General features: G+C 44.8%; 4 protein-coding genes across 9 annotated transcripts; 3 read left to right on the forward strand and 1 right to left on the reverse strand.

Moving 5' to 3' along the window:
• The first annotated feature begins 2,470 nt into the window (after nucleotides 1-2,470).
• Nucleotides 2,471-26,658, forward strand: ONECUT1 (one cut homeobox 1). Of its 2 annotated transcripts, none has more exons than XM_054078181.1 (2): nucleotides 2,471-3,704; nucleotides 19,246-26,658. In XM_054078181.1, exons 1-2 carry the CDS (start codon nucleotides 2,624-2,626, stop codon nucleotides 19,536-19,538), a joined length of 1,374 nt encoding a protein of 457 aa, XP_053934156.1. In that variant the 5' UTR covers nucleotides 2,471-2,623; the 3' UTR covers nucleotides 19,539-26,658. The 2 variants fall into 2 exon arrangements, with proteins under 2 accessions (XP_053934156.1, XP_053934157.1); XM_054078182.1 differs by lacking the exon at nucleotides 19,246-26,658 and adding an exon at nucleotides 4,910-5,314.
• Nucleotides 6,267-7,301, reverse strand: LOC128853405 (uncharacterized). Its single transcript, XM_054078183.1, has 2 exons — nucleotides 7,067-7,301; nucleotides 6,267-6,922 (listed from the first exon to the last, which is right to left on the reverse strand). The coding sequence occupies exons 1-2, from the start codon at nucleotides 7,214-7,216 to the stop codon at nucleotides 6,344-6,346; spliced, it is 729 nt and encodes a 242-aa protein (XP_053934158.1). The 5' UTR covers nucleotides 7,217-7,301; the 3' UTR covers nucleotides 6,267-6,343.
• Nucleotides 26,659-53,320: 26,662 nt separating the features above from the next.
• On the forward strand, nucleotides 53,321-107,784 carry ATOSA (atos homolog A). 5 transcript variants are annotated; one of them, XM_054078195.1, is made up of 14 exons: nucleotides 63,477-63,531; nucleotides 73,685-73,797; nucleotides 78,006-78,089; nucleotides 85,990-86,174; nucleotides 86,997-87,199; nucleotides 87,637-87,762; nucleotides 88,039-89,893; nucleotides 90,614-90,730; nucleotides 91,698-91,777; nucleotides 92,528-92,636; nucleotides 94,174-94,332; nucleotides 96,196-96,264; nucleotides 97,185-97,384; nucleotides 103,425-107,784. In XM_054078195.1, the coding sequence occupies exons 3-14, from the start codon at nucleotides 78,014-78,016 to the stop codon at nucleotides 103,576-103,578; spliced, it is 3,333 nt and encodes a 1,110-aa protein (XP_053934170.1). In that variant the 5' UTR covers nucleotides 63,477-63,531; nucleotides 73,685-73,797; nucleotides 78,006-78,013; the 3' UTR covers nucleotides 103,579-107,784. The 5 variants fall into 5 exon arrangements, with proteins under 5 accessions (XP_053934171.1, XP_053934172.1, XP_053934170.1 ...); XM_054078196.1 differs by lacking the exons at nucleotides 63,477-63,531; nucleotides 73,685-73,797; nucleotides 78,006-78,089 and adding an exon at nucleotides 53,321-53,620; XM_054078197.1 differs by lacking the exons at nucleotides 73,685-73,797; nucleotides 78,006-78,089 and having other exon boundaries at nucleotides 63,389-63,531.
• A 2,615-nt stretch (nucleotides 107,785-110,399) lies between these two features.
• ARPP19 (cAMP regulated phosphoprotein 19) lies at nucleotides 110,400-121,239 on the forward strand. The gene is made up of 3 exons (XM_054077842.1): nucleotides 110,400-110,577; nucleotides 115,570-115,692; nucleotides 117,752-121,239. Exons 1-3 carry the CDS (start codon nucleotides 110,533-110,535, stop codon nucleotides 117,920-117,922), a joined length of 339 nt encoding a protein of 112 aa, XP_053933817.1. The 5' UTR covers nucleotides 110,400-110,532; the 3' UTR covers nucleotides 117,923-121,239.
• The last annotated feature ends 657 nt before the right edge of the window (nucleotides 121,240-121,896 follow it).

The following is a 121,896-nucleotide window of genomic DNA, read 5'->3' on the forward strand; positions in this document are numbered from 1 at the left end:
GCCGCTCCTCTCCGCGGTCAGAAATTGAACCCCGCCAGAGGCCGGCGCGTCCCGGGACTCTCCGGACTGTTTGGGGTTGGCTTTGTGCTTCTTTCTGGCAGAAATATTTGATGCTGCAATTTCCTACAAACTCGAGGGAGTAACTTATATTAGCTACGATGTTTTCTTCGGTAGCTAAACACGTGGAGATGAAATATTTTTAATTAAACTGTAAATTGCATACAGATATTGATAACGAAGAAGCTGACAGCGTTTCGATTCGATCCGTGTCAGCACCTCGCGTTGGCCTGGAGAACAATCACGGCCGTCCACTTCGGCCTCGAAATGCTCTCGATAATTTTGTTTTATTTTATCCTAAACATTTTCTGAGATCATGAGTTAGGTTTCGAGTCTAGTGTCGCTTCTTTCGCAAATATCCCTTATTTATCCTTCGCTAAAAGAAACGGAGGCACTGTTAACGTTATCATTAGGAAAAATCAGAGCGACGTGGAAAAGTTTAGGGACGGGGGGTTGATAGGGGAGGTAGGAGCTGTGCGGGATCTGTACGTATGTTTTTACCGCAAAATGAAATACGGAGGAGCTTCCTGCACCCGGAGAGGATGAACGGAGGTGAGTCCCGGGTGTCTTCGGAGACGTGGTTCAAAGGCTCTGAATTATTACAAATAGGTAACTCTGCGTGTTAATTGAGAGAAATAATTAAACCTGCTGTGGGAAGTCTGAAGGATAGGGAGGAAAGCCCGTGGTACTCGCTTCCAGGGCCGCACACGCACCGTGCTCGGCAGGCAGCTGTGATTTTGGAAGGCGCCCTGCCTGGCACCCAGGCTGGCTGCAGCTCAGCGGCAGACGCACACACGCGGCCGGTCCCGGGCTCCGTTCCCCGCCAGCACCCCACGGGGCCCGCGGTGCGCTGGGACAGGCGGCGGGCAGGGACACCGCACCGTCCCCGCAGGCCTCGCGTAGGGGCGGGCAGGGCAGGAGCGGAGCCAGGAGCGGCTCCAGCCGCGGGGGTCCCTGTCAAGGCCCCTCCGTGCACCGCGTTTCGGATGCTTCGGGCTCCAAGCGCGGATCCCCGCGGGGTCCCGAGCGGCGCGCAGCCCCTCGGCCGCGAAGGTGGGGCAAGAGCTCGGAGAGGAATCGCCCCAGGGCTTAATCTCGGCTCGTTCCGCGGGGCCGGTGGCTCCCGGCTGTCACCGGGGAAGGGGCTTTCGGCAGGGCGAAGGGAGCCGCGGGGCTCTGCCCGGTACTCGATCCCCGTCCCCGGCACAGATGCGAGCACCGCCGTGTCCCGCCGGCCGGGGCGAGGGGGCCCCGAGGGCTGCCGGGGCGGCCTTTGTGCGCTGCCGGCCCGGTGCCTCCCGGCGGCCCCGCGGCTCTCCCGCAGCGCGGCTCGGCCCGCCCCGTCCCTCCCGGCGCGGCGCACACGCTGCACTCTGCCCGGCGTGGTTCGTTATTGTTAATGGGCGAACAATAGGCACATCTGCCCTTTCTTCCAGCATAAAGGCACCTTAGCTAACGAGGGGGGCCGGCGGGTGGGCTCGCTTTTTCTTTCTCCTCCTCCTCCTTTTCTTTCTTTTGGGGAAAAAGAAAAATAAAAGGAAACCAGCGGCGCGTCCGGCTGCCAGGCGCCGTGGGCATATGCTCGCCTTGCACCACCGGGCGCGGACCCCGGGCCGGGAGGGGGAGACGTCTCTGCCCATCGCATCGCCCGGACGGACCCAGCGGGATCCCCGGGGGGCGGCGAGAGACGAGGCGGAGGGGAGACCCCAGCCGGCCCCGGGACGCAGCGCCGCAGGACTCCCGGCCCCCGCTCTGGTGAACGGGAAACGTCCCGCGGGGCAGCGGCGAGGGGGGCGGCTGCGGGACACGGTGCGGAGGGACACGGTGCGTGGGGACGCGGCGGCCCCGGCCCGCGGGCGCCTCGGGGCAAGGTGGCCTCAGCCCCGGAAGCTCACGGAAAACGCGGAGTCACCGAAGGGGCGGGGCGGGCGGCCCTAATACCCGAGAGCCGCCCGGGGTGTGTGTGCGCGTTTGGGGGGGGGAAGGGAGAGAGAGGGAGAGGAGCCCCATCCCTTTGTGCCCCGCAGGGCAGCTGCACCCTGAGCTTTGCTGAGCGCCGCGCGGGGCCGGGCTCCTTAAATAGGAGTGGTGACGTCACGGGGGCGGGGCCGGCGCGAGCGCGGGGGCGGGGCGGGGCCGGGGCGCGCATGCGCGGGGGCGGCGGCGGCGCCGCTGCAGCAGCGGAGCGGTGTCCAAACGGCGGAGCGCAGAGAGAGCTATGGCTAGAGATGGCGAGGGACGCGGCCAGACACCCGCCGCGGCTGCGGAGCCTGGCCTGAGGGAGCGGGGGCCCTAGAGCGGCGTCATCCAACTGCAGGGGGAAACGGGAAAAAAAAAGACCCAAAGGACCGAGAAATAAATAAATCGCTATAAAAAAAAAAACAAAAAAAAAAAAGACCAACAACAAAAAAAATAAAGGAAAAAGCCACCAGCCCGGCAGCAGCAGCAGCAGCACCGCCACCAGCCCGCACGGGAGGAGGAACGGCCCGCGGCCGCCGCCAAGAGCTCCGGGACGCCCCGCCGCCCACCAGATAGATGTGCGGTCCGGCCGCCCGCACGGCCGACGATGAACGCGCAGCTGGCGATGGAGAACATCGGCGATCTGCACGGGGTGAGCCATGAGCCGGTGCCCGCCGCCGCCGACCTGATGAGCGGCAGCCCCCACCACCGCAGCGCCGTGCCCCACCGCGGCGGCCACCTGCCGGCCCACCCGCGCTCCATGGGCATGGCGTCCATCCTCGACGGCGGCGACTACCACCACCACCACCGGCCGCCCGAGCACGCGCTGACGGGCCCCCTGCACCCCACCATGACCATGGCCTGCGAGACACCCCCCGGCATGAGCATGAGCAGCACCTACACCACGTTAACCCCTCTGCAGCCTCTACCTCCCATCTCGACGGTCTCGGACAAGTTCCCTCACCACCACCACCACCATCACCACCACCACCACCCCCACCAGCGGATACCGGGCAACGTGAGCGGCAGCTTCACGCTCATGCGGGACGAGAGGGGTCTGGCGTCTATGAACAATCTGTACACCCCCTACCATAAGGATGTTACCGGCATGGGGCAGAGCCTCTCTCCGTTGTCTGGATCGGGCCTGGGGAGCATCCACAACTCCCAGCAAGGGCTGCCCCACTACGCTCACCCCGGCGCCACCATGCCCGCCGAGAAAATGCTCACCCCAAACGGATTCGAAGCCCACCACCCTGCCATGTTAGCCAGGCATGGCGACCAACACCTCACCCCCACCTCCGCTGGCATGGTGCCTATCAACGGGATCCCACACCACCCCCATGCCCACCTGAACGCCCAGAGCCACGGGCAGATCCTGGGCTCTGCCAGGGAGCAAAACCCTTCTGTAACTGGTTCGCAGGTCAACAGTGGAAGTAATTCAGGGCAAATGGAAGAAATCAATACCAAAGAAGTAGCTCAGAGGATCACCACCGAGCTCAAGCGGTACAGCATCCCCCAGGCTATCTTCGCCCAGAGGGTGCTGTGCCGCTCTCAAGGGACCCTCTCAGACCTGCTGAGGAACCCCAAGCCCTGGAGCAAGCTCAAATCCGGCCGGGAGACCTTCCGCAGGATGTGGAAGTGGCTCCAGGAGCCGGAGTTTCAGCGGATGTCTGCTCTGCGGCTGGCAGGTGAGCCCGCTGCGGGGCCGGGCACGGCGGGGCCGGGGCCCGGGCAGCCCCCGCAGAGCAGCCCTGGCCCCCCGCCGCCCCGCTCCTCTCCTCTCCCCGCTCCCTGTCCCGGCACCGCGTTCCCGGCCGCCAGACAAAGCCGAGCCGGGGCTCGGGCTGCGCACTGCGGCGAGGCGGCTTTCCCCGTTATCCCCGGAGGGGCGCATCCCCCGGGCTCGCCGGCGGGACGACTGCCCCCGTGCCCGGTAACGGGGCGCTGCCGGCCCGGAGCGGGCAGGGCGAGGCGGAAAAGCTTTAACGAGCGTGTGTCTGGGCGACCGGGCCGGCCGTGCGATGGGACCGGCGCTGCCCGGGGAGCGGGGGGAGCCCCGGTGGTGCGCCGAGAGAAGAACCGGTGCGTTGGCTTTGTGCTGTGGCGGCGGGATGCGGTGCTACCTCCGCGCCCCCCTCGGTGCGGGTTCGGTGTGCTGTGACGGGGTTATCCCCCGGCGGGACCAGCCGCGCGTGAGCGGTGACTGAGAGATGCTATTGGCTAAAACGTTATTTTCTTTTTTTTTTTTTAATTATTTTTTTTAATGTAATTAACATTAAGCCGTGGAGTTTGAATTTCGCGTGGATGCCTCTGGGCCAGAGGCGCAGCCCGTGTCGAGGCTCCCGCATTGTCTGCTCGGAGCTCGCCGCCCCGGTCGGAGCCGCTTCGCCGCCTCCCCGACCCCGCCGGGTGCGCTCCCGGCGCGGAGACCGAGTTTAATATGCCGCGAGTGAGGGTTTGTTAATTAAGTGATAGGTCTCCATTAATTTGTCCCTGGAGAACGCGAGACAGTCAATCCGAGTTGGAGCCGAGGTCACCGATCCGTTTCGCAGACAAAAATCAGGGAAGGGCCAAATCTTTCTTCTTTCAAACGCACAAATAGTGCTGCGTTTTCCAGTATCGCCACGGTGGGAACTGGGAACCGCTTCCCGACCCTGTGGGGAGCCGGCCGGGCCGGCCCCGCGCTCCGTGCCTGGTTTTAGCCGCCCCCCTCCCCTCTGAAGCCCGCAGCGGTGTCGGCAGGGCCCGCCGCAGGGTTTCTCCCCGCCGCAGCCGGCCCTGCTGCGCCCGCCGCGGGGAGGACGTTGCTCCCTTTGGCTTCCACTCCTGCGGAGCCGGTTTCAAAGGTCTGAGCTCTCAGAAAACGCTCTTTCCGCCTTCCCTTCCTCGACAGCCACCCCACCGGGAGAAAGCCCTCCTCGTGCCGGTGCTACCCAGGAAAGGAGGATGGCGTTCGTGTTTCCAGTATCCCCGTAACGATTGCTAAGGCGAACTTTCTTCGATTTGGAGCGTATTTTTAACGGCGATTCCGTCGACCTGAATCTCCGCTCATTTGCATAGATCGATATTGGAAACAACCCCTCGCTCCGGAGACTGCTGGCATCCCCTTCCTGGCTCTGCCTGCCGGGAGGCTCTGCCAGCCCCGGGCTCCCCGCGGCGCTGCCGCTTTCTGCCGGGGGCGGCCGCGCTTCGCCCAGCTGCCGGCCCGGGGACACCCATTGTTCGCTTCTGCCCCCAAACCGCCCCTTCCTCCTGCCACCCTCGCATAAACGGATCCCGGTAATCCCGTTAAGAGAGACAAAGCCTCATTATTCCGCCCTCCGATCGAGCCCGAACGCGGGCACCTCGCAGCAACGGCCTCCCCGGGGCTCTCCCCGCGCCGTCGGGGGCGAAGCCCCACCCGGGCCCCGGCGGCCCCGCAGCACGTGGTCATTTGCATCGCGCTGCGCCGCAGCCAATGGCAGCGCCCCCGCCCCGCGCCCCTCCGCGCCCCTCCGCGCCCCTCCGCCCCGCGCTGCGGCCGCGCTGGAAATGCATCAGGTATCGATTTTATTTGGTGCAGCTTTTTAACGAGTGATGATCTTACTAAGCGGTAAAAATCTGCCCCGGCTGATATTGATGTATGAACATCAATTCGAAATATCATAAATTACTCCGGCAGACGCAAATTAAATTTCACATCCAAATTATAACTCACTCCCGGGCGTTTAAAGAATTATCGGGTAGAGAGATACCCAGAGCGGAGCCCTCTCCGCCTTCGTTTCTTCCCTTTCTCATTTCCTGGAGGCAGCGAGGGGGGGATGGAGCCTGCTTATTTTAGGCCTCGTAGTCTTGCCCAGCACTTTATCTTGAGTATTTGCCCCTTCCAGAAGTCCCTGGGGGTTTTCTACCTCCCAGATTACAGAAGCTCCTACAAACAGAGGAAAAATTGGTAGTTACATGGAAGCAGGATTGAGGTCTTGACACTTCCTGGGCTGTCTCTTGAAATGTAAGCAGAACTGCTAATTGCAAAGCTGACCTCTTCCAGCCTCCATCTTATTCATCCCATCTTCCTTCTCCTCTCTCTTCCCTTCCCTTTCCTTTGTCTGTCCCCCTCTCTCTCCCCTTCTGTCACTGAATATTTATTTATTTGACCGTTTCTCCGTTAGTTCGTCTTCCCTCCCTCTCCCGCCTTCACTGACATTTGGAAGGGCGGTGAAGGGATACCGAAAAGATAAATAGAATTTTTTAAAAAACCCAACAACAACCAACAAAAAAAAAACACCCACAAAAACCTCGTACAGCCTTCCTGCAGCCGGCTGGGATTTAAGGATGAATTTATTTCAGGTCATTTTCGTACGAGGGGTTGGGGGAGACTATGAGAGGATAAAGAAAGCAAAAACTGACTCGCCTTATTCAGGAAAATCCAATCGGCTTTGAGCCATTCGTTGTTCCAAACGCATCTGCCCGAGGGCCGAGCGCCGGCCCCGCACAGGCTGCCCCGCCGCTGCGGGAGGGAAGCGCCCGAGGGGCAAACGCGGCCAAGAAACGTTTGGGGAACGGGCGAGGGGGGTCCGAGGGACCGCGGGGGCCCCTTCGATTCTGCTGCGGGGCGGGCCCGCTTCGCCAGGGGCTCCCCCTGGACCAAGCCGTCCCGAGGGGCCCCTCCGCGGCGCCTTCCCCTCGGGTTTCCCGAGCGCATCCCGGGCCGAGGGAAGCGGGATCCGTGGGGAAGGGAGGAGATGATCCACCTCTCCAGAGTTGCTCCATATTTGCCTGCGACTTGACTCTTATTTCTCATAGTTGCATCTCTTTTTCTCCCCTTCTTTTTTTTTTTTAATTTTCTTTTCTTCTTTCTCCCTCTTAAAAGTGAATCCCGGTTAAGCCGAAGCCTTGGGAAGCCGGTGAGAAATTCTCTCCAAATTAACTGTAAAGCAATCGATACCGCAATCAGAACGTTTTCCACATTAAATATGAAATCTAATGAAGACCGTTTGCACCTCCCGCCCGCCGCCGCGGCCCCGGCAGCGCCCCGGCCCCGGTTGCCTCATTAGGGCTGTTTAATATTTACCCGGCGGGGACTTTGCATAAACGCATTTGCATCAGGGAGGCGGAGGGCATCGACCGGGGGCTTCGCCGGGAACGGGCCCCGCTCCGCGCCCCGAGGGCGCTGCCAGCGGCAGCTCCGCGGCTGCGGGCGATGCTGGGGCTGAGCGGCCATGCCCCGGCCCGGAGGGACCGGCGGGGCGGGGAGCGAACCCGGGTGCCGTCGTGTCCCGGGCGGGCGCTGGGACCGCGTTTGTTTGCCGGCCGCGTCCTTGCGGCGGGATTGATTTACAGCGGCGTTTGCCCTTCGTTAATGTTTGCCCAGCGGGAGGCGGAGGAGCGGGGCGGGCGGCGGCGAGCCGCGTTCCTCCGCACCGCGCCGGGCCCGTCCCCGCGGAACCCCCGCCCCCGTGGCTTGTTTGTTCATTTGTTTGTTTGTTTTAATTACCCTCCGCGTGGCGGGGAGGCGCCGGGGGGGCCGTGCCTGCTCCCTCCCTCGCTGCCCTTCGGACGAAATAGCTTCAAAACGGGGCCGCTCCCCACCGCGGGCACCGCCGGGGACGTCCCGGGGGCTGCCCTGGCTACCACCGAGCTGCCCTCGGTTCCCGGGAGCTCTGCGCCATCTACTGACCATCAGCGGGCGGGAGCCGGCCCCGCCGGCCCGGCCACCCCGCCCGCAGCGGGAGGCGGCGGTTCCCCCGGGTCTGCGAACGGTGGCTCCGCCGAAGGCTGCGGGCTCGGGGCTCGTCCTGGCGGGGCGCCCTGCGCCGAGCGGCCGCCAGCACGGCGAGAGCAGCTTCAGCACCGCGGACAGCTCCCGCGGGCCCGGCCCCGCTCCGGGCGGGGGCACCGAAACACCGGGGAACGACCGCCCCGAGACCCGCTTTGGAGTTGAGAAAGCGAACATCCTTTATCAGACCTGGGCGACGCGAGGAGCCAGCTCCATCAGTCGTGTGCAGCGCGACGTAGCTGGTTACAGAATAGATTTCCCACTTAATGCATATGGATACATTTTCCCACAGACCTTATGCATATTCTATCACATTCCACGGACTGATTTTAATGTTGTTATGAGCGTCACAACAGTCAAAGCTCTCTCTCCTTTGGAGCCGCTCCAACCCTCCGCCTGACCTGGCATTTGAGGTAGAGAAAGACTGCAGACGGAGGTGATTCCAGAAGAGACATCTGTTCAGCACAAACCGCGCTGAACACGGGGCGTTATCATCTTCAAAGAACCAACAGTGTCTGGAAAAAACACTGCTTGAAAGAAAACACGCGATCAGAGGGACATTCTGCCTAACTTTCAAAAAAAACCCAAACCCGATTACTTAGATGAAACTTAACTGTACTTTAGTTTAAATCAAAACCATTCCACTTTTTCCCGTAGTAACTGCTCCTTCCCTCCGCAGCGGCCCCGCTCCCGGCCCAGCGCCTCCCGCCCGCCGGCCGCATGGCTTTGCCGAGCCGCCCCGCAGCACCGGGTAGGCGGAAGGGCAGCCGGTAATTAGCGCCGCCGGCGCGGGGCCGCGGGCGCGGCTGGGCTCCCGGCCGGGCTCCCCGAGGGCATTGGCGGCTGCGCGGCTTCCCAGAGGGCTCCCCGCGGCCCTGCCCGGGCCGGGATGCTCCCGGGGGAGGTGCGCGGCGCCCGGGCGGTGCTGACAGCCCCGAGGAACACCGCGGTTCGGCAGAGACAAAATTCCTAGGGCCAGGGATGCACCGGGAACCGTGTTTGCGTGTACCAGCGCTAAAGCCAAGCTCAGGCCTTGCCCCGGGCAGCCTTTGCCCGTCCTCTGGGCAGCAGGAGGAGCCCCGTAACCTCCGCACGAAGGACGCGTTCGTTCCGAGGGAGACCTAAACTGAGTGTTGAGCGCGGGAGCCTTTGCCGAAGCGCCGGCGGCGTTACCCTGAGGACCGCAGGCACCGAGGGGAGCTTTTCCCGAGGACCGAGCGTGGCATCGTGTGGGATACTTCCACTATCAAATCGATCAATGCTGAGTCGCATTTCCAATATGAATCTGTGCGGATAAATCATATACTGACAGAGAGGCGACCGACGCTCACTGTCTTTCTTCGGAAATGCAGCTTATTGAGCCGTTTTAGTTAAGAGGAAGTCAGGTTTATGATGCTGAAAGAGTCGTTTATATGGACAATTTATTAGCTCAACGGCAGTTTTGATTTTTTTTCCCCCCCCCTCCCGTTTCAGGGGGATAGGAAAGCTCAGGGGTAACGTTTTATGGCAATTAAAACGCGATGGATCGCTGTTCCGCAAAGCAGCATCGCGAGCTGCTGCGGGTCGGGGAGCGCTGCCGGCCCCGGAGAAAGGGCTTCCCGGCACACTGTTAGAAAAGCCGCTGCTGCTCCGAAGAGCGAAAACTATGACATTGGAGGACACGGGAGGCTCTTCCTTAGCGACTCGGGTGCAGAAGCTGCTGCCGTGACCCGCTCTAAGGTGATGGATATTGTTAAGGTACAGCGATGCCACGTGCGCGCATCCTGGATCCGTCGGTACGGAGTTACCTTCTCGCGGGCAGATGTCCCGCGGGCCGCGCAGCCGCTGCCCCCAGAGCGGAGGGACGTCTTCATGTCGTCACTGACGGTATTTCTCCTTCGTTTCAGACGTATCTCGCTATTTTGAACATAGGTTTCAAAACTGACTGAGGGCTTAAACACTTGGAGCGAGGGAAGCGAGGACACGTCCTTAGGAAATACGCTGGAGGAGCCGCCGGGGGTTCTCGGTAGATTCGACAATGTCCGAGTGAAGGTTTTGCAACGGATTGCGTCACTTCCACCGCTCAGAAACTCTCTTTTCGGCGGCTGCAGCGGCAGAAGGGGCGGAATAGCGCTGCCGAACCCTTTGCGAATGGGTCCGCAGCGGCGCGTGTCCTTTAAACCGCCCGGGAGGGAGCGGCGGGCGGGGCGGGGCGGGGCGCGGCGCCTCCCGGGTGGGCGGTGCGGTGCGGGGCAGAGCGGCGCTCCCGTGCGGAGCGGGTGCGGTACAGCGCGGTGCAGGTGCGGGGCGGCGCTCCCGGGCTGGGCCACGCAGAGCAGAGAGGGGCGGTACAGGGCAGCGCGGGTGCGGAGCGGGGCGGGTGCAGCGTGGGTGCGGAGCTGTGCGGGGGCGGAGCTGTGCGATGCAGGGCCGAACAGAGCAGCGCGGGTGCGGTACAGGGTGGTACAGAGCTGCGCGGAGAGGCGCTCCCCGGCTGGGCGATGCGGAGCGGAGCGGTGCGGGGCAGCGCGGGTGCGGAGCGGGGCGGAGCGGGGTGGGTGCAGAGCAGAGCTGTGCGGGTGCGGAGCGATGCGGATGCAGAGCGGTGCGGTGCAGGGCGGAGCGGCGCAGAGCAGCGCGGGTGCGGTACAGGGCGGTACTGAGCAGCGCGGGTGCGGTGCAGGGCGGTACAGAGCTGCGCGCAGAGGCGCTCCCCGGCTGGGCGGTGCGGAGCGGTGCGGTGCGGGCGGCGGGCGCCCCCCAGCGGCCGGGCGCTGCTTTGCGGGCGGGGCGGGGCGGGGGGGGGGCGGTCTAACGCCATGAAAATATTGATGTAGTCGCAAAAATCGTTCGTTAAGGCAATTTAATCTTTGCTATTAAATGTCCTTTCAATTCATTTGGGGTAATTAAGATGCAGTTCAAGTGATTAAATTCTAATTACTTATGCTAGACAAAGAAATATTTGTCACGGTGATGCGGTTAACTAAAGACTCTGCTGAAGAAATTTAGCGTTTACTTTAAATGCTGTCGCAGGAAAATCGGGTGCTTTCCGCAGCCGATCCACTCAGCGACATTTTCGGGAATGGTGATGTTGGCCCACTCACATCCATCAACACTAAGTTGGCGTAAACCCCGGCATCCCAAACTGTTGAGTCAGCACTCCTGAGTCAGATCAAGTTTATTATTCCAGGGGCAGCAAATTAAGGTCCCTCGGTTTAATACAGCGCACAGGAGTGAGGTGTTTACCGTTCAGTCTCGGCCGGGATCTCTGTGTTGGCAGGCTGATGTCAGTCTGTGAGCTGCCCATGTAGGAACATATTTTTATCTCTTTTCATGTTATGAAACAACAAAGGAGTATTTTCTCTGCTTGGTGACAGGGAAATAAGATACAGATCAAGTGACCTCTGAGCAGATGGACACAGCCACACTCTAAAAAAAACATAAATACAGAACACTGGAGACACAAGGGCAAAATGCTGAGTGATGCCAGGAATGATGTTGAATGGGTCCAGAGGAGGCTACAAGGATGATCGGAGGGCTGGAGCACCTCCCATAGGAGGACAGGCTGAGAGAGTTGGGGTTGTTCAGCCTGGAGAAGTGAAGGCTCCAAGGAGACCTTAGAGCAGCTTCCAGTGTCTGAAGGGGCTACAAGAAAGCTGGAGAGGGGCTGTTTACAAAGCTTGTGGGGATAGGATGAGGGGCAATGGGTATAAACTGGAGGGGCAGATTTAGACTGGACATAAGGAGGAATTTCTTCTCCATGAGGGTGGTGAGGCCCTGGCCCAGGTTGCCCAGGGAAGCTGTGGCTGCCCCATCCCTGGAGAGGTTCCAGGCCAGGTTGGATGGGCCTTGGGCAGCCTGAGCCAGTGGGAGGTGTCACAGCCCATGGCAGGGGGTTGGAGCTGGATGGGCTTTAAGGTCCCTTCCAACTCCAACTATTCTATGATTTTATGAATAATAAGAAATAATTTATTGTATGTTCAGACATTTCAGAATAGCCCATGCTCTCTTCAGTTGAAAGGGGAAAGTTTTGGGGAGCAACCGATGAACTGTGTCACCTGTGTAGGCTTTCATCACTGACATGCGAACGGCCTCATCCTGCGGTGGGTTGAAGCTTTTGGGAATGCTCTTTGCAGCATCAGTTCTGTGCGTTACCTTCTATCGTGGGAGCACTTGGCCACAAGCTGCCCTCACACGCAGAGGCTCTGTCTCACGTAGTACCTGTCTGGAGGGGTCCTGTCTCCAGGCCTCTCAAGGGCCCTAGGACAGTGACACGCAAGATGTGGGGGGACCTATCAGAGTGAATGGCACACGGCAGCTGTGGTTATTCATCCAGGCCAGGTCATGTAGTAACGTCTGCCCTCAGGTAGCACGTGTATTACAGGATCCTTATCTTGTGCTCATACTCCCCCCATTATGAAGTTTGATAATTAGGAAAGATCTATCATCTGTCTCTCTCTCTGCGCTCCAGGCATGTTATTCACATGATAAGGATGGAGCTTATCATGCTTTATTATGTATTAACATCACCATGAATTTACTGTAAGCGTTTGGCTACTTGCTTCCACGGAGCTGTTGCAGCCTGGGCAATTAGGACTATCTGTGATGGCCAAAGTCCTCGAGCACTTCCAACCTTCTACAGAAATCCTGGTGCCTTTTCCACGCAAAGGTAGAGCTTCCTTCAGAAGAATATCCTTCAGGGTATCTCTAGCTTGTACAAGTGAAGAGTTTCCACTCTTTAAAAATGTTATTGGCTATTTTGTGTGGTTTCAAAACTAGAAGCAGATGCTTGAGAAGGAGATTCCCAGCATCCGAGAAGGCACAGTTCAGACTGTAGCTGAAGCAGGTCCCAGCCTTTGTAGCCATTTACACAGCAGAGATTAGAAAATACATGTAAGTAGAGATTCTAAAATGACTTCTAATGTTTCTAAGAGATGTCCTGTACTCATAAGGTTGGGATAGCTAGCAGACTGGGCTTTGTGAGAGGAGGGAGAAAAGGTCATCGCAAAACTTTCGAGAACTCTCAAGTCAATCTAAAATATGTCTTCTTGTCCCTCCCATGGCCCACATGGAAAGGATGGCTTCTGTCAGCACTTCCTTGAGCTGGGTTCCATCATTTCTTGGGGTTTTCCCGCTCATGGGAAGGGTGACTACTCTGAACCTGCAGCAATGAAGCTGTTGGCTTGTGAACTCCTCATTGCTTTCTGGGAGTCTCGCACTGGAGTCTTTGAGAGAAGCATAAAAGAGTTGGTTTTTTTTTCATCTACCTGTGTGAAGCGAATATAATGCTCATGAATAGTAAGGGTGAGACATTCCTTAAAACTGAACCAGTCTAGTGAGGGTGGTGGTGAAAACCCCAGAGCTCAGCACTGAGTTTTAACTTCTGATGTGAAGCAACCAGAAAGTGCTTCATCAGGCAAGACAGAGCCAAGCCCACACTTGTGAGAGATCCCAAATCCTCTTTGTTCCCCAAAATGCACATTTCAGCTGCAAAAAGGGTTCCTAAAGACTCCTTCTGTCTGTACCGTCTTGGCACAACACTAATTGGTGTCAAACAATGTGTCAAATGTGATGCAAATTAGCATTTTGCGAACCTGTTCATGGGGACCTGGAACGAGACCACTGCCTCATCTTGTACGCGGTACTCGGTGGCTGTCAAGAAATAATGGCTTGTGGTCAGCAGTGACCAGGGCCAGAGCTGAAAATGTGACCTGTCACCTCAGGGTGAAAGGTCCCATATCCCCTCACTGGTGGCCAACACAAGGTCTCCTTTCTGTGTCAGCCAGGCTCGGAATTCAGCATGGCTGGAGACATTATCCTCTGGGTGTCTCCACGGCCAGTCTGGACCCACCCAGGGTACAAACGTAGGGAAAAAGAGCTCCCTGCAAGCACAGACTCACTGTGTACTTTGGCTTCATCCTGCACAGGGTTGGAGGACTAATGCCAAAGCGCTGGTGGGACTGTGCTCTTCCCCTTGTGCTGCCCTGCGTCCCTCCTCCTCTTCCAGCTACTTTGTACAGTCAAAAACCTGGTGATGGCCATTGTGTTTGCCTATCCCGGCGCTACGGGAACTGCTGCTGGCAGCTGGTGAACAGCATGACCCTTTGGAGCATGTGGCCATTACTTTGGCCTCTCATTGTGCGTGTAAGAGCACAGCTCTCAATGCCAGGTCTGAAATCCCCTAAATCCACCTTTGTCTTCCTAAGCATCTGCCCCTTTTCCATCCTGTGCCTGAAGCGTGCGCTCGAGGTGGCAGCTTGGTGGGCCACCAGCCGAACAACACTTCTCGCAGTGAGAGAGGTCCTCTGCCCTCACCACTAACTGAAGGGCTGGGTTTCCCCAAGTTGGATTTTCTTTTGTCGTTCCCCCTGGCTCCGGTGCCAGTTTTCCAAAGCAACAGAAATTGTGGTGGTATTTTATTATGTGCCCAAACCAAACCAGTGGAAAGCAGGTGAATTGAGAATATTACTAGTTTCATTCTTTGCTTCTGGTTTTTAGAAAGGATAATTTGTGTGTAGATGCGTATGCACCAAGTGCTCCAGAAATTGATTTATAGTAATGAGGGTTTTTGTTTCCCTTAGATTTTAAGAAGAAACCCACCCTCTAGGGATGGAAGACTAGATCAAGCGCCAGGGTTAACACCTGAGCTTACTGTAATCTTGACTTTTAGACTGCCAGAACGGTGTAGTTCACATCACAGGCAGGCAAAACATCCTCTTCGCTATCTCAGCCTAAAGATGTAATTAGTGTGCTTTCATAGAGGACTCATTCCTGCTCGCGCATCCGGCAGAGCAGGACTGATCCCACCACGCCGCACAGTGCTGGGGCGATAGTAGAGCTGCAGTGGTGAAACTGTGGTTCTGTGCCACTCACGGGCAGTGGGACCTCCGTGGGATGTAACAGACCTTACAAGGTTTGGCAGCTTAACTCGACCAAATCCCTTGGGCGACCTGGAAGGAACAAAGGGAGACAAAAATAGATTGATGGGCTGTATCAGGAGAATTGCAAGTGTCAAAAATATCTGTTGCCCAGGGCAGAGGAAGATGGAAGTGACTGGAAAAGGCCAGAGTTCAGCAGTGGATTTATAAGGCTCCTTCTAGCACTGATAATATTACATTGTCATATCTGCCCGCGTGTTGCCAGAGTCAGGGTGACTCTTTCTTTATCCTCTGCTTTGTTTTTTTCCTTGACTAGACTTTCCTAAGAGTTTTTTAAAAGGCATCCCAGAGAGCATCGCTCAGCCGGGGCAGCCTAGAGGCGAAAGGATACTTCTGGCTGCACCGGTGAGCAAGGGCAGCGCCATGGGAGCGGGTGAGCCATGGGAGAGGTGCACGTCTTTGGGGAGCACAGCACCCCACAAAGCACCTGGATTCACCTTCTGTGCTGTGCGAGGGGGTCTGCTCGCAGTGCCAAGAGCACATGAAGGGCATCAGTGCAAAGCACTTTTATTTTCTTCTGCTACATAAAATAAAATCCAGATGAAGATGTGTCATAAACGCTTTTGAAAACAGGCTCTGGTGTTTTTCCAAAAAAAGAGTTTCGGACAGCGTTTCTGGAGCCTCTGGCTTCAGTGGACACCCTTGCTGGTGTCAGAGGAGGAGGTGGCCCAGGCAGGCGTAGCTGCTTTGTCTGAGCATGACCTGGGCTGAGCACAGGCTGCTGTCATCGGGCTGGATGGCCCCAATTTGTCAGCCCTGGCAGTAGGAGCTGGCCAGGCTCCGTGCCTGCTCCAGAGAGACTCTCGCATTGGAGCAGATTTTATCCCGTGGTGTACATTTGTTCTCTGGCAAGCTGGAAGCTACAATTTATTATTAAAATTGATTGGCTCCAGTGCAGAGAAAACGATCGTAAGGAAACCCTATTACGGTTTTTCATTATCACCATTATTTATTTTTAAGTGCTATTAATATTCTTGAGCCTGGACAAGGCAGAAGATGAGAGGTGGTATCCACCCTTGCTGCTCACTACTCAAGTCCTAGCAGTACTGTCCGCAAGGGCTCTTTGAACAATTAAGCATATTGGAACAGTTTTGCCCTTAATCTACCTCTGGCGAATGCTAACAGGAGTAGAGCTGAAAAGGAAACAAATTGGCGTTGCCTGAAAATTATATGGATTTTGAAGGTGTTCCCATTCTCCCCCAGGTGGAAAAAGGCTCTGCGAGCAGTACGGGGCAGGGGCAGTCCCGGTGTGCTGCTCAGCAGGTGCTGCGGGATGGGGGGATCCATGGCCAAGGCTTGGCTGGGCGGCTCTGCTCGAGGCTGTGCCTCCGTGGTTTCGCCTGTTGGGGCTGCGTTGCGTCCAGCAGGGACTGAACCTGTTGCGTGCAGGTCTTTGTGTCTCAGATAAGGTCCCGAATTGCAGCAGAGTCAGCATCTCGCCCCCTCTAAACCCCTAATTCAAAGTAGAAGAACTCCATCTTGGACGTGAGGACAGGAACTGTCTTACTTTGCGGGCTAAACTAGAGCATGTCTTCGCCTGCTCCCACAGGGTGTGGACCACGCCTTAGGAAACCAACACTCCTGAATAATAGTTTGTTGAAAGTCCACAACAACCTGCAGGAGGAAGGGATGGCCCCCCAGCTTCTCCAGGGAGTGCCGTAGGAACTTCAACGCTCGCTTTCTGATGGGCTTAAGGGAAATGCAGATTTATTTGTACACATTACAGTTGGCTTATTTGTGTCGTAGACTGGGTAGGGTTTATTTTTTCCTCCTCAGCCATGAGCACTTTTTTCTTGCCTCTGTGATGTTACTAGCAGTAATTATGAGGTCTCTGATACAACTGAAGTTGAATAACGAGATATGTTGTAACTCTTGGGATGTTTTCTAAGGAAATAATTCTTCAGGAATATTACAGTTCAGGAGAGGAGCAGAAGCTTAGGAAGACAATGCGTTAAGCAATTTATTTAACAATAGATGGTTGGCTTTTTGTTCTTCTCTACGATTTCAGAGAATGCATATGCTAGTTTGTGATGGAAACCCCAGAGAGAGATTTACACCACTAATTGAAGTAGTTTTGCATCTGCTGCTGTGATGGTCATTTGCGATGTGACAATTCCCACTGAAGCATCATCCACTGCTGACTCGGTTCACCCTATTTCTGTAGTTAGGGTGTGACGAATGATGATCTGGACCGAGTATCGAAGCAAAGGCTGGGATTTGTGTGGTCTTTGAAAGAGGAAGGTATAAAGCATCAGGAGCAGAAATGAGGTGTTGGGCATGGCAGACATTACCCAAGTCTGGTTTATCTCCTTTTGTGCAGGAGCCCGTTAGCAGGGGCAGAGTCAGAGCTGGAGGCTGTTACAGAGCTGAGCTTCTGTGGCAGCTTTCATGGTACCTTCTAGTGTCACATAGTTAGATGGATATAAAAGATTGAGACACTGTTGATATCTTCTTTGCCCTTCACTCCTAATACTTGTTGGTAAATATCAGGCTATTCTTGAAGAGTACTTTTAACCCTTTAGTTATCACTATTACCTTAGTGGGGACGCAGAATTATTGCAATAGGAACTCGATACAACAAGTGGTTACTGTTACAAAAAGTGGAATATTTTTATTTAAGCTAAAGAACAGCTAAATTTCATCTAAGCAGTTGTGGGGTTTTTTGGAAGTTAGACAGAATGTCCCTCTTATTGCATGTTTTCTTTCTCTGGGAACATGTTTTCTCTTAGTTCTTTCCTAGACGCTGTTCATTCTTTGAATATGATAACACCTTGTGTTCAGTGTGATCTGTGCTGAACAGGTGTCTTTTCTGTAATCACCTCCGTTTGGAGTTTCTGCATATCTTAAAAGGCGAGATCAGGCAGAGAGCTGCAGCCAACTCCAAATTAGCAAGAGTTTTGACTGTTGCAAAGTTTCATAACATTAAAATGGGACCTTGGAAAGTAGTAGAATATGCATAAGAATTTATATATCTGCATGTAAGTGGGCAATCTCTTCCGTCTCAGCTTTTGTCTCACTGCACACGATCGATGGAGATCGCCCCCTCGTGTTGCCCAGGGCTGATAAAGGCTATTGCATTCTAAAACTCCAACACGAGTCTTAGAGCATTTTATTTGCTGGCGTTTCAGGTATCAAGCTGATACCCACAGTGAATTTAGCAGCTCGACTTCAGTGGGAACTCACTTGCAAGAGGAAACCTGGTTTTCAGCCCAGAAGCTCCACGGTATTTTAGAGGCCAGGTTGTAACCTCAAAGCACTGTTCAAAGGTTTTCAGATGAAAATAACTGTAGAAGATATGAGTTTGACATCCCAGTCCGATTGATCGATGTGTCATTGCTTATGAAAGAACTGGGATATGTCTTGTTGGGGAGCTCTTCTCCTCAGAGGCGCTGCCGTGCTGGTCCCTGCCTGCCTGGCCCAGTAGAAGGTGCTTTGGCATCTCCTCTCTTGCTGTCTGATCCGGGCAGCTGCTGTTTCTCTGAGTACAGAAGGTGGATGACTATTTTTATACCTCTCTCTCGCAATTAAACACTCGTGCTAAGGCTGGCTCTCGGTAGCGATAAAAGATGTAGGAAGGAATTTTGTAATTTGCTTTTTTTTTCATTCCAATAACTGTAGAATAGGTAGAGATACTGCACAAAATTCTTCATGTAATCAGCACTGACTTCCACAGAAATCAGGACTAGACAGGCCCAGAGACATCCGTATTACTTTCAGAAATACATCTCTAAACCAGCGTTAAAGGACATTGTCTGTTTCCACCCCTTCCTCTAACAACTTTAGGCTCTTTTGAAACTGAGACACTGCAACCTGTCCTCCCAATGAAACCCTTTATCTTAGCAGAACGCTGACAACGATGAGCTGGGAGACAGTCCGAGGTCGGCAGGGGAAACAGGGAGTCAGTCTCCCAGGCCCATTGGATCCTGCCTGGAAGGTGGTCTGCAAGGCAGATTTCAAATTGCAAATGTTCTTTAATAATGTAGAGCAAAATAATGTTCTGAAAGGGAAAGAAGTGATGATAGGTCTAACAAGATGAAATTCTATAAGGAAGATTAACTATATCGTTGTTCTGCACGTCAAAACTCTGTTTATTTTTGTTCAGAACACATTCATTTGGCCTGTAAGACTGTAGTAGCATCCTGATTTCTCCCAATTCCTTCTCAGCCGATAAAAAGCTACAGAAATTAACTGACAGCAAATAATGAAGGTAAAAAAAGGTGGGCAAGGCTGACTTTAGAGCTCAGTGAATTTCCGCTCTATCTCACAGGGATATTACGTAGATAATTCCCAGCACTAATGGGTGTTCTCAAAGTATCGACTCTCAGTAATAGTGTTTGAGTTTTAATAGAGAACAATAAAGGCATTTTCTAATTTCTGTTCCTTATATTTTTATTGTCTATAAAAAGATAGAAATTTAAATTGACGTGTCATACATCCTCTCCTAATTTGGAAGCTGGAATGAATGGTCCTTTTTCCTATACTGCATTGTTTGTCCTATACTGCATTCCTGCGGACTCCTCTGCCAGCCCTCTCTAACCGTTCTCCCCTTTCTTGCAGCGTGCAAGAGGAAAGAACAAGAGCACGGGAAGGATAGAGGGAATACACCCAAAAAGCCTCGGTTGGTCTTCACGGATGTCCAGCGTCGAACTCTACATGCAATATTCAAGGAAAATAAGCGTCCATCCAAAGAATTACAAATCACCATTTCCCAGCAGCTTGGGTTGGAGCTGAGCACCGTCAGCAACTTTTTCATGAATGCACGGAGGAGGAGTCTGGATAAGTGGCAAGACGAGGGCAGCTCCAATTCAGGCAACTCATCTTCTTCATCAAGCACTTGTACCAAAGCATGAAGGAATAACCACGAACTAAACCTCGGTGGAAAAGCTTTAAAAATAAATAAATAACTAAAGACAGACCAGGACCTCAAGATAGCAGGTTTATACTTAGAACTATTTGAAAAAAATGTTATTTATAAGTCCAAAGAAACCAAAGACTTATTTCACCTGCATTATGACTTTGTTCTAAGACACATACTTTAGTAGGACGACTTGCAAAAAATAGAGGATGAAGGAAGTGGAACGGAGGGAATGAAATGGAACGCAAAGAGAAGAGAAGCAGACCGCTGGTCTTACACCTTCGCCCATGATCATTTTCACCATCCTTGGCTACTTAGTGGTTTGGAGCATAGTGATTTCTTGTCATTGAACGGACATCTCTTCAGATATGGCTCTTCATTTCCACAGCAATTGCCATGAAGGTGTATAGTTGCGCACGCCAGTGGTTAGGGACTTAGTCAGGGCTGGTCTTCAGAGAGGCTTGTGCCATGGCACAACCGCCAAAGCGTGGAGTCGTCTGAATTCATTTGAACGGTAGTGTGATTTTTTGCTGTTTCATGGTTTGAACTTAACCGGTGCAATGCCGGGAGACAAGTTCAAACTAGGCAAAGAAATTTTGAATGGTACCTAAACCAGTGCATTCTCTTTGTTTGTTAAGGAATGTTCAGATTTAAAAAAGGAAAACTATTCCATCCATAAAAAAAAAAAATCGACTAGCTACCAAAGAACACATTTAATAATTATATTGCAGGTATTTTATTGCAATGATTTTAATATTCCAAAGCTATTTTTACACAAAATACTATGTAGAGTTATAGGTATAAACTAATCTAACTGTATAACACATAAAACTTGTAATCAAGACTGTTATTTGCAATTAGTAAAACCACATTATTGTTTCTTTCTGTGATCGGCAAGAAAGAATGTCATCCGAGGAGATGGCAGCCCTGTGGGAGCACAGGTACCGATAACGGGATGCTGCTTCGCTTGAAGTCAGCCAGCCTTTTTGCTACTGACTTCAACGGGAGCAAAAAAAGGGACTGTTACAGCCACATGTAAGATGGTGTGATAGGTATCGTGCAGGCATCCCCTTGTTACACTCTCCCAGGCTGATATTGCTGGAATCCCGTTGAACAACGCTCTTTGCAAACCGTGTGCTGTATATCAACATAGCTCAGCTCTGCCATCTAGCCTGCAAACAGGAGACCTGAGGGATCGTGTCTGCAAAAACGAAAAGAAATGCACAATGTGAAACCACAGGGCTCAGCGTCTGATCAATACTCATTGACATTGGTGAGCCTTTTTTTACCTATTGACTTTACCAGGCAAAGGAATAGCAATAGTTTTGAAGGCTCACAGGCTTTATGTATTGAAAACAGTGGTGCAACATCAGTTAATGTTGGTGGGAAGAGCTCCAAGAGGAGCTCCAGTAGTGCTTTTGGAAAGCCAAATTGCGGTTCCTCTGAAGTCGATAGTAAAATTCCCATGATCCTGAGATACAGCCTTAAGTTTTGCGGTGTTGTATCTGTGTGGAGCAGGCTGAGCTTTTGTCTCATGCATTCTTTCTTGCTCATCTATTAATCAGGATAATGCATGAAATAGTTTAAAATTTGTAGCTGAAAAGCTTTACATGCTTTGTTGCTAACAGACCCGTAGAAATCACCCCATTCCTACTCTGGTAAAATTAAAAAGAAAAGCGTGCAACATCTTCATATTAAATTTTAGTGTAAGGGGAAAATAGACTTTAAAAACCGTACATGTGCCTGTTAGACTTCTAACCGGTGTTTCAAATTACTGTAGGAATTCTGCTAGGTATATTAAATTCCAAAGTAACCAAATATGCAGGTGTAGACCCAATGCAAGGATTAGAAATAGGTAATCTTACTTATACCCTTTTTTCTAAAAAAAAAACACCAAAAAAAAAAAAAGAGAGAGAAAGGAAAATTCAAGGTAAACTAGAATCCAATCACCATCAACAATAGCAAATACTGGTTTTGGGGATGAAGCCCACTCAGAATACTAGTGACACCAAAGTTAAGCAATTTTGTAGCAGCAGTGATTTCCCAAGAGGACAAGGTCTAGTCAGGGTTCAGGGGATACAGTTGATTTCCAGTAAGTGTTTAGAATACAGCTGAAATATCTCTTTATTAAAATAAAGTCAAATAAACCCAAGATTTTTTGGCACTGAATATTTCTCCATGTTTTCCTACGTTAAACCCACTTTAAGACTGAGAAAGCAATCGTCTATGAAAATGTGATCAAATCCATGATTTTTTTGAGTCTCTAGCTTACCTTAAATTTTAGCAAGCTTTCTTTTAAAGTGTTCCATCCCCAAAGAGACATATTTGACATGGAAACGTTAACGAGTTCATGTATAGAGTATCTTATGAATTCAGTCTCATTAGTGTAAGGTTAATGAAGGACAGTGATACCTAACGTTTTAGTTTTTTTCCAGCAAAACACTGCTTTGTAACGTACCTATAGTTTAGAAAAGAAAGCCTTATTTATTTAAAACTTGAGAATTTAAAAATGCAGGGAAATTCAAAGTACATTGCCGCATTTTTTAGTATTTTCATTGTATTGTCTTTAGAGACTACTTGCTGAAACCAAAGAGAACTTTCATACCAGCATTAAATTTGCACCCAATATGCAATTTCAGGATCTCTGATACACACACATGCAAGCCCTCGAATAGGTCTGTGTATATATACACACGCCCACACGTGTTGGTGGGGCGTCTGTATTTATACATGCGCACACACGCATCCACAGACACTAAAACTGATGCACAAGTTATAGTTTTTAAGTTGTTTTGGGTTTTTTTGGGTTTTTTTAACATGTCTGTTTAAGTATATATAAACCTTTTGGTTTTGTTAGAAGCCATTAGGAACAAAACCACTCTTTCCATAAGCAATACGCGCCTCATACTCTGAATAGGCAAAGAACACACTTTCCTTTAGTTCCTTTCAAAACATGAAGCAAATAACTATGGAACTGCTCATTCTACCTGTAAAGCTGTTTTACCTCCGTGCAGACTGCCCGGCTGCACCGGCTGAAGCACGGACAGGCTACCTGGTGCTCCCTGGCTCGTATTGTTGCCATTGCTTAGCAGGACATCCCTAAAGGGGAGCTTTTTTCCTAGTGCTACACTTAACGATACACCGGAAAGCCTGTCTCTATCGTACTGGCGTTAGTCCTTCCATTCGCTTAGTTCCTGACAAAACGGAAATTAGTTTCAAATTCAACAAAAGGACCTAAAACTCTGCCATGAAGGGTTAGGAGAGGGAATCATAGAATCACCAAGTTGGAAAAGACCTCTTGGATCATCGAGTCCAACCATTCCTGTCTGCCACTAAACCATGTCCCTGAACCTGGAACAGTTTGGGAGCATCAGGACATGGGGCTTCAGCCAAAGGTGACTCCACGGGCAAGAGGGCATTTGGAACACATTCGGCTTATAGGCTGCAACCAAACCTGACTGCAGTGACCCATGAGGGGAGGCTGGCCAAGAGGTGAACCGTCCGCATCCATCCCCATTGTAAATGGCATTATTAGCTTTCCAGGAAAGAAAAAATTCAGACTGACCCATCCTACTACCTTAGCCTCCCCACATCGCTTTCCAGGGGCCTCAGCCTCCTCTCCTTACTCAGGTAAAGCAAACCCAACAAGAGCGAGCGAGCCAGCAATAGGGCTTTCGCTTGAGAATTTGCTCCTGCTCCAACCGATGCCAGAGGCAAATTCCCAAGCGGCTGAAGTGGTTGGCACGGACCAGTCCCAGGGCTGCCCACGGGCATCGCGCTTCTCCTGAGAGGGCTTTCAGGATAAGGCTGCGGTGATGGCAGGTGCTGCCCAGGGCACTGCCGCTGCCTGGAGGGCTCGGAACCACCGCTGAGCTGATACCAAAGAGTCTTAGGACACCTCTCCTCACCTGAGTTGTAAACAAGACATTTTACCCTGAAAAACGGTCCTTCTTTCTACTACTCTTCCTCCTGTCCTCCTCCTCTTCGTCCTCCTTTGTACATAAGGATGAAAACTATGCATTTAGCAAACAAAGAGAAAGCACTTACCCTTTTCTATCTCGCTGCGTTTGGGTGCATTCAAAGGCCCAGGGGCTAATTTTGAGACTTTGCTTAGCCTCCTGGTTTATTATTGTGGTGTGGTTAGCTTTACAATACATTTGGTAACTATTTGCTAAAGACAAAGAAGCAAAAGGTAAGGAATAGCTACTTCCACGTGTTAAAAAAAAAAAAAAAAAAAAAGAAAAAAAAAGTGTGTAAAGATCTACTATTTATAGTGTGAACCAAAGACGCTACCTCACTCGATTTCCATTGGTGATTTTAATCACATTGATGATACCAAAGAATACCAAAGATTTTTTATGCACGGCCTCAGTCTGGAAAGGGAACTCATTCTCCTCCTTACCCCCGTCCCTCTGATCCCCCTTCCTCACCTTTACTCAGTGTGTAACCTTGTCTTCATCCTTAATGGTAATGCTAATAACCTTACGAATACTTCTCTTGCTACAACTGCTACTACTGACGATGATAAGGATAATAATAATAATAAAGCTCTAGGCAAACATGTTGCAAACTTTGAAAACTCATAGGACGAGTGCCTTGCTTGAACCAAAGTGTTAAACCGCTGTTGACCTCTTTATCTCTCACCTTATACTCTTTGAATACCTCAGCCTGTTAGAAAGGCCACTAATGAAAAAAGGAATAATTCTTCACCGTGGTGCTTTTTGCCGTGCAACCATGCAATGAAACTTTCTTTGATACCAAAGGAAAATGTTTTTTTCCACTTTCTTGCTGACAAACCAAAGGTTCCCTCTTCTTTCCCCCAGAGCAGCTTGAGTCCCTCCACCCAGACAGGCCGTGCATCGCTTTTACCAATTCCTCCAAATACCTCATAGTAATAAATCTTTAGGGTTATGTTGTATAGAGAGTCTATGTGATAAGGCAGAACTTACTAGTTTGATAATTGTTAAGGTTACTTAAAAAAAGCTTTATAATTCTTATTTATTTTGTAGGGGTTGTTTTGTTTGTATATTCCTTTTATATCATTTGGTTTGGGTTTGTGTGTCTTCTTTTTTCCTTTTTTTTTTTTTTTTGGCAGAACTTCTCTGTTATACTCAAGGAAGATCTTATTCCTGGGAATGTTTTGAAGTGGGTAAAGATCGCTGTTTGCAATGAATGCAAGAAAGGGAAACATGGCTTTGATTTCTTTCGTTTCAACTAGGATGCTTTGTGTTTGCTAGTCAATGTTCTTTTCACAGGGTAAAAAAAAAAAATTCTCTGCTGTGATAAATGGTTCCTATTTTTTCTCTATAATGTGCTGTGATTTTTAATTTAATTACATTTTGTATACGCTTATTTAATCACTGCTTTAATTTATGACTACGTAGTTTAAAAAAAAAAAATTGTATATAGTAGATTCAAAAATGGCCAAAGCTTTATGTTACAATCTTTTCATTCTTGATGCCGAGATGAACTGAAGGAGAGTGCTTCTCTTGACTGCAGGGTGTATCTTCAGCCTTGTCTTGGCATGCACTTCCACCCGTGTTACAAACACTGCCAGGTTATCCCCCCCGGGCCTCCCTTCCCCCAAACTTGTACATGCCAAAATGAGTGTTTCAAGGTAGTACTTTTGTCACTTAGAAAGCAGAAGGCATTATTAGTGTGGTTTTTTCTTTAATTTATTTGTCTTTTTCTAGAAAGGTTGCTTTGTGGGTAAGACCTACACATCCAAAGAATTTAAGAGTCGTTTAATGTTTAAAAGCACTGGCATTTGTGAGAGACTTTGCTGAGTTTTTGTTTTCCTTCACCATTCGCACGGGTAGCGCAAGTAGTGGGCGTAAGCCTTGGGAGAAGAAGCTAACTTGAATTTGGAAACCTTGCTCATGGAACAGCCTTTGCCAGCGCCCCCCGGGCTGTCCCCCGGGGTTCTCCTCCCTGGGATACGCCAGGGATGGTCAACGGACGGCGGGGATGGCCTTGGCCAACCTGGAGAGCACGCCAGGGCTTAGACCGGCCGTGGGCCACCGCCGCGCCGCCGGCTCTCCAGCCAGGGCTGGGTTGGGGTCCGCAGGGTCCCCGCAGAGCCGTCCCAGCTCAGGGACCGCGGCAGGAGCGCGGTGTCCCGGCTGCGGGGGAATGGGAAGGGACCTGTGCGGCTTCCCACGGCGGGGCCTGGGCGCTGTGCCTGCCCCCGGCTCCCCTGCGGCTCCGCGGAGCAAAAAGCAGCTCTGCGCTGAAAAGCAAAAAAAAGAAAGAGTAATGACAATGATAATTCTGCAAAGCTGATGATGGCATCATGGCACAGAAAAGAGGATGCCACTCACCTGTATTTTATTTTGCGTAAAGAATAGGTTCTGTTTCAACTAAATGTTGTGTACTGACATGGTTTGTGACGGCTGTAAATATTTCCTTTCCCCGCACAGTAGCTGAGCTCCAAGTGTACCTTGTTTTCCTTTTGGGGGGATAGCAGAGGGGTTGAGGGAGGGAAGGACAAGGGCAGGGTTTGAGCTTTTGGTCAGAAGTTACACTTTCTAGGTACATTTTTATACTTCAAGTATTGAAACGGGGCAATAAAGACGCTCTGAAACGCAGGATCATTAAATGGTCTGTTGGTAAGCATCGCCTAAATGTCTGTTTTTAATACACAAACTAACACCGTGCAATGAGTTACATTTCACGTGGAGAGGGGAGACAAAGTATTAGTCTACAAATCCGACATGAGCCATCAAGCACTGGACAGAACTGTACTTAGGAAGACACGGTTTCTTTTCTCGTTCTGGTAGTTTTGTTTTTCATGGTCTGTTCTGCATTTATTGCATCCTTACTGTGGAACCACATTAGTTTTGCAGTCTGAACCAAACAACAGTGTTAAAACGGGAATAAACTTTAAAGCGTTGTCTTTTACTTGCTTTGGTAGTTGTCTTCATAACCCCCCTGCCTGCAGCCCAGCCCGGCTGAGCTGGAGCCTGGGCCCCCCCTGGCCCCACCACCCCTGCCGCCTCCCCGATAGCTCCATCCGCTGCTGCGCAGAGAGGGTGCCAGAGACAATCACAGGTTCCAGATACATAGAGGTAGGAAATCTTCCAAGAGCAAGAGGGAGTTCTTCCAGAGCAATGAAACAAAACCAAAAAGTAAAAAAAAAAAAAAAAAAAAAAAGAAAGAAAAAAAAATAAAAAAAAAAAGAAAACAAAGAGAAGATTTTCATAAAACAACATTTTGCTGTCATTTTTAGTTTGCCCATTAGGAAGCAGTAGTAGTTTATGCGTTGCATCTGCATTTCAGACTAAGTGATTATTGTACCTAATTACAGTCGATTGCTAATATTTCCTCAATCTCTCTCTCTTAGTTAAGCGCTTCTTCTGTATTTTTGTGTGTAGCGACAACAAGTGTAATGCGCTAGGCATTATTCTGGTTTGGTTATGAGTATCTCCTGTACTGCGTTAAGATTTCCTTAAGTTACTTTTTTTAAGCTTTGCTACTGTTCTCACTTTATGCCGTGCAATATCATCTGCTGTGTTTGCTAAGCAAAAAAAAAAAAAAAGAAAAAGAAAAAAAAAAAAGAAAAAAAAGCAAGTGATGATGTCATCATGCTTTTCAGTGTTACAATGTTTCAGCGTTTATGTAGTCACAAAAAAAAATGTAGTAAATAAAAGGTTGGATTTTCCAGCACTTTAAATTTAGACATTTCTTGCCTTCTTTTGTTTCTCCGTGCGCAGCTCTAAGGCACGAGGGGAGAGGGTGAGCCCCGCGGGCAGCCCCGGCTCTCCCGTGGGATGGGCAGCGTTCGGCTGCGTTGCAGAAGGGATGCGTAGCGGCACCTTGGGCTCCCAGGTGCTGTGTCTTCATCCCTCGGTCCGTGTGGAAGACGGCAGCCCCTGCCCCAACGCCCCCATCCCAGCTCCTGCCGCAGGACCCGGCGGGTGGGAAGCGAGCGCTGAGCGTGGTTCATACCCAGTGCGTTTCTCTAATTGAGGGGGAAAAAAATGTGACGAAAATAAGCGAAGCAAATAATCTTTGTTTCCTTTGTATCGTCTAAGGGTATGGATGTCACCAAACTAATTCGCAGAGGTGTTTCCTTTTGTGTGATGGAGTCCACCTCAGGCCCGCAGGATCAATATTTAATTGTTTAAAGGGATATTGTATTCCTTTCCTGTCACTGTTGTTAATGCCTCTGCGCTCTGTAATCCCACAGGGTCTTTTCCCGGGGATCTGATCAGAGAGATTACTCGTGGCTCGGGAGTGGTGGGAGGAGAGTCCCCGGCCGTAAAAAGATTCAGGAATGCATCGAACCGTTTTCTCTCTATCTCCTAATGAAGTGATGAAGCGTGTGCCACAAAATTTAACAGGGTTTTGTGGCAAATCGGGTTTCACTGCTGAGAGGAGGATTAAACCTTCATCTTCGTCCCATAAATCACGGCATCAGCTACATTTATTCTGATGGATAGTCTGGACTCCACTGACAATATTTTATCTTTGGAAGCACCTGCAGCCTGGGCCCTGATCTGCAATTTGTTTTTACTACTAAGCTGAGAAAGGCATGAAGCACATCCATTAGGGAGGGCTCCCCTCGCGCTTGGTATCCCATGACCATGCCAGAAGCCAAAGCATCACCAGCGAACCACGTCCAGGGCAGTCACAAAGGGAGAGGGAAGATGGGCAGCCAGAAACATTCTCCAATCCTTGGGATCTGCTCTTCACAGCATCATACTGGTCAGGCCTGGGATAACTCAGAGCTGACTAAGGTCAGTAGCTCCATGGGACACTGCTGGCCAGGGCTGCGGTGCAAACCCTCACCCAGAAGAGAAAAACACCTCCAGGGATACAGCAAAACACTTTTTCTAGAAAAAAAAAAATAACCTGGAAATAACACAGGGGTTGCAGCCCACCAGGGAGCAGCAGGAACCGTCTCCAAGGTTCTCATCCCACAGGCGAGGGAGGACGATGGGGAGCACACACTTCTGCAGCAGGTTCTTTCACCCTTCACCACTGGGACAAGCCGGCTGCAGCAGCAAGTACGGACGCTGGGGTGCCCAGGGACCTGTGCAGCTTCACAGTGACTTCGTTGCATTAGAGCATTATATTTCTTTTGGAGTTGCATTTAATTCTGCTGTGCACAAGGCTTAGGGAGGGGATTCTGCCCCTCTTTCCTCTCTTGTGAGACCTCATCTGGAGTTTTGTGTCCAGTCCTGGAATTCTCAACATAAGAAGGAGATGGAGCTGTTGGAAGGGGTCCAGAGGAGGCTACAAGGATGATCCGAGGGCTGGAGCACCTCCCATACGAGGACAGGCTGAGAGAGTTGGGGTTGTTCAGCCTGGAGAAGAGAAGGCTCCGAGGAGACCTTAGAGTAACCTTCCAGTACCTGAAGGTTGTGCTTTCTTTGCTACCTTCACACTAGATCAACTATAATTTTAATCCTTACAGTGGATTTATTCTCATGTTGTATCATAGAATAATTTGTGCTGGAAGGGATCTTAAAGCCCATCCAGTTCCACTCCCTGCCACTGGCAGGGACACCTCCCACTGGCTCAGGCTGCCCAAGGCTCATCCAACCTGGCCTGGAACCCCTCCAGGGATGGGGCAGCCACAGCTTCTCTGGGCAACCTGGGACAGGGCCTCACCACCCTCATCGTGAAGAAATTTCTCCTTCTGTCCAGTCTAAATCTTCCCCTCTCCAGTTTATCCCCATTGCCCCTCGTCGTATCCCCACAGGCCTTTGTGAACAGCCCCTCTCCAGCTTTCTTGTAGCCCCTTCAGGCACTGGAAGGTCGCTATAAGGTCTCCTCAGAGCCTTCCCTTCTCCAGGCTGAACAACCCCAACTCTCTCAGCCTGTCCTTGTATGGGAGGTGCTCCAGCACTCTGATCATCTTTGTAGCCTCCTCTGGACCCATTCCAACAGCTCCATCTCCTTCTCATGTTGCAGATTCCAGGACTGGACACACACTCCAGATGAGGTCTCACAAGAGAGGAACAGAGGGGCAGAATCCCCTCCCTCGACCTTCTGGTCACATTTCTTTTGATGCAGCCCAGGACACAGCTGGTTTCTGGGCTGTGAGCACACATTGTCAGCTCATGTTGAGCTTCTCATCCACCAGCACCCCAAGTCCTTCTCCGCAGGGCTGCTCTCAATCACATCATGCCCCATCCTGTACTGAAGGATGGGGATTGCCCCGACCCAGGTGTAGGACCTTGCCCTTGGCCTTGTTGAACCTCATGAGGTTCTCACAGCCCCACTTCTCCAGCCTGTCCAGGGCCCTCTGGATGACATCCCATCCTTCTGGTGTGGGATGGTGCCTCAGATATCCTGTATGGGATGGGGCAGAGCTGCTGTCAACACTATAAGTTAACCATAAGGCTAGAAGCCTAAAGTGGGGACGTGGGGGAAGGTTAACGAGGTAGGGGACGGGGATGGAGGGATGTGCCGCCTGCAAGGCTGGGAGTGCCCCAGGGCCCATCTCCCAGGCAGAGACAGGGTGGTCCCTAGCAGGTACACGGAGGTGGCTGTGCTGGGGCTGCCTGGAGGTTGGGGAACCCCAGGACAAGCCCAGAGCAACTTGCTCTCGTTAGGATATTGCAGCATTGCTGTGGGGAGAGGAGGCAGCTATGGAGTGCCCTGGGCTTGAGTAGCTGAGATGTTCTTCTCCCTGGGAAACAATCACTGCTGGAATGGCAGTGTCCCACCCCAGCATCTGGGAGACAGGGTGCTGTTAATGATGTATAGGAAAAAGCCCTTTGTAAAAAACATTCCGTTCACGAAGCAAAGTAATTTCCTGCCCAAGGCAGGTGCCCAGAGTTCAATTCTCAGTGATGCTTTTAGTATTAATTATCACGTGAGGTTAAAGATGATCTGGGAGGCAAAATTAATCCTCACTATCAACTGATAGTCTTTATTAGGAAAAACAGTTGTGGTGCAAAATACTTCTGGCAAGTGCAATGCACGGTGGCTGCTCGTAGATAAACCACAGGCAGCTCAGGGTATCAACTGAAAATTGTTGGCGTTAGGAAGCACGTTATTGCCACGGGCTCTCCCAGCCCGCTGTTGTCCCCTCTGGTCACACAGATGGACCTTTGGTCTGCCTGAGTCTGGCCACTCTTTTCTTCTGGCATCCTTATGAACAAAACACAGCCCAAAACTTAGCCGCTATTTCCCCAGAGCAGCGCTGCTTGGCCGAGGGCTGTCTGCCGCTTCATCCTGTGTGGGTTGATTTTGCACAGGCAGGTGAGGCTGCCTGAAAGAACTGCCATGATATATGTGAAAGGGTTAACAAATCCTTCTCCTGGCAAGGGTGAAAGGGCTTTTGGATGCTTGAAAGTGGAAGCAGGATATAAGCTGGTAGTGACTATGGCCAAAGATTTTATATTTCTGGTGTCACCGGCAGGATTGAGTTCATGGCGCTTTCGTTGTTGTATCAGAGAACCGGTGCTTAAGTTTTTCTCCTGCCGGGTAAGCGCAGTGGTTTGAGTGAGATGCTGAGCATGTGCCAGGCACAAAGCTGCAGGGTTCGGTGTGGTGTGACTCGCACCTGCTGTGCTCAGAGCAAAGGGGCTGGTGAAAGAATCATAGAAGGATAGAACAGTTTGGGTCGGAAGGGACCATAAAGCCCATCCAGTTCCACCCCCCCTGCCATGGGCAGGGACACCTCCCACTGGCTCAGGCTGCCCAAGGCCCATCCAACCTGGCCTGGAACACCTCCAGGGATGGGGCAGCCACAGCTTCCCTGGGCAACCTGGGCCAGGGCCTCACCACTCTTACAGTGAAGAAATTCCTCCTTATGTCCAGTCTAAATCTGCCCCTCTCCAGTTTATCCCCCTTATAGGCTATAAAGGCAGCAAAGCATCTTCCTATGAGTCTCTCTTAGCAGAGGGACTTCCAAAATCTGATAGCGATATCGCTCCGTAAGGAGCAGGAACTGTGAGGCCAAAAGAAGGCTTGTGGTCATGGCAGGAGGCTGTGCGAGGCTCCTGCCCCCAGAGCTGAGCCCCCCGCGAAGGGCTGCTGGCAGGCAGCGAGCTGCCCGAGGTGACTGGGTTACAGAAGCAACTGTGCTCATCGCAGATATCCCCCGGTGATGTGGGGACAAGGCTAGTGAATTACTCAAATTACTTGAATCTCCCCAGTGGTGCACAGAGATTCAATCTTGGCATGGCATTAAATCAACTCGGTGACATAGATCAAAGGATACTGCTTTAATCACCTCGTTAGGCCACAGACATCATTAGTTACTCATTATGATGTGTTGATACTGGCATTCTCTGTAACACAGTTATGTACACTTGCTATCAGACATTTTTCTCATCAAACGGGATGTCAATACCTTAACATCTTAATGAGTTACAGTCAATATCCATTGCAATAAAGCTCGTGTTTTCTCATGATTTCATCTACCCTTAGGGTTTTGATTAAAATGTCTGCTTTTTCCATGTAATTGATTGAGGAATTATGGAAATTCCATGTAGGAATGAGAGCATACGCTGCTACACAGACTCCAAACCCCTTAGATTTTCTCCAAGTGCTTCAGAGGCTATGAGGGAGTTTGTTATTATAATATGTGTTTTGGATACCGTAGCTTAATTCTTCTTTCCCAATCACTTGTCAGTTTTAGTATCAAATGAAGTAATTAAAATATCCAGACTGTACTGGTAAAATGTGACAAGCAAATCATCAGTTTGCAAAGGTCCGAGAATGACAATAGGTGCTGCTGCCAGATCAGCGCTAGTTCAGATGAACAGGCACAACAGTAAGTTTTCCTGATGTACTGAGTTGGCCAAATAATAAATTATTTGCAGGATGAAAGCAGGCAGAACAAGATGCAGTATAATTTCAGGCTCAGATTTAGCAAGTGTAAGTCTGCAGAAGTTCCTGGTTTTCCAGGCCAGGGGTGAGGCAGCATCTATTTAGGTAAAGCAGATATTTCAGCTAAGTGAACTGTGCAATGAGCCACTACAGCAGGAAGAAGAAGTCTTAAAGATCCCCCAGCTCACTGACCATCTTCTGTCCCTTTTTTCTCTGAGAAAAATGTTCACACTTTACCAACAAAAAGAAATTAAACCGTATCCTGGACTGCATCAAAAGAAGCGTGGCCAGCAGGTCAAGGGACGTGACTCTGCCCTCCTATTCCTCTCTTGTGAAACCTCATCTAGAGTATTGTGTCCAGTTCTGGAATCCTCAACATAAGAAGGAGATGGAGCTGTTGGAACGGGTCCAGAGGAGGCTGCAAAGATGATCGGAGGGCTGGAGGGCATCTGCCATACAAGGACAGGCTGAGAGAGTTGGGGTTGTTCAGCCTGGAGAAGAGAAGGCTCCGAGGAGACCTTAGAGCGACCTTCCAGTACCCGAAGGGGCTACAAGACAGCATGGAGTAATAGGACTAGGGGTAATGGCTATGAACTGGAGAGGGGCAGGTTTAGACTAGGCATAAGGAGGAATTCCTTCACTCTGAGAGTGGTGAGGCCCTGGCCCAGGCTGCCCAGGGAAGCTGTGGCTGCCCCATCCCTGGAGGGGTTCCAGGCCAGGTTGGATGGGCCTTGGGCAGCCTGAGCCAGTGGGAGGTGTCCCTGCCCATGGCAGGGGGTGGAACTGGATGACCTTTAAGATCCCTTCCAACACAAACTATTTTCTAATTCTACGGAGTCATAGCAGCCAGCCAGCAGAACTGACTTGTTGCCCCACATCTGCCTCATATCCAGAGGGATGAGACCAGGCACCAAATAGGGCTGCGCCCAAAAGTGGTTTCCACTTCATGCAGCCACTGAGGTTAGATCTCCTGCCCGGACCATGCTGCACCTTGGTCCTGTGTTAGTCTCTATTATGCTTCTGAATAGCTCTTGGTGAAGCAGTAAGGCTGGGCTCTCGTTGCCTGTGCTTCCTTTTCTGTGCCGGCTGCAGCCACGCTCATTGCCTGCGCTCCCTGAATGATTTTCACAATCTTTCCTTTAGTAATATTGGAGGGAAACCAAGCCTGCCTTTTTCTTGAGTGCTGGTGTTCACAGAATCACAGAATCACAAGGTTGGAAAGGACCCATTGGATCATCGAGTCCAACCATTCCTAACACTCCCTAAACCATGTCCCTAAGCACTTCATCCACCCGTTCCTTAAACACCTCCAGGGAAGGCGACTCGACCACCTCCCTGGGCAGCTGTTCCAGTACCCAATGACTCTTACTGTGAAGAATTTTTTTCTGATATCCACCCTGACCCTCCCCTGGTGGAGCTTGAGGCCATTCCCCCTTGTCCTGTCCCCTGTCACTTGGGAGAAGAGCCCAGCTCCCTCCTCTCCACAACCTCCTTTCAGGTAGTTGTAGAGAGCAATAAGGTCTCCCCTCAGCCTCCTCTTCTCCAGGCTAAACAACCCCAGGGCCCTCAGCCGCTCCTCGTCAGACGTTCTCCAGCCCTCTCACCAGCTTTGTTGCTCTTCTCTGGACACGCTCCAGAGCCTCAACATCCTTCTTGTGGTGAGGGGCCCAGAACTGAACACAGTATTCAAGGTGCGGTCTCACCAGTGCTGAGTATAGAGGGAGAATAACCTCCCTGGACCTGCTGGTGACCCCATTTCTGATACAAGCCAAGATGCCGTTGGCCTTCTTGGTTGTGGAAGGAGTACTCGCTCTCTGCTCAATGTGCATTTGTTGCTGCTTACCGCTGCTTGGATTAATGCCAACGCCCTTCCCAAATACTGTCCAGAAGGCTCTGATCCCTTCTCTGTCCATAGTTGCAGTTTCTTAACACTTCTGCCCCCGTATGGATTTAATCTCTTATCGCACACGGGGAGTAAGAGATGCAAAGACCTTGATTATAGCATACTTGCAGATAAGCATCCTACTTTGTGCAACATCTTCCACGGCCACAGCTGCAGTGCTCTGGGTTTTTATCACTAACTGTCAACAGCGATAGTTTTGCTGCTGCGTACCCTAAGTAAATCCACAGGGCTTATCCCAAGCACCTTTTGTTCCTTCCAACTCTGACGTGTCCAGGGCTGTTTCTGCAGTGTGATCTCTTTGTGCTCTTCCACTTCCCCTGCAGCCAGGATGCCCTCGATGCTATCCCATCTCCTTTCTGCCCGCCTGCCCTGCAGCCACAGAGGAAGGCTTGGTCTCAACCCCTGGCAGCAGTCCTGCACCTTAGAGGTAGGAGGGAGGTGTGTCTGGTGGTTATCAAGGACCTTCATCTTGTCTCAGGTTGTCCGCTCAGTCCTCCTCTCCTCCAGCCTTCTGGTGACAATGTCTGTAAGGGTTTGGGGGGTCTTTCTGCACTGGATTCAGAGTGTGGCTATCTCAGCAGCTCAGTGTCCTCCTAAGTGCCACCCCAGTGTGCCACACACAGGGAAACATCCAGGGTGTCAGGGGACAGCTGGGAAAAAGGCCAGAAACTCAAGCCTTGAGCCTGGTGGTTGGTATTGCTGGACTGCCCCAGTATGCATCACACCTGGAGCCTTGTTGCAAAGCGTCTAGATCAAAACCTCCCGAGGTTTCCAAATTATGTAAAGTGAAGGACTCAAGCCAGATGAGTGAGGATGAGCCCCGAAGAGCGGCAAAACTTTCCTCTTGTATTACCAAACCTCAAGCTCTCCTCTTCTCCTCTCAATCCTCCGCTGCTCCCTTGGGCAGCAGCCGAGGCAGGCAGGAGCAGATCTGTCTGTGGCCCAGAGGGAACCCCACTCCTACTTCTCCACAACCCTTTTGCTGTGACCCACTGGGAGAAGTCCTGGCCCCACACAGGTCTTTATTTGACCTCTGATTCCTTATAACATGTATTACTACAATGCAGGTAGCCTCAGTAATTTTTTTAAACAAACCTCCATGATATTCGACCCTTCTAATGACAGAGCTAGAGCTGCAGCTTGAGACTCTAAAGCCACATTCAAACTGCCCTTTATTTTAAACCCTTTTTCTTATACAGGAAAAGACAGCAGAGGTTTCCTGCACCTAGTTTAAATCCTGGATTAGACATCCCTTTACTGTTTATGGTAGTGAAAGGCTCTTTGGTGGTTGGATTTCCAGGAATAAGAAAATGTGTCCTATTCTTGGCAGTCTCTGAAAACAGAAAATGAGCCATTGTGATTCACACTGGAAAACACCAACTGTGAGCTCAGCAGCCTGGAATGGGCAATCCCCTGGCCATGCTGAGAGGTAACAGGCGCTCCGGAGTGCAGGTGGCCACACCACCAGGGAGGGCTGGGGTTTGCTTGAGGAGACCCTTCACAGCTGTCTGTGCTGCTGCAGGAAACAACCCTCTGCTCAGTCCACCCTTGAGCCGAAGGGCCCAGGCATTCCTGGTAGGGAGTGGATGTATAAAGTAAAAATATCAGCATTTTTGCAGAAGAGCACAGCCCCCAAATGATGCGCGTGAGGGTCAGTGTCACACTGACAAGTGCATGGAGTCTCCACCCAAATTCACTTAGGGGCAACAGAACCTCATGGGCTCCTCGGGAGGCTCTGTCCCAAGAGCCAGGCTCTGGCTGCCCCATGGGCTAATGGTTTCTGGCCATCTGTCCCCTTGTCCTTGGAGGATTACACGCTGCAGCAAGGCAGTGTGGAGCTACCAGCAGGACAGATTTCTCCAGTTATCCAACTTGTCTGGATCATGGGAGGCCCAAAGTTGAGTAAACAAGATAAGAAATCCGCTTAGGAAATATTCTGGGTGAGAGCCCAAAGGAAAAATGTGGCTGAAAATATTCCTTTATACAAACCAGAAAAGCTGCCACCTCCTTTTTGTGCAGACCTTGCCCCATGTGCTTCTCAAAGGAGTGGGGAGGCTTGGAATATTTGTTTTGAACAGGAAAATATGGATGAGGAGGTGCAGGTAACGATGGAGGTAGAAACAGCGAGGCAGCAGGGGGAAAGCACAGGTAATCAGAGCACTGAGGACAAGTGAGAGGCTTCGGGGCATGATTCATGCTGGAGTTAGGAAAAAAAGACTGCAGAAGGAGCCTGGGTCTCTGTGCCCAAGGAGGAATTCCCGCAGCATTGCTGGATACACGTCAGGCCTTCAGCAACATGAGAAAGGACATGCAAGTGCTGGTCTCTTGGCTGTGCCCTGCCAGCCCCTTGCAGCCAGGCTGGAGATGACGAAGGTTAAAGCCACTTCTCAATAAAGGAAATAAGCACAGAGCCAGCAGGGTGCAGGGGGCAGGGGGGAGCAGCCCCCCTGCTTGAAAGGCGGCTGTGTGGCTGCAAACAGCAGTCTCCAAACTTCTGAGCTCCAGGATGCGAAGGGTGGTGACAGCCCAGCAGGTGCCCTGGGTTTGAAGCTGCTCCCCTCCCCTGCAGGTCTATCTACCAGGCCCGCTTCCCAGCCAGCTCCTCGCGGGAAAGGGAAGGGCTGTGTGGAGGAGATGGCTTTTCTGGGCCAGGAGCACAACTAGGGCAGCATCCCTCTAGGAATGGCTTAAAAAGGTGGTGATTCACAAGTGGAAGATGCAAGGGATGGGCTGTAAGTAGAGCCCCAGGTCTGCCAGCAAGCTCGGAAATGGGGTTGGATGTGGATCAAACATTTTAGTAGGCTTCTTTTTGTATACTCAGTATGATCTAAATTCTTCCGATTCAGATACGGAACCTTTTGCAATGACTTTACATATCTAGCAATGAACACATATTTTATTTGCAGAGTTTTTAAAGACTACAAGCCTGGCCGAAGAGCAACCCTGTGAGGTGCTGGGCTGACCCCACTCCCTCATCTGTTCTCAGAACTGTTGTACTCCATGGAAATCCTTTCTAGATGCTCACAGGAACAGCTTGCCTTCAGATTTATGTGAGTGCCTGCTCCCAGTTTTATCAGCAGTCTCATGAAAGCTCGCCTTTCCTTAAAGCCTCACTGGCTAGAAGTGAGAACTGTAACTTTCACTTGGGTGGATGCTCCAAGTTGTTGTGTTCAATGTGAAAATGGGAAAAAAAGTCATGTTGATAATCCCTAAAAACTCCAGAACCAGAAGGCACATAAGATATGCCAAATCTATCAGCTCTAATTCTTCTTCACTGAAAATCAACGCTGTGAGTTTTGAGGGTTTGTTTCGTGATATTAATATTTGGGATTAGTAGTTATTTTCTTAAGTCAGTGGAGGTTTACATGCACCTCTGGAGGGGGAAATTATTGGCCAGTGCAAGGCTGACTGCAATTATTCAGGCTTTCAACTAACGTTGGTACACTTTGCATCACCGGGGTGTTGGTGGCTTTTTCAGCACCACTCACTTCTGAAGGAGGCCTGCCTGGAGCAATTAGCTCATGAGAAGTGTCGTTCACAATGAACAGAAATTACATGTTCCTTATCTTCTTAATTAGAGTATATGTAATGTTAGTAATGACGTATTATTTATATATTAATTTTAAAGGGTTGTTTCAATATCAGGCTTGCTTATGTAGGGTCATTGGTATGAGAATAGGCATTAAAAATAGATTTCAGGTCCCTGAAGATTATACAGCCCTGCTTTTTCAAAACACTTGACCTCAGAAGTGCTTTAGATTGCTTCTTTCTTATGTTTCACTTATTTTTCTTACATTTCGTGTCACTTGGCAAACACTAAATTGCAGGAAGTCACATGCAATAAGGAGCAGAAACAAGTTCACTTTATTTGGCTGTTAGTATGGTCATTGATTGGCTTGATGAGGAAGAGAATGACAGCATCTTAAATGCTGGAGGCGACTCTTGGCTTTCATCTAGGTATAGGCTCCCCTAACTCGGGAATATGCTCTCATGCATCCCTCCGCTGGGATCACTTCAGCACTTGGTCCCTTTTTCTTGAGCTCAGTATTGATTTGGGAGACTGGGAGTTGTGCACATCTTTGCTGCAGCATCACCACATGGAGATGGAGCTGTTGGAACGGGTCCAGAGGAGGCTACAAAGATGATCGGAGGGCTGGAGCACCTCCCACACGAGGACAGGCTGAGAGAGTTGGGGTTGTTCAGCCTGGAGAAGAGAAGGCTCCGAGGAAATCTTAGAGTGAACTTCCAGTGTCTGAAGCAGCTGCAAGAAAGCTGGGGAGGGGCTGTTCACAAAGGCTTGGAGTGACAGGATGAGGGGTAATGGCTATAAACTGGAGAGGGACAGATTTAGACTGGACAGAAGGAGTACTTCCTCCACACTGAGAGCGGTGAGGCCCTGGCCCAGGCTGCCCAGGGAAGCTGTGGCTGCCCCATCCCTGGAAGTGTTCCAGGCCAGGTTGTATGGGCCTTGGGCAGCCTGAGCCAGTGGGAGGTGTCCCTGCCCATGGCAGGGGTGGAACTGGATGGGCTTTAAGGTCCCTTCCAACCCAAACCATTTTATGATCTTGCAAAAAAAAAAATACTGCCCCTGGTCCAGGCAGGTGCTCTGGGAGATGCCTTCCAGCCAGATGCTTCTCTGGGTTTGGGATAGCCCTGTGTGTTCCAGCAGAACAAACCCCCAGCTAGGGCAGAGGTTTCTATGTATTTCTGGGAGAAGAACAGTGTTATGTGGGAAGCTGTCTCCAGAAGGCCTGTATGAAAAGCCATCCTTTCTGGGCTCTCCAGAAAGATTTCCTCCAGTCCTTGGCACAGGCTGGGTTCTGTTGGGGTGTTGGGAGCCCGGGGCAGCATGCACAGCCCTGGGGTGCAGGAGTGGGGGTCCTGCACTGACACAGCTGGGCACCCCAGAGGGATCTGCAGCCTGCCAGGCTCCGAGAGGCTGCCTGTTGCATGTGTTCAGAGTGGCAATAATACGGATAGCTCAAGGGTGCATCTGGAGGAGGATCTGGCATCTGGAGGAGAGTCTGACATCCAGTGCCTAACGAGAACCTCCTGGACACCAACAGAGCCACAGGGATGGTGACTCAGTGGTTGCTCTGCCCTACAGTCTGGGAGTTTTAGGACTCCCACTCAGGTTCAAGCTGACCTAAACAGATCAGCAATTATCTTTGCCATGCAAGCGTAGCTGCTTCTAAGCCTCTGCAGTTCATAACTTAGCATGAAAACAAAAAATCTGAGCTGACTCCAGTCTCCATCAACGTTCATCTGTAAACACCAGGCTTCCTGCAAATTAAAGCCCCTAGTTAAAAAAGAGTGCAAAAAGAACATATGTGGTACTTGGATGTAGGTTTACTCTCAGTTCTGTGAGGGCTTTCAGCCCAGAAGCGCGGTGTGATTAGGTGCAGAGTGGATATGTCACACCTCAGAGAGCTGCCACGAGCCCTCCAGCTGAGCTCCAGCCCTACCTAAAGCCCAAGATCGTGTTCGAACCTTCGACAGCCAAACTGGAGATGGAAAGACGCAACTGTGGGGTCAGAGGTAAGCCAGGCAGACCAGGGGAAAACAGGATGGAAGAGAGACACCAAAGAGCAGGTCTGAGACACGACGGCCACCTCTGAGCTGCGGTAGGAAGTCAGGGCAGGTCTGTGATTAGATCTGAACAGAGCAGAGCTGTGTTCAGAGCCCTGCGCACAGGGTTTTAACCAGAAACTTGAATCATCAAAAATGTTCACAGACAAGAAATACCACTATACCTAATTGCTGAAGAATTTCATATCAATGTACTTAATCAAAACAGTGCAGCCCGGCACTTTGAACACCAAACAGTCTGACAGCAAACTGCATTTCTCCATGGCAGCGTGCTGACAGGCAGCAGTTGCAGAGGTTGGTGCCCTCACAGCCCACGTTTCCTACTGGAATGTCACCTCCCAGGACTCAGCCAGGCTCAGGTGTGACTTGAAAGATCTTATTTGTTGGGAAAACAGCTGATTAAAAAAAGTTCTTGATAAAAAGTGAGTGATGGGGAGCCGGTGGTGTTTTCCCAGCTGCAGACTAAACTGGCAGCAGGGCTGTAGCATCTTTCTTAGGCGTTATTTCAGCAAAACATTTCAGTATGTGCTTAATTAAATCATGTGAAAAGTTTAAAGGGCTTGAAAGCTTGCAGCTAAATGCTTTGCTGGGGACTTAACGCCTCAGTTTCCCTTCAACACAACAAGAGACATACTTCCCATACAGAGCTTAATTCAATCTTACTTGTAAGGTGTTTTGTGGGCCTTTGGGAAAAGATACTATGAAAATCAGAATATTATTCTACCCTCCCTAGCAAGACAGTACTTAACTTCGTGCATTGTTCTACTGATGATGCATCTCCCTCTGGCTGTAACAGCAGGAGCAATTAATATACCTAAACCAAAAGAGGCTATTTAGAAGCCTTGTGCTCCATTTAATCTGCAAACAACTGATGACGAACCCAAATCTGAAAGGTAAAGAAGTCAGTGGTTTTAAGGGGTTTTAGTGCAAAAATGTGCGTTTGTGTGACTTCAGAACAGCATTGCTGTTCCTCCAGCAATGTGGTTTTTTATTCCTTTTTGGGTTTTTTAGCCTTTGCTATTAATTTTTCAGTTTTTCTGCTTTTTATAAGTTAGCAAGCTGTACTCTAACACTGTTTTTTACTTCAGATTTTCTTGATGAAACTGAAAAGAATCTGGAACTGACCTCAGAGGCAGCCAGAGTTAAGTGAAGCCAAGGGAACCACGGCCAGGGAGGGGCCTGCAAGTGGAGCCAGCATGGGAGAGGTTAGGGAAAGTTTTATTTTTGGAAAATGCACATTATAATTTAAAGCAACCCTCTAACTGTGATTCTGCATTGAAAAATGTTGAAAATACTGTTTGGGACAGAGCATCCCAAGTAACATCTTTTCCTTAAGGTTCGCTGGCAGCAGTACAGCTAACACAGGCATTTGAGATATTTTTAACACTCCTTCATGCATTGAAATAAAAATATACTGTAATGCCTGCTCCTTTGCCAAAAACGTGTGAAAAAGTGTTGCTTCAAAATATCTCTCCAGACAAACAAATGACTGAAAACATGATGCTCTTCACTGGTAGTTACTGTGAATCCTCATTTCCTGCCCGTATTTCTGACTGAACTTAATGTCTTTTCTTATTTTTGTCTTTTTTTGATGACAAATGATACTTAAACTACAACATAGTAAACATCAAGAATCATAGCTACTCCTTTGGCATTATTAATGCTTACTGTGTATTTCAATCATATTATGGAAGAAAAATGAGTTTTAATATATTTCTTGAATATCTGACAAAGTAATAATAATAACAAGTCATGAATGAGTGATTTTTTCAGAAAATATTTTTCAAAGCATGAACATTGGCAACTCTCTCCTCTGCGTGTGTTTCTGCGCTGCCTTTCCAGGACACAATCTCTTTATGAAAATAATATTTCCTCTTCTATGCCTGCTGCAAGTGGCACACAATGGGCCCTCACTACTCAATAAAGACTTGACGTGCCATGAAAAATAAACAAACTCCAACTATTTCGGAAGGTAAATATTGCCTTCCTCACTCCTGTGTATAATGCAGCCAGTGTTTCACGTTTGGCAGTAATCTTCTCTGTGGGTTCAGCTTCCTTGAAGACTTCTGTCGTGAAACCCTGAGCTGACAGTGCTGTTTGTCACTCTTTGGGGCTGTCCTGGGGCCAAGGGGAAGGGGTCACTTGGGGTATGAGTCCCCATGACTTCTTCTGGCTGCTGAGTTGGAGTGAAGGGTGGAGGAAGTTCTGTAAGTGCTAGCCAGGTGGTCATTTTCCGCTCCAGTCATGTTTTTGTTCAACTAAGCTTCGTTTTCTGATAGCTGACAGGGTACGTGGCCTGGGGGTTGCAAACAAATACTCTTGGAGTATGAAATGCTGCTGTTGAAAGAGAGAAGAAACGCGGCCCTGCCTACCTGAGATTCTCTGGCTCTGCAGTTTTGAGGTCCGTGCTGTCCTGGCCATTTCAAGAAATGTGGGTAGGGACAGAATTTGAGGACCACCCCTGTCTGATCAGAGCTGATCAGTCTTGCTTTCCTGTCTTGGTTCAGCAGTTTATTTTCATAGTGTCATAGAATAGTTTGTGTTGGAAGAGTCCTTAAAGACCGTCCAGTTCCAACCCCCCTGCCATGGGCAGGGACACCTCCCACTGGCTCAGGCTGCCCAAGGCCCATCCAACCTGGCCTGGAACCCCTCCAGGGATGGGGCAGCCACAGCTTCCCTGGGCAACCTGGGCCAGGGCCTCACCACCCTCAGCGTGAAGAAATTCCTCCTTATGTCTAGGCTAAATCTGCCCCTCTCCAGTTTATACCTGTTCTCCCTCATCCTATCCCCACAGGCCTTTGTAAACAGCCCCTTCCCAGCTTTCTTGTAGCCCTTTCAGGTACAGGAAGGTCGCTATAAGGTCTCCTCGGAGCCTTCTCTTCTCCACGCCGAACAACCCCAACTCTCTCAGCCTGTCCTCATATAGGACTTAGCGTGTTTTCCCCTTGTTTTCTTCACCTTTGATTTGCCCATTTTTCTCCTTGTAAATACCCTACTGGAAATCTATATTCCCTCACCCCAGAGAGGTGCGAGGGAATCTCTGATTTTTCTCTCCCACACAGACTGTAGCTTCTCCTTATGCCGTGGTAGCTGAAGCGTTTTATTTTATAAACATATTCTAGGTCACTGCTTTGCCAGATAATGTTTGCAAAGGACTGAACAGCACCCGTGGTACTTGTGGTGTTTCAGCAATGATACACTTCAACTTGGCTGTCATTTCTAAATCACTCCATTTGAAACTTTCATCAAAAGTGGTGTGTGGGGCAGACTGTCAATCAGATCGTGTGGCTCTGGCTTGCGTAACGAGGGCAGGCTTAATCTCTGCTAATGCTGTACAAGCATTGTTGAGCCTGTGCTATACAACCACCTGGAACTGCTGCCAGGGAAATCTTTTGGGCACCTATAGAGCAGAGGGAGGAGACTGTTATCACAGAGGAAAGTGCTGCAGTGCAAAGAAAAACCAGTGCTCCTGGTCAGGGCTTAAAATGTGCAGAGCGAAATGGTACGTGGGGCAGAGAGGCAGCAGTCAGAAGGTGCGTGGCATGGTGTGAGTGGTGGTGGCTCAGTGCCTGAGCTGCGGCAGTGTCCATGCACGCCTGCCGCACCGCTGCCGTGCACAACTGAACGGGCTCTGGCTGCGGGTGGCTGATGCTGGGATGAGTTTCCACTGTGATGTGGACCTGGCTTGCAGATTTTTTTAACTTAAGGGAGGGGAATCCAGAAGGATGATAACAAAGCATAGATAAAAATTCAGTGCTACAGTGACCAGAGCCCTGGAGGAAGTGGTAGAAAAGCAGCTTCACACAGTTTGTGTCTTCACAAGGCGATGCTCTGCTGGGGCATCTGGAAGGCACCTGCCATAATTTAGAGCAGTTCTAAAGCAGTAACAGTCTTACTGCAGGCTCCTGAGAATGTCCTGTGCCTAGGGGCTCTGTGAATGTATCCTCTTCCCACCTCCTCCCCTCAGTCCTTTTCACAAGTGATATATTGATAGAAGTCGAGGCAGGGGGAGGTTGCAAGTCTTGGTATGATGTTTCTTTCATTTGCCAAGAAAAACCTGTAAGCATTAAACATGCAGAACAACTGACTTGGTGAAACAAAGCTGAGGAATGGCTTTCAATCGCGCTTTATTGCTGACAGCTGACAACAGTCTGCTGCTGGCTCAGGACAGTGGAAAAAGTTGTCTCAATGACAGCAAACAAGCAGGTTCAAACCCTTCCCATTCCTTAAAATCAGAGCAAGGAAATGGACTCTTAGCATGACAGGTCGTGACTAGGGCCCTGTTTCTGAAGTGGGATCTATGTGGACAAATCCCAAACAGATCAGATGCCAAAACTGCAGCACTACTTTGATGTTTCAGTTGAGAAGGAGAACAAATGTGTTCTGTACTCATCTTTTCCTTTTTTAAGCAAAAACAATTAACTTTGAAACAAGGGCTTTGATTGCTATCTCTCTGACGTCAGCTTTACGTTGATGTAATTCTATAGACTGGTGCTATCACTGCTGATTTGCACTGGTGTAAGCAGGAGAACAATTGGGCTCTGTTATTTTCCAGGCAGTGAGGCTGCTTATGCTTTGTGCAAAGAAAGAAACTCAGTTAAACAACTTAAGGGGAAAACAAACTAACCAAGAAATAAAGAAGGAGCCAAATGCAGCATAAGCACAGATAGGGCTACAATGTTTTACCTGTATCCTTAGTTTTAAAAGAATACCTAGCCTAACTAAGTAAAAGTTCACTTTGCTATAAATATGTACAGCAATCTTTTTCATTTTCAAGTTTTAACGGGAATCCAAAGGTCAGAAATTTAATTACTTTCTGCCATTTTATTTTTTTACTATGCATAATACTATACTTTGTTGCTTTTGTTTGAGATCCTTGAACAAATGTCAACTTACCTTCAAATAATGTTATACGGGTCCAGAGGAGGCTACAAGGATGATCGGAGGGCTGGAGGACCTCCCATACGAGGACAGGCTGGGAGAGTTGGGGTTGTTCAGTCTGGAGAAGAGAAGGCTCCAAGGAGACCTTAGAGCGACATTCCAGTGTCTGAAGGGGCTACAAGAAAGCTGGGGAGGGGCTGTCCATAAAGGCTTGTGGTGAGAGGATGAGGGGGAACATGTATAAACTTGAGGGGAGCAGACTTAGACTGGACATAAGGAGGAATTTCTTCACCACGAGAGTGGTGAGGCCCTGGCCCAGGTTGCCCAGGGAAGCTGTGGCTGTCCCATCCCTGGAGGGGTTCCAGGCCAGGTTGGATGAGCCTTGGGCAGCCTGAGCCAGTGGAAGGTGTCCCTGCCCATGGCAGGGGGTAGAACTGGATGGGCTTTAAGGTCCCTTCCAACCCAAACTATTCTATGATACAACATGAGAATAAGTCAACTGTAAGGATTAAAATTATAGTTGATCTAGTATGAAGGTAGCAAAGAAAGCACAATCTAATATAGCCCAAGTTGAAACCCCAGCTCTCTCTGCGTGAAGCAGAGTTGACCTTTGTATATGGGCCAAGGATTTATCCCATGATGACATTTGGCAGGCAGGGTTATGTGGTTTTCTTTTTACACAGTGAAGTACAATTAGGCCTTTCAGTGTTTGGCTTTTAATGCTCATTTTTTTTGCTATAGTTACTACTACACTGAAATTGTTTTTGTTTAGGTACAGTGAAGCTCGCAAACACTACGCTTTGGGTGAAAGAAGTAGGCTTGGTCTTCATCAAGAAAATTTGGGTAGATGAAGAGAGTGGAGCTGGGCCCATGACTGATACGCCCAACCCTGCCAACGAGTGAGATGAGCTGTAGCATTATTCACTATGGACTACACAATTACAGGATAGCTGCTAATGAGTGGAATTTTGGGCAATACTTTTATTTTTTTAATCTGAAGAAGAAAAATAGGAAAAAATAATGGGAATCAGTGAAACTTGAGTCTGGGTAATTTTCACATTTCTGTATTGAAAAATCATTCCTGATGTGTATATTCAACCCTTTGTGTTTAGTGCTGTTTTCATTCAGTATTTACTACTAACATGTATATAAATGTATATGCTACTGAATAGCAATGATTATATTAGAAGGGCCCTGGATAATAACTATACCACTAAGATTTTTAGAATAAGGCCATGGCAGTTTTGCAATGGCTCTGGCATTTACCTAATAAACCTCCACTCACCGACTGCTTCACTAAAGGATATGCAACTTCTTTTGTAAACCACTTGTGTGGTTACATTAAATATCGCCCTGTATTTAACAACGTGTTACTTTCCTGCCCTACTCTTCTGTAAGTCTAGTAGGAGTTGCAGTATTAATTTAGCCTGGGTGGGACTATAGGCTGGGTTTGTTGTTCCAGGCTCCTCCACATAAACAAATTATCTTTTTCATTTATGGTGCCTGTGGAAAGCTGTCTGGAATTTCAATATACTTAGCAGTGTAGCTGTAGTAATTCTTTAATGTGCTACAAATGTGCTCACCGTCAGTTTTTTTTCCTAGATGCAACAGCTGTGCTTGCAGGGTGAGATGTACAAGCTGGTGCTTTGGAGGGAAGCCGGCACGGCTTCGCCTCTGACTGCTGGACTCCTCTGCGCAACTGGTATTAATGGGGTGGAGGATGAGCACTGCCTGAAACTGATAAGTCTGAAGTCTGACAGAGGCTGAAAGGGATGGCAAGTCTGCCGAAAAACTCGGCAGAAAGCAGTTGCGGTCCAAGCCCTAAAGGAGCAGCCGGTAGCAGTGGAGACACGCGAGGGCAAAGTCTGCGGATGGGAGTTCTGCCACAGATGAGAGAGCTGCCGGAGCCAGGAGCAGCTTGCTGGGTTGTGTCGGTACAGTGCTAACCAGCCAGCTGGTGCGGTAGGAGAGGGAAAGTAAACAGCTCTGGCGGAAGCATCACAAGTTGAACTTTGTGAACTCCTACCAGATGGAGTTACACCAGCGATTAATTTGGTGTAATTACTTGTGCAGGACTGTGCTGGAAATTATTGCAGGATAGATCAAGTCATTAGCAATAGGTAAACAGCATTGCAAAACTCCAAATACCTCCTTCCAAGTGTTGTGCCCTCACTTTCCATTGAAGTTAATAGAAACAATGTAATTGGAGTGCTTGGATTCCTGCCCAAGCACTGCAATGACTAACTGGGGTACAGCTTCTACATATACCTGCTCAAAAGTAAGCTGAGAGTGCTGGGTGGCAAGAGATGACCTAGATTAGAAATGGTCCTCGTGCTTCTCTTTTTCCTAGACCTTCTACTCTCCGTGACAGATTGCTGTTTCTTTTGATAAACGCAGATTTATAGCTTTTGTTCAGGGAATGTCAGGACTCTCTGTTGATACAAAAACTTCAGTTTTAACATGGAAACCTATATATTTTCTGACTAATGTTTCCATCCATCAAGCTTAGTGCTGGGTAAACATTGTGTAATGCTAGCCTTCACCAGTCAACTTGCACCACCCTTTTGAAACATTGGAAAAAAAACCAACCCCAAACCCATTTCCAGTATAGAATGACCATCACAGCCATAGAAAAGATCTGCTATGTAAAAGAGAATAATTTCCCTCTCTTTCAGAAATCAAAGATCTATTTACAAGTAGATTGCTTACTTTTCAGTGTGTCACTGCCTGATTAGTCAAGTGCTGAGGCAATGGAACTTAACTGTTGCTATCTTACTGAGTAGGTGTCCACGCATGGGTGACACGTATGGTGGGTAGGCTTTTTTGTAAAGCAGAACCCTTATGTCTCTATATCTTCATTGTTTTATACCTAGCAACATTCCAGTCAATGAAGATAAAGAGAAAAGAAAGCTGGAGAGGGACTGTTTACGAAGGCACATTGTACTGATAGGATGAGGGGGAACAGGTATAAACTGGAGAGGGGCAGATTTAGGCTAGACAGAAGGAGGAATTTCTTAACTATGAGAGTGGTGAGGCTCTGGCCCAGGTTGCCCAGGCTGGATGGGGCTTGGGCAGCCTGATCCCGTGGGAGGTGTCCCTGCCCATGGCAGGGGGTTGGAACTGGATGGGCTTTAAGGTCCCTTCCAACCCAAACTATTCTATGATTCTATGATTTCTGTTACCACCAGTCAGCACTTCAGATGAAACAGCATTATTCTGTGATTCTATGATTCTCTTTTACAGAGCTATGTGGTATCTAATTACGCACCACAGATGACTTACTAAAGAAGCATGCAAGGTTTATGAAATATCATTTTAGAAGTTGCTCCCAACAGAGAAGAGATTATACAACTTACTGTTTGCAAAGTGAATTATGAATACCCATGAAGGGCTGAATTTCAGGCAGCAAGAAGGCCTGACTGCTAGACCTCAGTCTCTGGAAGAGTGGCAGAAGAGATTCCACCCTGAGAGGCTCTAAGCTCCTCTTGCTGCTGCCAGCAGAGTGAAGGCAGCACAGGGCATCCCATGTGATCGGAGGAACTTGAGGAGCAGCACAGGACAGGGACTGGGTTGCTTCCAACTGAAAGAATCCCCTGTATGTAAACAAGGTTTAGTAGCAAAGTGTGGAGTCCAGGGAATTATTCCTGGCAAGGAGGATAAGCTTTCCTTTTGAAAGGAATGTAATTACTGCTCTGTAGTTCTCATAGTTCCCTCTCAACTTAGTCTTGGCTGTCTCCAGTGAGAAAGTACTACTTGGAAAATAAAGGAATATAAGAACACATGGGGATGGGGTCGGGGAGGAATAGATATCATTTCACTGATTTCAAAAAGTGAATTTAGGAGGCAAGAACATGATAATAGTTATATATTTTTACTTTGAAGGGGCCAATTAGTGAAATTAAGCAACAGAAGTGTTCAGTAGGAACTGCAAAGAAAGATAAATCTCCACAGGGTAGCAAAATCAGGGTCTAACAGTGGAGCATATACACTTACTGATATACTCTTACTATCTTTGTTTACTCTCTTCAAAATACTTGGCACCAGGATTGTGATTTGTGTGCTTCTAAGGAAGAAAACTAAAATATTGCTCTTTAGCAGATCCTCATTTTTCCAGTCATGGGACAAGTTTCCTTTAGAAGTAACTCCACTGACTTAATTGATGCATTTATATCAGAGAGAGCTGATATAGCAAGATGAGAATCAAGCCCATAGGCCAGAATTTTCAAAAATAAGTAGCTAAAATTAGGTGCCTAATTCCATAAAGGTGGTCTGATGATAAAAAACCACTGCAGATTGGCAAGTTCTGCTGAGGTCAATGGGAGCTGGAGAGAATTTTTTCCTTTGAAAATCAGGCCACTTTATTTACGAGCCCAAATACTCTTACAGGCTAATGTTGGGTATCTTAGTTTGAAGGTTTTCGTTCCCTTTCTATAGGTATAACTGTACACGCCAGTACATGGAGTTCTCATCTGATACTCTCTAGAACATGAGTATAGCCTATCTTCCCAAAATTTCTTATGTGATAGTCTGTGTTTGGGAACCCAAAACAAAAAGCTGAGATTAATTTAGTTTCCTCTCTTTGATGCTGAGGCAAGCCCCAAACATAACTGAGAGAGGCATAAGGGCTGTTCCAAATTATGCTGGTGGAAAGCTTTGCAGAGGAGCTTCTGCAGATTCTGGAGACGAATACAGGACAGAATATTGTCTGTGGTTCCCACCGTGAAGGTCCTCCTGCCCCTCAAGTCAGTGCAAAATGAAGTGAGTGGAAGAACTCTGGAACCACTGTCTTAACGCCACTCGGATATCACCACATGACAGAAGCCAAGTTACCTGGAAGCTGTCAGCATGGGAAATGAAGTTTGGGCATTTTTGAAGCATTTTTTTCAATCTGGTTGGGTTAATGCTACTAAAATACTTTAATCCAGCTGTTAAATAAAGATGCATGGGGCTAAAACACATAGTCTGAGGTAGTGGAGGCTGAAGCCAAGGGTGGTAACACAAAGGCAGGCACACATACAGAAGATGGTTTTCTCAAGCTGTTCTTGCTAGTGTGGCTATAGGTATCTTGAGAAAGAATTATGATTAATTCCTTTCCATTCAACTAGACCCACTTATCCATATACGCTGATGAATTACAAACCAAATCCAAAATGGTTGTGGCACCTATACCTAAACATTTAATATCAATATGATCTAACTATATTGGTTTATAATTCTCTTGGCTGCAGTAATGGTTGGCTTTTCTGTTCATGCAGACTAATAAATTCCTACAAGCACATAACTCATTTCTATTTTAAAGCTTTTTCCAAAGAGGCTACTACTGGTAACAATTAAATTACAGTTGATTCTTCATGGGATTCTTTGAGCATATTTCAAATTTGTATCATTGCTGACTGTATCTTCTAGTCCACTTCTGACTGTCTTTATCCTTTGGCTGCAATATTCTCCCTTGTGTGGTGGTTTTACACCACAGAGGTGTCAACCATGTCAAAAGCACTTGTGCCACGTCACTTAACAAGCAGTAATTGTCTCCAGGAATCACAGGAATCTTGATCTGCTGCAGCAGACATCCCTTCTTTGACAGCTAAAGCTGAAAATGCACTTGAGGATATAACCTAAAATACATGCTGTTCCTGGTTGCAGAGACCATACAAAAAATGTAAAGTGCTGAAGTTGTGAAAGAAAACACAGACGTACATTTATCTTGATTTCGGTAAAAAAAAAACAAACAACTTTGTGTAGTTGAACGCTGTGTCATGCTGCTCGGAGTGGGAGATCTTTTAAAAGTCAGTGGCCAGTTTCAGCCAAGCTTCACACCTGGGTAGTGTTCATAAGGGAAAATGGGTCTGACGAACTTCTGGAAAAGGAGGAGGTAGAGTGGCCTTATTAAGGTTTTCACCGAGAAAGAGGCCACCGCTGAAACTCACTTTTCAACAGCAGAGCCTGCATGTGTGAGAACTGCTGTGACTGCACGGATTCTGCAGCTGAGGCTCTCGCCTGTCTAGACACCAAATTTAATCAACCATGAGATGCAAACTGATCAGAAACACGATTTTGTCCCTGCTTGTGCTCCCAGGAGTACATGTTGGGCTCACCTTGGCAATAGGAGGGCAGTTAAACTTCCGTTAGTGGTTTTGAGCTAATCTTGCTTTTGTGTGATGTTTTTCTGGTCATGCTTTTCAGATGTTTTAACTTAATGTTCAGCTTCTGAGGTCAGAAATACATTTCAGTATTGTCATTGTTCTCAAAAAATTTCCATGTATGTGTAGGTGACTTCCCATGGTCAAAGCCCCTCACGCCATATTTTCTTTGTGTATTCATGCAGTGCTCATCATTTAGATGGTGACTGGGAAGAAAGGTATGAGTTCAAGGCTATTTTTAGCCATTTTATCCAAAATGAGTCCACAAATTTGTTTGTGATGTTTATCTTTATTTTGGTTTTAGTATTATACATTAAATATCATGTAATTGGATCCCTCTAATGATTCTCAGTTTTCTGTTCTTCTTTCTTTCAGATCTGTTGTATATCTCTGTGGTCAAAAGGGAAACCACCCTCCTTTGTCTGAAGTAAAGCAGGACCTGAAGCATCTATCTCGCACATAACCATTGCTCTCTGGGTTCAGAAGTGGTCTGACTGAAGAGGGGAAGCTGGCCCTGAAATCTCCTATGCAGTCACGTAGGGTAGGACTGTCCACCACACCTAGCTTATTCTTGACATATCCCTTAGAACTTTTTTTTTTATAACAAGTGTTTTTCAGGCTGTTACCTACATTTCCCATTGGCTTGAACTCCTAAGAATGGAAAACCATACACTTACTATTTGGCTCATTAATTAAGACAACACTATGGAAAAAAAGTGCTTTGAGAAGACGGTCTCTTGGAAGTTGGGCCTATTTGTGTCTGGTGAGCTGTTAAAAGCACCAAAGTTAGATTAAGATTTCAAACTATTAAAAAATACTATATAAAGCTTAACTGTTAAATAGATAGGGTTTTAGTTAAACAATAGAAAGGAAGATTTGATTTTGACTGTGAAACCAATATTAGAACAAGCTACAAACTAATTTACAATGTCTTAGAGCAACAATTAGTGGTCTAAAGGATGTGACTTTTCATTAGTATGACTGTCACTGGTAGGAGGCTCTGACAGGTGGCTGAATCACGCCCAGTGTAGTCACACCGAGCTTCACATTTACATACATCCACAGTACGTATTGCTCAGTCAAATTCCTCCTTTTATAATTTCAGATTGCCTCATTTGCAATTATATTGCATCCGGCAGAGACCTGAGGTCTGTAATTACTGACCGCATCTACAGCAGTCACACAGCAATAGAAGTGACACTCATGTACTCATAAGTGCAATATCAAAGCACTGCATGTGATACCCTCCTACTTGCCTATGTATTTCAGGGTATGACTGAAATGAGAGGTGTTTACCAGACGGTTTATTCTGTGAAGCACCCTCCTGATGTAATGATGAACAGCTGATAACTGAAGGAGAGAATTAGAATCACAGAATAGTTTGGGTTGGAAGGGACCTTAAAGACCATCTAGTTCCAACCCCCTGCCATGGGCAGAGACACCTCCTGGTGTCCTCCAACCTGGCCTTGAACACCTCCAGGGATGGGGCAGTCACAGCTTCCCTGGGCAACCTGGGACAGGGCCTCACTACTCTCAGAGTGAAGAAATTCCTCCCCATGTCTAGTCTAAATCTGCCCCTGTCCAGTTTATAGCCATTTCCCCTCGTCCTATCACCACAGGCCTTTGTGAACAGCCCCTCTTCAGCTTTCTTGTAGCCCCTTCAGGTACTGGAAGCTGCTCTAAGGTCTCCTCGGAGCCTTCTCTTCTCCAGGCTGAACAACCCCAACTCTCTCAGCCTGTCCTTGTATAGGAAGTGCTCCAGCCCTCCGATCATCTTTGCAGCCTCCTCTGGACCCGTTCCAACAGCTCCATCTCCTCCTTATGTTGAGGATTCCATAACTGGACACGATACCCTACAAGAGGTCTCACAAGACTCTATGGCCCAGGCTGCCCAGGGAAGCTGTGGCTGCCCCATCCCTGGAGGGGTTCCAGGCCAGGTTGGATGGGCCTTGGGCAGCCTGAGCCAGTGGGAGGTGTCCCTGCCCATGGCAGAGGGGTTGATCTTTACGGTCCCTTCCAACGCAACCTATTCTATTCTGTGACCCTACCCTGCCCCTCCCACCCGTGACACTGCAGCCCCTGGAGCCTCAGCAGAGCCGGTGACACCGAAAACACACGCAGTCACCAACCCCTGCAGCAGCCCCGGCCCCGGCAGGTAACGCAGTCCTGCGGGAGGGGGGGCGGCTGCGACTCCTGCTCAGCATGGCCAAAGCCACCGCCCCGGGCGGGCCTTGGAGCGAGCACAGAGACGGGCGAGAGGCCGGGGAGAGGCGCAGGGAACGCAGAGCGGAGGGCGCCCAGTCCGGCCCCGCTGTCAGGGCCCGTACCGGCCGCGGCGCCGTCGCCATGGCAACCGTTCGGCTGGGCCGGAAGCACGCGCGCGGGGCATTGGCCGGCGCGGGTCACGTGGGCTCCACGCGCAGGGCGGGGGCGCGCTATGCCCTCCTCCTCGGGGCGGAGCCGGGGGGGACACGCGCTCCGTGCCCGGCTCGGGCGGGCGGAGCTGGGGCGGCTCTCCCTGCCCTCCTCGGGGCCGTCGGGGAGGGAGGGGACTGCGGAGCCGCCGCGCTGTGACTCAGAGCGGCGCGGGTGAGCCGAGGTCTGTTGTTGTTGGGATTCTTTCCCCGGCAGGTTATAAATAGCCCCGCCGTGTCACCGGAGGACGGCCCGGCCCAGCCCCGGGCTCGGACACCGCGAACCCCTTCCCGGGGCCGGCTGGGAGCGGCGGGGCGTCTCGGCTCCCTGCGAGAGCGGCGACGATGAAGCCGGAACGAGGTAAACGCTTCATTCCGCTGTTTGTTTTTGCTTCGTTTTGTCTCTGGGATCCCGGATCCCCCAGTGTTTCGTTTCGGGGTTGCCCCTTTACCGCCGGTGCCCGCCGGGAGGTGCGGGGTTCGGAGCCGCCCGGTCCCGCCCGCGGCCTCCCATTGTCCGGGCGAGAAGGGCTTTCGCTCGGGAGCGGTTCGGTGTGTGCGGAGCGCAGGGCTGCGGGGACACACCGGCAAAACGCAGCTGAACAACAGCCTGAAAATAACCCCCAACTTCCCCCTGTGTCGTTTCATAACCTGACAGTGCTTTTTGTTCCGGTTATAAAGGGCGCCGTATCGTCACGGGCGTGCTGGAACGCTCATTTTTCACGACCGTTTGGTTGCATCTTCTCCGGATCGCTGACATCTGGGCTTAAAGGAGAATAAAGCCGACTGTCTACGTATATGTCTATAGCGCTCCGGCTCTTTTGCGGTATAGCAACAGCTGCTGATGCCCCTAGAGTTGGAAATATGTCATGACTTCTATTTTGATCCACACGAGCAGTGATTATTGATTCCTGATAGCTGAAGCAAGGCTATTTTTTTTAACAAATCTTATAAGCACTCATCATAGAACTCTCAGTGTTAATTAAAACCAAAATTGTTGCTTAGATATTCGGGTTTCTTAGAGTTTTGGTGATTCTGTTGTTCGCCTGGTTGCTTTCAGTTTTTAAAACACATTCTTTTTGTGTTATAATCACTTTGGTGATTTGAAAAACACTTTAATACAGCTTAGATATCCGTCTGTTAAGTGCCAGCACTTACATGACATACACATCTTAATTAGGTTTGTTAATGACATGTTTGCTAATGGTGACACCGCATAAATGACCACTCTTTATATGCTGTAAGGATTATATGGTGTGACGATAGTACAGATAGTACAGAAATCATCATAGACGTATGCATAAATTAATGGGGTTTAAGTACTAGGGATTTGAAATGAGCTTTTCTCTTTGCTTTCCTCATTTCTTAATTGCTTAAACCTTCACCTGATTGATTGCAGGAAGGTGGGCTGTTCTTAGAATCTCTTTAGATTTTAATACCAGATCCTGAAGCTTGAAAACTGTTTATTGTCAAGGTGAAATGAAATTTCGAAACGGCCAGTTAAAGCCCAAGTCAATGTTTGCAGCTTTAAAATGTTCTGCTGTAGCAGTTCAAAACCTCTGGATGACCTTTATGTATTCTTTTCTTTAGTTTATAGGCAGAAAAAGTTAGAACATTGGAAACATTTTTAGTTGCTGTATGGTAAATGATCAGATGCCTTTTTAATCTGGCGTAGAGGGAACAAAATTTATAAAGAAAGCAAGTTACTAGGTTGGCGTGGTTGGTTTTTTTCTCTCTAAGTTGACCATTAATAAATTGTGATTCTATTCATTGAAAAATGTCTACACAGACTGGGTGAAATCCTTCAGAAGTAATGCTTTTAAAGTCTTTTAAGATAATTAACAAAAATCTTGAAATAAATTATGGATCTTGCCAAACATTGGAGAGTATCTCCAGCCATTTTAGTAAATACCTCCAGCTTAACTGTGTGCTAATGTAATAGAGCAATACTGTGCACAAAGAGGGTTTTGACAGTGCTGCCTAAATGCCACATGAGGCCCACGGAGACTCTTAGGAGGCACGAATCATGCAAATGTTTGCATGTGCTGCTTTCTGCAGAGCAGCTGCACCACAGGATACAAGCAGTCAAGTGTGCAGTCACCTGCTTCCAATCATCGCAGATTAAAAGCAAAGGACAGGGGAGAAGCAGACCACAGTCTTCGCTTTTCTGCAGACTGAAAATGCCAAGAAGACTGCAAATCCACACACCAAAGAAACACAAAGAAACAGACTTAAAAGGACTTGAAATGTTTGGGTTTTTTTTCATTCGTGAAACTAATTGTACCAGAATCATTTGGAACAGAGAGATGTAGTTTTTGTAGTTAGAATTAAGCTTAAAACTATAATTAATAAGATTGTGATGCCCAGACATGTTGGAAGAAGGTATGGTTCAGCCTTTGTCATAGTACCAATAAGATTGTTATCTGCAGCAAAAATAGGTGGTGCAGGAGAAGAAACGAGAGGTCCAAATGTGCAACCACTTTTTTAGCAGTGGAAAATGTTACAGAATATTTCAAGTAAAGGAGGTGAGAGGAGTGAGCATAAATGAATTAAAAAAGGGAAATTTGGCCCTAAGGTACTTGCCTCCCTAAAGGAGGCAATAGGGAAAGTTTGAAAATTGCAGATATAGACATGCAGATGCAGTATGTGAGAGCAGCATGGAATGTGGAGGGCTGCATAGCGGACCTGTGGAGCAGTTTTGCAAGTGTGGGTGAGAGGTTTGGAAGTGCAGGCAAAAACGTGGACTTGCAGAGGCACAGGGTGTTCACTGGATGTGTCTCATGAGCACCACTTGGGATTTGCCCAGCAGGTGGGGTGTCAGCATGGAAGGGCAGAGGTTGCTCTAAGCACATTCACGTAACCGCTTCTTTTCTGGGTCTGGGGAATGCAGTAACTGAAATACTGATGGCTGCTGCTTGGCTTTACCTTTCCTCGACTGCCATTCTCTAAGTGAAGTGTCAAAGCATCTTAAAATACAGCGGTCACGATGCTTCAGCTGAGGCTTTGCCAGTGCCAGTGTGAAGAATGGTTTCTCTTGAGTAAGATGTTTTTGGAGACACGCTTGAGTTTTGTTTTTTTTTCTCTTTCTGCAGTAACAACATATCAGCTTACCTAGCTTTGATCCATGATGCCGTTGCAATTTAGTTTCTGCAGCACAGCTGCCTGGTCAGCTGCTTCGTGTTGCGTGTTTAGACCACTGTCTCTTTTCTGAAGTACAGAGCTTTGCTCTTGCTTCTATTGAACTTCGTTCTAATGACTTCTGATCGCTTCGCCAGTTTATTGAGCTTGGGAGACAGAACTAGACTTTGTAGCAGAGTGCTGGCAAACTCTTCCAGTTCAGCTTCGTTCATAAACTGTATAAACACACTGTTTCACCATCGGAGTTAATGAAAACATTGCATAATGGCAGGGTGATATCTTACTGCCAAACTCGGAAGGCTTATTATGTACTCTTTGAGTACCCTTGGTGCACAACTGGAAAAAGTCTTGTTGTTTAGATGAACCTACAGTACAGTCATGTTTTACTGTGGGAACGTTACAAGACATCAAAAGTCTTACTATAATCTGAATAGCTCAGAGTTGCTGTTCCTTCCTCCTCCCTCCCCCTCACTGCATAAATGATCATTTAAAGAAGGAAGACGGGCTAAATGCATGCTGGCTGTTTTTTATCACCTTATACTAGACTTTTCTTACTTTTTTATTACCCTGCTTTGTTTATTCCTGTGCTCTGTGTTCTCTGTTTTCTATTCTGCTTTCACTTACAAATTAAGCAAAAAGCAGTTGTCTCTTACTTTCTGAAGTATTAATTCCATCCTTGAGATTATCCTAACTTAAAGAAGTGGCTTTCTGTCTACAAGAGAGGAACAATCGGTCTGAAGATTGCTTTTTCTCTTCTCCTTCCTTATTTGCAAGTCAAACTCAGATATGTGCCTCCGGGTCTGTTTGTAGTAACTGGGTTAAGAGACTTTCTTCCACCCTCTTTGGTGGTTTGGTTGGAAAGAGCTAGCTCTTTGGGTTCAGCTGAAGTCTGTTTACTACCTCCTGTTGGAAACAGAGCTGAAGGATCTCTGGATGTGATTAATGAACAGCTGATTGGATGCTTTTCTTCAAGTTCTTAGGAGGAAGGATGAGGAGGGGTGGAATTGAGGGGAAGTGAGTTGAACCAGTGTGTTTAGGAGTCGTGGAGTTGGTTGTGAAATGAGGAGACCTGGATAAGGTCTTTGTTTTTAAAATCAAGACTTAGTTTTGTGCCCTGAAAGATTTTGTGGAAAACTTCTTAGCAAAGATCATGTGCTACAGAGCGTGCAGATCCAGAAGAATCTTTTGAAAAAGGATGAATGGTATTTTAATGTCCGGTATTGCACAGTGATACAGACATTTTAATTTTCATCTTCTCAGTGAAATGTCACAAAGCACTTAAACTTTTTGGTGGTGGAATGATGTAGCTGGTAAACAAAGTAATAAACTGGAAATGAGGTGCTTCCTGCTTAGTGGAGCTGTCACTCCAAAAGTGTTTAGGCAATGCTTCGGGCTTGGTTGCCACAGGTAAGTGCAGGTTGGGTGATAATGAGCTGGAGGTGACGCTGGTCCCTGGCCCCGGAGGAAGCCGTGCTAGCAAACATGCTCCACCAGGCAGGGGCACGTGCGAGAAGGTGCGTGTGGAGAGGGAGGCTGGCTCTGACGGGCAGGAAAGGGTGGGGAGGGTCAGCTTTTCCTATGTGGATTACTTTCAAATAAAACCAGCTTATTCTTTACAAGAAAGAAAAACTAAAACTGTTCAGGATAAAAAACCAACCAACCTGGCAGGTGGTCAGGATATTACACTCAGTTTCCATTTATAAGGCATGAAGCTATCTAGCCCTAATCTTTGTGGGGAGCAGATTTGTCCTGATAACAGGTAGCTGCAGTGGATGAGAGTAGGTGAAAAGGAACATAAGCCTTTTTTTTCTTAATTGAGGGTACAGTCTAGATTCTTTCAATGCAACTTTGTCCTTGCATTAAGGAAATGGGAATGTGTGCTCTTTTATTGAATTTCTACTGCAAAAATATAACTTGGAAGAATTCTTAGCTTTTAGGTGGTTAACTTTTTTTTTTCCCAAAAAAAAATAATGCTATTCATCTGTAGAACTAAAAAAAAAAAAAAAAAATCTTAACTTTTGGTTTGAAATACCTGCTAATGTTAAAACTTTCCTACCTGTTATGCAACTCTTGAGCGAGGTACATTCTTTTGGGTTGGAAGTGTGCTTTTATTCATGTTCAGCAGAGTCCTGCGCTGCGTGCCTGTTGCTGAAAGAGGACAAACCATTCTAGTAACAACTTGGCCATTTTCTTTTTGGTTGGTTGGTGTTGTCCATACCAGCTGCCTTCAGAGGGGCTCTTGTTGCTAAAACAGATACTGCTAGCATGGCATTTAGATGGTGGTTTGGGACTTGTGGGTATGCCAAACCCACAGGCTTCGACCCTTCTGACCCTATTCTAGACTTGAAGTGAGAAACTTTGGCATGTCAGATCAGATCCCTGGGCTGAAACGTGTATTCGTTCCGGCTTAGTTGTTAAGGGCAGTGTTGAAACTATTATTGGATACGAGGTCTGCCAGCTTCTAAATGTTTTTAAAAATAAGCTAACATTTATAAATATAGATTCTCATGAGAGATGGGAGCTTGTTGCCAAATGAAATTCTGCTTATTAAAATTAGAAATCTTCTGTGAAAACACAGTAACTGATGGGAACAAACCAGCTATATGACATTTGTTAAAACAACTTGGTCTGTCTACTTCACTGTTTACAAAACCTGTCTTTGTTATTTTGACAAATGCCTGCTAATAGCAGCTGTTAAACGGTGGTGAAATAGCCATAGCCTTTTATCCTATCAGAAACAAGTTTAGGATAAGTCTGGCAGTTACTAGCTGTTCCTAGTCCGTAAGGTCTTGCAGTTTAGGTGTGATTATAATATCTACTTTTTACATTCTGATACGGTTTTTATGTTTCATAGATTTTTGAAGGTGTCTCACATGATTGTCTTTCAAGACAGTAGTAAATTGTTCAGTCTTTGCAGGTCATTTGTATTTAATGTTTGGACAGAAGGTAGTTTTAGAGTTTAAATTGGTTTAGAAGTACAATTGCATGGTTGCCTTTGTACTATCGAGTACAGAAACTTCACGTGTAACTAGGCAATTAATGTTGTCTGAACCCGGGTGAGTGTAACTCCAGAAGAGCACCTCTTGGACTTGGGTATGTGGTTGGACTTCAGAAGACTTCACATTCATTGCATGTTCCCTTTTCTGCTGGTCCCGTGCAGGGTGGGATGAATATAGCTATAAGCACGTAGCTGAAGCCATGTGCAGTTATTCTTGATCTGCACGCGTGACTACCAAGGTTGGAAGAGAGGGTTTTATGAAGGCTACTCGTAAACAATATAATTGAGTTGTAAGACAGTCATGAAAAATCTCCAACTGTTCTTAACAATTCAATGTTATTCTGACCAAATTAAATTTTTATATTTAACTTGCTTGTATTAATATTTTTTTTCTTTAATGGGCCTGACTAGTTCTTTTCACTAGTGATTGTTGCATTACCTTTTAATGTTAGCTTTGGGACCAAAACTATTTATAAAGTTCCAGTCTGGGGTGATATTACTACATTACGTTGACTCAAAACACGAAGATGTAATGGTATAGTATGAGTTCTCAGGGGTAATTTGGAGAAGAGCTGTGTATGAATCAGAAGAGGCAGATGAACATGCTGGGAAGGAAACTCTCCACATACGTGAAATATTCATGATACTTCTGTGGGTGTTCTAAATGGAAGAACCCTTGTTAAGAATGAAGTCTGAGAAGTCTTCTGGACAACTTTGTTTCTTTAAGATCAGTAAAAGGAGTTCTTCAGCTCCTCCCTACACGTTTACTTTGATTTGACCATTTCTCATTTTGTGGGAAAGCATGCGGTCTCTCTCTGTCCAGGTATGTCATACCCAGTAACCACACTTTTCTCTTAGCAGTGATCTGTGCATTTCCCAGACCCGTTGCTAAGTATGACTTTTTTGTTCCTAGGGAAAAAACAAGTTGGTTGTACTAAAAAAAGAGACTGTATCTGAAATAAGGAATCTGTGATTACACATGTGCCATGTCATCTGTTTTACATTGTGTATCCTGGGAAGTTAGTGATTTGTTTCCGTTAAGATCCCTGGGAACCCTGTTGGTAAGTAAGTCCATTTTAGACTGTGAACTTCCTTAGTGAGACTACAAGCAGGTGACTGCTCATGCTAGTTTAACCTCTTAATAGTTCTGTGCATGCAGGGATTCCTTTTCCTAGGGCATGTTCCACACTTTGCTGTGCTCTAATAAATAAAGCTTCTTTCTCAGGGTGCTGTGCAAGTATGTTGTTCTCATTTGGTATAGTGGGGAAAGGAAAGGAAGGACAGAGAGAGGACTTCAGGGAAGAGTCAAGGATGGCGAGCGTTAGCCTGTGTCCTCGGTACAGTCAGTACCACAGTGGGTGGTGGTGGTATTTTCTTCTGCTGGTCAGGGGAAGAAGGAGGAGAGGTGCAGGAAGAGCTGCTGCGGTTTAGCACGCTTTTTTCAGAGTGGTGGGAAGCCCTTCACCCCTGCCAGGTATTGTTCTCCTTGGTTCCCTGCCAGGGCACTAGCCCAACGTAAGTGAAACAAACTGTGGCTCGCTTATGCTTTCAGGCAGATCAGCAAGTTTGGTAGAAAGCTTTGTTTGCAGACGTAGAGGGGCAGAGAGGGTGGTTAAGAGTAATATCTGAGGAAACTGTGACTGGTTGCTGGAGGCATAACTTCTCTGTTAGCAGAGTGAATTTGCTATGTTTGGCTGATTTTTTTTGTGTGTTTTTTTGTGAAGTCCCAAGTATCAGTACACTTTCTTTGCCTGTTAGCTCTGAATATTGCAACACAGCCCAAGTAAGACATCCTATTTGCTTGCTCTTTTTTTTATTTTTACAGCTTTTTTTAGTCAGGCTTTTAATTCTGATGAAGTAGTTGGAGTTGGAGGTAACGTAGAAGAGTACAGATGCATCAGGAAGAGAAGAGCTTTAGTAAATATTCCAGTGATTTGGAGTTAAAGAGGAATTTTCTACCAGTAGAAACTGAACAGAGGCAAAGTCGCCTAGATCGATATGATCCGAGAATGCTCAGTTAGGTGAAAAGGATTGATACCTAAATCTTAACACTCATGTTGCTCAAAGGTAAATACTTTTTTCTCTGCTATATGGTTCTTTAAGAACAACTCTTTAAACACGTTTCCTAGGAAAGGTTTCCTACTTCAGATGCCTTTTAATGAAAAGTATGTCTTTATTTTGCCTTATTTTGAAGGGAAACAGCTTCTTCCTTTTGGAGCACATGCAATTTGAATGGCTCCAGAAATTTTGTTTACTGTGGCAAAGCCATGAGAAACAAAGTATCTGGAGGACTAGGACTGGGGGAGAGGGCTGGGTGATGATAACTGCACTCCTAGCAGCACCTGCAGTGTAACTGCACCATGCTACCACGAGCAGATCCCCTTTGGGAGCGTGCATGCTGTTAAAAGAGTGAATGAGTAAACCCAAGGAGCCAGTTTATGAAGCTGAAAGAGGAGGAATAATTGATAGTACTACAGAAATTTGAAAGTGGGGATCAGTGTAAAACTGCTAGAATACACACCTGCCTCATTTTACATCAAGGGATTAATTTCAGTGAAATTGGCATAACTGACTATTATTGTACTGCCTCTGGATGTTTCCTACTGATAGTCTCGCTGAATTAATGAGTTTCTATGAGAAAGTGATTTGGGTCCACTAGAGAGAAAAGGTTAAGTGATGATGCTTGATATGCATTGTATGTTCTTTCATCCTATCTTCATGTTGAGAATATATAATGGCCTTTCATAAAAGTTTGTGACACTTTCTAAGCTGACTGTATCAATCCTCAGTTAGGCTTCTGATATGAAGTTTTGAGCAGCTTTATGATACACACTGATTTGTTTTAAAATCATGGTGGAACTGCTAGCATGTGATGCTTTCAACTTTTTTAGGTGTGCTGCAGACTATCTGTAGTCTTTCTCACTCAAGCAATTCGAGTTTAAACATCAGAAAGAGGAAGACTGAGTGGTCTGTCTCATCAGCTCTTTAACATGCATCACAGCATCGAGAACTGACCTCAGATTTATTTTGAGGAATTGAGCATCTGAGGAGAGAGAAGAGGAATAGGGTTATGTACATGGGAGTGCTTAGTGTTTTTATATTCTGCAAATTAATAACTTTATACAAAATGATTGTTTCAAGCAAGAGATGCATTGGTAGAAGTGTGGTGGTTTTAGCTTGTCTCTACAGCTAGGCTGTGTAAACAGAAGGAGCAAAGCATAAGTGACTTCATGGCACCTTAGGTGTCACGTGCACACCTCTCTCTTCCTGCACGAGGCTGGGCTGGAATCTGAACTGGAGTGTTTTTCTGAACTAGCTCGTTACTAGACATCCTGTGCTTTGGCATGACCTCCAAAGGCTGAAGTCAGGCATTTTTTGTCATGTAGGGATGGTGCCAACTATGTCTATGGGCAAGTGCCTCTGAATTGATGCATAGTTTACTTGATAATGAGATGAACCACACTTGGCTACAATTTTGTGTTTTACAGAACGTGCTGGACTACTTATTCCTAAAGTTTATGTTGGGATAAAATCCATTCTTATCAAGACCTCATCTATTTTTATTTGAATAAATTATCCTGTTTGTGGCAGAAGGTGGGTTAAAATACAGTCTGTTTATCTTTCTTATTACTTATCATTTTGCACAGCATTAACACCGCGTGGGTATTAGTAGTATTTTAAGTGCAGCTACTTTATGATGATGGAATATGCAGATTAAGATACAATCCTATGTATATCTCTATGTACTACTGTATTCTCTTACATTCAGTCACGCTAGCAATGTCCTGTTATCACAGATATCTTGTGCCTCTGCTGGAATTTGTGGAAGAGGTCAAACTTACCAAGGAGTAGGGTGCTTCAAGATAGTTTTTAGGTTGAATTTCTAATATTGCAGTTTCTAAATTTAGCATTTTATTATGTCAAATGCATTCATTTCTGGGGTGTTCTTCCACAAACAGGCACAGAGCTCAGCTCCACATACCTGCAGCTGGCTTAGGACTGTAAGATTAAATGCTGGTGTGTCAACGTGCTGTCCCACTTTTACTGTATTTGAAGAATATCGGGTATGAAAAGGATCTTTCTGGTTGCACTCCAGTAGCCCAGTGTGGGGAGACTGTTGAAAAGCATTATGGTGGGTAAGTATGCCTGTCGTCTGGAGGCAGCTGCTCCTCACTAGAACATTGTTAGCTGGCCTATAAAAACAGCTGGTGGCTGCAGAGTACCGTCTCTGCCAGCCCCCGTGGGAATTGACTTGGGGTTGTTGCCTCTGCCTCTTGCTAGCAAAACTTTTAAACATGCTGTGTTTACCAATGTGATAAATATTCCTCTTCCCCCCCCATAGGTACTGAATAACTGTTTCATAGAAAATCATCTGAGTACTTTTTTCAAAGGCTACGTGGTTGCTTGCTTAAGAAAACTTGAAATTGCTTTTTCAGACAACTGTGTAAACTATGGTGTTTTTGTACAAGTAAATGTTCCATGAAAGAAAAATACTTGAAAGCAAACTGAGAGTATACAGGAAGCTTGAACGGCAGTGACTAATGAAATGGTCTGCTTTGCGTAAGGCACTATCTGTATCTGCAGTCTTTAAATGGGCCAGCTACTAAAAAGTATCCAGCCTTCCTCAGATAAGATCTTGTATAGGCTATGTTTTCTTGCAGCCCCACAGCTAAATCATACTGCTATATAAAATGTGAGTGGGGAAGAGTTGTTCTGTGAAGCAAGTAGCATGTTTTCTGTGCTCTCGAATGGGTTAGTGAGCACTACTGGGTTTCAAATGTGAAGTCTAGTTTGATCTGGACTTTTGGCTTCATGGTATCTAACTACAGAACAAGAGTTTTATCCTTGTTTTGTAGTGTGGTTAACCTGAGGTAAGAGTTTTTCTTTTGTGCTAGTTATGTTAATATGATGAATGCCTTCTGACTTGGTTCTTGTAAATAGGTAAGAACCGGATGAAGTTGTTTAATGCAGACAACATGTTGTTTAGACTGCGCCTGGAATACTGCATGCAAGTTTGAGACTACTCTCTTGAAACAACTTCATAAATCAGTCCCTAAAGGTGCCCACAAAAACACTGAGGAGGGAGTCAGGGGTTTAAGAACCGTAGTAATGCAGGGAGAAGCCAGTACTGGCATTTTCCTCCCCACCATGTATCTGTGAGGTTTAGAGAGATGAGGCATCTGAGCTGCTTCCGAGTGGACCAAGCGGAAAAGCGCTGTGGGAAGTGAGCTCGTACTGGTTGGGGGGATGAGCAGTCGTTTTTTTCAGCTCAGGGTCCATATTCATCACCTCACGTATGTTGCTGCTCAGGGCTGGTTCTTCAGAACTGGCTGAGCGTGAGCTTGGAGAACTTTGTTGCGACGCCTGGGTACTGGGAAGGTTTTCCATGCTCTAAGTGATGGATGTGCTGGTGCCGGCATGTGGCTGGGTCCCACTGCAGGGGTGAGGACAGCTGGGCTTCCCCTGTTGAACTCCTGAGCAAACCAGTGTGAGCTGCTGTGTAAACACATTGTCTGTGCTGATGCCTGATCGAGTCATAGAAATCCATGAACCCAGAAGTTGTAGTTTTGTCATATTTAAGGAATAAAACAATGAAGGTGCTGAAGACCAGCACGTGGCCAGCACTTCAGGAGCCAAAAAAGATGAGAGGTCAAGATAACCCTTATTTTGAACTTTATATAGAATCATACAATCACCAGGTTGGAAAAGACCTCTTGGATCATCGAGTGAGTCCAACCATTCCTGTCTGCCACCAAACCATGTCCCTCAGCACCCCGTCTACCCGTCTTTTAGCTGCCTCCAGGGACTCCACCCCCTCCCTGGGCAGCTGTTCCAGTGCCCCATGACCCTTTCTGTGTAAGGTTTTTCCTGATGTCCAGTCTGCACCTGCCCCGACGCACCTTGAGGCCGTTCCCCCTTGTCCTGCCCCTGTCACTTGGGACACGAGCCCAGCGCCCTCCTCGTTACAGCCTCAGGTCCTGTAGAGAGCACTAAGGGCTCCCCTCAGCCTCCTCTTCACCCTTCCGGGCGGCGAGAAGCAGCGCAGGGGCTGCTCTGCAGCCCTGGGGCTCCTTAAAGCGCCGCGGCGCATGCGCGAGGGGAGGGCACGATCATTAGCGTTGGGAAATGTCATTAATGTGATTTTTACGAGGAAGGCCGTCCCTCCCGCGCCTCAGCTGCCGCACCGGCGGCTCTGGGCGCTGCCCCGCGGGGCGGGCGGCGGCCAATGGGCGCCCGGCGCTGTTGCTGTGCGCGCCCTGGCTCTGCCTCCTTTGTGGGAGCTGCCGGGGCGCCGGGAAGGTGCGTACGGAGGGGAAGGGGGCGGTGGGGGAGCCTCCGGCGGGTCTGTGTCAGCGCTGCGGGCCGCTGGGCTGCCCAGGGGCGCCTCAGCTAAACGGGCCCGCCGAGCCTTTCCTCCTTCCCTCCCGCCTGTGCCAGAGGCTGGTGGGCTTCGGGATTCGTTTGCAGCCTCCCCTTAATAGGCGGCCTGAAAATTAACTCTGTTAGTGGATTACGTTGTTAGGGCAGAAGTATTAAAGGGGCTGGAGCAGGAGGGGGTGTTTTTAAGCCTTAGGAGGGAGAGATCTGCTTAGAAGTCAAATCTGCCACCGGTTGTGGTTACTGTAGCCCTGTGCAACTGCTCGGCTCTTCATTGTTACCAAACCTCTTCCCAAACCACCCTGAAGCTTAACTGAGTTTCTTCTGTGCCTTGTTATGTAGGTCAAGTTTCTCTCTCTCTCTCTTTTCCTTTGCTCCAGCAGGAGGAAACTATTACAGTATTTTGATTTCTGCTAGAAACAATGCATGAAAGCATTATCAGCCCTTTGCCAGTACTTGTTTGTTTCAGGGCAAACGAAGCTGATGCAAATCTGTCAGCTTTGGGGGCAACTAAAAATATGTATTTTTAATTAGCAGCTTCCTGGTTGCTCAACTATATGCATGCCTGGAGAAGAGGAGGCTGAGGGGAGACCTTATTGCTCTCTACAACTACCTGAAAGGAGGTTGTGGAGAGGAGGGAGCTGGGCTCTTCTCCCAAGGGACAGGGGACAGGACAAGGGGGAATGGCCTCAAGCTCCACCAGCAGAGGTTCAGGCTGGACATCAGGAAAATATTTTTCACGGAAAGGGTCATTGGGCACTGGCAGAGGCTGCCCAGGGAGGTGGTTGAGTCGCCTTCCCTGGAGGTGTTTAAGGGACGGGTGGATGAGGTGCTGAGGGGCATGGTTTAGGGAGTGTTAGGAATGGTTGGACTCGATGATCCAGTGGGTCCTTTCCAACCTGGTTATTCTATATGATTTAAAGCTAATTAAATAGCATACTAAACTCAACGCTCTGTTGAGGGTTATCTGTGCCTTTATATGCAAACTCATTCTCTGCAAATGCAAATGTTGTTCCAACCAAGTGCATGCATATATTTTCATCCTGGGTCTAGAGTTTATTGGTATTCCTCCAAAAGGTACCGGAGCTGTAGCTTGAGTGAGCCTGCTGACATCAGATATTCACCTCCTGATACAGGAGGAGGAACAATTCCTCTAGTGTGCTCTTGTGGTTTGTGTGGGTATATTTGTTTTGAATCACTGAAGCGCTGCTTTATATAAAGTAGTGAGGAATTTTTGACAGGACAAAGTGAAATTTCATAATCGTATATATTAAATTTTAAATATGTTAATTTAATGTCTGCCATTTTGCTATGTAGAATATTGCTGTATATTAGGGGAGAGAGAGGCAAACTGGATTCTTGGCTGAAATTCCATCAGGCCTTTAAATTTTGACCCTACGTAACATTTTATTCTTTTGAGTGCCAGAAGACCATTAAAGCTTAATAACATGACTTACAATGTGGAAACTTCTAAATAGCTGAATTGTGCTGTGTTGACACAGTTCAATTCTGAAACTATCAAAGATGTTCTTTTGTTTTATGCATTCAAAATTCTGTAGTAGGCTCTGGTGTCCATTTTAAAATGAGCACTCTTTGGCACAGCTTGAGAGTTTTAATGTCCTCGTTTATCCTCCCAAATAAAGTTTTAAAAACAACTTTATGGGCCTGGCCATTCTCCCAGAAAATTTTAAATGAGAAGCATTTATTGTCTCTTTTGTAACTTTTTTACTTTTGCAGGTTACTGTTTAACCACTTAAGGGCAGGCCTTGTAGGTGAAGGTTAATAGCGCTGGAAAAATTACCCGAGGAGCTTCATGCTGCTCCGCCATCATCAATTGCCTCTCCATTCTTTCAGAGCTCCTTGCGTTTCTGAGGAAGTACGGTCTCTGCCTTTGGTCTGCTAGCCTTCCTCCTTTCCCTCCACTCCACCCTCCAAATAATTTGGACTGCAAATAACTGAAATAAACCTGCCGAAGCTGGAGGTAGGCTGGCTAGCTAGGAGGAGGATTTTGGGTGGTCAAACGTGCTCTGACAAAGTTCCACAAGATAAATTACCCACCACTTAGATGACAATGAACAGGTGGTAACATCAAAGTTCTGAGAGATGAAGTAAGAAAGCACAAAGAGAAGATGAATACAGAAAGAAACTCCAGTAGAAGAGGTCAGATGTCATGAAAATAGTTTGCTCTGGGCTTTTTCTTTTGTCTTTGTCTTTATTTCAGATAAAATAATGGTATTCTTAATCCACATTCCTCACCTGGGGACACTTCCTAACAAGTACTGTAATTTTTCCTGTGTGCTTTTTTTAAGTACCCTGGTAGCTAGTTCTTTTCTAGCAGTAGTGCTGCAGAAGCTTCTAACTTGTAGGGGTGATTTCTTACTGACATGATGTTGTAATAAGCTATAAGAGTATTAGCTCCTCCTTAACCTGCTAACTATATATCTCATGTTTAATATGATGTCCATTAAAATAAAAATCTTGAATTCTTGAGTGTTTCTATCTCTTCTCCTTGTGAATATTCTTAAAAGCTTTATTATTAATGATGCATTTGCACAGTTTGGTATGTTTCTCATTTTCTTGGTTTTCTGTTATACTGGGGAAATAAAAATTAGAAGAACCCAGGCAGCTCTGTGGCATTAATAGGTGCCTCACGTGTAGGTAGAAAACGTGCTTAACAGTTCTTTCCCAATGTGACTGTATTTATCTTGGGCTTAGGTGAGTGATCAGTGTTTGCATATCTTCTTGGAGCTGAATCAAGGCTCTGGAGTTGATATGGTTTGATAGCCAGCTGCCCTGGATGTAATTCACCATCTCAAACTGTATTTCTAGAATGTATCACCAAGTCTTCACATGTAAAATTGAGTATCTGTATTACTGACTCTTCTTGAAGATGCTGAAAGAAAAACCTTTTCAGATGCTTCTAAGCTGTTTGTTCATTGGAGCCAGAAGTAACGGAACTGTCTGGGTTCTTATTCACATGGGTCTCTAAACCATTGCATTGTATCAGATCTATCTTACACGTGTGGTTGTATCTCCCAAATCTCTCATCTTAGTAGAAGCTGAGAAAGCATCTTTGCCAGTGCTACCTCTGCACCAGGTCTTGCCATGCTGAGATTACTTGTGCATGTAACAGGTTGCTGGTCTGCTCATCATCCGAATGAAAGACTAGCCTGGAAATACTGTGTGAATTAGTCTTCTGATGGTCTGCAACTCTCCATATTCCCACATCAATACTTCTCAAATGTTTCTTCTACTTTATAAGTTTGGTCATCTGAGCTTTACTGGCAGTAGCTGTGAACAGAGTGTTCCTAGCGTATGTGATGCAGTGTTTAAGGTGTTAAGTGAATGAAGCTAAGAGTTCCTGTTGAAGGCCTCTTACTCCTAGCAGTACTGATTTTATTTTACGTTGTGAAGTAGTTCTAGGAACAATAAAAGAAGCAGTCCTGTTGTTCCCCTTTTGTCATTGTATAGCCTCGCACTTTCTTCTGAGAGCATGATGAGTGAGGAGCAACATGGCCTGCTCTCCCAGGGCTGGATTCAGAAAAGGTCAATGTTTTGCTTTAAGTCGTACAGATTTCAATGAGGATAGTGAGGTCAAGATTATATGAAAGACTTTTAACTCCAAAATTTTAAGCTTGGAAATGTGAGAATAATGTTCTTATTTTCTTAATGTATACAGATAGTAGTAGAATATAGTTCAGATTCTCTTGGAGGATAAAAGGCAGTATTTCCTTGCGAATATCACAGAGTTAAGCCTATGCTGTTCATACTCTGAAATAAAATTACCAAACTGTTTTCTTCTGCGGTATTGAGAAGATGAGATATAGAAGGTCAAGGGATGCTGTGGAACTTGAGAGGATAATGTATGATGGAGTATGATTAAACGGGAGGGATGTATCCTGTCTTGCAGTTCAGCCATTTCATCTACTGTTGGATGAAATTATTTTCAGATTGGTGCCTCTAACAATAAAGGTGCTGCTTCCAGAGGGTGGTATCTGCACCAAAAAGTGTGTCTATTGTTCCTTGATGAGATAGGAGAATATCGACTGAGTTTAATGGGGCTCATCCTACCTGAAAGATTACTGAGCCCTCAGATGGATTTCCACGTTAATTAGGAGCTTTACAAAAGGGCTGAAGGTGGGGAGATAGATTCTGCAAAGTTAAATAGCCAGCACCAGTGCTAACAAGCAGGACTGTTGTTAAATAGTTAATAACAGATGGCTGAACTTCTGATGCAAATGATCAGACACAACAAGAGAAGTTCTCTGCATCCTGACCCAGTGACGCCTTACTGTTCCCATGGCAACTAACACTTTTTCCCCTCTCCAGTTTTAGCAAAGTTTATGAAACTGAAGTTAACTTGTTGGCTTTATGACATCAAAATAAATTTTAAAAGGCAAAGCTGACCAGCTGCAGGAGGAGAAAACGTAAACTTGGAGAATGTGGCTATGAATTTCTAGAGGCCTTGCATCTTTTAGTTCCTATGAGTTCTTCCTAAAAGATGTATTGTATTTTGAAGTATTGTATACCTCAAAATGCCTGGCACTTAAAGCATTAGTTTAAATATGTACATTTATAATCTGAGCAGATCTGTCTGAATCCTTTTCATTTAACTTAACATGAAAATTAACTACTGCAGCTAGAATAGCGTTGCAAGGGGGAAAGGGAGCAGGAGGTTGGGAGCGCTGTGTATTTGACCTGGGCATGGGATAGAGGAGCAAGGAAGAACCTGTAGTTTATCGGATGGAGCTGGCCTTTAATCTGACTTGCAGCCAGGTGTTTGCTCTCTTCGATGGAGTCAGAGAGTGTTGCTGTAGGTCGGTGTAAGTCTGTAGCAGGGGGGCTGTGGAGGGCGTTGAAGCTGTTTGCCACTGGACTGGGTAGGACCTTTGCTGCCCTTTTGATTCAGTTGTTGAAGACTGAGAGATTATTCTGGAGAAATATCGCTACAACACAAAGTTGTGTTCTTTTTGCCAAGGTGCTTGCCTTTGGCTGCTGTGAACTGAGTACCAGAAGGACCCCAAGTACTATCTGTCTCATCTGCTATAGCAAAGTTACTCTACAGTTCCTCTTCCTATTAAATTCAAAACGGAAGGTTCAACATCTCTTTTTTTAGGAGACCCGAAGGAGTATTCACGTAGGGTAAACTTCATGGCAGTGAAACTACTGGAGAGGAGTGCTTCTGAAGCAGGTTTTGATCTGGTCCCCTGGGAACGCTGTGAACCAGACCTGCATATGTTGCCGAGTGCATGCCACTTCTCAAAGAATAAACAACCCATTGTAGCTCTGTTGTATGAGTGCTGTTAAGAACACATAGTTTCTTCAGCTCGTGCTGTTTTTATGGGGTCCGTGTATGCTTGTGGGTCTTACACTGTGACAGGGGTTTCTTTGCAGAAGCCAGTCCTTAATGTAGATAAATACCAAGGCACTGTATTCTCAAACTATATTTCTAGAATGTATCCTGTTGCTGTGTTTGATTGTCTAGATGGATCAAAGAATTCTTCAGCCTCTATGTGTATAACTCTGTCATAATATACTTTTAAAGAGAAGGAAGGCAAATTCCTGGAGTTCCTACCTGAAGAATACAGATTAAGAGACACATTCAGGTGCAATGTTTTACTGAATATTATACAAGCATGGAACAAAAGACTCCTCACTTCAGACCTTATGCAAGTATCAAACACAAAATCGATGACTTTCAACAGAGGGTTTTAAGGAAACAAAGGGATAATACTGATGAGAGCGATAAACTGTGCTCCCAGCATACAGGCTAACAAGCCTTTATCACTGTAACAGAGAAGCTGGAAAGCGGAGTCATTTGGCATCATGTGTGTTCTTCCTGACTATAGGACAACACAGAGGGGGAGGAAGGACAAGTGATTAATTGGAGGCTAATTGGAAGTGAAAGTCCACTGCAATAGGGAGTGGGAGACAACGGGAATAGTAGGGAGTCATGGAAGATCTTGAAAGTTTATTTAAAAAAAAAAAAAAGCTATTTGCTTGCTGTGAAAGATAATGTTCTGACAGGCATAAAAGACAACAGGAAAATACAGTTTCCTGTTAGACACCGATGAGACGTACTTTCCTCAGAAGGCTGGATGCTGGTGAAGCATAATCTTTCTGTGTCTAATTCACGGTTGGTTTTGGTGATGAATTCCATGAGAAATCCTGCAGACTTCCCTGGCACTTCCCTGAGCAGGCAGATAAGGCACTGCCATCTCCTAGGTGAACCCAGGGTAGCATTCACATGGGCTGTGCCCGGCCCACAGGTCCCCACTGGCCGGGCCGGTTTCCAGCTTCATCACAGCTTGGACTGTGAAGAATTTATCTCTGAAGAAAATCTTGGGAGTTCAGACTGTGTTTTTCTATAGCCAAGAGTAAAACCAACTTACACTGAAAGCTAAATGCTTTTTCCTAGGGATCCGACCCAGTAATAAGGATACAGTGAACCCAGTTTGCACACTGTTCTGTGGTTAAAGAGGGCAGGTTGCTTGTTGTCTGGATTCCTGGACCAGATTCTAGTCCTTTCAAGATCAGGCACTAATTCAGATGGTAACAATAAATTGTTCTGTGTTAAAAATCCCTCAGATATGTTTTTTATTAGTTCTTGAAGGTAAGTGATTGCAAAAAAATGGCCATTTACAGTAATAGCCAATATGGTTTTATTTTCCTAAATATACACTTAAAATCTTTCTGACTACACTCTTCTACACTCACTTTATCTTTTAAAAAGAGATCCTCTTCCTCCAACAATATTACGCGATGTTGTCACTTGATAGTGATGAAATTTTTATTTATTGATTTCCAACAGAAAATCTCTGTATAACCTTTCTGGTAGCTGAAAGGGTTGACAAAACAAGTACATCTGTCAGGCACTTGGATTCTGTAATGTTTGTGGGGCTGCTTTCTCTTTTGTCTGATGCTCAGCTTGAGCATTCGCAATAAGTTATTAAATCTATTAAACCTGACAAGTGGGCGAATCCTTAATGTTGCCTGAACTATGCTAGCAGCTGATGTGAGGCAGAGAGCAACTTCTTGGCAGTTCTGAGCTGAAGGCAGCTTGGAGTAATTTTGCCTAAAAGTAAAGTCATTTTGACATCTTCTGATGGAGTTTGATTGGATATTTGTGTTGGATGTTAATACCTTTTCTGCCAGTCCCAAATTAATGTTTTTTTTTTTTCTCTTGCTGTGTATTTTTGGTTAAATATATATTTGCAAGTTATTGAAGGGGGAATAAAGCTGGGTTTTATTTGTTTGTCTTTGCTTTTGTCAGTTGTTTTTGCACAGAATACAAAAGAGCCTGTGGAGGGCCTTGAGCTTTGACTGGATAAAAATTTGTTCTTCACACGCTGTTTGTGTACACGATTTTTAGTGTAGCGTTTTGTTTTTTCTAATAATTTATTGCTTTATCTCTTGACTAACAGGTCACCTGATTTTAGAGTATGCAAACATAGAGGCTGGCTCCTTTACTGTTCTGTAAACTGCTAGCTTATCTTGAGCAGCAGGATGCTGCTGCTGCTGGAGAGATTGTGTTAGAAGTGGTCGTGGAGGGGTGAGCCCTGTCCCTTCGGTTCTCTGGAAAGTATGTTCTAAGAATACTCAGTACAGGGTGTTACAAAACACACGTGCAACCAATAAACTTGGAGCGGAGGCCAGGGATGATGGGTGACTTGAGGTCAGTGCTGTGCAGGGAGACTTTTGCCTGCTGGCCCTCACCATGCCTGCCTTCGCTCTGTGCCAGCAACGGCACAGTCATCCATGAACTCACTTTTTCCCTTGGGAAGGGAGAATTGTTTTGAACAGATATGTTATGATTACACCACTATTTTTCTTGCTGTCATAGTATTATTTTGGCGTTTCGGGTGAGTGTCTTGCATCTAGGATTGTCATAAACTTGTTTTTTTCCACAAGGTGTCCAGTGACTGGATGTTTCTGGTAGCCTTCAAAGCTGCAATGCAAGCCTGGCAGGGTGGCTGAATGAAGGGGAGAGGGAAAGCAGACACTTAAATTTTGTAAGCAAACAAGTAAGTTATTTGAAACTTCAGTGTTCAAGTGGGCCCAGTTTTCAAAAGCCACTTTCCAAGTTGTGTGTATGTGTGGAGAGGAAACCTAACAAGGTTTGAATGCTCTGGTTTCATTAGTCCCATTGGGCTTTTTGCATCTTCAAGAATATCTGCTGTAACACAATAAATGTTGCTCACCTAGATCCTAGTGATTCTTCAAATTGTGTGAAAACAAAGAGGAACAAAACCTCCATCCATCAAGCTATTCAGTATTTGCACAGATCAAATAGATCTCGGCATGTAAAATGACTGTTGTGATGGTTTGAATTGCACTAAAAGTTCATTGCTGTCCAGGCAGTTGCAGATTTTTAATTCCTGACCAATGAGGTCTTTGCAGCCTCCTGGAAAGCTGCACAGACTATCACCTTCTCTAGAATTAAAAATAAAGCAAATTAACTTTCACTTATTAGTATCTCAGGTTAATTGAAATGAGGGTATCAGCTGACCTGGGTAACAGTGCTGGCATTCTCAGAATATTTGAAATCGAGTGTTATGCACCCTTGAGGAGGAGAGGTTGCTTTTTTGGGTGGTTGCAGGGTTTTTCGCTGCACGGGCGAGTTGCTGATCGCACCTCTTTCGCTCTCTTACCGAATTTGTAATGCTAGTTATGAACCCAAAACTTTGTGAAAACGTGACACATCTCGACGATCATCAAAATTCTTGCCCCTGAAGAAATTAGATACTAATCATGCACGTGTGAGGCCTCAGTTAGGTTTTCTTAATAGTATTTAATAGACTACCTTCACCAAAAAGTGGACTAGATCATAGATATTTTTTTCCCAGAACATCTAGACTTCTGCCCACTGTCATCCCACAGCCTTCTCTGGAATATGGTTTAGGGTTTTTTTGTTACCAGAGTAAAAAGAAGAATTTCTTGACCATGAGAGTAGTGAGGCACTGGCCCTCGTTACGCAAGCCAGAGCCACACGATCTGATTGACAGTCTGCCCCACACACCACTTTTGATGAAAGTTTCAAACAGAGTGATTTAGAAATGACAGCCAAGTTGAAGTGTATCATTGCTGAAACACCACAAGTACCACGGGTGCTGATCAGTCCTTTGCAAACATTATCTAGCAAAGCAGTGACCTAGAATATGTTTATAAAATAAAACGCTTCAGCTACCACAGCATAAGGAGAAGCTACAGTCTGTGTGGGAGAGAAAAATCAGAGATTCCCTCGCACCTCTCTGGGCTGAGGGAATATAGATTTCCAGTAGCATAGTTAAAAGTTAAAAAATGGGCAAATCAGAGGTGAAGAAAACAAGGGGAAAACACGCTAAGTCCCATACAAGGACAGGCTGAGAGAGTTGGGGTTGTTTGGCGTGGAGAAGGCTCTGAGGAGACCTTACAATACCTGAAGGGGCTACAAGAAAGCTGGGGAGCGGCTGTTTACAAAGGCTTGTGGGGATGGGGCGAGGGGTAATGGCTACAAACTGGAGAGGGGCAGATTTAGGCTAGACATAAGGAGGAATTTCTTCACCGAGAGGATGATGAGGCTCTGGAACAGGTTGTCCAGGATGGGCCTTGGGCAGCCTGATCCAGTGGGGTGTCCCTGCCCATGGCAGGGAGTTTGGAACTGGATGATTTTTAAGGTCCCTTCCAACCCAAACTATTCTATGATTCTGTGATTCTAAAACTGAAAAACCGCAATATCTATTAAAAATAGGTACTGATAGCTATCTTTGAGAAGATCTTCAACATACAAGAGGTTCTTCAGTAGTCTTTTTACAGTTGTACCTTTTTTCTATGTACAGAAACAGTTGTATCTTTTTTCTATGTACAGAAAGATAGTTGAAGAGATTAAAACCAGGGAGGAATTATTGGGGATGCATGATTTGTGCAAGTTTAATTTAGCTTGTTAAAGTCAGTAGTTCCTGACTTCGCAGTCTGAACATCATGGCTATCAAAAGCCATTGACTGGGCGTGTTGGCATCTGACCGTAGCGTGAAGATGAGAGTGTTTGGCTGTTGGTGTTAAAAGTTTTCAGACTATTGTGTTATAGGCTGAGTGCTTAGTGAATGCTTTCCCTAATGTCTGATCCTGTAAGTCAGCATGGTACTTTTTTTCGGGGGGTTGTCCAGATTCCAACAGCTGTGGCAACCCTGCTGATTCCACTCAAAAATTTGAGTCAGTGCTTTCACATTGCGCTCTTCAGATTTGCTGTAGTTTATTTTCAAGAGGTCTGACAACAGTCTGAAGCAAATCATAGAATCACCAGGTTGGAAAGGACCCACTGGATCATCGAGTCCAACCATTCCTAACACTCCCTAAACCATACCCCTCAGCACCTCATCCATCCGTCCCTTAAACACCTCCCTGGGCAGCCTCTGCCAGTGCCCAATGACTCTTTCCATGAAGAATTCTTTCCTGATGTCCAGCCTGAACCTCCCCTGGTAGAGCTTGAGGCCATTCCCCCTTGTCCTGTCCCCTGTCCCTTGGGAGCAGAGCCCAGCTCCCTCCTCTCCACAACCTCCTTTCAGGCAGTTGTAGAGAGCAATAAGGTCTCCCCTCAGCCTCCTCTTCTCCAGGCTAAACAACCCCAGCTCTCTCAGCCGCTCCTCGTCAGACTTGTTCTCCAGCCCCTCACCAGCTTCGTTGCTTTTCTCTGGACACGCTCCAGAGCCTCAACATCCTTGTGAGGAGCCCAGAACTGAACACAGGATTCGAGGTGTGGTCTCACCAGTGCCGAGTACAGAGGGAGAATAACCTCCCTGTCACATGATGGAACTGTTCTTTTTCTTGCAATGATCTCGAGGAAGAGCAGCAGTTTGTGCCTGGTGATTGTAAACCGAAGTAGAACCCGTGCTCGCACAGAGCATAGCTGCCCTTCCCCAGCAGGAGTTCGGTGTGCTCCCGTTGTGGTTTTGTTCAGGTCTTTAGTAACTCTTCTAAATCATTCACTCAAAATCTTTTTTAGACCTGAAGGCTACTTTACATTCCCCCTTATAAAAGAAGTATATTTTATCAATATTAACAAGAAAATAAGCACAAGAACACTTGAAAGGATATTGTCAAAGTTTCTAAGCACAATGCATATTGAAGGTCATGAGATAAAGCATGAAATGCCCCAAAGAGATCAATTTTTAGTGTTAGTGGTAACATTTTTGAGAAGAGTGGGTTTTGGCATCACTGTGAATGCTGTTCCCAAAGGTACTTGCATATATTGTGAAGATGCTAAGCTAGAGAGGAATAAACTGAGTAAGACTTCAGCAAAAATCTACTCAACGCAAGATGCAAACACATCCTGTTTGCAGAAGAGGGCTGCGCTCTCTGGCAGCTCTCGTGAGCATTGAAATACCTACTGTAGGCTTTTTAAACAGTCCCATGTTGTTTTCCAGTAACATCCGAGAGTGATTTGTTATCACAAATTACTGCTTTCCATCTTTAAACTGATGTCTGTAAAATATTGCAGAAGTCTGCAAATAGTTGAATCTTTGTCAAGCTGGTTTGTTAAACAAATTTAAGAGGAAACGTATGTCTGTCGTCCTTCATTGTATTGTGTTTAAGGCCTCAAATAAAAGATCTAGCGCGCATTTTTATTTATGTACTATAAAATGCTATCCCAGCTGGAATTTAATGCACAGCTGCTGTCAACCTGCTTAATGGGAGGACTGTCTTGGCTTCCAAATGGAGTTAGACCTCCCGGCACCCAAATGCTCTAATTGTCATATGGATGATATGCCTTGAGAAGAGAAGAGGCTTAGCCATAAACATGTGCTTTTTCATTGGTAATTTATGTTGGACTTCCTTTGAAAAGAAAGAATGAGCTGTGGAGCCACTGCAGTATGTTTACAGCTAACATAAAGTTGAGTAAGCCTTCAGTCTGTATGTCTTCAGCCATGTAGTTGCTGCAAAGCTGGTTCTTGAATTAGTGAGTAACAATAGAGAAGATGGTCATAAGCCATCATTTTCCTCATCTCCAAGCAATTCCCTTGGCTGGGGAAGTCTTGATGAAAGGTGAAACAGTCGCCATCATCAACATAAGTGAAAGAAGAAATTAAAGAAATTATTATTAAAAATAATATTATTGAATATATAGCTAGAAATTTCATCTTGGAAAAATCTGTCTATTCATATAAAAGTGCTTAGTTGCTTTTCCAGAAAAAAAACTTGGGAAGAAAGTTTCACATACTCTGTAAGCTTAAGCGTGCTCTGTTTTCTGTTCTAGGGTGACACATGGCTCCTTCAGCTCCCCAAACCAAGCATGTTGGATGCGGTTTCACTTTATGGTGGCACAAGTTGTGGAGCCTAGGTCTGATCTCTACATTGCTCTTGCTTCCTCCTGTGAACAACAGTGGGATTTAAAACAGGAGCATTCCAGTAATTTGTTTTCAATATAATTCTGCAAAATTTATACCAGCATATTTAGGAGGGTGGTAAATCACAGCATTGATGGTGATTGAAGGCTAAATATAAACCCTTTATCCCTTCCAATTACACCCTTTTATTCTATACTTAGTGCCACATACTTAAACTAAAACAGATGTTTTCTTCTAATTGTTTTCTTTTATAAACTAACAAAAGTACCTGAAAAAAAGTACTTCTGCGTTGCAGAATTAGAAATCTACTGCTTTGTCAGCTTTTAAAGGCTCTTTTTTTTCGTTCAGATAGCTATATCGAGTCGTACAGTTTGTTCTAACATAATCTAATTTGGGTAGAACATCAGCTAATCGAGGAAAAAATGTAAAAAGCTAGAGAAGAGTGAGTGGAAAACTTAGAAATCACTCAGTCTGCTCCAGGTAGGTGTGTTTGTTTCGCTATAATATAACTTCAGGGTTTTTCTTGTAGTCACATTTGACAAAATCGCCATCTAGGAAACAGTAATATTAAGCAAAACACAAACTGATATGTGCTTCTGCAAGGCCATTAGCTGAGACAAATCCTCATTGCTTTCCGTACCTGTCCGGTTAAAGCGTGTCGGTACAAGTAGCATCTCTTGTAACCCCTTCTGTAGACTAGTAAATTTTTAGGGATCAGCAAAACTCACATATTCCATTCCTCCAGCTGTCTTGTATTTAAGATGCTAAAAATCGCAGCACTGAAAATCTTACAGCTCTACAATGACGTTTCAGCACTTATTTATGCATGTCAGGTTGTAGTGGGAAAAATGTATTTTTAAGTATCTGAGTTCTCATGCAACTCTTTGTGATATAAGGTTTGAAATGAACCTCAGACTTCACATTTTCAGGTATTGCTTTCCTTTTACTAAATACAGATAATGAAATCATAATGATTAACCTACTTCACAATTTGTGATTTTCTTGTGGATTGAGAAACAATTCAGCTTACATAATTTATTCTGAAGTATTTTTCTTGTCCAGTTAAGAGAAAAAACAGTTTGCCTGATCAAAATGCAAATGTTGAATGTAGAAATTGATTTAAAGCCAAAAAAATTAAAAGAAGCCAGTTAAATTGTTGTTGCTTAGGTAAAAATAGAAAGCTACAGTTGGAAGAGGAGAAGTGACTCAGTAAGCAGTATGGTGATGGCAAAATAGGATGTAAGCCAAAATGCAGGAAGCAAGATGGGAACACCCAGATCAGTTTAACAGTCTGCATTTTACACTCTCAAAGAGCGGTAGTTTCCAAGATTAGTGTAGGAGATTTAAGCTTTAAATGTACTTAGCTGGATTTTATTTCTGTACTCATTAAGCTGTTTGAAACTAAATAAGTTTTAGTAAAATGTGAATTGTACAGGGTATTTTTCCCCAGCCCGATTCTATCACCAGTGCCTTTTCGGTAGCTTTATTTCCAGTAAAGCTGCCTCGAGCTTAGCCCTGGATGCTGTGGGAGCCACCCAGCACATAGCAAAGGAGTTACTGCTGGGCTGCAGTCTGGAGTGGAGTTGATGGCACTGATTGGTACTGATGGATTGTCATTGCTCTGGAGTAACTTCATCAGCTGCCATATAGCTGTGTCTTGAAATCCCCCCTTACTTATAAGAAGGTGTGTTTTGTTTTGTTTTTCTGAATATAAGCTGGAATAACAACACAAAAGCAGCTGAATTTTTCCTGTTCTCCACACCAAACTAAGTAGCAATATTTTATAGTTTATACTCTTATTTTCTTTGAATAGCAGGTATGCACCAATCCTAATGTGAAATTCCTGTGCTGCCATTTCCTGCCTACAGCTGAACTGCTTTGGTAGTCAGGTGGTACCCTGGCAAAAGCAAGGAGACAGCAAGAGTCAGATGAGGTACTGTGCTGCTCTCATCTTTTCATAATGGCTGTCCCCAAGGCTCAAAAATCTTCAATCTAAGACAGGAGTCAACGTGGCGAAAAAAATATCCGTATAGGAGTATTCCTAATATAAGGTAGCCAGTTCATTGCATTTGCTTGAATTTAAGCAAACTTGACTAATAGCTTGTTTCTTGAGGCAAGTTAATGACTCATATCTTTAACTCTTGACAGTTTAAACTTTTAATTTGCAAGGGTTTTGAAGCGTGTGACTTTAGATATAATTACAGGTTTGTAATGACTGCTCAGTCAGAGAATTGTGAATTTGGGGGGTACAAGGGCAACTTTCTTTTGAAGTGAAGCACAATGTGGAATTAGTTAACTGAAGCATCCGTAGGTGTTTCTAATTCCAGAAGAGGAGAAGCTGTTAGTCAAACGTTTACATTGTGTTTCATTTCCTTTACAGTAGTTTCTTGAATCCCTGCCTTACTCTTAAAATATGGAAATACCTTTAACCTAGTTCTTGGAATAGCGAGATAATAAAACTTATTCAGAGTGGACTGTTTTAGGGGAAAGGCCGGAGAGCTTTGGCTGTAATTTTTTCAAATGCAGAGCAATGCCATTGCTAGGAGGCAATGGATTCTGAACATGGACAGCTGCTTTTTCTCCACCGTACCTGACTCTGCTGCCACAGGACTCCTAGATTGAAGCATGTTCTCATGGACTGCCTGTACTAAAAAATACAAAAAATAAGATCCAAGTACTTAAACAATAGCTTTACTCTCTCAAAAAGGTTGTAGCACATGAAGGAAGTAGAGACCAGAGGTTGGCAACCATGTCATGGTGCCCACTGGACAGCTGGGGTAGGGCAGGAGCAGGGTTTGTGTCAGCTGGGAATCCGAACAGCCTACACCATGAACTCTGTATTCTGGTTGGTGTTTTGATTACTGGGTTAAAACTTTGTGAGAAGTGATGTAGAAGTCTGATTACTTCAAATCGGTGGCCTTCAAAATCCAGTATGGATGCCTAAAGATTTTCTTGGGAAGGTCTGGACTGTCGTAGAGTATATTTAAAGGCAATTATTAGTTATTTCCTGGACTCTAAGAAAGTAGCCCTCCAAATCAGTGGAGGTCAGGGCTAATGGATACTTCAAGTGGAACAAATTTGTTTTTCTTTGAAGAAAGGCACTTTGCGAAAATCAGCTCTTCTCTGCAGAAGCGGAAGACGACCTTGGTAAGTATTTGTGATATCCAGTGCGTTATGCTAGGACAATAAAATAAGCGTGGCCTAAGAGAGATTACGGTTGTAGGACTGCCTGGCAGTGATAGGAGGAGGGCGCAGGGGCTCTGCAGGGGCCGTTCTCTGCCTTGCTGTCCCTGGGCAGGACAGCACAGTGGCTTGCAGATGTGTCTTCTGGTGGCCTCTGGAGCAAAACGAGTTACATGATACCGAATGTCTTTGTTTCGTGTCGAAGCCTAGAAAACAGATTAAACGCTCTTCTAATACACCTTTCAGGAAAACATTTTCTGTAATTACTACAGAAAATGTTATGATAGGAAAGGGAAGGGAGTTGGTCCACACAAGCATGACCTCGTTGGGAAAAGAGTCAGCTGGGCACAACCGGATTAACAGAAGTTTGCGGAGAGTCCTTGGGTTACAGTTAAGTGGCTTTCTGACCCACTAGTACCACATACCTAACTTCCATAGATGTTTCAGGATGTAAGCCAATTTAACTTTTTGGGGAGTTTTGAGTTCTTATGCTTTATTCCAGTGCTTGTGTGTAGTGGACAGAGGAGGACAAGGTTTTGAAGACACTTTTTCATGACATCTGATTAAATGAGCTTTTCTGTTTGTCTAAAATATGTAGAAAATCAGTCTTTGAGATTGGTATATGCAGGGGACAAAGACAAAATGATGGGCCTCCAGGTTTCAGTTCTCCAGTATTGTCTGTTTTGGTTTATGTGTAGTTGCTTCCATCTAAATTTATATTTTTCTCTTTTTTCCCTCACGGGGTGGTCTGCTCTCTGCTATGTCTTGTGACCGCCTGGTCAATAAACTTTAGTTTCAATGCATTAGTTGAAGTGTCTTGTTACTTTAATTCCTATGTACTTGTGTCAACTGACTGGATTTTTTTCTAAGGGGAATAAAACCCAGACACAGCTGGGATGCATATTTTATGCTGTATCCTTCCATTTTCCATTGCTAGAGATGAAGCAGAATAATAATCTCATTTGTGTAGTCAGATTATAGGATTGAGGTTATTTTACGCACAGTATATGTTGTGTGCCTCAAACAGGGCTGATTCATACACAAAACCAAACAGCTACAGCACACACAGTACGACTTTCTTTAACTAAACACTGAGTTTGCTGTTTCTATAAACGTCTTTCCACCCTTGTCCTCAATTACATCAACTTGCATCATCCGTGTCTGTTGTATAGGAACAGTTACCAGGCTTCTCAATATTTATAGGGTTTTTTTCCTTTATGAAAACTCTAGAAGTTGCTAAATGGTATAGAAATCTAGTGGGCTAAAAAAAGTCAGTATGCCACATGAACTTTGTAGGAAAACTTATTTCTCAATATCTGTTGCAATTTATGCTTTAATATTTTTTTTTTTAAGTCCAGATCCAATACCTGGTTTGTTACATTGCTGACATAATTTTAAAGTGTTGGCCCTGTCTTTATAATGTTGTTAGAAAACAGTAGCATTTCCTAGTTCAGTACTTGCTGTTTATCATCCTTCAAGGAGATGCAGTTTTTATTTTGAAACATTGTTTTTTTGTAATTGCAGCCAATACAAATATGTCTTTATAGCCTTTTGGCTATAGCCTCTTCCAAGAGAAACTGGTTACTTCTAAAATAATAGGTCTAATACAGGAACAGAGAGAGTGTTTGCAAATTGAACTTTAGGTTTTATCTGTTTACATGAAGTAGTATTGTGTATCTATTCTGAATCTTGAGAAATGATTATTTGAGATTTATTTACCTTGCTTTATTCGCTAGGTCTTGCTTGTTTGCTGGATTCCTTGGATTTTGCATTTGGACATTCTTAAACTGTCAATGCATTGTTATGTTGTTTTGTGATATATTTCCATGAAGATTAAGTACACGATATAGGCTTCGATATCAGATTTTTTTGATGCAAGAAGAGGATGGGCCTTTTACCTGAGTCTAACCAGCTCAGCAGAAGCACTCAGGCTGTAGGATTTATCTATTAATTTGTGTCAAGTCCAGAAGCTTTTGATCAAATATGGATTCTTTCAAAAAAAGAGAGCCAAATAATAGAAGTTTTACTGCTTCCCATACCATGATAAGCTGCTAATGTTAATTAAAGGGCATGTCTATTTTACTGTCATTTAAAACTTGTCATTTAAAATTCTCCACTGTAAATTTTCAGATCTGACATCTTACTGTGCACATTTCTGTTACAGTAAGAAGATGTTTGAGATAGGATGTGTCTGCATAAGCACATGCAGATATTGATCAAACTCTTTAATTTTTTCTTCCAAACCCTAGATGTTTTTACATATTTTAACCAAGCAGAATTCCTCTTACACAGTGTCTTAAGGATGAATTCTCTTTCAATTTAGTCTGTTAAGCACAAAGCAGTTCTTGTTTAAACGAGTATCACTCCTGCTGAATATTTTCTAGATTTTTAGTGGAAAAAATACTCCAATAGTGATTCTTCTGCTGTGGCTTTCTTAGCATTACCGTGGCCTCTGGACATACGAAGATGAGCAAGATGCTTGTGTGAGCAGCAAGATAATGCTGCAATTATTTTGTTTTTGTCAGCTGTAATAGCCAAATCCTTTTCAGAGTCTTTCCAAATGGTATTTCCCTATCCCTAGCTATGCCTTGCCTATTGTTAACCAGACTTTCAGCTGAAAAAAAAAAAAATAAAATTGCAGGTGCCTAATTTTGCAGCTGATTCATAATATTACCTAAGTGTCTTGTCCTCTCTGTTATTTACCATTCCTTTAATGTTTCAGGCACTCTTTATTAGTCATTTTCTGCCATCCGTCAGATGAATGATCATTTTAACTCGTGCCGGATGATTTCATGTATCGTTCATGTGCCATATGGGGTCCTCCAGGGCGGTTCATCTGTCCTCTAGCTTTTCTTCTGCCTGAGGGCAGGCAGTGGCCAAATGAATTGTCCTGGCAGCACCCTGTTCTTCCAGTGCCCGCCGTCCCTTCCTGGTCGGGGTGCGCCCCGGGCGCCAGGGCAGGCAGCTGGCACCAGTGGCTGTTTCAGAAGAGCCCCTTCCCCTCGCAGCCCTGGAGAATGGAGCCGCAGGACTCGTGCTGGTTGTGGCAGTCCAGTGCCTGTCACCTTCTGATAGATGTGGCACGTACAGCCCGGGTCAGGAGTGTTGGACTAGATGAGGGTGCGCGGCAGGAAGAGGGTCCTGGCTGTAGCCCATCCCTGCCACCCAAAGAAAATGCATTCCATTAAAAGGGGAGGAAGAGAGTCAGTAAAGATGAGGATTCCTGTGCAATGAACAGTTTCCTGGCAGTGGGCTGACTTCTCTTATTTACCGTATGAAGATCACTCAAAATAGGCTGTAAGCCCTGGGGTCTGTGGAGTACAAGCCCGGGCCTGGCAAATGTGTGCATGCAAAAGCTAGTTCTGTACTCTTTGCAATTTGCATATGCAGGTAATTGCACATTTAATTGGAGCTTTTGTTTCATGCTTCCCTGCTTGCATAGATCTCTCAAGTCTGTCTTGCCATGTTTGCTAAATGCTTTGTTATTAAGGAATAAAGACAAAAGAGACTTAGGAATTCTTTTTCTTTTTTTCAAGTGGAAAGGTATTTTATGCATGGTAATCAAAACATGAATAGAAATTAACTCTGTCCCCGTGGCAGTTTTGTTTTGGTGGATGACATAGGACATCTGAGCTAAAATTGCAAAGATGTCATATGCTTTTGTTCCCCTAAAGCATAAAAAAAAAAAAAAAAAAAAGAACTGCTGGCAGCCTTGCCTCCACCTGCTTTTTTTTACTGCTCTTATAATAGATTTTGAAGTGAATGTATTTTAGCTTTCTCAGAAAAGGGATTTTTTGGTAACTTCAGCAACTAAATTTGAAACTTAAGTGCTTCCAAGCAGAGAGGGGAATGACACAATCTGGTTGTACTTGAATCTGTTTAAATAATGTGTGACAGCCTCGTGATGAGGGAGGAGGAGAGGGGTGCTCTACAAAACTCCAGAAAATCAGGGAGCTGGTGCATCCTCCCTCTGCAGGAATCGAGTGTGCCAGGAGAGTTGATGAAGAGCAATGCCAGCTGCTGCTTTGTCTGTGGAAATCTGTTGAGTTATAATTCTTTGTAGAAGTTTAGACAGACTATGATACAAAACAATGAATACTCTGTATGTTCCTCGGGAGCCTTTTGTATGCGTTAAAGGTAACTAAAAGTGTATTTCTCAAGTAAGCCTTGCTCTCAGCAGCAGGGACTAACAATAAAAATCTTAAAGAACAGTGTCCCACTTTTCTTAATAGAAGTAAATTTTTCTCTTTTCTTATTCAATTCTTAATGTATTTCGTGATGTATTATGGCTTATCTTTTTATCTGTCGCATGGTACTAATGATACCGTGTTGTACTGCCATCAGACTTCTTACAGTAGAGCCCAGGAAATGTTTTTTCTTCTAGAGAAGCTGTTATCCAGCTGTGGTTCACAACACAAACAGTTGTTTCTTAGCAGTGCTGAAATCTGGTATATTGACCAGTTGCTGTGTGAAATTCTTAGAGTATTTCTAATTTTGTCTGCTTGTGCTGTCAACGTTATGAAATTAGAAAAAGATATTTTGTGGTGATATAGTAACTTGGCCTTATGGGGAATACGTCCAACTTGATACAAAGATCCATTTCCTATAGCTCTCATTTTAAGTATGAATTGAAACAAATTGCAGGGTCAGCCAACAGTTGAAAGCTTGTTAAACAGCAGATGTCATTATTTTTTGTCTTTTAAATTATAGATACGTTGGATGAATACTTTGAATATGAAGCTGAGGAGTTCCTGGTTTCTTTGGCCTTGTTGATCACCGAAGGTCGAACTCCTGAATATTCAATCAAAGGCAGAACAGAGGGCTTTCATTGCCCACCGGCACAATCAAGTCAGCCGCCCACATCTAAGCATGAATGCAGCGACAAACTGGCTCAGGTATGATGGTACCCATTTCATTTTAAGTGGTGTGGTGTGCGTCCTTGCTGCTGTGATTAAAGTCAGCCCAGAACCCCGTAGCAGATTCACAGTTAAGCACAAATAACAATTGCTCTCTGTCAGTCCCACATTTAAACGAGAATGTAATTCAGTATCGTCCTAATAATAGATCTGTCCTTAAAATGAGAGATCATTAAGCCTTTTATCCTTGAACACGAGATTCTGCATGACTACCTGAATGCAGTACCTATTTGAGTCTTCATTATGCAAGCGGTAAGCGCTATAGTTGGCATTCTTGGTCTGGTTTGGGGTTTTTTTTTTAGAAAATGTAGGCTGACTTGTGTAACTTTTTACTTTTCCAGGTATTCTTGAAAAGTTAGTGAGGCAAAAAACATGAACACGAAATCCAGCAAGTTTTTTGGGGAGTAAGGTTGGAGCATCCCATCTGCTTTGTGAATTTCAGCTATTTTTCATGCAGAAGTTAGCTGTCTCCAAGACAGAATTTATAAAGACACTGCTTGAGTGTAACTGTTCAAGAGATGTATATAGAGAGAAGTACATGATAGCTAAGTACAGTGCTTGGGGAAATGCATTTTTTGAGCTCTTTTGATTTTCTACAGAAGTTGCTAATATAGCTGTAAAGGATTTGTTAATTATTTTTCGTTTAATAGCTCTGGAATCTTATCTCTGATTTGGTAAAACTTAATTTATGGAATTTGACCCTTGCCCTTTTCCAGTACTTTGGAACGTGTGTTTCAAGTAGATTTAAATCTGCCAGTATTTTTATGGCTTGCATATGTTGACATTTTTTCTTGCCCTCAGTGTCGTCAAGCCAGGCGAACCAGATCTGAGGTTATGCTGCTGTGGAAGAACAATATTCCAATCATGGTAGAAGTGATGCTACTTCCAGACTGTTGCTATAGCGATGAAGGGCCGACAACTGAGGGCAATGATTTAAATGATCCTGCAATCAAACAAGATGCATTGCTCTTAGAAAGGTGGATTTTGGAGCCAGTTCCTCGACAGTAAGTTGGATATTAGGATTAGCTGGTAGTTGCAAGAATCTTGTAACGTTAAAGTCCTTAAAGGAATCTGTTAGTGATTTTGAACTGGCCCTTTGCCATGAGGGCTGATCTAAGAAAACCACAATTTGGCAGTGAAATCTAAGCATCTTTCAATCTTAGTCTTCCTGTACTCATATTTTCTGTAGTGCGTGTTGTGCAATGCAGAGTATGAAGTGCTCCTAGTTGAAAATGCTCATTTTCATACATTATTTGTTATGTTAAATTGTATAAGTCATGATGTGTATAAAAACAAATCAGGCTCTGTAGTCTTCAAAACGTTTAAGGAGTTCCATTGTTTTGCTTTATTCAGCTGTGTTTTCAAAGATCAGGAAGGTGTTCTAATAGTTCTCTGTGCATATTCTTACCAACATCAATGTGTTTCTCTTAATACATTTTAGGAGTGGAGACCGATTTATCGAAGAGAAGACACTTTTATTGGCTGTTCGCTCTTTTGTTTTCTTCTCTCAGCTAAGTGCGTGGCTGAGTGTTTCCCATGGTGCTGTTCCCCGAAACATCCTGTACAGGTATGTGTGGGATGGTAAAAATAATGGTTTTCTGTTCCCAGGTTGTTGCAACTTGCTTTAAAACCATTCTTCCCTCCTGTTTTTCTGTTTGCTTTCAGAAGGTGCCACGTTGTTGGCCCAGTACTTTGGTAGTTGTATATATAGGGTTTATGTACTTCACAAAGTACAGCATTTGCTGGTGTCTAGTTCTTTTTCTTAGACATTTGTGTTATGAGGTAGATAATTAAAGATTCTTCACTAAGGTATTTCTGTAAATGCCCTTCTATGTTGTTTCAGGGTAAGCGCTGCAGATGTGGACTTGCAATGGACATTCTCTCAGACACCAACTGAGCATGTCTTTCCTGTTCCTAATGTTTCTCACAACGTGGCCTTGAGAGTCAGCGTCCAATCCTTGCCCAGACAATCTAACTACCCAGTTTTGACCTGTAGTATTCACGCCAACCTTGGCTTTTATGAAAAGCGAATGCAAGAGCGTAAGTTACTTCAGCACAGCGATTCCAGTGCGGCACAGCAATGCAGTACCTCCAGTCCACAGCGCTTCTGTGGGAAACAGATGTGGACAACGACACCTGAAGGCCTACTTAATGGAAAAAAGACACCTGAATTTACTACATCTGTCAGAAATGTAAAACTTTATCCATCCACTGGACTTGGATCTGACTTTGGGGCATCACAGTCTAAAGTTCAGTGCTATAATGCTACAGCAGAGAATAAGACACAATCCCGTGAAACACCTGTCAGGACTTTAAAATCCTTTTCTCTCGTCGATTCCCGTGTTTCGAATAGTCATTGCTCTCATCAGCCCACAGGAGAAATCAATCCTTTGATAGGCTCTTTACTTCAGGAGCGACAAGAGGTCATCGCAAGAATTGCTCGGCACTTAATTCACTGTGATCCAGCTACTTCCCCAGTTGTTGCTAGACATCCGTTCAACATACATGAGAATGGCTTGGCTACACCTAAAGCTTTTCGGAGTACTTATGAAGATGAAAACTTGCCAAGGAAAGGCAAGGAAACCTCCTCCCCCATTTCTATTGCCAACTTTGACAATGCAATGCAAGAAGATGTTGGTGAAGGCAAAACTAGAGCAATACCAGAGACGCCACTGCTTGATGCCCGTGTTCCAGGCAACCATTGTGGCCGTCAGTCAGCAGGAGAGAGTAATCCCCTGATTGATTCTCTGCTCCAAGAGCGGCAGGAGGTGATAGCAAGGATTGCCCAGCACTTGATTCATTGTGATCCAGCTACTTCTCATGTTACTGGACATCCATGTAAAGCGCATGACACTAGTCCAGTTAGTTCAAAAATTTTCCGAAGTACATATGAAGATGAAAATTTGCTCAAGAAAGGCAAGGAACCATCTTCTGTTTCTTTTGCTAAATCTGACTTTTCTTTGGTAGAAGACAGCGGTAAATCAAGGATGAAGACACCTGATATTCCTATCAGTCCTTCTAGGTTTGATGGGGAATCGAAGGCTTCTCTGAAACTACAAGCAAGAAGAAAATTGATTTTAGCAAAACCCAGCGAAGCTGTCCGAAATGCATTTCATCAGACTTCAAATAAAACTTCCTATGCATTTTCTAACATTTACACATCATCATCATGTACTAAAGAAAATAAATCTGAATTGCCAGAAAAATTGGAAACGATACATTCTGGTTCTGCACAGAAAGACCAGATAACAAACAGAATTAAACAGTGTTCAAATTTCAGCAGCATTGATGAACAGATTTGTACAAATAAATTTAAAGAAAGAACAGTTGTTAGTGAGAATAATGGCATGGATAGTTTTAACAATTTACAGGTAGATAAATGCCGAATACTTGAAGGTACAAAAAAAGCAACTGCAGTGCAGGTGTCTGACTCTTTGCACAAAAATGAACTCAAGTGTTTAGATAAAGACTCAAAACCCCCAAATATTTATGAGCAAAATACACAACTTATTAGTATTGAAAATTATTTAAATAAAGACCATGACAGTTTCAAAAGCAAAACCAAACAAGATAAAACAAAAACTGCACATGATGAGAATGAAGACCCAACAGGCCTCGATTTCCAAAGCACTTCTCAGAAAAAAACTACAGAAGACAACACAGTTAAGGGTGAGCGGCAGAAGAATCCAGATGTACAGGTAAATACACAGAGGAAAAGACCAGTTCCTTTAGCTGGTCTTAGTTAGCTTGTACCCTAGAACTGCTGAGGACCAGTATGAGGAGGGATTTAAATCTGACTTTGTAGGAAGCAGCTCGTTACTATTGTTATCTTGGTCTGAAGTAACATTTGTCTGGTGGTGCCTCCCCAGACCTTCTTAATTATAAATTTAACATGGAGAAGAACTGCCTTATTCTGCTCACACTGTCAGCATTATGAATGAGTTTCCAGAGACAGTTAGACATCCCTCCTTCTTGTAAACATACCAGTGTCTAAATATGGCTTTAAACTGGAGAGGGGCAGATTTAGACCAGACATAAGGAGGAATTTCTTCACTCTGAGGGTGGTGAGGCCCTGGCCCAGGTTGCCCAGGGAAGCTGTGGCTGCCCCATCCCTGGAGGTGTTCCAGGCCAGGTTGGATGGGCCTTGGGCAGCCTGAGCCAGTGGGAGGGGGTGGAACTGGATGATCTTTAAGGTCCCTTCCAATCCGAACTATTCTGTGATTCTGTATGGTAAGTGACTTCAGTGAGCAGTTTGTGTGATTGTTGCTTGAGTCAAGGGGAATTTGTACTGGATTATATTCATAATGGACCAGTGTGATGCAAATCCACCTGATTCGGAAGTCTTCTCTGTTACAGCAATCAAAATATCACAATAAAATATCTCATTGATATCTTAAGTAAATTTGTTTTGCTGACAGAAAGCACCATCTCTAAAACACACAAATATATGGCGGAAACATAATTTTCGTTCTTTGGATGGGACTTCAACCAAGGCTTTTCATCCCAGAACTGGATTGCCTCTGCTTTCAAGTCCTGTAAGTTATTGTTGAAATTCTAACTCCTCTTTGAAATGAGAAAGGAAATATTTTGTTCTTTTAATACTGGTGTATGGTAGAAAAATGGACAAATTTCCTAGGTGAAGCATGCATTTACTTTCAGTGTCAGAGCAAATAGTCCTGTATGTGGAAATTTGAGGGTTAACAGTCAAATGAAGTTGAACAATAGCTCGGAAAAAAGAAAATATTAAAGAGGTAGTTAAGTTCCTATCAAGATTAACAACAGGTGACTTTAGAAGAGTGGCAAAAAAATGTTTTGCTGTTATTTTAAAGCACAAAAGAAAGCATTTTGAAGATCAGTATTTTAGATTTAAACTAACATATTTTGCCATTTAAGAGCTTTTGTGTGTTACTAATACCTGACTGCCTATTATTCCAAAGCTTTTGTTTCTGTGAACAGTTTGTACTGTGTATTCTTCAGCAGTCAGTGATGTCATTGAATGACTAAGTGATAAAGCTGCTGTGATAAGACAGACACTGGGGAAATGTTACAGTTCTTGGTAGGCTGGGAGTTGGGAGAAAAAGAAAAACTCCCAAAAAATTGGCAGTTTTAAAGAAAAAGGCAGTCCCAATAAAAACTACTGATGTTCTGTAATCAACACATAAGTTTTATTCTTCAGTGCTTGCAAAGGCTGTTTTCAGGGGACTTGGATGGAAATTTTTACAGCCTATTTATCAGTAATATTCTGTACTGTTCCAGAGCAACATCAGCTCCTTGAATGAGTCTTTATTTAAGTACTTCCTGTTAATCGGAATTTATAGTCTTGGCATTAATAATTTTAGAATTTTCTTCACTAAATTTAGAATGTACAGGAATTTCTCTGTTCTGCTCTGTTTTTATAATTATGTAATGTCATGAAAATTCTTGGCAAACTTATGCTTACTTGACAAAATTGTCCTTACTAGAGGTACAATTTTCAAATTAGCATCCTCTTTCCCTCTTGAGGTTCCTCAAAGAAAAACACAGTCTGGGTGCTTTGATCTGGATTCATCACTGCTGCAGTTGAAATGTCTGTCTGCAAGAAGGTATATTTTATTTACCAGAAACGTGAAGAATTTTGGGGGAACCATAATGTAAATACATATCTTTATGCAACAGTGAAGCATGTTAGCAAAGACAAAAAAATGGGTGCCTTTCAAAAGGATCCTTGTTTGGAAAAAAGGCTTGGCAGCCAAGTTGCTCCAGGGGTCTGGGACGTAACCATGGTGTGAGAGGTGCTGCCGGGATGAACTCTGTCCTGTGCAGGGGCAGGCATGCTGTAAGATACACTTGAATTTTTGAACAGAAGAGGTTGTAATGGTTGAGTCTTCTTTAAATTCATGTCATTTTTGTGTTATGTTTTGTTCTTGATGTTGAATGGGTTAAACATTTTGCCTGAACTTGTTCAGAGAACTTAACTTTTAAAGTGGACATTAATACACAACAGGACCAGCTTTTAGTTTGACGTTGGAAACTTCATGATATGAGACAAAAACATCTGCATACAAGCGAAAATAATCCGATAACTTGGCCTCCTGCTAATCAGTTAATGAACAACCTACATTTTTATTGTCTTTGTCCCTTGTAAAGTAAAACTTGAGAGAGTATTTTTTTTCAGTTCACTAGAAAATGTTTTGCTAAAGTATTAACGGGCAATGTTCAACTGTTACTTTTTTAGGACATTTTGTAATACAGTAAGTAAATGATTCTTTCTAGAGCTGTTTGTACCCAGAAGACAGAAGCAAATATGTTTATCCTTTGTATTTATTCTGTCTTTTTTTTTTTTTTTTTAATAGCCCACAACAATGTATAAACGGACACAGTGATCCAGAGAGCCGTGGGAAACAATTTCTGAGTTCTAGTGCCCCACCAGTAACAAGTCTTAGCCTTCTGGGAAACTTTGAGGTATTGCATATTCTCTAGAATTCTTGTGGTATTTTTAGTAATCTTCCGTACTGCTTTTAAAAGTGCATTACTGTGAATAATTCTAGCCTTATTACAATGTAAAAGTTGATAATTAAATTGAATAAAATTTGTTTAAATTCCAGCTGTAAAGGCATGTATTTCACGCCCCAGACATCTTCTGTCTCAGAGATTCAGATAACAATGAGCTGCCTAACTTTTATTCCCCCCTATCATCAAGTTAGGAGGTATTCTGTTGATGTAAATGAGATTTAACAACCTGTAATTATTGATGTTTATAATGCTTGTAAACCTAGAAAAAAAAAGGATTTACATTTTTACTTTTAAGGCCTATTTAATATATCACAAAAGCTGTGGAGAATCATTGAATCATAAAATAGAATCGTAGAATAATTTGGGTTGGAAGGGAGCTTAAAGGTCATCCAGTTCCACCCCCTGCCGTAGGGGGTGGAACACCTCCCACTGGCTCAGGCTGCCCAAGGCCCATCCAACCTGGCCTGGAACCCCTCCAGGGATGGGGCAGCCACAGCTTCCCTGGGCAACCTGGGCCAGGGCCTCACCACTCTCAGAGTGAAGAAATTCCTCCTTTTGTCTGGTCTAAATCTGCCCCTCTCCAGTTTGTACCCATTCCCCTCTTCCTATCCCCACAAGCCTTTGTAAACAGCCCCTCCCCAGCTTTCTTGTAGCCCCTTTTAGTACCAGAAGCTGCTGTAAGGTCTCCTCAGAGCCTTCTCTTCTCCAGGCTGAACAACCCCAACTCTCTCAGCCTGTCCTTGTATGGGAGGTGCCCTCCAGCCCTCAGATCATCTTTGTAGCCTCCTCTGGACCCGTTCCAACAGCTCCATCTCCTTCTTATGTTGAGGATTCCAGAATTGGACACACTACTCCAGATGAGGTCTCACAAGAGAGGAATAGAGGGGCAGAATCCCCTCCCTCACCCTGCTGGCCACGCTGCTTTGGATGCAGCCCAGGACACATTTGGCCTTCTGGGCTGCGAGTGCACATTGCCGGCTCATGTCGAGCTTCTCATCAATCAGCACCCCAAGTCCTTCTACGCAGGGCTGCTCTCAAATGTATTTGATGTAGCCTCCAGCTTTTCACTTGGTTTAAATGACAAGGACTAATAGCTAGTGCACGAACGAGTTGTATCATTCTCCATATTTGTGAAATGTGGAGTGAATATATTTGGGGAAGTTACAGATTCTAGATTATTTTGTTTTTCAGATAGCACGTGTCAAGGAAAATCATGCATAGATCCTGCTGCAGCAGAATTCTCTGTAGGCTTTTGCACCAATTTCAGTAGGATGAAGACTGCATTGGGATGGTGCTTTCTCTTAGGGCACTGTCATCTTGTTGAATGTTACACTGTTCATCGTATTTTTTGCCACATCGTGTTTTGCAGGTCACCTCATGAAAGACCTAAATTCTCATATAAACTTGTTCCCTTATTTACTGCCTAGTTTTGCTCTATTTTATTTGAGGCATTCCCAACCAAAGCTCTATGTTTTTTATTTTTCAGGAATCAGTCCTGAATTTTCGCTTAGACCCACTCGGTGTCGTGGAGGGTTTCACAGCAGAAGTGGGAGCAAGCGGAGTCTTTTGTCCCACGCACATGACTCTACCAGTTGAAGTGTCATTCTACAGCGTTTCAGATGATAATGCACCTTCTCCTTACATGGTAGGTGTGTGGTTGGATTTATTTTAAATAAATTCTGACAGGTGGAAGTGAAGAACAAGAGCTCAGTGAGCAGAGGGTTCAGTAAGTGGGGATATATAACCTGGGTTATTTTCAGCTGTTCATGAGGCAGATTTCCTGTCCTTTCTTCCTTTCCCTAAATAGTGCTTTTCCTCCCTTTGCTCTGCCCCATTATCCAACTGCTTTCATCTTGGGACATTGAATGTAGATGTCTCCCTCCACACTGAAGTGATCAACCCCCACCATGGCTTTTATCCATCCAACTTAAAATAGGCCATGAGGCAATAGCTGGACTTAATGGGATATGTTTTTGTTGTCCCAACAAGTGGCTGCCCCGGGCAACTAACCACTCTGCCAGCCAGTGGCCTAGGTGCACGCCAAGGTACAACTGCTGATGGAGGCCTTAGACTCAGAAGTTTATTCAGCCCTTTCTTTTAAAGCAAGTATTGTCTGAGCTAGCGTGACACGTGGCTGTCCCTCAGTCTGCACGGTTTGATAATGTTTGCACCGATGCATTGTTTGTGTTCCCAGTATCCGTGTGTTAATTCTGTTCCACATTTCTATAAAGACAGCACAGGGTTTGGGTGTCTAAAAGTGCTTCCTTGTAAAAAGCCAAAGATGTTTTGTATGGTAGCATTGAATCAGATGGGTAGATTTGTTCCGACCACCTGTTAAAGAACCTTAATGTAGCCTGGGTGTCAGATCTAATTTTTAGTGGTTTTCACGTGGGTGTGTCTGTCTAAGATACGGTAAATGGTCTGTTTAAACATGTAAGTAAAGCATTGAACATCCAATCATCCCAATATTAAGATTTTTAATTCATAGCACCATATTTCTGACCTTCTGTTTTTGAAACTATTCAGAAAATGAAACAGCTTTGCAGGTTGTTTGAGTAATAGAGTTTAAACTTGTGTATGTCCTCTCTTAGCTACTGCAAAGAAGTATCTATTGTTTTGCTTTCACCTTTCTAGATTATTTCACGTGATTTCCAGGAGGTAAAAGGATTCTGATGTTCCTCAAACGGTTAAAGTAGCATTGCTTATTTTCCTAGCTGGGTTTTGTTGTTTCAGGCTTTTCCACTTGCTCTAAACACTCTATTATGGCTGAGTCTCCCAGGATTAATACAACATTTGTATAGTGCCTCCATCATCAGAAGCATTGTTTCTGTTCATATAGTTAGTTTATCTGCTCTGGGGCTTTTTTTGTTTGTTTGTTTGGGTTTTTTTAAGTCCAGTGCAGTGGGTCACAACAGTTGTGCACTGCAGGTTAACCAGACGTGCTCTAGAGTAGCACCCTAAGGGAGGCCTTGGCAGCATCGCAGCGCTGTGTAGGGCACTCACACTCTGTAGATTACAGCTGGTACAAAAGCAGATGGCATCGTCGATAAAGTTTGGATTAGGATGGAAGATTAAGTGCATCTGCTGCCTTTGAAAAGCAGAAATTAGTGTTGTGAGATTTAGAGTATTATTGGTGCAACTCGTGGTGATATAAAAAATGGAAGAGAGGAGGCAAATCTTCCATTTTAACTTACAAGCCATTTTGAAAAGAAAGCTGTATTTTGCCGTAGCTTCCTGACTGCTAGTTTGAAGATGTGGAAACTTGGACCTTCTTTCAAGAGGAGAATGTACCGCTTAGTGCACAGCTTTTAATGATCTGCGAAAGCATCTGTAAGGCTCCTACTGTTGATTTTTAACTGCATCTTAAATGCATCGCCTTTTCTGTTCTTATCTTTATATGTTACTGTTTGCTTTTGAATAAATACAATTACATGAATAGAACACTTCAATTTGTTTATATCTCTCCCTGCGAAATAAATGTGTGTCTTTTTTTTTTTTAATTCCCTAGGGTGTAATTACTTTAGAGTCCCTTGGTAAAAGGGGTTATCGGGTACCGCCTTCAGGAACAATACAAGTGGTAAGTACTCAGCAGAGACAGGTGCCTTGAAACCACTAGTACCAAGAAAGTCATGCAGAGGAGATGAGGTTATTGGAGATGAGCATGAAGCTAGCAGTGGAAACGTGCATCTCTGTAGGTACTGTAGTTACTCAGAGCAGAAATCTGCTTGTCATTTGTGGGACAAAAAAGACTCCCAACCTTTGAACCAGTCCATGCTGTGAAGAGACTTAAAATCAGTTACTGAAGGTTGAGAATAGTTGGGGACAACCAACTTTGAAGTAGTAATGGACAAATAATTAGGCCACAGTCCAAATTCTGAAATCTTTCTAAAAGGGTTAAGATGAAATCCTCAGTTGTATCTATTTTTTGTAACATTTCTACACATCTGTTTTTTGTAATAAAGTCAGAAAATAAATCACAGTCCTTGCTTAGAAACAATGATCTGCCTCTTTCTTTTAAGAACCTAGTCCAAGGGAACGCAGTGGTAATTTCAGGTTTAAAAGTGAAACCTGGCAATGTGCTTTCTGTATCTAGAAAACAGTGTAGACAAAAAGCTGACTGGAAAAATAAACCAAAATGGGATGCAGATTAGCAAAGTAATAGTAGTCATATATGAGGATTTCATAGACTCATAGAATCACCAGGTTGGAAAAGACCACTTGGATCATTGAGTCCAACCATTCCTATCAATCATTCCTATTTGGTTCATATTAGGTTGCTTTTAGTATTATATTTAAAAGTGGGAATTGCTAGCAGCCAAAGTGTTGAAAAACAGAAAAACTGTGCAATGTTTTTGCATGAAAGTTTCCGTTTGGCACCACAACAAAGCGCGTAGAGGATGGTGACTACTTTGGCAAGCAGAGGCCTTGGTTTTGGGGTTTTTTGGTTGAAATCTGTCTTCCCTAAAGCACATCGTATTGAACCGTTTGTCTTTTCAGACCTTATTTAACCCTAACAAAACTGTGGTGAAGATGTTTGTAGTGATTTATGACTTGAGAGAAATGCCAGCTAATCATCAAACATTCCTACGGCAAAGAACTTTCTCTGTTCCTGTGAGACGAGAAATCAAGAGAACTGTCAATAAAGAAAACAGCCAACAGACTGAAGAAAGGCTGCTACGCTACCTCATACATCTGAGGTGAGTTTCTCTGAGTTATAAAAAAATTCCACAACAAAGCAAAAGAACCCAAACCAAAACCAAACAAAAAAAAACACAAAAAAGAAATACTTGCCAAAATTTATCTCCTTATTTCTTTCCTAGCCTGCACTTTGCAGATTTACTTTTAAAAAAAGAATGCTTTTGATTTGGTGTTTAAGCTAGACAGCAGAGGAGGAAAAGCCAAAAACCAGCTTAGATTCTGGTTGAAAGAAACTAAGTTAAAATATATTCTTGGCATTGAAGTACTTTGTATAGCCTTGTAAAGTTTAACTCTTTGTTAGCGAGAGAGATGTAGTTCTGGCTGGATCAATGTACTTTTCCTCGAAGTTACAGGTAATAGTGGTTGTGGATATTACATGGCCAAAAGCCAAAACCTAGAGAAGGTGCTCAGTGCCCTGTGCACATGGCTCTCCACCAGTATAGCTTGTAACATGGAAAGCATTGAGTTACTCCTGAAAATACACTGTTCAGCGGGAAAAATGTAAATACCTATTCCTGATGCAATACCACTGATAACGCCTTTCACTTTATAAAATATTCAGACAATCTTCCTTACAAAGCACTGCCTGAAACCAGATACTACACCGCGGCTCTTGGGATGTTATGGAGACTGCAGGGTGAAACAAAGGAGGAATGATGGGTATAGTCTGTCCTGCAGTTTGCAGACTTTTGCCTGCATTGTGGTGGTAAAACCACTAACATGCAGACCCAGTGCTTTCATTGCAGCACCTGGAAACCAAACAGCAGCTGACATTCTGAAGCGAGAAAAAATAGATCTCTTACACTTTTCTCTTCAACTGGTTGCAGAATTACTTCTGGTGCATATTAATTTTCCCTGTTTAGTGGTATTGATTTCTACCCAGCAGACTTAGAAACACGGCTTTGATAGGGCAGTGATTCCAAGCCAAGCTTTCCTGTAAAATGAAATTTGGCAGTCATAAAAAAAAAAAAAGTGTGTTGATTTACTGGAGTGTGAAAATAGCATCCTGCACCTGGGTCAGAGCAATCCTCATTTTCAGTACAGGATGGGGAATGATGTGATTGAGAGCAGCCCAGCAGAGAATGACTTGGGGTGCTGGTTGATAAGCTCAACATGAGCCGGCAGCATGTGCTCGCAGCCCAGAAACCAACTGTGTCCTGGGCTGCATCCAAAGCAGCGTGGCCAGCAGGGAGGGAGGGGATTCTGCCCCTCTATTCCTCTCTTGTGAGACCTCATCTGGAGTAGTGTGTTCAGTTCTGGAATTCTCAACATAAGAAGGAGATGGAGCTGTTGGAACGGGTCCAGAGGAGGCTACAAAGATGATCCGAGGGCTGGAGGGCACCTCCCATACAAGGACAGGCTGAGAGAGTTGGGGTTGTTCAGCCTGGAGAAGAGAAGGCTCTGAGGAGACCTTATAGCGACATTCCAGTGCCTGAAGGGGGCCTACAGGGAAGCCCAAGAGGGGCTGTTCATAAAGGCTTGTGGGTATAGGACCAGGGGCAATGGGGATAAACTGGAGAGGGGCAGATTTGGACTAGACATAAGGAGGAATTTCTTCACCATGAGGGTGGTGAGGCCCTGGCCCAGGTTTCCCAGGGAAGCTGTGGCTGCCCCATCCCTGGAGGTGTTCCAGGCCAGGTTGGATGGGCCTTGGGCAGCCTGAGCCAGTGGGAGGTGTCCCTGTCCATGGCAGGGGGGTTGGAACGGGATGATCTTTAAGGTCCCTTCCAACCCAAACTGTTCTATGATTCTATGATGAGTCTGTTGAACTGTGTTTTCATTCTAAATTTTAGCCTGGATTGAAATTCATCCTTTCCTGAAATTCAGGCCACACTGACTTGCAGTGTCTAACTTAACCACCTTCTAAAAATTTTCTTCTGGGATAAATTCTGGAAAAGAGTGTGTAGCCCAAATAAAAGGCTCTGCTCACTTGTGGTGTTGGTCTCACTGATGGAGAGGAATTGGGAACACACACATCAGCTGCTGAGGTGGACAAAAATCTGCGGCCAGCCAGGTCTGGTGTACAGGCATGAAGAATAGTAATTTGTGTCCCCTTTCAGTTTCTGCTTTAATGTAGTTTGTAAATTTGTCGGAGACAAACCCAATAATTACTTCTATTTGAAGGCAAACATGCTTTGTTCTTCATTAGATGGCATTATAGCTAGAAATCTTCTTTCATGAGCTTCCTGTTTCTGATTCCTGCTGAGAGACAAAAATGTACCAGTTCTGCTGCTTCTCATTTTTAAATACTTATGAATTAGCTCAACTTTTAGACCTCTGGTGGGATCAACTCCTGGATTTACAATGTGTGATTGGAAATACACCCATTTCTGGCTGGAAAAACAAACTGCTTGGTAACCTTTCATAAGGAATGAACCCAAACATTGGCTCCTTTTTCATAATGGAAGAATGCAACCCACCTGAAATACTACAGTAGTTTGTTATCTGTCTGGTGGTTTATTATGCAGACTACCTCACACTTGACCAAAGATGCTGTTGTCAGTCTAGTACGTAGCCTCCTTTACTAAAGATAGATTTTAATCAGGAGAGCTTAAGAAGTCTTGGTAGTGTATTAATTCATGTGTCATTTGGTATTAATACTTCATTTTTAAAAGCAGCAATGTATCCTCAAACCTGCTTTACTGAAAACTTTGATACACACCTAAAAAAATTGAACTCTTTTGTTACTCAAGTTGGACTAGGACAGCCTTTCAGGGTTTTTTTTATTGCAGCAGTTGTTGAAAACAAGCATCTTAAGCTTCCGTGTTGAAATTTTGCTCAAAAAAACAAATGAAGTCACTACCAGTGAGCTGCATTGTGATCACATCTGCTTGCGAGACCTTAATCACAATTGTCAGCACTCACATTATGAAAGCTTCTTTTCAAGTGGTAATTCAGCAAAAATGCTTGCATAGGTCTGGAACTTAACACCGGCGGCCAGTTCTAATACAGCACTCTTCTAAAGCCTCAGATTTATTGTGTACTCAGCTTCTGTGTGCAGTTCTGTATGTTTGAGGTGCTGCTTTATATGCCATTTGTATTTGACCCACAGTACAGATATAAAATGTAGCTTGCACAGACAGCAGAGCTTTATTGACTGTAAGAAGATCGAGTGTTGCACCTGCAGTTTAAGTCATTTCTTGAAGATGCTTTGGGGGTAAATTTTTTGTTCCGAGTGAAGCAACGATTTTTGCATTGTGAATAAATCTACGTGACAGCTGTGAGTCGAGCTCTGCTCGTGCCTTGTGTTGAGGGTGATGACCGTCGGTTGATTTCTAGGTCACGTTCTGGCACCCGCATAAAAGGCAATTAAACAGTTAACCTACCCATAGATCAGCATTTTTCATGTTTTCAAAGCTTGGTCAACAGCTTTAGTTACTGACATATTGCCTCTTTTAATTGCGTGGAGCATAATTGTTGTTAAGTAACAGCTAAACAGGGGTTGTTACTGAAAGCTAAGTGGTGGGTAAGCTTGAAAGGGATTGTTAAAAGTAGTGATTCCTCGAGTGTTGAGAAACTTCGTAAAAATATTTTCCTGATGTGGCATGTGATACATTTATTGGTGGAAGCTGAAGATAGCTGCTATTACTGATTTACTGTTTGCCTTTTGATCTTTCTGATCTCTCAGCGTTTTTTTTGATCTAGAAATTTGTGTCCTTGTCCTAATGATTTTACTTACAGATTTTATAGATTATGTTGGATAGTCTTTTTCTCATGCAAAACATGCCTTGCTACATACGGTTCTTGTGATCCTCCTGCTGTATCCTGTTCCTGTGACTTACTGTGTTCTTTGAATTTTGATGGCTTATAATATATATATATGGGGGGGTTGTGCTTGCATTTGTCATTTCTTCAGTAGTGTTTATCGTTTTCTTTCCTCTGCCAGACTTTCTAGCTCATCTAATATTTGTGCGTTTAAGCCTCCCTGTACTTGTCTATCGATGCTGTTCCCGGGATACCATCTGTCAGCGACCTCTGTTGTGTTTTTCTTGATTCCTTTGCACAAAACTGCTGGAGCTGCCGCAGCTCTGGAGCCAGTCCCGTAGTGGACCCTTCATCACCACCCTCCGGGGGTGTATGTAATGATCCTCTTCATTATTCCAGTGTATTTGCAGATATGAAAAGCAACATTTCTAAATTCCAATTACTGTGATAAACGTTAAGTGGTGAAAGCAGAAATGAGAAGAATCCCCCAAACTCTCTTGCTGTCTCCCACTGATCTTCCATCAATCTTTGTGAAATGTTGTGCTCAGAAGAGCCACATTACAGGGGAGGCATTATTTATTGGGCAAAGGGAGTCTGGCAGGATTCTCACTAACAGAAAATAGTAAGCTTGGGAAGTTTAAAAATAGACCTTGCTAATTATTTTCTGATACGCCCATCTGTAAAATGGGGATAGAGATCTACTTTATGATGGTGCTTTGATAACTCTGTCTACTCTTTGAGAGTTCTAGCTGTTCTATACAAATGAACTTCAATCATACTTTTGCTGCAAAAGATCTTTCAATACACTTTCTCATTTTAAAATTACTCGTAAACTACACGCTGAATAACTGCTGTGTTCAGTTCGTCCCTTGGCTCTTTCACTCCTCCTTCTTGTGCTCTCCTCCAGAGTCTTCTCTTAAGATAGAATCCCCTTCCCTTCGCCTACCAGGTGAAGGCCTTTCACACTGACAGCACCGAGTAAATAATTAGTGATGGATGGGAGCTCTGTGGGAGCCAGGAGGAGCATTCTGTTGCTCCCCACCATGTTTAATGCCCAGGAGAGCAGAATTTTCCTTTTTCTGGCTGTGGGCATAACTACATGCTATTCTGCATCACTCGTCTGAACAAAACAGTGGCACGGAATCCATTTCTGCAGCCTTCCTGCCCCAGATGATATAACCTTGACGGATCTTCTGGAGTTGCCTGTCTTTCTCTGACCTCTCAGAATTTCAGTCCCATTGTGGCTGCGTTTATTCTAGAGATGCTTTTGCTTCAGTGTGGTAATTGTTTATCAAAAATCGTAATACGTAATAATACAGTGTGCCCCGCTCACTCAGCATTTGTAATGGTATCATTTTGTCATTAAAATAGCAATAGCTTTTCTGTTTCTATATAGTGGCAAGAGCTTTTCTATTTCTATTATAGTAGCAATAGCTTTTCTTCCTTACCGTGGCATAGTGATAGTGACATTAAATTCAGCTGCCATAAGAAATGCTCCGTAGGCTCTCCTGCCTTTCCTGGTTGAAGGAAAGAAATTAAGGACTTCTGCCAGATGAAGACTATAGAGTACAGTTCTCCAAAATGCAGATCTCTCTCTGTCTATAACTGTTAAATCCCAGGGAAAGTGGAACTGCCACATTCCAGGCAGGTTTGGAGAACCTGAATTAGGCTGTTCAGCTGCAGCATAAAATAGGCTCAGGAAGTGGCAGCTGTTTACGTTGGTGACTGCGCCTGTGAGCTACTGTCGCTTTGAAATAACTCTGTATTCTGTGTAAAAAACTGTTTTCTGTCTGCCTGCAGAGATGCCCCTGCTTGCTGCTTCTCAAGTTCAGCTTAACTCTGGTCTGCGGTATAAAGTGAACTTCTTGCTTGTACATGCATAACGAGAGCAGTAGAATCTGTCTGTGGGATCACTAGCACTGAAATGTGTGTTTTTGCGATCTATATATGCCTTTGTTGATATTTGAACCTTCCCTTTTGTGCATGCTTAGGCCATTGGGGCATTTTCAGGTGTGCTCATTCAAGAGCACTTTTTGCCTTTCTAGATTGCTGAGAACTTTAATCTTTGACGTACATGAGCACAGTGTGAACTTCAGATATTCCGTGCCACTGTAAAAGCTATGCATTACACTGGTGATTAGGAACAGATCCTCTAAATACCAGAGGAAGCAAAGTAGATTGAAAATGTTAGGTTATTTCTTTCATTTTAACTGACTAACTTTGTATGTTCAAATGTTTTTTGGACTTAATCTCTTAAAGGGAACGCATTTATTTCAGTAATATTTAAAGTTGAATCTTTTGTTTTAGATGATACAGATATTTGTATCTTTTCAGGTTCCAGAGTTCTAAATCTGGAAAGATCTACCTCCACAGAGATGTAAGGCTCCTGTTCTCTCGGAAATCCATGGAAGTTGATAGCGGCGCTGCGTATGAACTCAAATCTTACACTGAATCTCCAACAAATCCTCAGTTTTCACCAAGATGCTAGCAAACAATGGCAAACTAAAGTATTTGTTTTACTGTTGATTATTCCTTACAAGTGAATATCGGTAGAGATGACAGTATAAAGTTAAGTCTGTAAAGGAATGAAAATAGTGCTCAAGAGAGAGAAGGTTCTTATGTGATCCTGGACCAGTTTTTAAAAGGTTTTTGGAATGAGCTTCGTGTATTCCAAGTAGACTGGAAACATACTTAAATCTAATCTTTTTGTACTGTTTAAAACCACTTCATTGGATGTGTGGCAATAGCAAATTCCCAAGTTAGTTTAGTGTTTACACTTTTTATTTTATTTTCAGTTATTTAATATTTAATGTTTCATTTAATACTCAAGTGATGTTTGTCTTTAGTGTTCTAATGTAGCATAAATCCTATGTAAAATCATACTATGTATTTTTGGCATTAATATTGAAATCTGAAATATATACAGATGTCTTTAATCTGTGTGATGTTTTAAGTGATATTCATTTAAGTTATTGAAAATGGGGACAACAGATCGATTTCCATTACATTTCATACTATGCAAGCATTTAACTTTCTTCTCTTTAAGGGTAACCTTTTCTTTCTTTTGTCAATATGCAAATTTAATAACACCTGTGTCCATAGTGCCCATTGTGTATTTACTTATTCATGCATTCAGGTGATTGGTTCAATTCGTATTTTGCTCCCTCCGTTTCTTTCTTTCCTTAAAGGCCACTTTAATTTTGCATTCTGTTATTCTGTTATTTCTGTTATTATTTTTCTCACATAAAATTCCCTGCCCTCCCCCATTTGATTTCTCAGATTGTGTTAAAGGGTGTACTGTGCAAACAAATTAGTATTTATATCTTAAATATATGCAAAAGCTATGAAACTTGTACTTTTTGTTTTATTTTTAGATGAGGAAGATCTTGTAATCTTAAATATTTTTAATAGGTTGGTTCCATTTAGGCCACTAGGTGGCCATAGGAAGTTTTACGAGAAATGCTGCATTGGGCGTACCAGTATTTTCCAATACGTATATGTATTCCTAAAACAAAACGCAGTCAGATAAACAGTTTATGCTACCTGTTAAACTGTGTAACTGAGAGAAATAAAGTTAGAAGCATTTTATTATCTTTGAGGTATATATTTAATGATGAAAATGAAGATCTATGATGTGTTCTGAAGGTCTTGGAGTTTCTCAACTCTTTTACCTTGGTTTATATGCTTTTCTTTACATCGCTGTAGGTTTTCAGTGTGTCAATATGAAAGATGACGTTCGTATTTGGGAGTCGTAACGCACTTCTCTGACAGCTGCGGAGAAAGAAGGAACGTGCGTCTTGTGTGTTCAGCACTGCCCTTAGATGAGAGGAGAAGTCAGTGTATCATGAAATCTCCAGGAAGTCTGCCAGGGAAAGAAAGGGAGACCAGACTTTCCAGATGACGCTTATCAGCTATCTCATGTATTCAAACGCCTCTTGCCACAGAGGGCAAAGCTCAGACATGACTGAGGCCCTTCTCCCTTCAGCAGCGTTTTCCCCTCAGTTACACTCAGTTTCCAAAGGTTAGGTAGCATTTCTTTCATAAAGACTTGGGGAAAAAACGTACAGGAAAGGATTGCGTAGAGTTTTTAGTCATTTGTGTGTCTTGCAAAATGAGAAAAGGTTTCTTGTGGTAGCAGAAGAGTCAAATACAGCTGCAGCTGTACCAGGTACGTAACTAAGTTCTGGACTGGCATAATGAGAATGTGTCCTACTTTCTTTGTTGCTACTATTGAGTCATAAGCACACAGCACGTATCCTCCAAGTACTTATTTGTGTCATGGTGCACATCTGCTTGAAAAAAAGAGTAAGGACACACTTTTAATGAAAAGTCCCAATTCACATGTCGTAGATTAACCTTTTATTTTGCACTGACAATATACAATGTTTGTATCTCTGTATCCTGATAATTTTAAGTGACTCCTTCAAGCTGTTCTTTTCTCCCTTCAGAGTAATATATTTATTTGTTTCGAACAACAAGGAAGCGTGGATATAGAATATGTGGTGACTACAAGTCATGTCTAGGAAATAAATTTGTATTGACTTAACTGGTCAAACTGCACTCAGTCCCTGCATGGGTTCAGAATAAATGTGACCTTAGATTATCCATGCTCGGTTTTGATTTAACTAAGTCATTCTCCCTTTACAGCTTGATCTGCATTACAACTTTCCGTAAGCGACACACCTGGAGAAAAGCTGAATGTTCCTAAAATATGAGCTGAATTCCACGTGACCTTCCGTGCAAAGGTTGAGGAATGAGACCAGACTTTTTTTTTTGAGCTGTCATTTGCTGCTTCTCTTTATCCCTCAGTTGGGTCAAATGTAGGGAATTATTTGAGAGGTTTATGAAGCTCTTCCGTGATAGAGGCTCCAAGTAATCTCTTCTCCCTGGAACAGTTAAACACTTTTAACTGTACTTATTATAGGAAAGCTGTTTGTAACGCCCAGCTGAAGTCAAACACTACTTGGCCTTTTCACTATAAGCAAGGTCAACAGCTTGTATCTCCCTTTTCAGTCTTGTTTTCTTTATCTAAGATGACCTTGGACTGTTCAGTCAGATTTGCCTCATAGATTTTATTTTCTGCACTTCTCATCATTCTGGCTCTTTGCTTTCTTCTTTTGGTCTGACTCTATCCTGCAGTGCCTCAAGCTGGACACGGCATCCCCCGTGGAGCCTCTCTGTGCCAATTAGAGTGGAAGGACTGATTGCTAGATCTTATGGATTAAAATCCACTTCAGCTATCTTATTATAATACTTGATTTTTCAGTATTGGGAGATGTCAAGGTGCATTCATCTTGTTATCCAGTATAAGGGAGGTGTCCTACTGCTTGTTTCCAATATGACAGCTTTCCTGCGCGTGTCATTGGTGAACTTCATTCGCCCACTACCCAAGATTTTGTACCTGATTTTCTGCTTGAATCTGGATTGCACGTATGTGCTTGTAGCTTCTCTCACTCAATGTTACCTGCCAATATTAATGAGGTTTATAGCAGATTATTTGGATCAGCAATTAAACAGATGAGCAGCATTGGCCCTGGGAAGCCCTTTGTGAAGCTACCAAATGCAGAATTACTGTTGGAACAAGTGACGGCCTTTTCCAATAAAACTTGCGTTTACCACATTGCAGTTTGATTGTTAAGTTTCCCTAATTTGCATGGGGAAGTGTCAGAGCTCTTCACCCTCTTCTGTTTCCTTCCCATTAATGGAAGCGCAATTGCATGAAACCCTTGTTCTTAATTGTGAATTCCCGTCTAGCTACTCCGTTTCTTTTGAGTGTTTATTTCAGATGATTTCTCAGGTAGTATTGGTGAGACAGCTTAATTTTATAGCTTGTATTCTGCCCTCTCCTTAATCCTATTTCATCAGTCTCCTGAAAACCCATTCATTTTCTACAGGTTTCTACACAGATCACCGCTAAATTAATTGGAGATTGCTCAGTCAGTTCTCTATACCCTCAAGGAAATTTTTTCAACCAAGTTGAAAAAAGTTACCAGATAAGGGAAAAAAAAAACCCCTTTTTCTACCTTGAGGTTATACACTGTTGTGAGTTTGTTAAGTTAGCTTCTTGATCATGCCAGATTGAACAAAAGAAACATAAAATCCTTTGGTCTTTACGTTGTTTGTTCAGTAATGTTCAGAAATGATTCTGTGTCCCTTGTCTTCATGATCTGCTTTTGATGCACATCCTTAAAAAATGACCTAGTTTCTCTGCGCTGCTTCCTTGCATTTGAGGCCATAGAAGAACTTGTGCTTTTCCTGAGGTTCTTTCTTTATTTCTTTATTTCCCATCCTTCCTCTGCACTGTATAGTTTACACTTATTCCCTTCAAGAGATTATTTCATTAAGGAACCGCTGAATCTTCAAAACTGTTTTTCCTCACGTTAATTTCCTATGAGATTTGAAATAAACTCCTGTAGTTTGCATTCTTGTCTGCTGTCACTGCTTTGTTGACCTGCTTCCTTTCAAATTGCATCCTTTTTTATGATCATTCTTCAACGCGTTACTCTGGTTTTTACACCTTCCGACCACTTCTCTGTAGTTTTGATAGAAGCAAACATGATACAGCCATGGTTAACGCTGCTTCTGTCATTAGGAAAACAATACTCATGTGCCTTCTATGATTTTCCTGTGCAATCTGCCCTGTGGTGTCCCTTTCTGAACGAGGGATATGCGCATGTCTTGAGTTCCCAGCTACTACGTCCCAGGCTCTGGACAAGGCTCTCAGTTGCTCAAAAAACCTGCTTCCAACAACTATTGGTTGGGGGTGGGGTGTTAGTAAAATTCAGCTGTGGGAAAATCATTGACTTTACAGCTTCTGTTTTGATTGAGAGACTTTCCTAACCTGTCTCCTGGACCTTCAACGCACCAAGCCTATCATTGCCCATCCTTCCCAAGCTGTGCTCGAGCTGGTTCGCCCCAGCCGCATGCAGGGTTGGCTGGGTGGAGAGCATGTGCTGCTTGTCAGCTGGAGGATCTCCAGGATGAATGCAGGCGATACGCTGTGGTGGGAGGTCTGGAAGTCAAAACCATGGGAAAGCAATGTAAGATACTAGGAAAGTACATTTTGTATAGGAAAAGTGGGAGTGTACATCCATCTACCTGAGTATTAAGTAATATCTGTATCTTATTGTTCGCCTTAAATACCTTATAATTGTTCACCTTATAGTTTATAATCGCTATATTTAGAGATCTCTAAAGATTTATTAAAGGTGAGCTATTTAAACCCCTCCTTTATGTTCTTGAAGTCTAAGAGAGCCCGAGGGAGGTTAGTGTTCTGCCAAGAACCAGTGAGAAGTAGATGGGGAGGGAAGGTCTTTTCCAACCTAGTGATTCTCTGACTTTTTTTTTTTCTAAGATACTTTATATCGATAGCGCACTGTTAAGATGTTCCAGTGGACCGAGACCTATCCTGTCAGAACTCTTGTGAATCTGGAGCTGGCTCCAGCCCTGCCTGACCTTGTGATTCAAAGGAGTCGTCTCACAGACGGACTGTAAACCAAAGCACCTTTATTGTGCTGGCGGAGAGGGCACAGGGTCTGTACCCTAGAAAATATACACACCCCGCATTGTGAGATTCCAGCTAGCTTATATACCCGTTTTATCAAACACTACATACATCTGTGGTTCGTCCCAATAGGCAAGCGGTTTGGTTCTCTACTTTTACAGCCAGCTTTATGATTTCCTAGATAGTGATGCGTAGGTGCTCAAAAGCCATTGTCTTAGTACGTATCATACCCCTGCAGAGGGGTGGGCCCTTAAGTTGTTTACTTGTTTACAAAGAACAACACTCATAATATCTGCTAACTCGTACTTCTGCTAAGAGTGGCCTGAGCAAACTCTCAGCCATATCCGACCTTATTCCTTAATTCAATCATTCGCTTGCGTTTGAGATAGGGGAAGGCTGCAAAGAGAGGTGATTCCAGAAGAGACATCTGCTCTGCACAGATCACACTGAACGCAAGACGTTATCATCTTGAAAGAACGAACAGTGTCTGGGAAAACACCGTGGTGATGAAGGAGACGCAGACCTCCCAGTTTTCTCTTAGCATATTCTTTTAATCAGCATGGCATACAGAACTCAAATTAAGAAAGTACTACTACTGGTTTATCTCATTCAGGCAGATCTCTATACAGTTCTTTGGCTTCCAAACTGCATCCAAACAGCGTGGTTTTGTTTAGTCCACACTCTTGGGACTGTTTTCAGTCATATCTCCAATTCACTTATTCCCAGGTGATTCTTTCCAGTCTGGCCTTCTCACGCATTCAAGATTCATCATCCCTCATCTGTCTACCTTGGGACACTTGGGGTTCTTAATGTTTATTCTAATACACTTGGTACCAGCTTCATGCTTTACAAGGTTTACAAGTATCAGACGGAAGCCACCTTTCTGGAAAGAGGAGGAGGGTCTTGCCCAGGAGCGCGTAGGGCTTGGAGAGAGGGCTTTAAACTAGATGTGAAGGGGGAGGGGGATAATATCAGGCTGGCCTATGACAAGCAGTGGGAGGACAGGAGATGGTTGGAGGGATGGGGCGCTGCGTGGGCCCTCCACCAGCTGTCCAGAGGTGTGCTGAGGAGGCCATGGCACAGTCAGAAGTCCTTATAGGTAATAAAGGGTCTTCTGCTAAGAAGTCAATGCAACCAACAGCCTGGCTGAAGCGCCTCTATACAAACGCACGAAGCTTGGGCAACAAACAGGAGGAGCTGGAAGTTGCTGTGCTACTGGAAAACTGTGATCTAGTTGCCGTTGGATGGGGCAGCCTGATCCAGTGGGAGGTGTCCCTGCCCATGGCAGGAGTTGGAACTGGATGGGCTTTAAGGTCCCTTCCAACCCAAACTCTTCTATGATTTTATGCTTTATCTTAGCCCCAATTAATCTTCCATACACTTGGCGTTGCTCCCACAATGCTGCTTGAAAGAAAACATGCAGTCAGAGGGACATTCTGTCTAAGTTTCAAAAGAAACCCAAACAATTACTTAGATGAAACTCAGCTCTGCTTTAGCGTAAATAAAAAACATTTTGACAGAAAGGGTCACCGGGCACTGGAACAGCTGCCCAGGGAGGGGGAGTCCCCATCCCTGGAGGTGTTTAAAAGATGAGTAGATGAGGTGCTCAGGGACATGGTTTGGTGGCAGACAGGAATGGTTGGACTCGATGATCCAAGAGGTCTTTCCCAACCTGGTGATTTTATGATTCTATGACCCCCCCTTTTCGCAATGGCAATCCAGCTGGACTACAACTCCCAGCATGCCACGCGGCGGGCGTGCCGCCGAGGGGCGGAACCGGAAGTAGCGCGTGAGTCCGAGCGCGAAGGAAGCGTGTCCCCACCGGCGTCCTGTCGTGCTAGTGGCCGCCATCTTGTGCGGGAGGCGGTGGTAGCGCCGCGCGGAGGAGCGGCCGTCGCGCCCGCACTCTCTTCCCTTCTTCCCTCTCCCCGCGGCGCCATGTCTGGTGAGAGCCCCGAGCCCGCCTCGGCCGAGGAGCAGAAGGTAGGTGGTCGCCTGCAGCCCCGCCGAGCCGCGCGAGGAGCTCCGCGGCGTCGCCTCCGCCCGCGCACTGAGAGGGAGCGGGGCCGCCGCGCCGGGCCTCCCCCCTCGCAGCCGAGGGAGCCTCGCGGCGCCTCGGGCAGCGCCTCAGAGCGGCTGGGGGAGGGCGGGGGGTGGGGGCCGGGCGGGCCGGGACCAGCCGCTGGGGGCCGGGGAGCGGCTCACCGTGTCGGGTTCTGCCGCCCGGCTGGCGTGCTCCGGCCTGGGCGGGGAATGGCGCTGCCCGAGCCCTGCGGGAAGGGCAGCGGCGGCCTCGCGCCGAAAAACCTTCAGCGTCTCAGGTTTAGGGAGAAAACATTCGGTCTTTGAGGTTAAGGGGGGAAACATTCCGCCTTTGAGGTTAAGGGGGGAAACATTCCGCCTTTGAGGTTAAGGGGGGAAACATTCGGCTTTTAAGGGTTAGGGGGGAGACATTCGGCCTTTAAGGTTTAGGGGGGAAACATCCAAACTGTAATGGCCCTGGCCGGTTCTAGTTAAGGTATATAAAGAATGACTGGCTGGGTTCTCGGTTCTAGTTAAGGTATATAAAGAATGACCGGCTGGGTTCTCTTGTGCTGGCGCTGTGTGGCTAATCTGTAGTTTCTTCAGTGGGATTCGGGTTCTGCTATTAGCAGTTCCCCTCCGTGGGCTGCGACTTAAAGAAGCTGCTTGTGTTTCTGGCTTGTCATTGCTGCATGGACTCGGTTTCATCCACACAGCTATTTCTGTTAGGGAGCAGTTATGAAACACAAGCATCGCTATGAAGAGCGCTCTAAGAAAAAGCTCGATCAACCTCAGCTTGTCACGTTTTTGTTTAATAATTTACAATTTGTAATTCGAGTTAGTCATACAAGTAGGCGAGCTGTGGGGGGGTTAATATGGAATGATACCTTCTCAAGAGGTGCGGTAATCAGAACCAGCTTCTATGGCAGGTCTGTAATCTGCTCTTAAATGCGGGTGTTCTGCAGCTTATTTGGATGGGCCTTGGGCAGCCTGATCCAGTGGGACATGTCCCTGCCCGTGGCAGGGGGGTTGGAACTGGATAGTCTTTAAGGTCCCTTCCAAACCCAAACTGTTCTATGATTCTGCGACTTGACGTTCAGTTAGGTACACAACAGAAGGGGTATCGCTCCTGTTCAAAGCCTATAAAAATAAATCCCTGGCCTGTGCAGCACTCCAAGAATAGCTCTGTAATAAGAGCATAGTAAAACATGCGGTAGCAAGTTTATTGTGCTGCCTTCGAGTGTGTTCTGATGAAGTTAGGTGACTCGGGCTGATTTTGAGGAGTTTCATACTAAAGTCTTGAAACGCAGTGATTATGCACTGCTTTGAAACATTAATGTTTATTTGAGAGATGGGAGTCCCTTACTGGTCTGCTTATTTAGTTTTAATCTATGAGGTGTTCGAGACAAATCAATGACATCAACAAAAGAAAACTTTTTCTGTAAGCTTATATCCTGTGAGGATACTGTGATATCAGTGCTAATATGGCATTGCAAACCTTCAGCAGAAATGTTTTAACAGAATCAAACATAGATTCGGTTAATGTTTGGCTCTGAGATATAAACAACCCATTTTACAGTACTTATTCATGTGCATGCTTTAAGAAAAGATGAAGCCCCTACTTGAACTTTGAGGCAGCATTTTCATGATCAGACTTCTTTTCTAACATGCTGTAAGAAGCTTGTACATGTGTTAGGCAAGAAAGATGTTAAACAAGAGAGATAAAAATTGAAAACTTGCCAAAGACCAGGGTTTCCTGTTCTTGGTGGGAAACCTCAGGATAGTGGCAGGGGGAAGTTCAGCAACAAAGAAACTTTATACATTGGAGAATATATGCTTGACTGACGCTCTTTTTGCCTTAAAAGCTTTTATTTTTCAGGAAGCTGTTGGAGGTGGTGCATTTTGTTTCTGGACTGGATTTTGCCACATCAGTTCACTGTACAGTTGTGCTGTTGTTGCATTTTTTTCCATTTTCTGGTTTACATTTCATTTTACGTCTTTGCTGAAGAGGAAGAGTTCTTCATACCAGAGTTTGAAAAGGCTGATGGCTTTTTTTTTTAGCCGTGCAGTTCAGTTGTACGACAGATATGGAACTTTGCACTTAGTGGTACCTCTGTAAAGATTAAAAGCAAAAGCTATCTTTAAATGAGTTAGGTAACTACTGCCTTCCTGGTAGATCCTTTTAATGAAGTAAGCAGACTTCGTTAGTGGTGTCAAGTTCTTGTAGAGAACTAAAATTATAACTTTTGTGTGGTTGTCACTGGGAAGAAGAGTGTGGTGTATCTTGATTTCCGCCCCCGATCGTTTGTTAGTCATTTGGTTGTTCTTCTGTAACTCAGGCAAGAATGCTGTAAATGTATGAATGGCCTTGCTGGCTCAGTTGAAGCCTTTGTGGCTTAACAGTGCATCTCCAGGAGTGCTCAATGCTGTCTAGTCTACAGAAAAATATAAGGGCAGGACATGCATGTAGTGATCTTACCCAGAAAACTATCCTGGGCCTCAGAAATCTGTGATTTTAAGAGCCTTCTGAGCTGCAAATGAACACATCCAGTTGCTGAGTCCATCTAAATTCTTGGCACCCCCGTATCCTTTGGCGAGGAGTTCTGCAACTTAATTATTATATGAAGAACTGTTGTCTTAGGTGGTTTTGAACCTGCCATCAGCTGGTTTTGTTTGACACGCTGAGTCTTTCTGTTGAAATTCTTTAATTCATCTTATGCAGGTTTTTGAGTCCTAGTTGTTCTTGGTCATTAAGAGCAAGTGACCGTAGTCCGTATCCTTTTCAGCTGCATTGATGCATAACACAGGATTTTTGTGTTTTGATTGCCTGCTGTGCGTTGTTTTTTCCGCCCTGTGAGTCTGCATAAACATTGTCTTTGATGCACCGTGAATACATATTTATGTAAGCTATTTATTGTTGGCCCTCTGTTCTTAAAAATTATGTCCTTTTGGTTAGTATTGGCAAAACATGCCCCCTCAAATGCTTTGTCTGTTGGCTCAACAGTGAGTATTCAGTGATTCAGGATTAGATGTTTGAAAGTGGTTAGCAGAAAGAAGCACTTTTGAGAAAATCCAGTCAGTGACGGCATGATAATAAAGCACAATAGGAAGAACAGCAGCTAAAGAATGATCTTTTATAACACATGAAAACTGTGGTCCTGGATAGTGTGATGTTATATACGAGAAATAGGATAGTCCTCTGCTCAGTAGTGTCAGGGAAACTTTGCCCTCTATATGTATTTGTATTTTGCATTGTATTGCCTAGCTGTGTTTTCATCTAACAAAAAGCATTGATTCCTGTGTTCATAGAAATTCTTATAACAGTTTAAGAGAAACTTCTGTCTTGCCCTGGTACAGGTGTTAATTCAGATTCCCCGTGTTGTCCAAAGCTGTCTTTGAGATGTCTTGGCCTGATGGAGCAACTAGGCAATGTTGTGTTCCAAAGCTGTTGTAATAACCATTGCTTCTGAGGTTTCTTACCAGAAAGATGTTGACTATTCTAGAACTTTGAGAGTTTGTAAGAGATATAGGCAAGCACTTGGCTGGCTCATGTGGCAGCTCTAGTTCTTGGCAGTCTGGCTTAAGTAGCTCCCAGCTGCACGTGTTTCTCTGGCCTCCCTGCTGCTGTGCTAAACATACCTGTTTGTGCAGCTGCTTGGCGATCCAGAGTGTGGATACCAATCTAAATGAAACACAGCCCAACAAGGAAGAAAAACAACAAAAAGCAGATGGCTGTTCTTCTGTTGGATTAATTTCTGTAACCCATTTATGTGGAGTACACGCCATCATGCTGACTGATGGCAACGCAAAGGATGATGACGCGATTGGAGAAGAGTGTGGAAGGGGCTGCCTGAGCAGCCCTAAGTGGAAATTAAACCTTAGTCACAGATGAATGTGAAACCCTCCTGATTTCAGCAGCAGTTCTTTCCTCCCTAAAAGTCTTTCTGTGACTTCAGATGATAACAAGAATTCAACACTGCAGCAGTCGGTGCAAATTGGTGTATATTTTCCTTGAACTAGAAATGGTTTGCATGCAAAAGAAAAACCAAACCCATAAAACCAAAACCTAGCAGAGGCCTAAGCCAAATACTGGAAAGTAGCAAAGCAAGAATTTTACGTGGAAGATATTTTAGAAATGATCCAGTGGGAGAAATTGTGCTTCATCCATCAAATTGCCAGGTGGACTGCAACAGATGAGGGTAAAGTAGAGGTCAGCGTTGAAAGACTAGATGCACAAGTTGCAGTTCTTGCTAAATGAGTTACTTGGAGCATTGATATTTTACAGTATACTAATAAAATAGGCATTTTATTTTCCACAAATGCACTATCCAACTGTCTTCATCCTCGTAACTTTGTGACAATTATAGACATTTATAGAGAAATACAGTATTGTTGCTATTAATATGATGGCAGGCATATTTTTGACACTGAGCTACTTAAACACTGTTTCACAGTGAATATCAACACATTCCAATTAGAGCAGGCATGCAGACTAGATTTTGGCAATGCAAGTGCTAATCTGTCTGCAACTTCATGATCAAACAGGGGCAGTTGAAAACAAGCCCTGTGGCTCTTGCCCGGCTTTAAATTTTATTTTTTTTGTTCTTAGTGGAACCCTTGTTTTGACCAAGAAAATGGGTCTTATTTGGGATTGTTGTTTTTTTTCTTCCAAAACGGAATAATTTAATTTCAATATAGACTACCTTTATGTGAAAGAAAAATGCATTGACTAGATTCAAACATGTCCCCAGGAGAGGTTTCTAAGATGGGAGGCTGAACTCCTACAGTTGCTGTCAGTATTTGAAAGAGAATGTATGAAAATGTCTATCCAAAGAATTGATATGTTCGCTTGGTGGCAGCAATTGGCATGTTGGTGGGTTACCTGCAAAGGTATTCTGCATTAGTAGTTCATTATTATGTATGTCATTTACAGTATTGCTAATTGTCTTTCAGGAAATGGAGGATAAGGTGATCAGCCCAGAAAAAGCTGAAGAAGCAAAATTGAAAGCAAGATATCCTCATCTGGGCCAGAAGCCAGGAGGCTCAGATTTCTTGAGGAAGAGGCTTCAAAAAGGAGTGAGTTCTTTATTGTGCAGATGGTTTGGACCAGAAATTCCAAATTTTCTACAGCTGTGATTTTTTTTTTTTTTTTGCCTCCACTCCACAGGTCTTTGTGTGAGTAAAAGAGTGCTAAGAAATGTAAACTTTGTGAAAGCACAGGGAAGAGGAATTTGTTTCCACAAAACAAATGCCAAATTGGCAGGATAGCTGTTTACAGCATCAGTGGCTCAACTGCACTTTTTAGAAAACAGGCTAGAAGCTGTCTCAGTGCTGCTGTGATAGACTTAATAAAAAACATTATGGTAAACACAAAGGATTAGAACGTCATCCCTGTTTTGTACTGATCTTACATACTTATGTCCACTCGTACTATCCATGTTTTTAGCACATAAAAAGCTTAGTACGTGCTGTGTTGTGCCCAGCACCATGTGACATCAGTGGCTTCAGAACAGCAGTGTAATTCTGAATATACAACCTAACCAAAAAGTAATGATAGAAGAATGAAGAGTGAGTTGGTATTTTGATATTGTTCTGCATTTAACCATTGTCTCTTATGTTCTTGTTTATTCAACTGTTTAGGTTTCTTTAGTTTAATTATTCATAAAGTCATTATGTAATGCCTTTCAGGCATGCTCGGACTCTGTTCTTGGAATAATCCTAGTATATCACTTCTGATGGTGCTTTCATTGCTGCCACACTGGGATTTTTTTTACTATTATCTAGGCCTTTTGAGTGCGTGCAATAATTCCAAGTATAAATCCTTTGCAAAGCAGCTCTTGGAGTTCAGTGCTGATCTAATTCTGTGCTATCTGGTACCATCTCCTGGGAATTGTTACTGTTGGCAGGTTTTTTGGACAAGCTTTCCCTCATAAGTCAGACCATATGCAGCATAGTTAATGGCTGCGGGGAACAGGCAGGTGGTAGATTAGGTGGCTCGTTTTGTGAGTTATGCCGTTACGTGGTCAGAGGCTGCTGCTGCTGAACGTTTGCTGCTGATTAGTACTAATGCAAAATAAAGAGCAGGGTGGTAATATGCTGCAGGGAAGCACTGAAACATAGCAGGTAGTGTTGGCTGTTGTTCAACTGACTGAGAAAGAAGCATATATAAAGCTAACGAGGCAGTATTCTCTTCAGACATGATTATGACTCTAAGCAGCAATTGCTACCGTGTATCTTTCTACTGAATCTATTTTTTTTGGTCTCATATGACGATCTGTCCAAAATTATGGATTACAAATACCTTAACGGTAGACCACGTAGTAAGATGGAAAAAAAAATAATATAATGTTTCCTGTGAAATGTGTCTATCAATAAGCAGTCGAAGACTTGATGCAGACCTTGGATGAAATTCCATGCCTCATCTTACCATGATGTAGATAAATTATAACAGTCATTTGGGTTTAATATCCGTAGTTAACCTAATATTTTGAGAAACCAGAAAACAAAAAAAAAAAAGGCTGTTAAAGGTAATGATAACAAAAATTTGCTGGAGTATTAAGGAACACTGTTTCAGAAATTCACACTTAACATATACATTTTTGTATTCAAAAGAAACATGGGTTGTGGGTTAAGAATTTCTTGTACACAGTGCTTTGCAGAAGGTGGGCACAGTAGATTTGACTTCACTAAATAATTGGTTTGGGAACTTAGGAATATGTTTCCCTGTTTTAACACATGCAGAGAATATCTTTTCTCTTTAGTGTGCAATTTCATGCTACTGTGATCTTCTGGTATGATAGAGCCGGCTGCTATGAACTTGTTCACTGCAACAAAGTCTACAGACACCAAGGTTTCACTTGTGGGAGACCAAAACTCTGGGGAAAACCAGAGCAAAAATTATGTTCATGTATGATTTGTGCAGAACTGTAACTGTATACTTGCCTATTGTTAAATGTTCAGCTTTGTGTTCTTAACAGTCTTGATAAGATTTTTTTAATTGAATCAACATAGAATCAAATCGGGAAGTATTTATAACTGTTCTTAAAATGCAAAGAGTCTGTTTAACTATGTAATTCAGTGTATGTGTCTGATAAGATTTCAAGCTTTTAAATGCCATGTGTGTTTTGTTTTCTAGCAAAAATACTTTGATTCTGGTGACTACAACATGGCTAAAGCAAAGATGAAGAATAAGCAACTGCCTACTGCAGCTCCTGACAAGACAGAAGTTACTGGTGACCATATTCCTACTCCACAGGATCTTCCACAGCGGAAACCATCTCTCGTTGCTAGCAAGCTGGCTGGCTGACGAGCACAGCTGAACTGCATGATTACTCTCATTCCTGTTATTTCTCCTTGATAGTTATTTCTCACCCTCACATCCCCCTTTTTCTTTCTTACACTAAGTCATGAGACTGACAGCTTTGCAGGTAGCGGTAGCATGTGCTGCTATTGTAAGGGAGTACTGTTAAGAATAAGATGTGTAGTATTTGGACTAGTTGAGAACAATGCACTGATTAAAAAGGACAAGTTTGGTTAAAGCAATGTAATCTACTTGAAAATGTACATATTGCCCATTTCCTAGTGTAGGACTGGTTCTAGCAAGTGACATCGCAAGTTTTACAACTTTTAATGTTTCTGCTTTTGTTATTTCATCTTAATTACAGCATATTTGTATTTAATATAACCTCCAGTTGTGTTGGGTTTTTCTTCTGTGTTTGGGTTTGTTGTCTAAAATAGAGGTTTAGACCACAAGTTGCTAGATGGTAAAGCATGTATGAAAACAAAGACAGGGCTCTGATTGAATTTTGTTTCTGCTTTTGAACTTGAACGGCCTTAAACCTGTTTCAGCTTTAACAATAGAGTTTTTACTTGGGCAATATTTGCCCATTCTGGTGTAACTCTTGTGAATCTAGTGCTTATTGACAACAGCCTGTTGAAGCTGGTATTCTTTTCAGTTCCGTAGCTTAGGACACACTTTTGCTGAAGATGTGAATGAAGTGTGCATGTGCATAGACTGTTGAATTCACTCTTGTGCCATTTTTGTAAATACAATAGTTTTGCACAACCTTTTGCAAACGTCTTAGTTTTACATTTTAAAAAGCAGATAATGTGCCAATCAAAGCACAAGTGATTCTGTATCTTTCAAAGTCTTGTCCTGAAACTTTAAGAGCCCAGAATCTTGCTACTGAAAGTAAAAATTGTATACCTGAAATTTGTGAAACACTTTATATATACACTTTGTTCAGCCTTATGCTTTTGCTGTTGTATATTTTGTTTCGCAGCAACGCCCAGCATTCAAATATAAATCCAGAATTTCTACCTGTATTTGGAGGCAAGTGCCCTTTCTGTTCAGCAGCTCTTTAAGCTTTTAAAGCTGAAATGCTCTGTCTGATGATAATGGGAGATGGCTAGGATACTGTTCTGGAGAGTTTCCTGTATGGCAAACTTCAAATCTAGGTTTGCTGAGGTTTGCTATGCAGTTGTCTGTGGGCTATTTTAGACTTCTGGAAGAGTTGGGTTTTCTCTTTTTCTTGGACTCCTGAAGTGGTAGTAAACTAACACCTTTTCTCTTTGTTATACAGCAGCCCCTTGTTGGCTTTCAAAGAATTGGAAGGTTTTTTTTTTATAATGACACGTTGAGAAATAGGTAACTTTTCATGTCAGAAAATAGGAACAACCTTCAGTTCATCTTTGATGCAGGTCGTAAGTACTAGAACGCCAAAATACATGGTTGATGTTAGACAGACATGTTTGTTCAGTGAAATCAGAATATTAAAAGTGCAATGTGGTCCATAACGTAATTAATTTTAATGTAGGTAATCACAGCCTTGATGTTATTTGCTCTTTAAAAATATCAGTTTACTGGATACCTTTTTTCCTTTAAAGAAACAGTTCTTAAAGAGCCTATCAAAATAAATCACCAATGGGGGTGTTATAAGAGAAAGCATTCTTAAAGGTGCGAGTTTTTAGAGGGATGTGTTTCGTGTTGACATATTTGGAAAGGTCTTACAGGATAAAGACTGCTAGTCAGAGAGAACGCTGGCCCATGTCTTTTCCAATGCTCTCTTCTAAAGGCAGAAATAAGAAAATGATTAAGAGAAAATGAATAATCTTAATTTGGCCCTGTTTTGATCAGAACATGAGCAAATTATATCAGTGTCCAAATAGCATCTTCAGTTTAGAGAAGTCATTCCAGAGAACTTTGAAATTGCTAACCTGATTATTTTCAAGTCTGTAAAGCTCTTTTCTAGTAATTAAGAGGGCTGTATCAAATCTGTCCTTATTCCTTACCCTCCATTAGGAGTATAAAGAATTTGTGATTTTTGCAGAATAGGTTGAAGAAATGGACCTGCTTGACTTCTTTAAGGAAGAAATTAGGCTGGGAGAATAGCAAGGAAACTGAATATTGAAGCAAGCTGCTTTTTATAGACATTTGTCCTAATGTGAAGATCCCGCTTTATTTTTTTATGTAAAAATGACATTGAATCTTAATGATAGGACTGGGCCTGAAACAAATTTTGAACAATTTAAGGTGACTTGCTGTGTATTATCCGGTGCCGCTATTCTGTAGCTCCCATAAAGCGAGCTTTCTGGATGTTTGGGAGGGTTAAAAAAAATAGCCATTTAGATTTAAACATTCCACTCAGCTACGATTCAGCTTGTCCTGCTGGTTGGACAACACAAGCTCTTCCGATATTCACTTGGTGACTTGCATTTCTTAAGATTACTACAAATTCAGCTCTGACTGTATTATCACGTGTATATTTGAAGTACTGTAATACCAACTAGGTCAATGACTGATTATGAGCCTTCACATCTGACAGACCTCAGCAGCAGGCACAGCTATTTTGATTCTACATACTGTATAAGACTAAAGTCCAATAATCACTTAACAGTAAATCAAACGTGACTGCAAACCGATGCTTACTTTCAGCTTACTCCAGCAAGATAACTCAGCTATCCAAAATTATGTACATAATGTATTATATGAGTTTTACCATTTGATAATTACCTTTTTCAAAGAAAACCTGCCCACACTGTAGACTGGAAGTCCCTTTCATATCTTGCCTTTAAAAAGATAGACAGTGTTTAGTTCTTAGAGTAGTACTCATGTAGGCTTATGATAGCAGATAGCACCAACATTTTATTCGAGATAGTTTAAGTGGATTAATTACAACTTAACAGATATGTCCCCAAATCTGTAGAACCAAAGGCTTCCCTCTCATTGTTCTTGATGTAGTAGGACAGTGTTTGTGTAAAGGCCACGGGAGTACATTTTGTTGGACATATTTGCACCCAGTCAAGATGTTAAGGTGATAAAAATGTCAATTGTTCTTTACAAATTTACACATTGTATAGTATACAGAATAAATTGATCTACTTAGTTTTTATTGCAATGTGGAGACTTGTCTCGTCTTTACTGTGGTTTCCCCAAAGATACTACCTACTTCTCTATGGAAAATTTCTGAACCCTAATCTCGCTGCTCTGTATCATTAAAAAGATGACTGGGCTTTGGTTTCTAGTATGTTAGACTACAGAATTACTTTAATGTAATCACATTTATATATATTTCAGTGCTTATTTTTCTAATAAGGCAATTAAAGCTTATTGTTTGAAAACTCCGTAACGATGATTGGTTTGGTCCCTTGCACTGAATGAAGGGGATATCTGGGAATTGGCTTGGTATATAGAAGTTTACATTGCTATAGACTATAGGCCTGAATATGGCACCATTTCCAAGAAATCAAGATGCTGGAAGGAGTCCAACTGATTTCATCTTCTGGCTGTGACTTAGGTGCTGATCTTTATGCGACTTCAAGATCTGCCTGGTATATTTACACGATTGGCTCAGTTGCTAAGGTTACAGCATAACCCTCTGTACTCTGCATCCCTAACATAACGAGGAGAAAAATGTCCAATATAGGTAACGTGTTCAAATACCATCCTGAGGCTGTGCAAAGGCTGCGTTAACACTGGCATCAGTAACATAAAGTAACTTACCTGACTCTCTGGATGGAGGGTGGCATCATTCTTCAGGCAAAGGCAAACCCTTTAAATACAGTGTTGTTGCCCAGATCTGTTTGTAATTCGAGCTGAGGTGGCTGTGGCTGCACAGATCTGCTTCAGACAAGCTTTGCATGGAGTGACTGTGTTCACAGTACGTAACCGCGTTGCTCGAGAGGGACGCAGGATTACAGTAACTTGTTTATTTGGCTGGGGGCTTTCTGTGAGCTCGGGAAGAACAGACTGGAGGAGCAGGCAAAGAGAATGAATTTTAT

This window comes from Cuculus canorus, chromosome 12 (genome assembly GCF_017976375.1).
Source record: "Cuculus canorus isolate bCucCan1 chromosome 12, bCucCan1.pri, whole genome shotgun sequence".
NCBI lineage: Eukaryota > Metazoa > Chordata > Aves > Cuculiformes > Cuculidae > Cuculus > Cuculus canorus.

Excerpts from the sequence above, each read along its gene's own strand:
- LOC128853405 (XM_054078183.1), bottom strand. The coding sequence starts at position 7,216 with ATGGCCGCTCAGCCCCAGCATCGCCCGCAGCCGCGGAGCTGCCGCTGG. Across the intron at positions 6,923-7,066 it reads TTATGCAAAGTCCCCGCCGG|TTAATTTGGAGAGAATTTCT; the intron begins GTAAATATTAAA and ends ATTGCTTTACAG.
- ATOSA (XM_054078193.1), top strand. The coding sequence starts at position 65,485 with ATGCGCGAGGGGAGGGCACGATCATTAGCGTTGGGAAATGTCATTAAT. Across the intron at positions 90,731-91,697 it reads TGCCTCTGCTTTCAAGTCCT|GTTCCTCAAAGAAAAACACA; the intron begins GTAAGTTATTGT and ends TTCCCTCTTGAG. Across the intron at positions 91,778-92,527 it reads AAATGTCTGTCTGCAAGAAG|CCCACAACAATGTATAAACG; the intron begins GTATATTTTATT and ends TTTTTTTAATAG.
- ARPP19 (XM_054077842.1), top strand. The coding sequence starts at position 110,533 with ATGTCTGGTGAGAGCCCCGAGCCCGCCTCGGCCGAGGAGCAGAAG. Across the intron at positions 110,578-115,569 it reads CCTCGGCCGAGGAGCAGAAG|GAAATGGAGGATAAGGTGAT; the intron begins GTAGGTGGTCGC and ends ATTGTCTTTCAG. Across the intron at positions 115,693-117,751 it reads GGAAGAGGCTTCAAAAAGGA|CAAAAATACTTTGATTCTGG; the intron begins GTGAGTTCTTTA and ends TTTGTTTTCTAG.
- ONECUT1 (XM_054078181.1), top strand. The coding sequence starts at position 2,624 with ATGAACGCGCAGCTGGCGATGGAGAACATCGGCGATCTGCACGGGGTG. Across the intron at positions 3,705-19,245 it reads GTCTGCTCTGCGGCTGGCAG|CGTGCAAGAGGAAAGAACAA; the intron begins GTGAGCCCGCTG and ends CCTTTCTTGCAG.